Raw genomic sequence first — 144,179 nt, 5'->3', positions numbered from 1 at the left:
AGTTCTCCAAAGTGACCAGTAAGCTTTCTTCTTTCTATTAATGTAGTGTAACAGGTGTAAGTGGACATACGAGCATTTTTACGTGTAACACGTTACTATGTACACACATCAATGCGTGTTTTTTTTTTTCGGCAACCTTCCCCGAACACGTCACAAACTTTACGATCTGACATTTTCTGTAAGGTCATAACTGGCATACTCCTGTCACTATAGACAACACGGTTTGTACCCATGCATCCACACTTCAACACCTGACTTGCTGTCCAGGGGAAAACAAAAAAATAAAAAAATAGCTTGCTCTTGCCACATATATTTGGGGATACTAATCAACCTAAAAACATGTGATCGTAATAGCTGTAATTGTTTCTCTACAAATGACGTAAATACTGATGAAATGTTGTTCAGTACACTGTCCTCTGTCTCCAGTACATTAAGCGGCGTGACTAATATTTTCTATGATGTGATTATTATGATATACATTGTTTAGGTCTGAACCTAGAAACATCTGTACTACTTTTGTGGGACATTAAAAACAAATACCACGCTTAATTAGACTGTTTCCTGCTTAATTCTCAATGTTAATATCCTCCACCTCACTATTCGCGTTCTAGTCAGGGAGTCCACTCTGCTGTCTGCAGCTGTATACTGGGTGACCCAAAATTGCGTTAACATTGAAACTGCTGTAATTCACGGAGTAATGTAGTTAGAGAGGTAAAAATTGACACACATTACTGGAATGCATGGGGTTTAGTGAAGCAGAAAACGAGTGCAAAAACTTGCCAACAGAAGCCACTGAACTGCAAAACGTCAGTTACACCTTATGAGAATCGCGTATAAAATTACCTGTTGTGGAGAGGAAGTAAGATCATCCCTGGTCTGGCTGATAAACACGTGCTGGAACGTTCGCCTTTTATGTGGGATGGCTCTCCTCGTTATATCGCTACAACTGTGAAAACTCTCTGATTCACATCGTTTGGTCAACATTCTCTGCGCTGAACATCAATTGTTATGCTAATTACTGATTTTGTATCCTGTGAAGCTCACTTATGTTGGTCAATTTGTACGCTTTCTTTGGTTTCTGTAAAACCTCGTGTCACTTCAAGCATGAGTGTCAATTTTTATCTCTCTACCTACATTATTCCGTGAAGCATTGAATTTTCAACTGTTGGCGGACTTTAGGGTCGCTCTGTACTCACTCACTCACTCACTCACTCAGCGCGACTTGTCGAAGAGGCAACACGGCCGACCTGTTGCCTGTGGGGTGTAATTAGGCGGTGCCTTATCTGGTACGCTCTAGAGCGGGGTAACAAGCCATCGCTTGCCGTAATCGCTTCATCGAGCTGTTGCCATCACTACGGCCGCCATAAACTCGCCTGGCCACATCGTAACGTTTCACTTAGGGAATTCTCACACGGAATTCCTTGCATCCACGTGAGCAGAGCTGAGCCCACACCGTGTTTGTCTAAAACCAATTTACAGCAGGATTTTCTAACATATGGTGTCTACGACCGCTATTAAATACACCGAAACTGACGGAACTATTGACACATGACTAACACAGATTCAGAAAATATCGTTCTTGTGAAAAACATCTGGTCCTTTATTCACAAAAATTAAAGACTAATGAGTGCTGTCGATAGAGGATCTAAAGTTGAATCCATGTTTCTATATTTCCAGAAGGCATTTGAGTCAGTTGCTCGTAAGCGGTTCCTCATTAAATTGTGTGTGTATGGAATATCGTCGCAGTTTTGCGACTATATTCGTGATCTCCTGTCAGAAAGGTCACAGTTCGTAGTAACTAAGAGGAAGTCATCTTGTTAGCCCCTTATTCCTTTCGAAACTATACCAGCGTGTTCACACAAGATGATGAACCCCGTTTATGACCTGAAAGGTACGCACAGACATTGAACATCGTTCATTAATAAAGCTACCTGACGCTGGCCTGGGTGGCCGAGCGGTTCTAGGCACTACAATCTGGAACCGCGCGACTGCTACGGTCGCAGGTTCGAATCACGCCTCGGGCATGGATGTGTGTGATGTCCTTAGGTTAGTTAGGTTTAAGTAGTTCTAAGTTCTAGGGGACTGATGACCTAAGAAGTTAAGTCCCATAGTGCTCAGAGCCATTTGAACCATAGCTACCTGACGTCTAGGACTGCATTTGAAGATGGCAAAACGTACGGAAATTGCAAAAAAATTTGGAACGGGTACTCGTAAGTAACTCTAATCAGGATTGAACTACGTTAACTGCCGACGTCATTCGATACTGCCTTAAAGTATAATAAATCGTGTCTTATAGGTGCCATTTGTGCAGGACACATGTGTTTGTTACACGTTGTCTACGCTACCTAATAACTTGAAAACAGATTGCTTCAGTTATGAAAGTAACAATCTATGATCATATCATGTCCGTCGACGTATAACTCTAAGAAGTACACAACCGTTGCCTTACTTAGATTGCTGAAAAATTCCTTACCAAAGATAAATACAAGCGTGAGAGGCATGTGCAACAAAGCTTCTGAGCAACGTGCAATGTAAGATAATGGAGCAAGTTTTATATGAAATAAGGATTGAGTGCTCAAACACGAGGCAAAGTACAAATTGTAGGATTAGTGAACAGAGCAAAGATGTAAGGTTACGAATTCGTGAAGTCAAAAATATGAAAAAACCAATATAATATGCTAACAGATCTTATTTACACTATGGTTACGAACAGACGACGAGTCAGAATATTTTACGTCCCTTCCCAACATCATAAGCAAAATTAATTAAAAACTTTACATAGCAATTAGAAATATGCTTGTGAGTGGGAGAAGCTGGTTGTTTCAAACTGAACTATGTATGCATAGGTCTATGACTAGCCGGCCCAGTCAAAGCTCTAGCCTTTCAGTGAGAAAACCCTGCCCTTTCCTGTTTGTCAAAGGTGTTGCCTTTCTCGTGGACAGGGACGACTTGTTTCTGGTCCCCTCTAAGTAAACAAGTAACTTACACATAGAGGAGGTACGTGATGCTCCCTTTAAACGGCCGCCTTTCGACCTAATAAATCAGAAGGTATGTATTCTGGAAGCGTTAGACGCTCTCTACTGTTTTTGATCAATATGAAAGATTTAGAAAACACTCGAAACAGCCTTCTTAGATTATTTAAGATAATGCTGTTATTTGCCGTTTCGTAAAGCCGCCGGCCGCGGTGGTCTAGCGGTTGTCGGCGCTCAGTCCGGAACCACGCGACTGCTACGGTTGCAGGTTCGAATCCTGCCTCGGGCATGGATGTGTGTGATGTCCTTAGGTTAGTTAGGTTTACGTAGTTCTAAGTAATAGGGGACTAATGACCAAAGATGTTAAGTCCCATAGTGCTCAGAGCCATTTGAACCGTAAAGTCGTCAGAAGAGCAAAACAAATTACAAAATGATTTAAAAAAGGTATTTCCGTGACGCGAAGACTTACAATTGACTCGAAACATTAAAAATTCTGATGTGCTCCACATAAGTACGAAAGACCACTCAATTTTTTTTTAGTGTGTGTGTGTGTGGGCGGGGGGGGGGGGGGGGCTTCAGTCTTCTGATTGGTTTGATGCGGCTCGCCACTAATTCGTCTTCTGTGCAAACCTCTTCATCTCAGAGTAGCACTTGCAAACTACATCTTGAACTATTTGCTGGATGTATTCCAATCTCTGTCTTCCTATTCAATTTTTGCCTTCTAGAGCTCCCTCTAGTACCATGGAAATCATTCCCCCATGTCTTAACAGATGTCCTATCATCCTGGCCCTTCTCGTTCTCACTGTTCCTTTCGTCTCCGATTCTGCACAGAACCTTCTCATTCCTTACCTTGTCAGTCCACCTAATTTTCAACAATCGTCTGTAGTACCACATCTCAGGTGCTTCGATTCTCTTATGTTCCGGTTTTCTCACAGTCCATATTTCAGTACCATACAATACGGTACTCCAAATGTGCATTCGCAGAAATTTATTCACAAATTAAGGCCGATATTTGATATTAGTAGACTTCTCTTGGCCAGAAATGCCTTTTTTGCCATAGCGAGTCTGCTTTTGATGTCCTCCCTGCTGCGCCCGTCACTCGTTATTTTACTGCCTAGGTAGCAGAATTCCTTAACTTCATCTACTTGGTGACCATCGATCCTGATATTAAGTTTCTCGCTGTTCTCATTTCTACTACTTCTCATTACCTGCGTCTTTCCTTGATTTACTCTCTATCCATACTCTGTACTCATTAGACTGTTCATTCCATTCAGCAGATCATGTAATTCTTCTTCACTTTACACTTCAGTTACACGATAAATAATATAAATTTGAAGGGCAGCTCGTTTTGTGTTATAATGAAATGGAGAGGAGGGTCTTACGGATACGACACGGGAGTTTTGGTGTCTATCATCACAAAGGCGTTTTTGATTGCTACTAAATTTTTTCACGAAATTACAATCACCAACTTTCTCCTCCAAACGCCATAATACGAGGGGCGTTTTATAAGCAAGGCAAGACTTTTTTCTCGCCTAGTTTCGGTTAATAATGTGAAATTTGCTGTGGGACGTCGTGGAATTTCCCGTTTCAGCCCCTAACAGAGCCTCGCAGATACTAATAGGCACTTGCAGAATGACTAGGTGATCTCACAGTCAACAAAAGCACGGAGAGTCATTGAGCGAGGCGTCTGTCATCTTCGCAACAAGGTAGAACAAACCAGTCTGATCTCCCACTTGCCGGCCGGCTGCGCACAGCTTTCACTCTTGCTATGTTGGAAATGTTGGAACGTGTGGACACTCTCTTTCGAGGTGATCGACGGATCACAGTCAGACACCTCGCTGCTCAACTGGACGTCTCTGTTGGTAGTGCTGATACACCTGTCCATCAGCTGAAATACTCGAAGGTGTGTGCCAGTGGGACCCTCGCCGCCGAACGGAAGACCATAGACAGCAACGAAGGATAATCGGTGCGCGAGTGATTGCACATTACGAGACTTTTGTCGAACTTCGTCGCAGGCGATGAAACACGGGTTCATTACTTCGAACAGGAAAGAGAAATGGGAATCCATAGAGTTGCGCCACACCACCTCTGCTTCGAAGGTAAAGTTTAAAGCAGCACCCTGTAACATTATGTGATTGCCTTATCATTTTAAATCATTCACTAATCGAGCAGTCGCTCGGCAACAGCTACAGTTAGCCAATAATGTTGCGAGAATGTAAAAGGTGAACGACCTATGACGTAACTTGTTTATTGTCGAAGCGCCGTCAGAGATGTTATTGACTTTGAAAAACGCGGCGCGAAAAACGGACAGAAGATGAACACTTTTACACATTTTTTTTTGATGTACGAGATATTCTCGATGAACAGTTACTCATTCTTCTCTTGTCTCTTGTAACTTGTGTCGGACGCGCTTGTCTTGCCGCCGTATTATTATCGTTAAAAATAATATTGTTTTAGTGTAAAGCAAATGTGTAATACTAAAAGTGCCTAGCAGTAGATTTATTGTGCGACGTGTATGTGAAAACGTCAAAGGAATTGTTTTCATTACGAGAAGTGCCAGTCAAAACGGCATCCATGTTAAATCCTTCATTGCAGTGTAAGTTCGTCTATTAATTGCCATAAATTCAGAGTTAAATGGAACTGGTGTATGGACTATTTATTTAATATGGAATCTTTGTCTCACTCCTTCATGAAGTTATTTAATTTTCTTTATGTTTCTGCCAAATAGAAAGTTCACAGTCACGAATTCTTACGTCGAAATCGGACGGAAGTTGTATGCGGCGAAATATTTTCTCCGCGCCATATTCTACTGGTAAATGTATGATAAACTACGGTCCCTTAGGAAATTCATGTAGAGCTATCCAAAAATAATTATATTTTAAATAGGCATTTACTCCCCTCTGCAATGCAACTTCCGACTGATCAGACGATCAAACAAGAAACAGCCGCACACGGTCGGCGTTTGCAAATATGTTTCCACCGCTGATTATAGCTATATGTTACAGCACAAAAGTAAACATATTGTTATAATTAGCGACTACGAACGGGGACATTTATATCTGTATGTTTATGTATACACATTACGTAAACATATCGTTATAACCCTCATCCGCTGGAGACATGGCGACGGTCTTCTGGGACTCTGATGGTGTTATTCTGTTTGATGTACTGCCTCATGATGCAACGATCAACTCTGAACTGTGCTGTGCTACCCTCAGGGAACTGAAGAAACAACAACATTCTGTTTCTCGGCACAAAAGTGCAGACGAGCTTCTCCTTCTCTATCACAACTCAAAGACTCAAACAAGTGTTCGCACCCGGGAAGAGCTCACAGAACTTCATTGGACTATTATTCCTCATCCTCCATACCGCCTGCATCTTACACTTTTCAACATCCATCAGTTTGTCTCAAAGAAGTATGCACTCCGCGGGATGCAGTATGTGGATGATGGGAAGGTTATGGATACAGGAAGACTTTGGTTCGGACGTCGATCGGTGTAGACACTCCCAACAAGATGGCGATGGGCCATACCATTGAATGGATATTATGTTGAAAAATGGGAATTTGTAGCCAAAAGAGTGGGGAATGTTACGGCGTATTGGAATCTTGAATAAAACCAACCATCTTTAAGAAAAAAAATGTGTTGCATTACTTATTGAACGCCGCTTGCATTTTGGTGAGCCGCTGTTACATGAGGAGTAATGATCGTAATAAAATAAGAGAAATTAGGACTCCCACGGGAAGATTTAAGTGTTCAGTTTTTCCCATGCGATATTTGGGAGTGGAATGATCGAGACAGAGTCTGAAAATAGATCTACGAACGCAAGCTCTTACTCGTCAGTTGCAGAGAAGTGACATAGATGGAGATGTAACTCAATGTCTCAGTCCACACATGAACTGCACATCGACTTCACCTCATCGCAGCTGCCGACCTTATTACAGTACTGACCATAAAACATGCACGACCACGAAGGACCCATGCAAAGAACATCAGATTGACATGAAGTGTACTACATGATTGGTTGCACAATTTGTGATGTCACCGCCAGGCACCACACTTGCTAGGTGGTAGCCTTTAAATCGGCCGCGGTCTGTTAGTATACGTCGGACCCGCGTGTCGCCACTATCAGTGATTGCAGACCGGGCGCCGCCACACGGCAGGTCTAGAGAGACTTCCTAGCACTCGCCCCAGTTGTACAACCGACTTTGCTAGCGATGGTTCATTGACAAAATACGCTCTCATTTTCCGAGACGATAGTTAGCATAGCCTTCAGCTACGTCATTTGCTACGACCTAGCAAGGCGCCATTACCAGTTACTATTCATACTGTGAATCATGTACCCTCAAGATCGACGTTCACCATTAATGGATTAAAGTTAAGTATTCCACCAGCTACGCCCGTTTTTTCTAAAATCTAATTTCCTTGTCCTGTTCCAGACCTCACGCCAGCCTGCGTGAGCTAAAACGCGTCCCTTTCGGCCTCCTCTAGTAACACGGTGTTGGTTCTCCTGCCAACCACAACACAATTGATTCACGTTTCAGTGAAACCGCGTACCAGTTTCTTTGGCTCTTCAATGTGTATTTATGAGAGAGAGCGAGAGCGAGCGAGAGAGAGAGATACAGAAGAGAGAGAGAGAGAGAGAGAGAGAGAGAGAGAGAGAGAGAGAGGGAGAGCATATTATCTTATCCAAAGTGCCTGGTCCCCTATGAGTGGACATTAATATGAGCTGTGACCAGCCATCTCCTTTATGATGGCTTCGTCTCTGCTGGGGACGTTTCCAACGAGTTGTCTGAATGCCTGTGGAGAAGTGACAGTCCTTGCTCCCTCAAGAGGCGAAATCAGAAAAGTTAGCAATGTTGAATAGTGGGGCCTGCAGCGAAGTCGACTTTCTAAATTATTTCAATGATGTTCCATGGCTTAAGGTGGGGATTCTGAGTACACCGTTACATCTTATTTCCCACAGCTCATTGCCTCACAGATGGTGGTATATGAAACGGTGGTCATGGTGATATAAACACTCGTCACCTCTGAAGTGGGCCTCTACTATACGTAGAATACAATGCTACACAATGTTTTGATATTCTTTTACATTTTGTGTTTTCTGAAGCGCAGTGGGGGATCACAGTTTAGTCAGGATAAACAGCCACATACAGCAACAACCATCTCCTTTTGCTTCACTCATAGCACTGCACACCGTGGTAGTGACATTTTCTAGGCATTTTCAAAGCTCTGACTCTTCCATCGTATTCCCACAAGGATAAACTTGATATAAGGCTGCAAATCACTTGGTTTCAGAGGTCGACTGTCCTGTGGCATTGCTGTTTACATCACCTCAAGCGTCGCTTAGGATTGACTACGGAAATGTGTGGCTTATGAGGAGATGATCGACAATTTTACTTTTTGACTCCCTAAGCACAGCCAGTGTTCAAATGGTTCAGATGGCTCTGAGCACTATGGGACTTAACTTCTGAGGTCATCAGTCCCCTAGAACTTAGAACTACTTAAACCTAACTAACCTAAGGACATCACATATATCCATGACCGAGGCAGGATTCGAACCTGCGACCCTAGGTGTCGCTCGGTTCCAGACTGTACATCTACATCTACATCTACATCTATACTCCGCGAGCCACCTTACGATGTGTCGCGGAGGGTACTTATTGTACCACTATCTGATCCCCCCTTCCCTGTTCCATTCACGAATTGTGCGTGGGAAGAACGACTGCTTGTAAGTCTCCGTATTTGCTCTAATTTCTCGGATCTTTTCGTTGTGATCATTACGCGAGATATATGTGGGCGGTAGTAATATGTTGCCCATCTCTTCCCGGAATGTGCTCTCTCGTAATTTCGATAATAAACCTCTCCGTATTGCGTAACGCCTTTCTTGAAGTGTCCGCCACTGGAGCTTGTTCAGCATCTCCGTAACGCTCTCGCGCTGACTAAATGTCCCCATGACGAATCGCGCTGCTTTTCGCTGGATCATGTCTATCTCTTCTATTAATCCAACCTGGTAATGGTCCCATACTGATGAGCAATACTCAAGAATCGGACGAACAAGCGTTTTGTAAGCTACTTCTTTCGTCGATGAGTCACATTTTCTTAGAATTCTTCCTATGAATCTCAACCTGGCGCCTGCTTTTCCCACTATTTGTTTTATGTGATCATTCCACTTCAGATCGCTCCGGATAGTAACTCCTAAGTATTTTACGGTCGTTACCGCTTCCAATGATTTACCACCTATGGCATAATCGTACTGGAATGGATTTCTGCCCCTATGTATGCGCATTATATTACATTTATCTACGTTTAGGGAAAGCTGCCAGCTGTCGCACCATGCATTAATCCTCTGCAGGTCCTCCTGGAGTACGTACGAGTCTTCTGATGTTGCTACTTTCTTGTAGACAACCGTGTCATCTGCAAATAGCCTCACGGAGCTACCGATGTTGTCAACTAAGTCATTTATGTATATTGTAAACAATAAAGGTCCTATCACGCTTCCCTGCGGTACTCCCGAAATTACCTCTACATCTGCAGATTTTGAACCGTTAAGAATGACATGTTGTGTTCTTTCTTCTAGGAAATCCTGAATCCAATCACAAACCTGGTCCGATATTCCGTAAGCTCGTATTTTTTTCACTAAACGTAAGTGCGGAACCGTATCAAATGCCTTCCTGAAGTCCAGGAATACGGTATCAATCTGCTCGCCAGTGTCTACGGCACTGTGAATTTCTTGGGCAAATAGGGCGAGCTGAGTTTCACATGATCTCTGTTTGCGGAATCCATGTTGGTTATGATGAAGGAGATTTGTATTATCTAAGAACGTCATAATACGAGAACACAAAACATGTTCCATTATTCTACAACAGATTGACGTAAGCGAAATAGGCCTATAATTATTCGCATCTGATTTATGACCCTTCTTGAAAATGGGAACGACCTGCGCTTTCTTCCAGTCGCTAGGTACTTTACGTTCTTCCAGCGATCTACGATAAATTGCTGATAGAAAGGGGGCAAGTTCTTTAGCATAATCACTGTAGAATCTTAAGGGTATCTCGTCTGGTCCGGATGCTTTTCCGCTACTAAGTGATAGCAGTTGTTTTTCAATTCCGATATCGTTTATTTCAATATTTTCCATTTTGGCGTCCGTGCGACGGCTGAAGTCAGGGACCGTGTTACGATTTTCCGCAGTGAAACAGTTTCAGAACACTGAATTCAGTATTTCTGCCTTTCTTCGGTCGTCCTCTGTTTCGGTGCCATCGTGGTCAACGAGTGACTGAATAGGGGATTTAGATCCGCTTACCGATTTTACATATGACCAAAACTTTTTAGGGTTCTTGTTTAGATTGTTTGCCAATGTTTTATGTTCGAATTCGTTGAATGCTTCTCTCATTGCTCTCTTTACGCTCTTTTTCGCTTCGTTCAGCTTTTCCTTATCAGCTATGATTCGACTACTCTTAAACCTATGATGAAGCTTTCTTTGTTTCCGTAGTACCTTTCGTACATGATTGTTATACCACGGTGGATCTTTCCCCTCGCTTTGGACCTTAGTCGGTACGAACTTATCTAAGGCGTACTGGACGATGTTTCTGAATTTTTTCCATTTTTGTTCCACATCCTCTTCCTCAGAAATGAACGTTTGATGGTGGTCACTCAGATATTCTGCGATTTGTGCCCTATCACTCTTGTTAAGCAAATATATTTTCCTTCCTTTCTTGGCATTTCTTATTACACTTGTAGTCATTGATGCAACCACTGACTTATGATCACTGATACCCTCTTCTACATTCACGGAGTCGAAAAGTTCCGGTCTATTTGTTGCTATGAGGTCTAAAACGTTAGCTTCACGAGTTGGTTCTCTAACTATCTGCTCGAAGTAATTCTAGGACAAGGCAGTCAGGATAATGTCACAAGAGTCTCTGTCCCTGGCTCCAGTTCTGATTGTGTGACTATCCCATTCTATACCTGGTAGATTGAAGTCTCCCCCTATTACAATAGTATGATCACGAAACTTCTTCACGACGTTCTGCAGGTTCTCTCTGAGGCGCTCAACTACTACGGTTGCTGATGCAGGTGGTCTATAGAAGCATCCGACTATCATATCTGACCCACCTTTGATACTTAACTTAACCCAGATTATTTCACATTCGCATTCGCTAATAACTTCACTGGATATTATTGAATTATTTACTGCTATAAATACTCCTCCACCATTGGCGTTTATCCTATCCTTGCGGTATATATTCCATTCTGTGTCTAGGATTTCGTTACTGTTCACTTCCGGTTTTAACCAACTTTCCGTTCCTAATACTATATGCGCACTATTTCCTTCAATAAGAGATACTAATTCAGGAACCTTGTCCTGGATACTCCTGCAGTTTACCAATATTACGTTAACTTTTCCTGTTTCTGGTCTCTGAGGACGGACGTTCTTTATCAACGATGATAATGTCCTCTCTGGTAAGCCGTCAGGTATTTTATCGTTTCGCCCAAGGGGGGGTCCCTCTAACCTAAAAAAACCCCCGTGTGCACGCCACACGTACTCTGCTACCCTAGTAGCTGCTTCCGGTGTGTAGTGCCTAAAACCGCTCGGCCACTCCGGCCGGCACAGCCCCTATGCTAGCTGGACTGCTGGTACGACAATGGAACTCGGGAGTGATTCTTTCGCTGAATTCATGAGATTTTCTACAACGTCCGTCCGCTATGCTCCGTGTTCCCTCTCTGTCTGCACATAAGATCTGCCTATCCTTTGGCTGGGGTGGTTTCTTTCCTCCAAAGTGGATTTGTGCAGCTATATAAGGGCTGAAATGTTCGCGATGGATTTGTTAATCAGGTGCTATCCAGTGACTAGTCCACGTCCGATGCCACTGAGCTCTCCTGAAAGACGCAGTCTGTTGGTACTGGCCTTACTGACAATACTTCTCGATTCCTTTTATACTGGCCGGTTCCTGTTGTGACATCTAGTGTTCAGTTTCACATTAATTTTGACCGCACTGGCCGTATATTGCGTTATTACACGATCCAGTGACATTAATGTGATTACCTTTCAAAAGAACATTTTGTAGCGCGGACATGCAGGAAGAGAGTCAATAGGATTCTGGAAGGTACCGACAGGGATGTGGAGCCGATTCCAGTGCTACAGAGAGTTTCGCTAGGTTTCTCTTTTGAGGATTTATGGTGCGAGCAGCTCGATTTCAGTACCCCATAGATTCTCGATTGGGCTTAAATCCGGGGAGTTTAGTGGCCAGGTGAGTACAATCCTAGTGCTTGGAAAACTGTGGTATGTTCCTGTGGGAGCAAAGTACTGGGGTCATCGCTCCCTAGGCTTACACACAATTTAACCTAACTTTAACTAACTTACGCTAAGGACAGCACACACACCCATGCCCAAGGGAGGACTCGAACCTTCGATGGGGGCAGCCGCGTGAACTGTGGAAAGGCGCCCATAGACCGCGCGGCTACCCCGCGCGGGTCATCCTGGTGCTCTTCGGACCACGCACGTACACTGCGATTTGTGTAAAACGTTACATTGTTCTGCTGGTAGATGCCTTTGTGTTGAGGAAAGAACAGTCTCTATGTAGTAGGAGACATTGTTCCCAAGGGCAAATGCACACTTGTGTTGATCCAATGTGTTTTCTAGAGTCATGAGATCCCCCAGAGTATGGCACCAAATAACTTTCCAGACGACCATGCTCCCTCCTCTAGTCTGGACTGGTAGGACGATTGTTGCAGAGCCATACACACTGAAGGCCATCTGTCCGATGAAGCATAAAAAGGGGATTAATCTGAAAAGGCCAGCTGTCGCCACTCCGTGGACGTCGAGTTCTGGAATTGGCTTGCAAATTCCAGCCTTCGTCACCGATTAACAGCAGTCAGCGTGGGTCCACGAAGCAGACGCTTCTATGGAGGCCCATACGCAGCAAGGTTCGCCGAACGGTCGTTCAGGAAACGCAGCTGATAGCCCCTTGGTTCATCTGGGTGATCAGTTGCTCAACAGCGGCCTGTACACGTCTTTGCAGCCGTCGTTGACCTCTGTCGTCTATGGGTCATGATGCACTTCACGTGCTTCGGCGCCGATTTTGAATAGCGCCAGTTTACCATGCACTGTACAGTTGGTGCCCTTTCCGCATAACGTATACGACTGTACTGCTTTCCGCTTTCCCCCGCCGCTTTTGTATACCCTCCACTGCTAGTGCTGCCACATCAGTCTGTGAGTGGATATTGCACATAGGCGTTGGTGACGTTAATGTGACTGTACCGCGTATATATACTTACCTACAAATTGGTGTAGTGTACAGAAATGGAAAGTAATCCACAAAACCGAGCTATCATATTTGCGTAGGTGGGTCGAGGGACTCTTTTTGAATAAACTCTGAGTCACATAGTCGTACTGGTTGATTATGTGGTTTGATACCTCAGAGAAGATTTTGCTTATGAAGATGGTATCTGTTCTTTCGGACATGTCCGAAAGAATAGATATGATTGGTGATCTCGCAGCTCTCGAAGTATGAAATTACAATGAAATCCAGACCATTAGCTGCTTACAGGCGTTGATAAATGTAGTGGGCAGGGGCACTACAAATGCAGCGTGTGGACAGTAAGTTGGAAATGTGGGTCTCATGGGGAGCGTGACAGAGATAAGTCCCTGCAGTAGCACTATCCTTCTGTCCTTGGTGGCTCAGTCGGATAGACCGTGTGCCATGTAAGCTGGAGTTCCCTGGTTCGAGTCCCAGTCGGGGCACACATTTTCAACTGTCCCCCCCTTGATATTTATCAACGCTTGTAAGCAGCTAATGGTCTGGATTTCATTGTAATTTCAAGATTTTTCCTAGTAGCTTGCTGTATTCCTGTTAAGTGGCGACAGGGTGCGGAGTGCTGTCTCCCGCAGCACCAGCCGCCGTGGGATGTCCAGGGCGGGGGAGCCTGAGGTGCGAGCCGCAGAGGGTATTCCGGTCACGCCTGGGGACGGCCACTCCCTGGGCACTGCTCTGAAGTGCCTCATCTCTCACTCCGCGACACGCCCACACCTGCCCACCTGCCTTGCTGCCTGGACATATACCTGTTACCTCCTCCCTTGTGTGCTTCCAGGACCTATATCAAAACTGCTACCGGTACAGCATGACCTTATTTTAGTCCCACAGGTTCCACATAGAGGTAAGAATGAATTACTATCTTTTCGTACAGAGTTTTGCACAGCGCGCTGCTTTGCACGATGTGAGTCGCGCCCAAATCAAATCCCCGCTGCGGTTAATAGTTCAAGTGGCTCTGAGCACTATGGGACTTAACATCTGAGGTCATCAGTCCCCTAGAACTTAGAACTACTTAAACCTAACTAACCTAAGGACATAACACACAGCCCTGCCCGGGGCAGGATTCGAACCTGCGACCGTAGCGGTCACGCGGTTCCAGACTATAGCGCCTAGAACGCACGGCCACCCCGCCCGGCGCTGCGGTTAATCCCCTTAAGGGGAGGGCGGGGGTAGGTCTTCTTGAAGACTTCAGAAAATCGATTTTTGCTTAAAGTATTCTCTGGGATGTGTACCTTCGCTGTAGTGTCCATCCCAGATTCGCCAGAAACTCCGTTGTTGTGCTGCTAGGCGCTTTGTCAAATAGTGTCTACGAAAAACATTCACAGCGGAAAAAAATGTCGACTTCGCGGTCAATGTGGCAGCATGTAATTTCAACGACCACGGAACAGGCATTGTGGAAATTATGAACGTGTTCGAACTTGAAATCGGAGGAGGTTGCTTCAACTTCTGCACAAAATCGGACGCAAAGTGTATCGAGCGAGCAGAGCAGCGGATGACACAAGTTGCGAAAACTAAACGAAGGACAGCCATGGCCACGAAGAAGATGGAGAAGGACCTCCTTTTTGATCTGGAAGGATTGCTGTGTGGGGCCAGGGATCATTGACCAGAGGTATGTTGAACTACAAAATAATGTAACCCAAAACTTTAACCACATTTTTCTCGAAAGTGTACCAGTATTGTTCAAATTGGCGGGAAACATAACATGAAACGCTACACAAAATTTTGATCAGAGTTTGATGCCAGAATTCTAAATTGAATTCACTGTCGGCTCACAGAGCATTTTGCGATGTCTTCAACAGTCTGTTTACGGTGCACTCTTTTGTCTGGACAATTTGGGCGAAAAAAACATGACGTTTGAAATTATAATTAAATGAAAACCCTCAGCTGCATACACTTGTTGATATACGTCAACGGGAACAGTTGAAAATGTGTGCCCTGACCGGGACTCGAACAGGAGATCTGCTCCTTACATGGCAGACGCTGCATCCAGCTGAGCCACCGAGGACACAGAATGTAGCGCAACTGCAGGACTCCTGTGAGACCCACATTCCCGACTTGTTATCCCGCACGATATTCGTAGTGCCCCTTCCCATTACACTCATTACTCGTGGCTTTACCGATTCCCGTAAGAGTTCGACAATGTCTGTGCATCCGCACAGGAGATGGTCAAAGGGCCGGTGAGCCTTATATATATATATATATAAAGATGGTATCTGTTCTTTCGGACATGTCCGAAAGAATAGATACAATCTTCACGTCACCACTACTTAATGAACTTAAATTATTCTGCATATCCTGATAGCAAACATACTGAAAATGACATATGCTAAATTAGTTTGTCACAGGTCTTCGAGAATGTTTTGCCTGCAAGGATTTCTTTCCCCTACTGCAGCGGTTGCAGGGAGCCTCAGATGCGGGCACAAAAATCATGTCCTAAAGACAGAAATGTGAAGAATAAAACTGTACCATCAGACTTAGCATTACTTCTTACGTTATTTCAACAATAAATCACAAAAGTCACATATTTTTCATGCATTCAAACAGGGATACAGCCTGATGTGGCTATTTTTCTCCTGAGCCTCATTGAGTAATTCCCACTAATAGTGGCTGCTTGCTTGCTCGCACGTCAGATTATTTCTTTGTCGATTTTCGGTTATGGACTCAAACTAAAGTGGTTTAGTATCCAGTAGGATGTGTTGAAGAAGAGAATTAATATTATTTTCACTTAAATATATATTGTTTCCTGTGCAACTTCTATTTATTTATTTATTTTAAAGCATGCTTCTACTCACAAGGAAGTTCACATTCTGGGTAGAAATATTGGGCCTCTTTCCGAAGGCCTCTTCACGTGCACAGTCCACACCTTTTTGTTTATCTTTTTCCCTTCGTGTCTGACAAAAGTTCTAGAAAATTCTTGGTTATTAGACGAGTCACTGTTTATGTTCGAGATGGGCAACCAACTGAGTAGCATTGTAGGGCGGATACGGCGAAGAGTTCCCCGAAATCATGATTCTGCAGTTTTCGCTGCCATGATTTAGTATTGTATCTGCATACAAGCACGCAACGTCCAAAGAAAGGTGAAGCACCTTCTGAAATTTTTCAGTTTGGTGCTGTCCATTTGGGACCTCTGCAGCTGGGAATAGCTGATATCCACGCCTCCTATGCCCTCGTTGTATCCATGGCATCAGTAGAATTTTTCACAATGTCGTTCTTCGAAATTACTTCCTGAAATATATTGCCATGGAAGCTGCTGACCATTACGATGCGTCACTAGTCCCTCCATTTCATAAATACCTGCTGGTTTCCATACGCCGTTACTTATTTACTCTTCTTCTGTTTTTCATTTTTCGTGAAGTGGACTACTCTTTTCTGTTCAGCAGCACAGTGCCGAGAACTTTGGTTTGTAAATCGAATCTGGCCTAGCGTACTAGTTGTCGAAATAAGTACAATTATGCTTTGCGAGCTAATCATGTCCGAACTACGAGCAATTTGAGAAGTTATTTTCTCTTCAAGATAATGGCTGCCATGATTTATGTCCTTATGGCCATAAACAAAGAAAACATTGTAACTGGACGAGAATACATTATCTCGACTAACGAGAGATACCATCTAGCGGAGGAATCATGAACTCACAGCATTGTAAGACCTGCTAGCCTGAAACTCGTCATAGCTATTAGCTACAAGCCACACAATGTTACCGACGGTTATAGCAGTTGAATACAACGGAAACGAGCAGGACGTGGACGAAGAAATCCGGCATCCCCACTCAAAGGGTTAACGACCGTTGGCCTGGTACACCAGCACGCCAGAGTGTGGTTTTTGGGTTATTTTGCGCGATCGACTAGGCACTTCACCTGTGCAAATGTGACACGCAAACAGTAAATTACGGCAACACAAAGGTAAACGTTTACGCAGTTCACTGATAGATGGCGCACATCACTACCTTCTTTTACGTCACCTTTTGGCTGACGACTGGAAAGGCATCCGGCCACAAAAATAAAACAAAAATAAATTTCCAAAATCGTGAACAACAGTGCACCACGTACTACGAAATAGACAATTTTAAGAGAGACTAGGTGTGCGTTACAATAGAAACACATGGAAAAATATTTCTTATTGAATTATAGGTTTAAGAGTCTTGGTGGTGCATGTCTTATTGGTTATTTTCACGCAGAGCTCCCTTCTTTTCACCGTTGGAGAGTGCTCGGCTGTACTGGAACAATAAAGTAAATCAGGAATACTGTTATACCTTACAAAATCTAAAACGTATGAAAGTGAACGGCACACATGTTCGAAAATTAAGGATAAAATTTCAACCAAGAGTAAAAAGTGGCTTTCTACGACCTGATGGATGATAGCCAGTTTGGCCAATCTAAGAGACGAAATTAACCCTTTCAGATCTAAATGTTTTCTGGAGGAAGGGAAATTTTTCTTTATGTGTAATGCCCTTAGGGGATTTTTAATGATTTTAGATGCAAGATTTGTACAAAAAATACGTAGCCGTTTTGAAAACATACTTTGCCCTCTCAGCTTCATTTTATGCACTAAAATAATTACGAAAAATTCTCCATAGTAATAAATAGTAAAATGAACATTCAATAACTACCATGGGAAAGAACAGTAGCAGTATTGAATTATACAGTGGAACATAACGAACCAGCCACACCCGTTTATTCCGGTGGTCACGAACTGCTGCGCACTGTTACATTGACTTCCTGATGTTTTCATAGTGATGCGCAACAGCTCGTGCCACTTTTGTGCTATGAAATGGTTGAACATTCACAAATGCTTACCTCAGATTTCCATACGGAAAAAATACTTCTGTTGCAGTTAAGGCACAGTAAAAGTTAATGTACACAATTGTAGCCAGAGGGTTAGAAAGGGTTAAGCCACTGCGTTTGAGGAATAGTGGTGTGGAAGTAGACTAATCTATCAATCTATATTTCATGTTAACTTAACAAGTTGAGAATATTTATGGAGACGACTTTAAATTTAGCAACTCGTTATATCGTTTTCTGACTTCCGGCAGTAACAGAAAAGCGTTTGTGTTAATTTTTCTAAATTTATCAAGACGTCGGAGTTTATTAGGCAACTTTAGCAACGGAAACTCAGTTAGCGAGTGACGGAGCGAATTTCCGAATTTCAGTGTTGATGACTTCGCAGGCGAGTTGTCTCGACATTGAGGCAGATACGAATTCGCAGTAACAGTCAAACTCCTAACTGCCCCATCATTCCTTACGACCGTGACGGCAAGTATCTCAAGGCAACGCGTATCTGCTTTCACGTGGTGTCTTTGACTGTTTGTGGTTTGAAAATCATGTGAAACTTCTTACCATTAGGTCCCTTCATCTATTCGAGATTAATTTCCAGAACAAGTCGATTCAGAATTGTTCAAATCTGAAAACCCACTATTGTGAATACAAGATTCTGAGGGTGTAAAATTGTAAATATCGTTGCGATATCCCTCGGGGTTTGTTCAGCCGCTTGCCGGAAACTGTGTTCTTTTTCCGCGTAAGAACGCCGCTTTCCTTTCGGATATGTGAGAGCTCTTTTGTATGTGTACTGGTAGAGTATAGGTGAGTAATGGATTATGTCTAGTTCACTGTTATGTTTGTGTTATATGATGATGATGATGATGATGATCATGAGGATGATAGGAGAAGGGAAAGCCTGAAAACCGATGCCGGCACGTAACTTACTCCTATCAAACATCACCAAGAAACCACAGAGTTCAATGTCCACATCCAACGGACGGATCACCATCAACAGTACCACATGCCCTAACTTCACGATTCACTGTAGTTAGATTTGGAATTTAATCCGGTACATTGACGCTAGACTGCTAATCTGGAAGTTCATGCCAACGTCTCTCTTGCCCTTGCTGGAAAAATACTGGTGGTGTGAAGTTCGTCCGCCAGTTTATCTCTGAACAGAACGCCAGCTCATAAGCGTATGTTAGGGTCCTCGGCTACGGAGGCATTACAAGGTTGCCTCAAGGCAGTTACTTAATACTAGAAGCGCCTGTGTCATCTGACCACGGTGAAATTTGACGATGCATTGTTACCGTACAGTTCCTTCAAGTCAGCACGTACTGTTGCAGCTTTGTTCGATTTAAAAGCAGAAAATAAACATGATTGTGACCAGAATTCGACCTAATGTCGGATACGAGTGATTTGGGCCCCTTAACACTGTATCTCCGAGTGCCAACGGTAAAGGCAAACAACAAGGAACAGCCAAGTGGATACGGCACTACAGATAGTCAAACGAGTAATTTGAAGAGAGAAAACCTGAGCCGTAGTGAAAGCGGAGATGGAGAAACAACAGTGTGGTACAATAACGAGACGAAAACAATGCGAATACACGACTAACGCTCGTGTCGCTGCGCGGGGAAGCTGTAATTGGCTGGCGGAATTGTGTGCAGGGCCGCGAAAAGCGAAGCCAGTGCTAGGCCTGTAGAAACGCGGTCTAACGGCTGATGCCCAGTTGTTGCTTTCCGGAAGACTTTCAATGGCGCTGGGCCAGGTTACGAGTCAAACTGCCGCACGATATTTCATTTTAACAGTAGGCTGCAACATTTAGTTTAGGATTTTGTGGTGCCGTGCTAGAGTACTGTGGCTTTGGGATTTAAGTGTGTAAGAGAACTACGGACGTGTACTGTCGGCGACAGAGTTTGCGAGACCCCTCGCCTTATCGTTATGCTGAACTGCATAGCTTTACGGTCTGTTAACACAGTATAATATGAAAGGAGATAAAGCACTATCAACGTTTTATCTGTAGTGGTTCAAATGGCTCTGAGCACTATGTGACTTAACATCTGAGGTCTTCAGTCCCCTAGAACTTAGAACTACTTAAAACTAACTAACCTAAGGACATCACACACATCCATGCCCAAGGCAGGATTCGAACCTGCGACCGTAGCAGTCGCACGTTTCCGGACTGAAGCGCCTAGAACCGCTCGGCCACCAATGGCTGGCTGTCTGTAGTTGCCGGCACGTTGTCACGTAATGTGGTAGACTGTATTCCTATTGATTAATTTATCTCTTCTGATAACCTGTTGTGTTCAGTAAAGTAACGAAAAAGTGCTATTTAGTATGCCCAGAAAGTCTTTTTTAATAAACCATAGTATCGCATATCGTCACGATGTAGCAGGAAAATCACGTATTCGGCTTCTAAAGGGTCAGAGTCTACGTCAGAGTCTACAGTAATACTGATGTAACTTTGTAGAAATTACTACCACGAATAAAAGAAAATTTACAGGGTGTTTCAAAAATGACCGGTATATTTGAAACGGCAATAAAAACTAAACGAGCAGCGATAGAAATACACCGTTTGTTGCAATATGCTTGGGACAACAGTACATTTTCAGGCGGACAAACTTTCGAAATTACAGTAGATACAATTTTCAACAACAGATGGCGCTGCAAGTGATGTGAAAGATATAGAAGACAACGCAGTCTGTGGGTGCGCCATTCTGTACGTCGTCTTTCTGCTGTAAGTGTGTGCTGTTCACAACGTGCAAGTGTGCTGTAGACAACAGAGGATTTTTCTGGTGTTGGAATTCCACCGCCTAGAACACAGTGTTGTTGCAACAAGACAAAGTTTTCAACGGAGGTTTAATGTAACCAAAGGACCGAAAAGCGATACAATAAAGGATCTGTTTGAAAAATTTCAACGGACTGGGAACGTGACGGATGAACGTGCTGGAAAGGTAGGGCGACCGCGTGCGGCAACCACAGAGGGCAATGCGCAGCTAGTGCAGCAGGTGATCCAACAGCGGCCTCGGGTTTCCGTTCGCCGTGTTGCAGCTGCGGTCCAAATGACGCCAACGTCCACGTATCGTCTCATGCGCCAGAGTTTACACCTCTATCCATACAAAATTCAAACGCGGCAACCCGTCAGCGCCGCTACCATTGCTGCACGAGAGACATTCGCTAACGATATAGTGCACAGGATTGATGACGGCGATATGCATGTGGGCAGCATTTGGTTTACTGGCGAAGCTTATTTTTACCTGGACGGCTTCGTCAATAAACAGAATTGGCGCATATGGGGAACCGAAAAGCCCCATGTTGCAGTCCCATCGTCCCTGCATCCTCAAAAAGTACTGGTCTGGGCCGCCATTTCTTCCAAAGGAATCATTGGCCCATTTTTCAGATCCGAAACGATTACTGCATCACGCTATCTGGACATTCTTCGTGAATTTGTGGCGGTACAAACTGCCTTAGACGACACTGCGAACACCTCGTGGTTTATGCAAGATGGTGCCGGGCCACATCGCACGGCCGAAGTCTTTAATTTCCTGAATGAATATTTCGATGATCGTGTGATTGCTTTGGGCTATCCGAAACATACAGGAGGCGGCGTGGATTGGCCTCCCTATTCGCCAGACATGAACCCCTGTGACTTCTTTCTGTGGGGACACTTGAAAGACCAGGTGTACCGCCAGAATCCAGAAACAATTGAACAGCTGAAGCAGTACATCTCATCTGCATGTGAAGCCATTCCGCCAGACACGTTGTCAACGGTTTCGGGTAATTTCATTCAGAGACTACGCCGTATTATTGCTACGCATGGTGGATATGTGGAAAATATCGTACTATAGAGTTTCCCAGACCGCAGGGCTATCTGTTGTTGAAATTTGTAACTACTGTAATTTCGAAAGTTTGTCTGCCTGAAAATGTACTGTTGTCCCAAGCATATTGCAACAAACGGTGTATTTCTATCGCTGCTCGTTTAGTTTTTATTGCCGTTTCAAATATACCGGTCATTTTTGAAACACCCTGTAGCAGCAGCGATAGATACATTACGAAATCCGGTTAATAACTTATTTAGCATCATGGTTAAATCAATAAAATTGACTTAAGCGGAGAGAACAGGCCTTAACAATTGTGCAATTCTCCAAGTTTTTCATCTTCAGATCTATGGGGCACAGAGCCAATGTAACGACAAAACTTAGGGGACAGAAGTGGTCTTAAGATTTCTTTACTGATTGTTTATCATATTACTAGTGACTCTTTCAGAGATGAGGTAAAAATATTGAATCCAGCGAGACTAGAAACGAAAAGTAACACAGAGTTCCACTTTAATGTCGAACATTTTAACACTAGGGTACCTACAAGGCTAGCAAACAGCGCTACCTTCTTGTGCTACTGATGGTTAAGCTGAAGAACGTACAACGTAAATGGGATGGTAGGATGCAATTCCTGTTGCAACTGGATTTCTGCGCTAAAAGGACACGAATTTCTTGCCCGTACGTCAGATCTTGAGAGAGAACCATTCAGATATCTAACCTAGTTCCAAGAAATACCTAGTGAATCTAGTAGGACAATAGTAAACTACTCCAGGGAGTAAGTCGATGGTCACACAGGTGCCAAATGTATTCTACAATGTCAGAACTTCTCCATTAGACTCGCAGAATACACTTGATCAGCCGAATTTTATTCGCATTTCTCTAACTATGATATCGGTCTAAAGTGCAATTACGAATAGGGGAAATTATTTGGGTGGTTCTTCTCTTCCATAGTTGTCATAGCAACTTCTGTTTTTCTCCTCTAAGCGAACTGCATTCTAAGCAATTGTCTCCCTCTAAGAGGGTTGCTTTTTTAGCATCACCGGACGTTATTAACTTCATGAGTAAATAACGTTCATTTTAAACTATATACTTTAAGATAGCTTTAGTTTTATGGATGTTTCACAAGACGTTTTGACATAAATGTCTGCAGTTTTTCATTCTTAAGCAACATTATCATTCATTGTATAAAAACCAAAGGGACAAAAAGTTTCTTTACTCGTAACGATTACGATATAACTGCTGGTGCTTCTTTGTCAGGAAAAGCGAAAAGCGCCAGATGAATGAGCTTTTCAATTTTCAGACAACCTAAGACAGGGAGGCATCCAAGTAACAAGAAGAGGTTATCCTAGCCGAGTGGGACGCAATTTCTACGCAATACCTCCATATCCTGAGACTCGCACGAGAAGAGCGGAATTGAAATTGTTGATGAAAAATACGGAATTGAAATTGTTAAAAGAGTCTGCTATGTTAAATGTTACTGTAGTTACGGCCGAATCTTGCTCAGCCTTGACTATCGTTGGGTCAACAAGGGATCCCTGTTTGGTACAGGTCTTGTTAGCTTAACGGTTTACCGTTCAATGGGAAGACTAGCAGGCAGATCGACAATCACAAAGAAATCTTAAAATAACTTCTCCCACCTACGTTTGGTCGCTACCTTGATTCTGTACCCTGCAGATCTAAAGGTGCAAAACTTGTTGAGTTGCACACTTGTTAACGCCTGCTTTATCTTCTTCTGTCAACTGCACTGACGTAACTAAGACATTGAATGATTTTTTAACTGGATTTCGTGATGTGTCTACCACTACAGCTACATTTTCGTACTTTTTTGGTAGTCCTTCCTGTGACTCTGCTTCAGTAAGACCGTGGACCCAACGTAGATACAGTCCGTTTCGAAGCCGGAGGTGCGTATTGTCTCGATAATTCATGACAGTTTGGGAAACTTTATTTTATTAAAAAATACTTTTTTCGTAACGTTATCATGATAAGTTGTAATTCATTTGAGGTAGCACATTGCGTACTAAATGACGTTTTTTTAGTTAGTAAATACAAAAGAGAAATTAAGAGGTAAATGAGTCAGCCACAATATAGTCCCCCACGATATCTAATACATTCTGACATTGCTCTGATGGTTTTTCGACTTCATGCCTACAGCATTTTTTTCTCCTTGCATGTTATGCTGTGTTAACAGATAGCAAAGCTCTGCAGTTTAGCATAACGACAAGGCCTTGAGAATTCTGTCAGCGATTGTACCTACAGACAAAATAACTCCCTCTTTTTATATGATAATTTAAACTTTACGTTTATGCCTGCTAAAGGACAAAACTAATAATTACAGAATGTTGCAAATGAGTGTTTAGCATTGTACAAGTAAAATAAAGCATTTAGCTGTGACAGAATACCGTCTGAGACAATGGAAGTCTTAGGTGTAAATTCAACAGCCAAACTGACTGAGGTAGTAAACAGGATTTATGATTCAGGTATTCAGCACCAAGGTGTAATTAAGACCCTTCTGCAACCCAGAAGAATGCAGAGATTACATGACGATTGGTTTTACCAGTCATGATACAATGACTATTACGAGATTCGTACTAAGTAGAATTAAAGGGTGAAGGAACAAGAGATGCTATAAGTTGCGTGAGGATGAGATGACTGTAGAAGGAATGATACATATGGAAAGGAGGTGTATATTTCCTTTATCGACTGAGAAAAGGCTTTCGGTAGAGTCAACTGGACTATACGGCTGAGAATCTGAAAAGGTGTCAGTACAGACTAGAAAGAAAAAAGGTTAATAAAGAAGACGTATACAGTAAAGGAAGTGTATACAAAGAAAAAAGTGACAGAATAGGGAATTAGGAGGCGAAAGAGACGAGCATTGGATGGGATATAAGGCAAAGTATGCTCACTATCACCGAAACTATCAACATATATCGAGAAGAATTGATAGGTAAGGCCATAAAAAATCCAAGAGGCATTGTAACTGGAGGAGAAAGAATAAAAACTATAAAATCTGAGGATTATCGAGCAGTGCTGGCAAGAATCAGAAGAGGAGCTACAGAAGATGTTAAAGAGAGCTATAATGAGCATGGAATGAAAATAACTTTGGGAAAGGCAAAATTGATGAGAACGAACGAGACGAAATCTCCAGTTAACACATTTCTAGAGAGATAAAAGAACAAGAAAAATCGTTTCTGTACTTGCAACGTTCAGTGACATCGATTGGAAACTGAAGAAATTAAGAGGAGGATAGCTATAGATAAGAGGGTTTGCAAAGGTGAAGCAGTTATTAACATCTAGAAGGATCTTAAAGGAGATGAGATAAAAATTTGCTAATTGTTACGTGTAGCATTATAAAGCAGTGAATCATGGGCGATTAAAAAGAAAGTAGAAGGATATTTAGGAAGCTTTGAAATGTGGCTGTGTAGAAGAATGCTTAAGGTCGAGTGGACTAACAGATTTAAGAATGAAGAAGTAAGTAACAAAATTGGGTAGAGACAAGGTTACTGAAAGTGGTCAAAAGGAGAAAAGGGTCTTGACTGGGACATTAACTGCGTTGAAATTGTCTACAACAAAGAATTAGAGAAGGAAAAGTGCACGTAATGAGAATAGCAAGAGAATTGGAATGATGGATGACATTACAAGAGGATGAACGTCCATAATTGAGGTAAGATGGTCGGAACAGGACGTGATGGAAGGCCTCCAGATGAAACCTGTCATAAGACGGACACCTTAAAGAAGAAGAAGCACCACAACCAATCTTGATTGGTTCATAAGAGCATGCCTGCCATGGCTGTGGAGGAAGTCGATAATGGTAACCTTGTAAGGGTGCGGGAAGAGCTAATATGCGGCAGGCGAGGCTCAGCACGTGGCGGCGGCCCTGAATTTTGAACTGCGGGGAGAAGGGCCCTGTCTCAGCTGTGGCGGTGCGGCCCCACTAAGGCGGTTGACCGCAGCAAAGGCAGCCGCCGCCTGCAAGTTGGGCGTGCCCGCGATACGCAGCCACAACCTCGCTCAAAATGGAGTGCTCAGAGGGCACTCTGACACAGCAGTGTCCGTGTCCTTATGTCGAGGAAGTTCGTAGAGACTGGCTCAAAACAGCAGAAACTGTGTCTCTTTTCCTCAGACCAATGAGAGCGGTGACACATGGCTAACTAGAATAACAAAGATCAACAGCAATGTGTCATATTTTTACATCCTCATCTGCACATATACCATGTGATCAGAAGTATATGGACAACCCTATGTAAGGCGGAATTGTGTATTAGATGACAAGAAAGACGGACCTTACAGTGTAATGGGAGGAGGGCAGAATTGTGTTGTCACTAAACAAAGCAATATCAGCAGAATGGTCCAGTCAGGAGAGGTCATCGACTATGAACGTGGACTAGTAATCTGATGTTCACCTGAATAACAAAACTATCAGGGACATTTGAAACCTTCTGTAGCTGGCCAAGTCGAATATTCTAACAATAATCTGTCGTAGATTCCTCGCATAAAAAGCCGTGCCCAGTTCCTGCAAAAAGACACAGGACACAAGGAGAGTGGTAGACGTGATCCACAAAACTACCGCCCAATATCTTTGGCATCGATTTGTTGTAGAATTCTAGAACATATTCTGAGCTCGAACATAATGAGGTACCTCGAACAGAAAGACCTCCTCACTGCTAACCAGCATGGATTTCGGAAACATCGATCATGCGACACCCAACTCGCACTTTTCTCACATGACGTACTGAAAGCTTTAGATCAAGGTAACCAGGTAGATGCAGTATTTCTTGATTTCCGAAACGCATATGATTTAGTACCGCACTTACGTATACTGCCAAAAGTACGATGATATCGGGTATTAAGTGAAATTTGTTACTGGACTGACGATTTTTTGGTAGATAGAACGCAGAATGTTATCTTGGACGGAGAGTCATCGTCAGATGTAGAAGTAACTTCGGGTGTGTCCCAGGGAAGTGTTTTGGGACCCTTGTTGTTCATGTTGTATATTAATGACCTTGCAGACAATATCAAATATTGTACTTCACAACAACAACAAAACCTGTGTGTAACACTTTGTGTGGATATGTAATAGAATGACATAGGTTCAGCAGTGGGTAAAGAAGCTGATAGACTTCGGTTTATTGGTAGAATGTTGGGGAAAAGCAATCAGTCTACAAGGGAGATTGCCTAAAAATCACTCGTGCGATAACTTTTAGATTATTGCTAAATTGTGTGGGATCCATAACAGACAGGTATATTGAATGTAATCACAGAAGGGCACCACGAATGGTTTCAGGATTGTTTAAACTATGGGAGAGTGTCACAGAGATATTGAAGGAACTGAACTGGAAGACTCTTGAAGATAGACGAAAACTAACCTGAGAAAGTCTATTAACAAAGCTTCAGGAACCATCATCAAATGATTATTCTAGAAATATACTACAACCACCTACATATCGCTCTCACAGGGATCATGAGGATGAGATCTGAATAATTACCCGACGCACAGAGGCATTCAGACAATCATTCTTCCAGCGCTCCATATGTAAATGGAACAGGAAGAAACCCTAATACCTGGTACAATGGGACGTACCCTCTTCCATGCACTTCAGTGGTTTGCTGAATATAGATGTAGATTTAGATGTGACTGCCATGTGGAAATACGAAGGATGAGTCACAGCAAGATCAGATAGACCACATGTACTGACTGATAGGGGCTTCGGGTGTGCAGAGATTGGTTGCACAAAATGACATGAAATCAGCGGAAGGAATTAATTTCACTGCATTTAATTTACTTCATGTATAGTCAGTAGCGAACGCAATTTTTATTTCGACTGACTAAAGTGACAAAATTCTATAGAATTACATTATGTCATGGCATTCTTCAAATAACACTTTCAATGCTTCTGGGAAATTTCGCTCCATCTCATTTGTATGAGAGCGCAAAATACATCAGAAATGGTGGCGTGTGCACAAAATGGCTTGACCTATCCCTGCACAGAAGGCATTGCGGGGGCGGGGCAGAGGTAGCGGTGGGGGTTCCACACTATGCAACCAATGCCACGTAGAGGCTGTACAGATCGACGTCTGAAGCCTACTCACAAGCAGAAATTCTGCGGTGGAACTAGCGTTACGGCAAACGTTTAGATTAACAGGTTATGCCAGTAGTATCAATAATTCAACAAATCGGTGACCAAAGTGCACAAGCAACTGAGAAGGCAGCTTCTAGTGGACTAAGCACAGTTGAACGGGACATACCATACTAAGGACGCCACTCCTTCAGAACATAGAGGTGGGCTCAACCGGCGCTGAGATCGACGATATGTTTCTGTACAGGTGACAACTTATTTTGTTCAAGCTCTAGCTGAAGGACTGCGATGAACAGGCCTGGTGAATAACTGTATCCCAGGGAGCACAGGAAAGCAGTGATGGACAACGATTCTTGTAAAAGGCTTTGGAGTGTGTTGCCAGACGATATCATGTATTGTTGTGATGAAATACGGTATCCTGAACTGCTTGAATGTGGGCACATACCACGGTCTCTATTATGCAGTTGCTGCTCTTTAAAGTGACGTCAGTCCGTAGGAGTAGATATGGTGAGTAAGTGTCCAATTGAGGTCACACAGTCAGTTTTGAGCTTTTCATTATCCCACTTGATAGCACATGTAATGAAAATGCTTCCACCAAACAGGACAGAGCAGAGAGCTGCATCACCACAGTCTTTGGAGTAATGACTAAAACATCTAGTTGGCAGCTCGTGGTCTCGCGGTCTCGTTCTCGCTTCCCGGGTTCGATCCCGTGGAGGTCAGGGGTTTTTCACCTGCCTCGAGATGACTGGGTGTTTGTGTTGTCCTCATCATTTCATCATCATTCATCCAAGTGGCAAGATTGGATTGAGAAAAGGTTGGGAATTTGTACGGGCGCTGATAACCGCGGAGTTGAGCGCTCCACAATCCTAAAATCATCATCATCATCATCATCATCATCATCATAAAACAACATCTGTGGCTGTATGTAGCACACAAGAAAAACAAGACCAAGTGTGTGTTTCTGTCTCAGAGTATGTTAGTACGAGAGTATAGGTGATAGCCTGTGTCACATTATAGTGCACTGGAACTCGTCAGCGTTGAATGCAAGCCCAGTCTCATACAAGCCTGTGTCCTCCAAAGACATTTACAGAACACAGTACGACTGTGACCGACACCACTTGTCTGTACATACGAAGTAGCAGTCACTGCTACCCCAGACTTCCATTGTGGTGTTATGGAGAGAATGGAAAGAAGAAACAAGTCAACAAGCCTAGTCATCATTATGTACAATCCGCCGATTGATTCCACATTACGCTGCCGCACAGGAACGTTCTGTCGACGCTATCGATGTCGGAATGCCCGCACTGGTAGGTCGCAGGTAGACGGTGGCAGCTGGGAATGAGCATCCAGGCACGCAGGGGGCCGGAGCCGGCGGAAACCTGGCTGCGGGTGACGCCTCCGGTGACAAATGACGGTGGCGCTGTTGGCGGCACCTGGCGGCTGCGACGCCTCATTAAAAGCCGGCGCGCGTCATTCAGCGGCGCGTAGCGGGCCCTGCCGGGCTGAAAGGGCGCACATTCACCCGCAGCCTCAAGGACGGCGCGGCCCTGTCCGCCCACCAGAGGAATGAATGCGCAGCGCTCTAAATGCGGCCCCTCCGCCCATTGTGCAAAACTTATTTACTGCGTGCAGCCCAAGGACGGCCACGACTTCGGTTATGGGACACTACCTACCTACTGACGCAGGCTTCTGTCGAATAATTTTAGTGCCACATCAGCAATGACGATGACTTCCCAATTTAAATTTGTCTTTGCTTTCACAAGGAGACCTAATAGTATTCGATTTTCTTCGTAGTTCGACTATTTTGAGGTTAGTGCTCCGACATTACCACGTCTCTCCAGAAATCGTTATAAATTCGTAACAGTTCTAGGTGTTACGTAGTGCTCCCGTCCATCACTGCCTGAAAAAGCAGCATTGTGTGTGGGGGGGGGGGGGGGGGGGGGGGGGGGGAGGGGGTGTAGGACATCAAACGGGCCGACTTGGAGCAGGAGAGGCTCCACAGGACATTTTAATTTCTACTGTCTATACTTCTACAAATAAATTCATAAAACTGTAACAGCATGACTAGGAAGGATTCAGGACGCATATTAATAGCAGTGGAAGCTCAAAAACGTAACAAAACACATTTTTTTACATGTCAAATTTCATAATTTTTTCACTTACTACTGGCTGCATTTGTTGCTATAGGTACACTTTTCCTCCGAAGTAAGAGAGATTCTTCGATGACTTTTGCACAGCATACAAACCATAGTTACAGGTGTATGAAACTCTAGAAGTTATTTAATTTATGAAGAAAATGAATGAAGTGTTACATTTCATACTTCATGTTTAGAAAAAAATCAAGTTCTACAGTGAATTATCTCAATTTTTCTACGGTTTTTTTAGTAGATTTGGAAAATTCTAGAGTTTCATATACCTGTAACTACTGTTTGTATGCTATGAAAAATTCATTGAAGAATCTCTCTTACTTAGGAAGAAAAGTGTACCTATAACAACAAATGCAGCCAGTAATGAGTGAAAAAATGATGAAATTTCACATGTAAAAAAAGGTATTTTGCTACGTTTTTGAACTTCCACTGCGATAAGTATGAGTCCTCAATCCTTCCTGGTCATGGCGACAAAGTTTTATGAATTTATTTGTAAAAGTATAGACTGTAGAAATTAAATGTCCTGTGGTGACTCTCCTGCTCCAAGTCGGCCCGTTTGACGTCCTACCACCCCCCCCCCCCCACCCCCCCATTAAAATAACTTGGTGACACTCCTACAGAGATTTCCTGCGCTGTAGCCTCCAGCAGTTAGATGCAAACATCAAATCAGCACTGCCCATATTCGCGTATGCAGCGTATCAAATTACGGCTGCAGGAGAATTTGTTTCACATCTTCGATCACGAGGATGTGTGGGATCGTAGTTTATTCATGGTCTACCTCTACTACGTCAAGGAGACGAAGTATTTCGTGGGACTGTTATTAGAGCATGCTCACGATGTTAATCGGAATCTAAGTTATTTGGAATGAAATTTGTTTCCATGTGAAATAAAAATTGTGTAGAACTTCACTTTCTTCGTACATTAATCGCTAGGCGGACCTGTCATAGAACAAGACAATAGTAACTTCTTTATACAAATTTTTAAGCCTATCGCTATTCAGGGTAAAAATAGAAAATTCCTATTCTCAAATTTATTCTACCTGGCTCCCCTGCTGCTCTCTGCTATAAGTATTATTAATTCCTTGCCCCGCTGTCTCATACCGTTGTCCATAGAGTGCGACTGCATCGTCAAAGAACAGTGTCTTCCGCCAGTCCATTCTCAAGCAATTACACATAAAACAAAACAAAAAAAAAAGACTTTTGATTCTTGTAATACTTTAGCATCCCCATTCGTGACCCATTCCTTTTACAATATAAAATAGATTGGAGAAAAGAAGAAAGAAAGAGTATTTCTGTTGGGTTTAATGCGTCATGACAAAGTAAATCGTGGCAAGATCCGTACCCTCAACCAGTACGACGCACTTCTGAAAATCACTAGAAAGAACTGATTTAAAAAATTTTAGAGCGCTGTTAAGCAGGAAAAATTTCGAGAGTTTCGACAGAGCTATCTATAGCCGCGTCCGCAGAGTTCTGCAAAGTCGGAGTAGTATCCGACAGTGGACTGTACCAGACACGAGTTGTTTCTGAACTCTAGCGTTAGCACCTGTCTCGCCACTACAGTGTGAACTATGCAGGAATAAGTCCAGTCACACGATTATGAATTGAAAGTTATCTGTTTCTATCGAGTGTTCCTCGAACTTAATCTTGGAGTATCGTGTTTTGTCTCCAAGCAAATACTACGTTTTCATTGTCTTTTTAGCTAAAACTCTCTATATGTTCCATAAAACTCTATATATCATCGGCTGTGACAATGCTTAGCCGAAGTACAGGTAGTAACAACCGAAATGTTAAAGTACCACAACGGTACATGCGAGGTGACAATCAGGGAAGCAAGTAAAATATTCATTTACCAGATGTATATGAGGTGAAAAAATTAAAACTCTATGGAAAAACAACCTGTTTTAGGCAATAACAAATGTGTTATGAAAACATTCAGTGATGTACAAGAAACAATATTGTATGGTCAATGCAACCCTCTAAGAAGTCTTCATTCAGTGACACATTAGTGACTGTTGGGCATATGAGAATTGTGCCCGTATAGAGATGGACATGTTTTACTATGTGTGTAATAAATTTTACATCAAAGGTTAAACCATTATTTGGATTTAGACCTGTACTGTTCAAAGGCCCAACATAAAAAAGTTATTGAGGTATTTTGCTTATTTACCTTTCTCACTAGGTGGAGCCTTAATACTAAGAAGATGTGCAACTTGTACGTCCTTTATTTTAATATTTACAACCGTTTACAGACACATCAGAAGTTTTTTGTAACAAAAATAGGTTCCTTACATGTTACGGTTTCATGTTCAACCGGGATTCCAATGGTTTGAAAAACATAAAACTATCAGCACAAGATTATTCTTAAAGCTCAGAGTCCTATAATTCTGATAAGCGACGGATTAATGTATTGTTTAGTGTGAAGAAAATTCCATTATAGCTATCAGAAAAAAAATATGATTTCGAAAAAAAGCTCCTGTGTACGATAATAGCCGAACTTTTCCTAGTCACAACTTTCCTAGTTAGATATTTCCTAGGTGGAACTTCTTTTTAAACCATCTTTCTAATTCTATATTTATTGTCAATTTGAAATGTTAATTAACAAATACTGATTCGCAATTTTTAATGACAATAACGTCTTTATGCTGTGAATTACTAATCACATGAAAACACGAGCGTTCACATGAAGATCAAAAATAAAAAAAGAAAGCGTAACATTAAATAGAAAATAATATATATATATATATATATATATATATATATATATATATATATATAGAGAGAGAGAGAGAGAGAGAGAGAGAGAGAGACAAAATGTTGCATGGGACAACGGTGGCCATCACAACATGGCTCTGAGCACTATGGAACTTAACATCTGATGTCATCAGTCGCCTAGAACTTAGAACTACTTAAACCTAACTAACCTAAGGACATCACACACATCCATGCCCGAGGCAGGATTCGAACCTGTGACCGTAGCGGTCTCGTGATTCCAGAATGTAGCGCGTAGAACCGCTCGGCCACACTGGCCGGCGTAATAACATGACGTTGGTCTTGGAAAGGCAAATAATGTTCAGAGAAAAGAAAAGAACACTTCGAAATTTGGTGGTGGCACTGGAATCCTCTCTGATATGAAAAAAAGAAAAAAAAAGGAAAGCTCAGCTGAATGGAATTGGTAGTGTCTCGAAGAGAGGCTATAAAATGGACATAAACAAAAGTGAAACTAGGGTACTGGAATGAGTGGGGTTAAGTGTTGCTGAATGAATTATAATAGGAAATGAAAAATTAAAAGCTGCAATTTGAGCAATAAAACAACAAACAATGGCCCAAGCGAAGAATATATACACTCCTGGAAATGGAAAAAAGAACACATTGACACCGGTGTGTCAGACCCACCATACTTGCTCCGGACACTGCGAGAGGGCTGTACAAGCAATGATCACACGCACGGCACAGCGGACACACCAGGAACCGCGGTGTTGGCCGTCGAATGGCGCTAGCTGCGCAGCATTTGTGCACCGCCGCCGTCAGTGTCAGCCAGTTTGCCGTGGCATACGGAGCTCCATCGCAGTCTTTAACACTGGTAGCATGCCGCGACAGCGTGAACGTGAACCGTACGTGCAGTTGACGGACTTTGAGCGAGGGCGTATAGTGGGCATGCGGGAGGCCGGGTGGACGTACCGCCGAATTGCTCAACACGTGGGGCGTGAGGTCTCCACAGTACATCGATGTTGTCGCCAGTGGTCGGCGGAAGGTGCACGTGCCCGTCGACCTGGGACCGGACCGCAGCGACGCACGGATGCACGCCAAGACCGTAGGATCCTACGCAGTGCCGTAGGGGACCGCACCGCCACTTCCCAGCAAATTAGGGACACTGTTACTCCTGGGGTATCGGCGAGGACCATTCGCAACCGTCTCCATGAAGCTGGGCTACGGTCCCGCACACCGTTAGGCCGTCTTCCGCTCACACCCCAACATCGTGCAGCCCGCCTCCAGTGGTGTCGCGACAGGCGTGAATGGAGGGACGAATGGAGACGTGTCGTCTTCAGCGATGAGAGTCGCTTCTGCCTTGGTGCCAATGATGGTCGTATGCGTGTTTGGCGCCGTGCAGGTGAGCGCCACAATCAGGACTGCATACGACCGAGGCACACAGGGCCAACACCCGGCATCATGGTGTGGGGAGCGATCTCCTACACTGGCCGTACACCACTGGTGATCGTCGAGGGGACACTGAATAGTGTCCCCTCGACATCCAAACCGTCATCGAACCCATCGTTCTACCATTCCTAGACCGGCAAGGGAACTTGCTGTTCCAACAGGACAATGCACGTCCGCATGTATCCTGTGCCACCCAACGTGCTCTAGAAGGTGTAAGTCAACTACCCTGGCCAGCAAGATCTCCGGATCTGTCCCCCATTGAGCATGTTTGGGACTGGATGAAGCGTCGTCTCACGCGGTCTGCACGTCCAGCACGAACGCTGGTCCAACTGAGGCGCCAGGTGGAAATGGCATGGCAAGCCGTTCCACAGGACTACATCCAGCATCTCTACGATCGTCTCCATGGGAGAATAGCAGCCTGCATTGCTGCGAAAGGTGGATATACACTGTACTAGTGCCGACATTGTGCATGCTCTGTTGCCTGTGTCTGTGTGCCTGTGGTTCTGTCAGTGTGATCATGTGATGTATCTGACCCCAGGAATGTGTCAATAAAGTTTCCCCTTCCTGGGACAATGAATTCACGGTGTTCTTATTTCAATTTCCAGGAGTGTATATATATAATGCAGACCCTCTATAGTAAGGAAAGTATTTCAGAAGAAGAGTAAAATATTTAATATGTTAAAAATTAATGCAAAATTAAGTGTTTGAAAGTGTTTTCTGGAATTAATGTCTGCAGTGTAGTCATACATGGAAGTGAAACGAGGAAGATAAAGAGTACAGACAACAGAAGAATAGAAGCTTTTGAGAGGTACTGTTACAGAAGGTTGCTGAAAATTAGGTAGGTAGATCCGATAATTAATGAAACGGTACTGAACCGAACTGGGGAAACAGAAATTTATAGCATATCTTGAGTGGAAAAGGAAGGTTGTTAGAACAAATCCTGAGGCATTACGGAATCATCAATTTGCTAATCGGGACAAAGCTGGATTATTAATGCCACTGCCGACAAGGGAAGTCCTAAAATGAGCGAATATTGTCCATTACTTTTATGTAAAACATTCTCGGTATTCCTGCCGCGTGAGTTCTGGATAAAATCTCGAGCTTTCGACGATTACTTCCATCGTCAGGAGCTGACTGTCTTCACAGCTGCTGTGGTAGGCTTTTTTTTATAGCCCGTGGACGGCTTCTGATTGGTCGGCTTCTGATTGGTCGGCGATGACGTGCTGCTGTCGCAGACGGTGTCACTGTGTGCGGTGGTGGCGCCAACGCTTCCGTTGGAACGTAAACCTTGGAAGGAACGTCTCTGCTGCTTTTCTGCATCAAGCGCTCGTTTCCATGCACAGCTCAGAAGTTCTTTTGGCTCATTCTTATTCCAACAGCCTCCTTAATAAGAGAGTCCCAGTATGTGGAGGCATGGGACAGAATTTTTGTTTCATCGGACGATATTTTATGTTTGTTCGTGAGACTGTGCTCCGCAATTGCCGATTTCTCCAGTTCTCTATTTTTAATATGGCGTTGGTGTTCTGCACAGCGGTCGGAAACGGTACGAACCGTCTGACTTATATAATTGCTTCCACACTCACAGGGTAGATTATAAACTCCAGGGACCCTGAGGGTGAGATTGTCTTTAACAGGCAGCATAATCTCCTTAATTTTCTCAGGAGGACGAAAAATCGGTCTCATACCTCGTCTACGCAGAACTCTTCCTATTTTCCTGGAAATCACGCCAGGAAGTGAATCAGAAGGGGGCCATCTTGGTCAAAGAAAAACGTCAGCACAACCTATCCTGCACTCGTGTGGATGGCCTAAGCTTTATTTGGTGGTGGTGATCCTGGATGCTTCCACTGCACACTTTGTCGTTTTGACTCTGGTTCGAAGTGATGACATCATGACTCATCTCCAGCCACCACTCGTGCCAGGAACGGAATCCCTTCCCAAGCATAGCGCTGCAGAAGAGCAAGACAGTGGGCCATTCGGCATGCTTCCTGGTGTGGTTGAAGACTGGCGCACCCATTGGGCACGCACTTTGCGCATGTGCAGTCGTTCCTTCATGATGGTGTGAACACTTCCGGCGCTCAATCCGACCACGGCGGCAATGGCTCTCACTGTCACTTAGCGGTCCTGGGTAATGAGTGCATCCACCAGCTGGACGATGTCATCGGTAATGCAGTGTGGTGCTCCAGACCGTGCATCATCGCCGTACACGTGACATTCGTCGATGAATGTCCTTTCCTTCAACTCCTTCTGATGTTGACGACTCCATGTCACTGTTTGCAATTCGACTGGCGGCGTTGGTCGATTTATGCATGCTGCTGCCAGCTCTGTATAGTCACGTGACGTGCACGCGTGCCCTCTAGCGACGGGCTGTGAACTTCCAAGTTACGGTCGGAGTCACATCTCGTTATACACGCCACGATATTATCCTCCTGTCACCGGTTTGCGCATTCCAGTCTCCGGCTCGTTTCTTTTTGAACGCCCCCTACAAATGTACATGTTACTCAAACATGCAGGTGGCACTGTTACATGTGACCAAGAATGGCTCCTGCGCAACATCCTCAGTACGCTGCAAGTCTCAGTCGTGGCGAGACCAGTGTTCTCTGTAGTTGTGAGTGCGTTCTGTCGCAGCTGAGCGAATTCGGAAGTGGACAAATTGTTGGTGCTCGTATGGTCGGGGTTCCCGTGACCAAGGTAGTAGAAGTGGTTGGTGTTTCAAGACGCACCGCGTACATGGAATGTGGAGAATCATCAACAGCTGAGTCACAACGCGGACGAAGGTGAATTGAGAGTGATCGTGACAGACGGTCATCGAAGGGTGGTGGCGACAGCTGCCAAAGTCACTGCCGAAATGAATGTCGGACTTGCGAACACAGTGAGTACAAAAATAACACGAAGGGAGCTCCACAAACTGGTGTTCCAGAACCACAAATCAGTGATCCCAACGCCCCTAACTGGATTCAAATGGTTCAATGGTTCAAATGGCTCTGAGCACTGTGGGACTTAACACTTGTGGTCATCAGTCCGCTAGAACTTAGTACCACTTAAACCTAACTAACCTAAGGACATCACACACATCCATGCCCGAGGCAATATTCGAACCTGGACCGTAGCAGTCGCGCGGTTCCGGACTGAGCGCCTAGAACCGCTAGACCACAGCGGCCGGCCTCCTAACTGGAATACGTGGCTCCGAACCCCTAAAATTTGGAATTTGGAGCAATGGATGAAAGTCATTTTGTCGGATGACTCCGGTTTCACACTGTTTCCAACTTCTGGCTGAATTCACCTCCCAAGAATGAGACATGGTGGTGTTTCGGTGATGATTTGGTCGGCCATATCGTGGTATCCCATGAGTCCATGGTTACTCTGAAAGGTCACATTATTACCAAGGATAGTCTGGCCATTTTGGTTGTTCAGATCCATCCAATGGCACAATATTTTTGTTCCTTAATGGTGATGCTGTGTTCGAAGACGAGTGGAAACTTTCACATAGGTCGCATCATTCAGGACTGGTTTTGTGTGCATGAGGATGAATTTTCCCAGTTTCTGTGACCACCACAGGGACCAGATGTTAACATTATTCAGCCTTTGTGGTCTCCTTTGGAGATAAGGGCCCACGACTGCTGCCCATCTCCATCGTCCTTTTACGGCTATTTAACACAAAGAATGGTGTAAGATTCCTCTGAAAACTGTACAGGACCAATATATATCCATTTAGAGACGACTGGAAAGTATACTGAACGCCAGAGGTTTTGTTACACCGTATATGGCTCTTTCGGTGTTCCCATATTTTCGTCCACCTCTTGTGGTAGCTATATATAAAGTAGTAGTAGTAGTAACAGTGGTGGTGTTGTGTTCATGAAAATAAGCTTTAGCGAAAGCACTGCTAAAGAAGGTCTGGCGAATGAAACGACTCCACACAAGAAAATGAAATATGAAAATGAATATGAATGAAATGTAGTACTAGAAACCAACGACGGTTTCGTATTGAGTAGTTCTATTTAATCATGAAACTGGCACGAGGGAGACTGCAAGCTGTTCTGAAACTTCGACAAAGATAATGGACCGGTTCCAAAAATAGAGATCTCGCTTCTCATTGGCAGAAGTCTTACCAACTTTACTATGCGAGTACTCCTCACTGCTCACAGCAGAATGCTTTTAACGGATTTTAGCTTGACTTTGCCGGAGTAATGGGCAAGTCACTTATCACCGCGCCAACGTGATCGATACTCTAAGGATTTAGAGATACTGCCGAAAATAACAGCAACAGCTAGAGAACAGTGCGTGGTAGAAAGCATCGGGCCACGCAAGTCTGTTCGTTCGACGGCACACACGCAACTACAAGCATGAAGGCAATTCTTTTTGCTTCTATTACAACATTTCTTGCGTGAAGGATGTTTAGATGTTAGTTGTGTCACACTGAAACTTCGATATCTTTCCGATCTACCGGCAACGTTGTAGCAGTTAATGTCAGGTCTTACATCTATAGGGTGTTTATAAATTAATCATACAAAAATAACCTTTAATTGCGAGAAGGATAAATAACTTACAGAATGTTTGATACTGCACTGAATGCAAAATATCTTCAGGTTTTATTCCCGCTTAACACTGTTTGGTGGCATGCCTGAATGAGTTATTCCAACAGCCATCATCAGAGCGCACTGTTGTTTATGGTTTCATGATTCCATATCCACTACTACAGTTCAGAGACCATTCAGGACTAAATATCGCAAGCCACCACCTCAAAGACAAACTTTCACTAATTGGTACTATTTCTACCAAACATCAAAACTTATGTCTTGTGTTTTGGTAGGAAATTGATTACCGATGGGACATTTGTAGTGTTACAAAAGATTTTATGAACAAATTTGAAGATATATTGCATTTAGTGCTGTACCAAACAGTTCTGTAAGTTATTTGCCTTTTTACAATTATTTCTGCATAACTTATTCACAAACGCCTTGCATATGTCCACCTTGCAGCTCAAATTTAAACAGTTGTCCTAGCGACCCAAAAGCTCTCCTAAGCCTTCTACATACTCACTTTGCCGCCAAGTAATTGGAACAGTCACTAACACCCTATTTTAGTCCGTTGCCACTTGCATAGTGCTTACCGCCCAAACACTTCTACTTACGAAAAATTTCACTCGTGGCCATGTCCGGAATATAAGGCGGCTGTTAAACATATTCTCAGCTAAACTGTCAAAGGAAAACACTTCGTCAACGTAGCAGAATGTGGGCAATCATTATCATGGAGAAGGGACCCGCCTGACACACAGTTTTCTATAGCCCAACTCACCACTAACAATCTGATAAAGAACTGACTGTCAATTTTCAAGGAAGCAAAAGCTCAGTCCATGAGTAATGAAACGTCTGTCCTCTTGTTTTTTTTCCCCTCAATGCTTGATATGGGTTCGTCAGTCACAAATGAAGATTGGCCTGATCGTTCTTCATCATGAATATTCTTTCCTCCGCGTTTGAACACAATGCACCATTATTGAATTCATGCTTCAATCATCACATTTCCATAAACTGTTAATTTCGATAGGACGCACTTTCTTTTCTTGGGACCGAAAAACATATTGCACTACAAACCATTCAGTGGGCAGGATCTGTAACTTGTGTATAATGTCGGGTTTCATGTCCTGACATCAGACGTAGATCATGTATAGAGTTGTCCAGGTACATTTGGTCACATAATGTTTCTGTATTAGCAAAGAAAGAACCATCTTCGTCTAAATGACAAAGGCAATGTTCTAGACATACACACACAAACTCCCTTCAGCCCCACGCCCCCCCCCCCCCCTCTCTCTCACTCTCTCTCTCTCTCTCTCTCTCTATCTCTCTCTCTCTCACACACACACACACACACACACACACACACACACACACACACAAATACAAACACAAACGCAAGCAATGATACTCTATTCTGAATAATAATCTCTCTTCGCACGTATGTATTTTTATGAAATCAGGGCACAAATATTCACGAAGCCTATCTTCTGAAAATAAGCCTATAGCTCCCTTCAGCCTCACACCGCACAGAAACGACGACAATGAGAATCTACTGAAGTATCTAGAACTGTCAGAATCGAAATTTTGATAAAGCGAACATTAAGGCGTTAAAGAGAAGGAGACATCAGGGACTTAATTTTGCGGTAATAACTCCTATTTTGTCAACTTATTAGGCTGCTTTCATTACCTTCGGGCGTAGAATGGGTACATGGAGCTCGCATAACATGTTCAGCTAAAATTTGAAAGAAATATGAATTGTCTTTTGTGAATCTGAGTTAAAACTGACAACGTTCGAAGCCGGTTGCTCCACGGAGCGTCCCGCTCGGCTCTCTCGCGATGTCTAATGACTACTGAGGTCGTTTGGATGGAGTACCTGGCAGTAGGTGGCAATACAATGCACCTAATACATTTTGTCACATAGTGTAAATACTCGTTGCATTTCATATCGCTTTGCAAAATCAGGTCTCAATATTTAATCGACGTGACTGTGACAAGTAGCTCGTCAAGAGTACTTTTCTACTCATCTGAACTAACTCAATATTTTTGCCCATGTGGAGCAGCCGCCATTCACCAAACCAAATAGAAAGTCTAAGTCATGTTTCCTCCTCCTACAGTCACTCACCGACGATAGTTTCCCGCATATTGCAGCGTCATCAGCAAACACTCTCAGATTACCGCTCGTCCTATCAGTCAGGTCACTTATGTGTGTAGAGAACACTTCGCTGGGGCACTCCTGACGGTACACTTCTCTCTGATGAACATTCGACTTCGATGGCAACGTACTGCGTTCCATTACTTAAGGTTTCTTCGAGCCACTGAAAGGTAGCGAAATCTGTTCTTTATGTTCGGACTTTCGTTAACAATCTGTAATGCGGCACCTTGTCAAACGCTTTCCGGAAATCGAGGAGAGTGGAATCTGGCAGTTGTCCTTCATCCGTCGTGCGCAATGTATCACGTCAGAAAAGGGTAAGCTACGTTCTTCAAATAAAATGGTATTTCAGCTTGTGTACGAGGGTTGGAACTTTAATAGCGGAAACTATTTGTTTACAGCTCGTACAAAATAGTTACGTGTTTCAAAGTTTTACTGACGTTCAAAGTAGTCACTAGCATAGTGTATAACCTGTTGCCAGCGATGTGGAAGTCGTAGGATACTCTTAGCAGTGCCATTTGTGATGACAGTTCGAACGGCGCGGTCTATTGTCCGACGAACAGTTCTGAAGCGAATGCCGTGAGGTGTTTCCTCCAGTTTAGAAATCGAGTTGCATTACGAGGACTTAAGGCAGGGGAATGCAGTAGGTGGTATAGCACTTAGCAGCCCTATCAATCAAACAAATGAGTAACAGAATGAGATTTTCACTCTGCAGCGGAGTGTGCGCTGATATGAAACTTCCTGGCAGATTAAAACTATGTGCCGGACCGAGACTCGAACTCGGGACCTTTGCCTTTCGCGGGCAAGTGCTCTACCAATGAGTAACAGCTTGCACTGTACGTGTTTGAGCATTATCCTGCAAAATGATGGTCAGGTCCTGCAGAAAGTGTCATCACTTCTGCCTCTACGCTGTTCATTTTTGGTGCACAACCCACGACAACCTTACAGAGAGAAGTGATGACTCTTTCTGCAGGACATGTTAATTTTTCAGGACAATGCTCAAGCACGTACAGTGCAAGCTGTTACTAATATTTTGATTGATGGGGATGCTAAGTGCTATACCACCTACTGCACTCCCCTGCCTTAAGCCCTCGTGAGTTCAACTCGATTTCTAAACTGAAGGAAACACTTCACAGCATTCGCTTCAGAACTGTTACAAAGTCTTCGGGCAATAGACCGCGACGCTCGAACTGGCAACAGAACTGGCACTGCTAAGAGTATCCTACGACTTTCACATCGATGTCAGCGGATTATGCACGATGCTGCTGACTACTTTGAAGGTCAGGAAGACTTTGAAACATATATGTATTTTGTACGAGCTGTAAATAAATAGTTGCCACTATTAAAGTTCCAAGCCTCGTAATTTACTTGTTACAAAATGAAAGAAAATAGTTATCATGGTACCAGATAATAACACGAGAAAAAAAATCTCATATGTCTTGACAAATTATTTCTTCATGGAGAACTAGGTTTACTTTGAATTCTTGCCTCAAGTGGTTTGAGGAAATAACGGAAAACCTAAATATGGAGGTCTGACGGAAAGTTGAAAATCTGTCCTATTGAATTCAAGCCATAGGTCTTAACCACTGCGCAACTTCATGCGATCCACCAAGGGGGTGCTCCTTGATAAGTAAATAAACAGTACAGAGGCCCTGAGTTAAATGTATTTATCAAATAGGATTTGGACGCAGGAAATTAGATCTAAAATCAGGGAGGAAAGGCAGGGCAAATAAATGACGATTAACAGACTATTTAGGAAAGAGAAATGAACAACACGAATAAATAGGTTTAGATGAAACCGAACGAATCATATTTCTGTTATTTGAAGTAAAAAGGAATTGGGTAATTACCTTAAAACTGAGATGTGGTTCACTACCACATGCAATAGAATGGAGGACACAATTGATTTCCATAGATCTAAAACATTAATTTCCTCAATGGGTGTTCTTAGTTGTCTTAAATATTTGCGTCGTTATGAAGATGTAGCAGGTCATCGCTGTATTAATGGAGGTGAAGAATTAAATTCTGCCAACATAGTAATTCCTTCAACGAAATAACGCCGTGGAATATCATTGCGACAAAAGCAGTAATTGGATCTTATTGTTGCCTCCCACTGCTGGGCTCTTAAAGGCTTTTGGGGGCCTAATACATTTTTCAGCGGTTGATCTAATCTCAGCGAAACAGTTAAGAGGGAACGTAATTCCGAGCTTGATGTACAGCGCGAAGAGGGCCTCTGTTACGTAGCAGGCAGGGTGATTCGCAGCTCGTTGCCAATTACTCTCGGCTTTCTGCACGCACCCTGCTCGCCCACGGGGCCTTATCTGATACATATGAAAGCACTCGCTGTCCGTCATCCGCGCGTTGCTCCATGCATGCAATGCAATCCAGTCGCTATTGTGTCCTAAGTGATGGTGGGCTTTCTGTTCAACGCCTTTCATCGTTACGTAATGGATACTTTCACCTCTGTCGTGTATCCCTAGCTCCTTTGTTGATCCACTGCCGATAATAATCTGATAGCTCTCTACATCCACCGTAAACTTCTTTCTCCAAATTTCTTCCCTTCTATATCATTTATAAGGTCTTGCTCTGAGGTTTCCTTCTGATATTCAACACTACTGGCCATTAAAATTGTTTCACCAAGAAGAAATGCATATGACAAACGGATATTCATTGGACAAGTATATTATACCCGAACTGACATATGATTGCATTTTCATGCAATTTGGGTGCATAGATCCTGAGCAATCAGTACCCAGAACAACCACATCTGGCCGTAATAACGGCCTTCCTACGCCTGGGCACTGAGTCAAACAGAGCTTGGATGGCGTGTACAGGTACAGCTACCCACGCAGCTTCAACACGATACCACAGTTCATCAAGTGTAGTGACTGGCGTATTGTGACCAGCCAGTTGCTCGGCCACCATTGACCAGACGTTTTCAGTTGGTGAGAGATCTGGAAAATGTGCTGGCCAGGGCAGCAGTCGAACATTTTCTGTATCCAGAGAGGCCCGTACATGACCTGCAACATGCGGTCGTGCATTATCCTGCTGAAATGTAGGGTTTCGCAGGGATCGAATGAAGGGTAGAGACACGGGTCGTAACACAGCTGAAATGTAACGTCCACTGTTCAAAGTTCCGTCAATGCGAACAAGAGGTGACCGACACCTGTAACCAACGGCAACCCATACCATCAGGCCGGGTGATACGCCAGTATGGCGATGACTAATACACGCTTCAAATGTGCGTTCAACGCGATGTCGCCAAACACGGTTGCGAATATCATGATACTGTAAACAGATCCTGGATTCACCCGAATAAATGACGTTTTGCCATTATTGCACCCAGGTTCGTTGTTGGGAACACCATCGCAGGCGCTCCTGTCTGTGTGGCAGCGTCAAGGGTAACCGCAGCCATGGTCTCCGAGCTCATAGTCCATGCTGTTGCAAACCTCGTCGAACTGTTCGTGCAGATGGTTGTTGTCTTGCAAACGTCCCCATCTGTTGACTCAGGGATCGAGACGTTGCTGCACGATCTGTTACAGCCATGCGGATAATCTCGACTGCTAGTGAAACGAGGCCGTTGGGATCCAGCAGGGCGTTCCGTATTACCCTCCTGAACCCACCGATTCCATTTTCTGCTAACAGTCATTGGACCTCGACCAACGCGAGCAGCAATGTCGATATACTATAAACCGCAATCGTTGTAGGTTACAATCCGACCTTTATCAAAGTCGGAAACATGATGGCACGCATTTCTCCTCTTGACACGAGGCATCACAACAATGTTTCACCAGTCAACGCCGGTCAACTGCTGTTTGTGTATGAGAAATCGGTTGGAAACTTTCCTCATGTCAGCACGTTGTAGGTGCCGCCACCGGCGCCAACCTTGTGTGAATGCTCTGGAAAGCTAGTGATTTGCGTATCACAGCATCTTCTTCCTGTCGCTTAAATTTCGCATCTGTAGCACGTCATTTTCGTGGTGTAGCAATTTTAATGGCCAGTAGAGTACATTATAGCGATATTGTGGTACAATTTTTCGTTTCTCTTCATTTTTGCATATTTTTTTCTTTCCTCTTCCTCCTCCTTCTCAACCTCCTCGTCGTCAACTTCCCCCTCCTCTTATTTCTGTTCCTCTGCCCTCCTCTTCTTCTGTTGACCAAAAAAGAGTTCTACCCATTCAAATCCTTGCTAGTCGTTGTTATTTCGTACTCCTCAAAGATCCTACATTTCCTTCACTACTGATCTGTAGCATAAGGATATAAATATAACCCTTTCATCCAATTCAGTTGCTTTTATCACAGAAAATCAGCAAGAAGAACTGAACAACACATTAGTTGCCCCTATGAACATATCGTGGCAAGACTGTGATGGGGAAGGACATAGAAATTCACATTGATACGGATGCTTACTGACAATAGCTCATCCTGCGCCCCAATCGCGAATGAAAGAGGATGGGTACGAATTGATGCTTCACGAGGCATCATCTTTTGTACACCATAAGTTGGCGCTTGATGTACAGATATAGAAGAATAACTGTCAGTTTCGGGGACATACCAATCACTAAGTGATGATGTATTACTAAGTTATTATGTATTCATGTGTCCTACGGACACTGGTAACACTCACATTACTCAAAAATTATTCATTGCCAAAAAGAAGCCTGTAGGGTGCAGGGCTTCTAGTGAGGCAGTTAAGAATATTAACTATAGTAATCTTGAATCAGTCTAAGTGTCTTTTTATTTTATTCCCGATTACTGGCTTTAGTTCAAGAATCTTTGAATCGCAATATTGTGAGCTAGTAACTTGTTTCGTTCGTTTAAGCAGCTGACTGGTCCCCGGTATGAGATAGCCACTGATCACTGTTGCTTAAGCTGTCAGCTCATCACCTTCTAATATGAAGATAATTTAACCGAAACGAACAACCAGAAATTAAATAAAATTTTTTTTAGAATTATGTGCAACATTTGTTCAATTCAGATGTTCCCCATCTCGGTGTTCGTCGCGAAGTGATCCATGGAGCAAATAACTGAAACAAACTGTCTCTGTTTTGCTTTCCATTGCCACTTTTTAGCACTTTCAATATGATCCCCATGACAGAGTCTTTTTCATTTCGGACTGTAGCCGGCAGAAAAGCCTCTAATTCTGTTCCATCCTCTTCTTCTATGATTCCTGATGTACTGTCATGTTGAACAGTTGCTTGTCGATTTAATGTACTAATTTGCTGTCAGGAGGCTGTCGTATTACATCATTCGTCCAAGGAAGAAGACAAGCAACACAAAATCCTCATTAGGAAACCATAATAATGTCCTAAATACAATATATAACTTTTAATTTTTCACAACAGCCCTTCGCGATCTTTGTTGTGTATCTGCACTGACTCCCACACACAGTGTTACTTCTGTCGGATTAATATCGGCTTCCTACGATAAACAATACAAGAGCTTCAGGTGCTAATTTCTTCCAGATTATTGTCACCTTACAATGAAGGAGATCCACCAGATGTAATACACTGTCTGACAAAAAGAGGTGAAGCTCCCGGAAGGCATGGCAGGTTGTTAATGTAGGTCCACAAACACGCACACTATCGGCGGGTATGGAAGTGATCAGAGTTGCCATTACCTGTTACAGCTACACTGAAGCGCCAAGTTAGGTGGTACACCTGTCTAATATCGTGCAGTGCCGCCGCGAGCACGCAGGGGTACCGCAACACAAACTGGCATGGACTCGACTAATGTCTGAAGTAGTGCTGGTGGAAACAGACACCATGAATCTTGCAGGGCTGTCCATAAATACGTAAGAGTACTAGGGGGTGGATATCTCTTCTCAACAGCACGCTGTAAGGCAAATCAGTTATAGTCAATAATGTTCATGGCTGGGGAGTTTGGTGCCCAACGGAAGTGTTTAAACTGAGAAGAGTGTATCTGGAGCCACTTTGTAGTCATTCTGGCCGTGTGGGGTATCTCATTTCCTGCTGGAACGCTGAAGTCCCTCGGAATGTACAATGGACATGCATGGATGCAAGTGATGCTTACGGGGACCCATATCACTCCAACTGCAAACGCCTCATACCATTACAGAGCCTCCATCAGCCTGAACAGTCCCCTACTGACATACAGGGTCCATGGATTCATGAGGTTGTCTCCATACCCTTACACATTCATCCGCTCGATATAGTCTGAAACGAGACTCGTCAACTCAGGTAACATGTTTCCAGTCATCAACAGTCCAATGTTGGTGTCGACGAGACCATGCGAGGCTTTGTGCAGTGCAGTCATCAAGGGTGGGCCTTTGGCTCCGAAAGTCCATATCGATGATGTTTTGTTGAATGGTTCGCACGCTGACACTTGTTGATGGCCCAGAATTTAAATCTGCAGCAATCTGCGGGGAAATGTTACAATTCTGTCACGTTAAACGATTCTCTTCGGTCGCCGTTGTTCCCGTTCTTGCAGGATGCCTTTCCGGCCTCGGCGATCTCGGGGATTTGATGTTTTACCGGATCTTGATATTCACGGCACACTCGTGAAATGGTCGCGAAGAAAAATTACCATTTGATCGCTACATCGGAGGTGCTGTGTCCTACCGCTAGTGCGCCGACTGCAAGACCACGTTCAAACTCACTTAACTCTTGATAACCTGCAATTGTAGCAGCAGTAACCGATCTGACAACTGCGCTGACACTTGTTGTCTTATATAGACGTTGCCGACCTCAGCGCCGTATTGTGCCTTTTTACATATCTCTGTATTTGAATCCGCTTGCCTATACCAGCTTCTTTGGTGCTTCAGTGTAGATCGGTGGGTAGCGCTTATTAGTGATGTTTGTGTTTAGTGCTGTCACTTTCCTGCTGAGGTAGAGAAGCATGAACAGCTTCAGATATTGAGTGATCACAGTGAAGAACACAAAGATGGCACGTACTTGTATGAGGTAGTGTTATCAGCACTTCAGACCTTTTTAAGGGATTCATTCTGAGTCTCTGTTTTTCCAGAATCGCGCAATATCGAAATTTTTGTTGCATTCGGACGTGACAGTGCGTGGTCTTAGACTGCATGGGAACACAAGGGCAGGCATAGTCATCGTCGTGGTCCTCGTCGACCACGTCTCACCACCACAAGCGAAGATCGCCACCCTGTGCACCAACTACGTCGTAACCCCATCATACCTGCGCTTGCCACGTGATAACAAGTAGGCTAGTGGATCACTCCGACATTCTGTGCCATCCGACACCACTTGTCGGAGAATGCCATTAGCCAGGCTGGAGCGTTACTGTCCCATGCGTAAGCTGCAGTCAACACCACAATACTAAAGGGTGGTGTCATGGCTGGAAAGCATGGACTTCTGACCAGTTGCGTCGCGTTGTGTTTAGCGGTGAACCGCTCTACCACGGGTGATCATGGTTGGTGGTTATGACGGCGACGTTGTTTTGGAGAGGTACAGCGAAGTTACTCGTGGCGGTCTGGTGTGTGAAGTCATCAAGTATGAGCCAGGTTCATGGCTGGAAGTGCGTGAGGGAACACTGGTGTCACAACAGTACATTACTGACATCTTGCTTCCTTATGTGTTACCACTCATGCGGAAGCATCGTGGTGCAATTTTTCAAAAGAACGGTGGTCATCCACAGATGCCACATGTCTCTATGAACTGTCTGGCCGACGCTGATTTAGATCTGTCCCCAACAGAACTTGTATGGGAGGAGGGGATTAGTGTTTAACGTCCCACCGACAACGAGACCATTAGACACGGAGCGCAAGCTTGGATTAGGGAAGGACGGGGAAGGAAATCGGCCGAGTCCTTTCAAAGGAACCATCCCGGCATTTGCCTGAAGTGATTTAGGGAAATCACATAAAACCTAAATCAGGGTAGCAGGAGACGGTTTGAACCGTCGTCCTCCCGAATGCGAATCCAACGTGCTAACTACTGCGTCGTCTCGCTCAGTACTTCTGTGGGATCTGTGTGGGCGTCAGCTGCGTCCTGTTGGCGGTATTCAGGATCCAGTTACAACAGCTGTTAGCCAACGTCCCTCAAGACAGGATACAACGTCTTTGGCATCCCTCCCAGCCGAATTAGTACATGCATCCAAGCCAGAGAGGGAGCTATGTCGTAGTGATATTGGGCTCATATTGCTAAGTTCTTTGTACATTTCATTCGATACTGCAGCCAGTGAAATAATGACACATTTCCTCTCAGCACCTGAAGTTCCCTCCTTTACTTCTGTGTGTTTCACTTTTTTGTCAGGTGGTATAGATTGCATCCAAGGTTACGACTGAAAGCCTTCCCTAGTACTCAGGTGGGATCTGGATTTTCTCTAGTTCCCGGACAGCTGATTTAGCAGTCCAGGCATGCCCAATAGTAACCACGTACACATTTTAATAAAAAAAAATGTTCAAATGGCTCTGAGCACTATGGGACTTAACATCTGTGGTCATCGGTCCCCTAGAACTTAGAACTGATTAAACCTAACTAACCTAAGGACATCACACACATCCATGTCCGAGGCAGGATTCGAACCTGCGACCGTAGCAGTCGCGCGGTTCCGGACTGAGCGCCTGGAACCGCTAGACCACCGCGGTCGGCACATTTTAATCAATTCAGCAAAGTGCACCACCATCAAACCATGACATTGTTACTATGGCTGACTGATTAACTACAGTACTCTACAGGGAAACTAATTAACAGTGGCAATTAGTTTACCGCTATTATTACAAAACGAACCATTCAAAACTTCTTTTATTAACATAATTCAGATGCGCTTCTAAAGGTGGCAGATTCTGAGTGCGGACAAGAGAACTGTGTTCGCCAGGAGAGTATTGTGCAATCGTTCACCAATAACGCAGATGTTTCGCACGCGCGGAAAATGCTGAGCGGAAGGACATTATTGACGTATTATCGGGGGAAAAATGGTCTAATGAGAAAATAGCCAGAAATGCTTTGTTAACCTGTGAGAAAACTCTCTATTCATACTGCAAATTATCCTGTGTTGTTCTCGGGCCGAAACCTGGGAGAAAAGTGGTTGTATGCCGTCAAAATGCAATGTATTGCTGTTGTTAGAAAAAAAAAAAATGTTCTAATGTGTGAAATCTTAGGGGACCTAACTGCGAAGATCATCAGTCCCTAAGCTTACACACTATTGAACCTAAATTATCCTAAGGACAAACACATACACCCAAGCCCGAGGGAGGACTCGAACCTCCGCCGGGACCAGCCGCACAATCCATGACTTCAGCGCCCTAGAACGCTCGGCTACTCACGCGCGGCTATTGCTGTTGTAGCAAGATGAAACGCACATAGAAAGCCAATACAAAATATTAATAATACAGGTATTTAAATCTAGAGTTCAAGTGTCAGACGTACTTCAGATGGTCTGGTGTTCAATATCACAGACAAAAGAAAGAAGTTTGGTTTCGCCGTACATATCCCGCACCCATATCATCTCTCCGCCGGTATTCAGCTAGTATGAAAGGTGTATGTCTTCATGAAGTAATAATCATTTAAATACTGATGATCTTGGCGAAATGAGAGGACCTCGTTGCCTCGGCGTTTGCTGTTGTTTTGTGGTCTTCAGTCCTGAGACTGGTTTGATGCAGCTCTCAATGCTGTTCTATCCTGTGCAAGCTTCTTCATCTCCCAGTACTTACTGCAACCTACATCCCTCTGAATCTGCTTAGTGTATTCATATCTTGGTCTGCCTCTACGATTTTTACCCTCCACGTTGCCCTCCAATATTAAATCGGTGAGCCCTTGATGCCTCAGAACATGTACTACCAACCCATCCCTTCTTCTAGAAAAGTTGTGCCACAAACTTCTCTTCTCGCCAATCCTATTCAATAGCTCCTCATTAGTAATGTGATCTACCCATCTAATCTTCAGCATTCTTCTGTAGCACCACATTTTGAAGGCTTCTATTCTCTTCTTGCCCAAACTATTTATTGTCCATGTTTCACTTCCATACATGGCTACACTCCGTACAAATACTTTCAGAAACGACTACCTGACGCTTAAATCTATACTTGATGTTAACAAATTTCTCTTCTTCAGAAACGCTTTCCTTGCCATTGTCAATATACATTTTATATCCTTTCTACTTCGATCATCATCAGTTATTTTACTCCCTAAATAGCAAAACTCCTTTACTACTTCAAGTGTCTCATTTCTTAATCTAATTCCCTCAGCATCACCCAACTTAATTCGACTACATTCCATTATCCTCGTTTTGCTTTTGTTGATGTTCATCTTATATCCTCCTTTCAAGACACTGTCCATTCCGTTCAACTGCTCTTCCAAGTCCTTTGCTGTCTCTGACAGAATTACAATGTCATCGGCGAACCTCAAAGTTTTTATTTCTTCTCCACGGATTTTAATACCTACTCCAAATTTTTCTTTTGTTTCCTTCACTGCTTACTCAATATACATATTGAATAACATCGGGGAGAGGCTACAACCCTGTTTCACTCCCTTCCCAACCACTGCTTCCCTTTCATGTCCCTCGACTCTTATAACTGCCATCTGGTTTCTGAACAAATTGTAAATGGCCTTTCTCTCTCTATATTTTACCCCTGCCATCTTCAGAATTTGAAAGAGAGTATTCCAGTCAACATTGTCAAAAGCTTTCTCTAAGTCTACAAATGCTGGAAACGTAGGTTTGCCTTTCCTTAATCTAGATTCTAAGATAGGTCGTAGGGTCAGTATTGCCTCACGTGTTCCAATATTTCCGCTGAATCCAAACTCATCTTCCCCGAGGTCGGCTTCTATTAGTTTTTCCATTCGTCTGTAAAGAATTTGCGTTAGTATTTTGCAGCCGTGACTTATTAAATTGATAGTTCGGTAGTTTTCACATCAGTTAACACCTGTTTTCTTTGGGATTGGAATTATTATATTCTTCTTGAAGTCTGAGGGTATTTCGTCTGTCTCATACATCTTGTTCACCAGATGGTTGTGAGGACTGGCTCTCCCAAGGGTGTCAGTAGTTCTAATGGAATGTTGTCTACTCCCTGGGCCTTGTTTCGACTCAGATCTTTCAGTGCTAAAAATGGTTCAAATGGCTCTGAGCACGATGGGACTCAACTGCTGAGGTCATTAGTCCCCTAGAACTTAGAACTAGTTAAATCTAACTAACCTACGGACATCACACACATCCATGCCCGAGGCAGGATTCGAACCTGCGACCGTAGCGGTCTCGCGGTTCCAGACTGCAGCGCCAGAACCGCGCGGCCACTTCGGCCGGCCTTTCAGTGCTCTGTCAAACTCTACAGGCAGTATCATATCCCCCATTTCATCTTCATCTACATCCTCTTCCATTTCCATAATATTGTCCTCAAGTACATCGCCCATTTATAGACTCTCTATATACTCCTTCCACCTTTCTGCTTTCCCTTCTTTGCTTAGATCTGGGTTTCCATCTGAGCTCTTGATATTCATACAAGTGGTTCTCTTTTCTCCAAAGGTCTCTTTAATTTTCCTGTAGGCAGTATCCATGTTACCCCTAGTGAGATAAGCCTCTACATCCTTACATTTGTCCTCTAGCCATCCCTGCTTAGCCATTTTGCACTTCCTGTCGATCTCATTTTTGAGACGTTTGTATTCCATTTTGACTGCATCATTTACTGCATTATTATATTTTCTCCGTTTGTCGATTAAATTCAATATTTCTTCTGTTACCCAAGGATTTCTACTAGCCCTCGTCTTTGCTATATTCTATATATGCTATATGCTTTGGTATACTCCCACAAAGTTGTAGATACGGGCGTAACTGGCATGGAGTATATGACCCAGGCTAAGCCCGTATCGGGGTTGATTTCGTAGCACTAATACTGAGGCGTATTGATTTACTGAACTGTCTTTGCATTTGGCCTACACAGGCAGTAGCTAGCACTGTACTAAATAGTAAGATTTATAACGTCCGAGTCATATGAGAGCTGCGTGAACGCCGAACCACCCCAAAGGGAAACACATAAATGATGTACGGTGTCAAACATTACCCTAACTACTTACAAAGCTAGTGTTTTATTCAACGTCACACGAATGAATTTATGATGTACGTGGCGGGAAAATGAGATAAAAAAACTGGGTCCCTTATTTCATGGCCGGCCAGTGTGGCCGAGCGGTTCTAGGCGCTTCAGTCTGGAACCGCGCGACCGCTGCAGTCGCAGGTTCGAATCCTGCCTCGGCCATGGATGTGTGTGATGTCCTTAGGTTAGTTAGGTTTAAGTAGTTCTGAGTTCTAGGGGACTGCTGACCTCAGATGTTAAGTCCCATAGTGCTCAGAGCCATTTGAACCTTATTTCATGTGATGAAAAGAAGGCAGAGTTTTATGTAAACTTCCTTTAACTGTCGAGAGATTGTGATTAAACGTCGATATTGGAAGCAAAAGAACGACTGAAAGGTGGTGCAATGTTTTTTTATTTTTTTATTTTTTTATTTCTAGACCTTGTTCAGCAACAAGATTAAAAAACAGAAGTGGTTGTTGAAGAAGACCAGTTCGAGGACATATGGCTTCTGGTCAACCTTGAAATTGTTTGGTTCGGTGCCCCACTGAACGTATCGTCCATTCACTCTCGCAGCACCACGCTTCATTTATTCACGCCCCCTAGCACGCAATCCGTTTTCTATTTTCAGACTGCGTATTTCGGTCGCTATGGCTAACACAATCAATGGAGCCACTGCCGTAGCGTGTATTTTCATTACATGTGGCAGCCGCCTACAGTGTGTGCCGACCTGTCGCACTCCGCCATGGCGCCGGTCAACTAACTCGCTTCCCTTATCCACATACTTAGGCGCTCACCGCCGCTGAAGCCACCATAAGCCTGAGCTATTGCTGTTAGATAATATTCTTTTGTTACTGAGGGTGTAGGAATTTATATTCAAATTGGGGCTATGGCGGCGGAAAAGCATATATACCTTCTCTTACCTAGGAACCAATTGCGAAATGATTCCGACCAGATATCTGTGCGGTGGGAAAAGTACCACTTGACCCTAAATAATGAAATATGTGAAGTCATACACACGATTCCTAAAAGAAATCTGCTAAATTTCGATTACACGATAAATCACACCAATCTAAAGGCTGTGCTTTTAACTAAATATTTAGCTACTGCCAGATAATGTTGTGGAGAAAGCAAACCAAAGACAGCAGTTTATCGGCAGAACACTTAGAAGGTGTGGCAGCTCTACTAAAAACTGCCTACACTACGCCTGCCCATTCTCTCCTGGAATAATGCTGCGCGGTGTGGGATCCTTACCGGATAGGAACCGAACGAGGTGGCGCAGTGGTTACCACACTGGACTCGCATTCGGAAGGGCGACGGTTTAAACCCGCGTCCGGCCATCCTGATTTAGGTTCTCCGTGATTTCCCTAAATGACTCCAGGCAAGTGGCTGCACGTTTCCTTTCAAATGGCACGGCCGACTTTCTTTCCCATCCTTCCTAATCTGATGGGAGCAATGATCTCGCTGTTTGGTACCATCCGCCAAATCAACCAACTAACCAACCAGGTAGGATAGAGGGAAGACATCGAAAAAGCTCAAACGAGGGCAGCTCGTTTTGTAATATCTAGAAATAGGGCAGAGAGTGCCACGGATATGTTACGCATATGGGGGGTGCCAATCATTAAAATGAAGGCGTGTTTCGTTGCGGCAGAATCTTTCCATGATATTTCAGTCGCCAATATTCTTCTCAGATTGCGAAAATATTTTGTTGGTGGCCATCTGCTTAGGGAGAACTGATCGTCATAATAAATTAAGAGCAATCAGAGCTCGCACGGAAATATTTGTTTGTTCGTTTTTTCCCGCACTTTGTTAGTGTGTAGAACGGCAGAGGAAAGCTTGAAGGTAGATCTATGAAACATCTGCCGGGCACTTAATTATGAACTTCTGAGTAATCATGTAGATGTAGATCATGTTTATTACAGATAGATGTATCAGAGAAATATGAAAAAGAACAGCAATTGGTACAGAGACTTTCCGTATAATACAAAGTTTTCTCGTAACAAACAGGAACAATATGAACAAGTCTAACAAATATATATGCAAATAGCCTTACTTGGAGTGATGTTACATAACGATGTAACAACAAATTATATCACATTCAGGAAACAGCCACACATAGAGGAAGAAAACAGTTATACGGACATGGATCCATTTTAGAGCTCAGATTCTACAATTCTTTACCACACCAAAAATCTACTTTTGAAGCGAAGCCTCATGCTTGAACAGCACATTTATGCTAAAGTCGGGTTTGACACAATGTTGAATGAATCATTCGCAGAAGTGCAATCGTACAGGAAAATCATCTACTGATACTGCCTGCACACGCTGTACATGGTTCCGATGTAGCTGGTTCTCATGTAGCGCTCTCCAGTCACGTGGTCAACGTTACTTGTTACAGCTAATTATCTTACGCTGACACCTGGGTTTCGTCAACTGCGTGAAGAAGTTGTTCGCCCGGTTGTGGTATCCCGGTCCTTCTACTTCTCCACTACTCGCGGGTAATATGCTTAAACTTCTCATGCGCGTAAGACGACGATCAGTTGCTGCAAACTTCCCACTGTAGGGGCACTATCGTTCTGTAAATCACTCCCGCCACAAACTTTCAGCGCCACGGCCATTACCATCCGCTATCCGTACAGCAAATAGGCATCTACCAACCCCGCATCTGAGGACAAGCACATTGCACTGTACCAGAAACCCAGTCTGTCATTAACACTAAACATTTTATGCTACTTGCTTGATGTTAGTAGAGCAATGATGTCAGTAACCGAACGTGACGAAGAGGGTCTTCTGAACATTTCATGTAAAAAGACATTCATGTAATACTGGTACTTTCTGTTTCTGTGATTATGAAGAGAAACAGAAAATGAGCTCTAACATGGCAATGGAGCATTTCCGGTTCAAATGGCTCTGAGCACCATGGGACTTAACTACTGTGGTCATCAGTCCCCTAGAACTTAGAACTACTTAAACCTAACTAACCTAAGGACATCACACACATCCATGCCCGAGGCAGGATTCGAACCTGCGACCGTAGCGGTCGCGCGGTTCCAGACTGTAGCGCCTAGAACCGCTCGGCAGCATTTCCGGATCCATGTCCATGTGCCACACTTTATTCCTGTATATGTGAGGTCAGGTTCCTTTCAAAGCGCACGGCCGACTTTCTTCCCCATCCTTCCCTAATATAATGGGACCGATGACCTGGTCAGGTGAATACAGGGTTATTATTGTAGCTAAGATAGACCGAGGCCCACAACTACCACAGTAGTACAAGTTTGTATGCCAACTAGCTCCGCAGACGATGAAGTAGTTGAAGAAATGTATGAAGTGATAAATGAAATTATTCAGATAGTAAAGAGAGACGAAAATTTAATAGTCATGGGGGAATGGAATTCGATAGTAGGAAAAAGAAGAGAAGAAAAAGTAGTAGGTGAATATGGACTGGGGATAAGGAATGAAAGAGGAACCCGCTTGGAGAATTTTGCGCGGAGCATAACTTAATCATAGCTAACACTTGGTATAAGAAACATGAAAGAAGGTTGTATACATGGAAGAGGCCTGTAGAATATGGAAGGTTCCAGGTAGATTTATTAGTGGTAAGACAGAGATTTAGGAACCAGGTTTTAAATTGTAAGACACTTCCAGGGGCAGATGTGGACTCTGACCACTATTTTTTGGTTATGAACTATAGATTAAAACAGAAGTAATTGCCAAAAGGTGGGAATTTAAGGAGATGGGACCTGGATAGACTGAAAGAACCAGTTGTTGTAGGAAGTTTCAGAGAGAGAATTAGGCAGTTGACAAGAACAGGGGAAGGAAATACAGTAGAAAAATAATGGGTAGCTTTGAGAGATGAAATAGTGAAGACAGCAGAGGATCAAGTAGGTAAAAAGAAGAGGGCTAGTAGAAATCCTTGGGTAACATAAGGGATATTGAATTTAATCGATGAAAGGACAAAATATAAAAATGCAGTAAATGAAGTAGATGAGAAGGAATAGAAACGTCTCTAAAGTGAGAGTGACCGGAAGTGCAGAATGGCTAAGCGGGAATGGCTAGAGAACAAATGTTAGGGTGTAGAAGCATATATCATTGGGGTAAGATAGATAGCGCCTGCAGGAAAATTAAAGATACTTTCGGAGAAAACAGAACCACTTGTATGAATATGAACAGCTCAGGTGGAAAACCAGTCCTAAACAAAGAAGGGAAAGCAGAAAGAAGGAAGCAGTGTGTAGAGAGTCTGAAGCCAATATTATGGAAATGGAAGAGGACGTAGACGCAGATGAGATGTGAGATATGACACTGCATTAAGAATTTGACAGAGCACTGAGATCTACGTCGAAACAAGGCTACGGGAGTAGATAAAATTCCGTTATGACTACTGATAGCCTTGGGAGAGGGAGCCATGTCAACTCTCTTCCATCTGGTGTGCAACATGTATGAGACTGGCGAAATACGTTCATACTTCAAGAACAATATAATAATTCCAATCCCAAGGAAAGCAGGTGTTCACAAGTGTGAAAATTATTGAACTATCAGTTCAATAAGTCATGGTTACTAAATACTAACACGAATGATGGTCGAAGTAGAGAGGATATAAAATATAGACTGGCTATGGCAAGAAAAGCGTTTCAGAAGAAGTGGAATTTGTTAACATCGAGCATAGATTTAAGTGTTAGGAAGTCTTCTGTGAAAGTATTTGTTTGGAGTGTAGCCAAGTGTGGAAATGAAACATGGACAATAAACAACGTAGAAAAGAAGAGAATAGATGCTTTCGAAATATGGTGCTACAGAAGAATGCTGAAGTTCAGATGGATAGTGTTGTGACTTGGCAAGACAACCAAGCCACTAGGAGAGGAAGCCGAAAGGCACGCGTTTAAGCTCACGCCGGCTGGCGTGAGGTCTGGAACAGTTAAAGGAGTTGAGTCTAGTAAAAAAGGTACGTAGCTTCTGGAATACTTAACTTTAATCTATAATTGGTGAACGTCGGTCTGACGGTACATGCATCACAAAATAAATAGTAAATGATAATGGCGCCTTGCTAGGTCGTAGCACCGCATCTCGTGGTCGTGCGGTGGTGTTCTCGCTTCTCACGCCCGGGTTCCCGGGTTCGATTCCCGGCGGGGTCAGGGATTTTCTCTGCCTCGTGGTGGCTGGGTGTTGTGTGCTGTCCTTAGGTTAGTTAGGTTTGAGTAGTTCTAAGTTCTAGGGGACTGATGACCATAGATGTTAAGTCCCATAGTGCTCAGAGCCTAGGTCGTAGCAAATGACGTAGCTGAAGGCTATGCTATCTATCGTCTCGGCAAATGAGAGCGTAATTTGTCAGTGAACCATCGCTAGCAAAGTCGGCTGTACAACTGGGGCGAGTGCTAGGAAGTCTCTCTAGACCTGCCGTGTGGCGGCGCTCGGTCTGCAATCACTGATAGTGGCGACACGCGGGTCCGACGTATACTAACGGACCGCGGCCGATTTAAAGGCTACCACCTAGCAAGTGTGGTGTCTGGCGGTGACGCCACAGGTAGATCACGTAGCTAATGAGGAGGTACTGAATAAAACTGGGGAGAAGAGAAATTTGTGGCATAACTTGACTAGGACGAGAGATCGGTTGGTAGGACATGTTCTGAGGCATCAAGGGATCACTAATTTAGAATTGGAGGGCAGCGTGGAGAGTACAAGTCGTAGAGGGAGACCAAGAGATGAATACACTAAGCAGATTCAGAAGGATGTAGGTTGCAGTAGTTACTCGGAAATGAAGAAGCTTACACAGGATAGAGAAGCATGGAGAGCTGCATCAAAAGAAAACAACATACAACATATGTTTCTAGAGCTTTACCATAATTTATTGTTACTCCCTGTATGTAGCAGAAACTTGGGAAAAAAGAGGACATACGTTTTGAAAGCTTTGAACTCTGGCTGTGGGGAAATTAGAGTAATTTAATGGGTACGCAGAGTAAGGAATAATACAAAACTGGAAAGATTATGCAATGGAATCATTGCTACCTGACAGGTACTTCTACTTCGTTAAGGAATTTATGAGCAGTTTTTATATGTGTAGCTAGGTTATGTTTAACAATCGTAGAATTTAAAAAATACAGTTAGTGAATGGGCACTCTATAGGAACCTTTCTACGGAGGAAAATGTGTCTTAGTTGTAAATCTGCCTGCACATTCTACATAAAGAAGAGTTTCAACCAATATGGTGCACGGAAATTACAAAAAATAAAGTCCATACTAAACGATTTCTCCCTTCAAGTACATAAGCGAAAGGAAAACAGACCGGGTTGGATACATGCAAAGGAAAAACTGTTTTCAGGTAACTATTATTGATAGAAATATAGGGGAAAGAGATGGAGGTAGAATGTATGGCTCGTCGCCGGGTGAGGGAAAGCGTATCTTATCAGGAACTAAATACAATTGCAACGAAGAAGATATCGTGGTGGGCAATGTTTATCTACCACTTTGAGCTAAAACCTGTCTTTGGACATATCTTAACGTTATTTCAACTTCTACGAATAATTATTAGCCGACCATTCATAGTTAATGCTACGTTAATAGCTAGTCATGAACCGTTATTCGGAAATAAATTCTGTTCAACATTTTCAGAGACGCACTGGTGTATCGTCAGAAGTGATAAACTGTCACGAAACATTTGACTTCCGAGCTGGCGCGCTAATTCTGACACGTACTCCGTCAATGGACGTTAATAATGAATAATAATCGAGTGGAAAGCAAGTGCAATGCACCAATATACGAAAATGTTATTTGCTGTAGGACGTTTATCGGATGTGGTACGTATAACATTTCGTTTTCATCGCGGTTCTGTAAGTGGAATGGAAACGTTCTCAGTTCCAGCGTCTGGATATTAGGCACTGTAGCAGAAGGAACTCAGACTCTATACTTCCTCGCAGAAAGGACGAAACCTCAACGAATTCACGGCGGGGGAAGTTGCTCGCCTCGGACGTGCTTCATTTACCTACGGAATTATTCAGAATTAATACCGCAGTTGGCAGGCTAGGGGCGGCTGCTGTCTGGAGTGTGGGTGGGGCGGTCTCCGGAGGCAGAATGGCTGGGGTCGGGTCGGAGGGGGGCAGCAAGCAAATGAAAACGCACTGCTGGCCTCGCAGAGCAGGGAAACGAGAACCCGGGCGTGCCTCTCTTACTTCCCAGGGGGCCTATGCATCAAACGTTAACTGTCGAAGACACTAAAAGCAGTGTACCCTAACTATTAATTCATCTCCAAGTGTTTATTCCCTACCGTGTGGCGCACATCATGCTACAGGAGAAGGTGTTTTGTGGGGGCGAGTCATGTGCAAAACATAATACACCAGAGGTTGTATTTGGGTGGATGCTGACTATTTCCAGATGTACGGGGTGTAAGAGAGCGAAACAAAAGGATACCGACAGCCTTCGAGGAGCTTTCACGCATAACAATGGAAACAATGGATTGGACACTCTTCTGTTTTATTAATTATGTAAATTGAAAGTGGAAGTTGGGGAAGGGAAGAAAGGAAAGGGAAGGGAAGCTAATGATCATATCAGCTGCATCTGGACTTTATGCGGACTCAATGGCGACGAGTGAAAATGTGTACCGGACCGTGACTTGAAGCTGGGCTCTCCTGCTATTAGCATGTCGCGTTAACCACTTCACCACACAGCGTTAGTCGCAGATGCGGTGTCGATATGGACACGCACTTCGTTCGAGCCTCATGCCCACTCCACTTATCGGCAGTCTCCCTCTATGACCTTCATGCTCGCTAGATTTAGATTTCCACTGGAGGTCCAACGTAAACGTGCATCTGCAATAATGATTGTGGATTCACAGCCTATCGTGTGGTATTAATTATATGAATGCATGGTTTCTGTTCTTGCGAGCATGTACGAATGAACAGACACCACGCATTCATATATCTGTATTACTAACAATGGTGTCTGTTCCTGTTAGCATGTACGAATGAACAGACACCATGCATTCATATATCTGTTTTACTAACAATGGTGTCTATTCCTGCTAGCTTGTACGAATGAACAGACACCACGAATTCATATATCTGTATTACTAACAATGGTGTCTGTTCCTGCTAGCATGTACGAATGAACAGACACCACGCATTCATATAACTGTTTTACTAACAATGGTGTCTGTTCTTGCTAGCATGAACGAATGAACAGACACCATGCATTCATATATCTGTTTTACTAACAATGGTGTCTGTTCCTGTTAGCATGTACGAATGAACAGACACCATGCATTCATATATCTGTTTTACTAACAATGGTGTCTGTTCCTGCTAGCTTGTACGAATGAACAGACACCACGAATTCATATATCTGTATTACTAACAATGGTGTCTGTTCCTGCTAGCATGTACGAATGAACAGACACCACGCATTCATATATCTGTTTTACTAACAATGGTGTCTGTTCTTGCTAGCATGTACGAATGAACAGACACCACGAATTCATATATCTGTATTACTAACAATGGTGTCTGTTCCTGTTAGCATGTACGAATGAACAGACACCATGCATTCATATATCTGTTTTACTAACAATGGTGTCTGTTCCTGCTAGCTTGTACGAATGAACAGACACCACGAATTCATATATCTGTATTACTAACAATGGTGTCTGTTCCTGCTAGCATGTACGAATGAACAGACACCACGCATTCATATATCTGTTTTACTAACAATGGTGTCTGTTCTTGCTAGCATGTACGAATGAACAGACACCACGCATTCATATATCTGTATTACTAACAATAGGAGGCCACGGCTATGGGATGACAGATTTGCTTCAAACGATATACATCTTCAGATAATGTGCAAGTAATAAGGCGCACTACTCTGGCAATTCCAACAAAATCGGAAGAGAAATTTCTCGCGTCTGTTATATAACTGATGCAACTTGCGTAGGTGCGTGACGTTATAGTTCATGGTGGTCAAGTGGTTAATCATTAGAATAAAGACGTCAGGGTAGCTCAGCGTGTTCGGTCAGAAGAGTAGCTTCTCTGTGTAATAAAAAAACTGAATAAATGGACCTACTATGAGCTTGAACAAGCGTCATGGGACTTCCTCCCAGAACAAATAGGCTACAACGGCCAATAATGAACAAAATGAGGTTAAAAAAAGAGGTCAGCGTTCGGGCTACATAAGACGAACGTGTATGAGGCGGCAGTTCAACTGCCACTCAAACTTAAGTTTTAACCCTTATTTTTTTCATCACTCGTCATATTATTTAATTTATATGGCATAATTAAAACAAATCACATGCGTTTGCATGAAGTTTTAGTGAATTTCATGTTATTGGACTACTTAATGTTTTTAATTAAATTTAATTATTAGAACAAACGGTTTGTAGCTATCGGCAAGTAAATGAAGGAACACACAGAGTTTTTCCGAAAATGTATGCCTCTCGCTATTTGCAATATCATTTATACATGCCATCTGATAAGGTACCCGGAGCTACTTTGCACCTCAACGCTTCGAGCTGCAGACGCAGAGGCAGGCCCCATTTGGCAGTTAACCTGCGTAGCGGTGAGACGTAGCTAATGTACCAAGAACGAGCAGTGTAGGAGCAATTTTTTTGAATATCACAGAATTCACACTTGTACTACAAAGATGAAGGTTTGAGCGGGTGTCGAAGCGTAGCTTCATACACGTTCATCTTAACGAAACATCAACGCTAAACGCTTGACCACCATGAACTCTAACGTGCAGCATCAGTTGCATAATAGAAGCGTTTCACTTCTCTTGCGATTTTCTCGGAATTGCCAGAGTAGTGCACCATACTACTTACACAGTATGTTGTTTAGGTGGTCTACTAAAGGTGTACAAATCTTGAAGTAAATCCGTGATCCCAACGTGGTGGCCTCTCCTTGTAAGTCACTGTCCTGGGGCTTGGATTCCGAACCCAGTTACAGACTGCCCATTCAAACAGCTTGTAACAACAAAAGAAATTTTATTTTAAATATTTCGTATAAATGGTGAATGAATTTAAAAATTTAAAGTACTGACATAATCTACTACATGAGAGCTGTAATCTTATGTGAAAGATTCAACACAATAAGACAAGTATTGGTGTTACAAACTGTGTACATATCTTGAGGCAGCATCACCCACAGTGTCAAGTACCTACATTATTTTCATTCAGTATTTGTGAATTAGAGCACATCATGATCTCACAGACTTTATGTATAACATCAGACCTTTGCGAAACGTTTTCTCACTGACCCCCGTCCCTCACACACACACACACACACACACACACACACACACACACAAAATGGTTCAAATGGCTCTGAGCACTATGGGACTCAACTGCTGTGGTCATCAGTCCCCTAGAACTTAGAACTACTTAAACCTAACTAACCTAAGGACATCACACACATCCATGCCCGAGGCAGGATTCGAACCTGCGACCGTAGCAGTCGCACGGTTCCGGACTGCGCGCCCAGAACCGCGAGACCACCGCGGCCGGCACACACACACACACACACACACACACACACACACACAATGAAGGAAGGCAGGCACGAAGTTTATCGCCTACTTCTTTTTCGCTGTTCATTCAGTAAAACTACCGCGTCAAAATTGAATTTATTCATACAATGAAGGCTTTAACGACCGAATGTTTCGGCTGTCTACAACTCTTCCGGGTTGTATGGCTGTGGTCCATGAAACTCTTCTGTCGCTGATGTTTCGTCCAAAGCTACGTTGGACATCTTCGGAGGTGCTCCTGGTTGACTCAGCACAACCAGGAGCACCTCTGAAGATGTGGAACGTAGCTTTGGACGAAACGTCAGGGATAGAAGAGTTCCATGGACCACGACCATACAACCCGGAAGAATTCTCGGCAGCTGATTCTAATTTATTACTTATTTACTATTAATTCTATTTTAACGTATTTTGCAGACAGTATCCACATACATCAGTGAATATACGTGGAAAGTTATATAATTTCACAACACAGTTTAGGAAACGTAAAGTCATAAACATTGATATGCGTGAATAACTAACATTTACATTTAGAAACTGTATATGTGTCTTGAGCGAAATATCCATACAATATTCATCCAGCATTAGAAACTCAGTTCAGTTATTCACTTGTTAAAAACTAACTTGAAACATAATTTGAAACCTTTTCTAAATTTTTTCTCGTTTACATGCCTAACGTCAAATATCTAACACATATGGTCATTTGTAAGGTAGCCAGAAGTTTGAAATGATTTTATGGATGGGATATCGGTTCTTTAAAGAACAATGATGAGCCAAATCATTACCATTGTTACTCAATGCGGGAAGGATAGATGTCTTGTGGCGCTGTAGACACGTGACGCCATAAGGGAACTATATAAGCGGAACAGCGACGAATGAGAAATTATTCTACCAACGATCTTCTTCTTTTAAGTCTGCTTCTTCTACCTAGGCTACAGTCTGTTTCCTTCAGTACGTCTCAATCTGCCATAAGGTTATCACCCCATCTTTTCCTTGTACGGCCTATATTTTTTGTACCAGCTGTTGATTTATTTCTTATGATTTCCACAACCTTCCTTCATCCATCTTGTCTATGCGTTCGTTCCATTCACCCTTTCTCTTATGTAGCCACTCTTTAATGGATTCTATTTTACATCCTTTTATAATGTTTTCATTTCTCTGTCTCTCAGTGTCTTCCTTGTAATCCTTCGTAAAATTTTTATTTCCTTGGTTTTCGAAAGTCTTTTAGTTTTTAGCGTTTCAGGTCTTGTCACAGCACTTATTAATTGGTCTCCCTATTGTTTTGTATTTTCTTCCATTTACCTCTTTTCTTGGCCGGCCGCAGTGGTCGAGCGGTTCTAGGCTCTTCAGTCTGGAACTGCGCGACCGCTACGATCGTAGGTTCGAATCCTGCTTCGGGCATGGATGTGTATGATGTCCATAGGTTAGTTAGGTTTAAGTAGTTCTAAGTTCTAGGGGACTGATGACCTCAGATGTTAAGTCACATAGTGCTCAGACCCATTTGAACCATTTTTTTGAACCCCATTCTTGTTTTTTGTATTTCCAAATGCACGGAAGAAAATTGGTACTCATGAAAAGACGACGTCAATTTTGATCCGATGACGGCATATCTACCCTTTAGTAGGGAACGCTCGTAGACAGAAGGCTTAATGTGGTGCAAACAGGTGAAGCAACAAGGCAACCAAGTCACGGAGATGCACTCGTGCTTCCTACAGGCTACTAAGCGAGTCCGAAAGAGTTCAGATTGTGGCTTTCCGAGTGCTGCCAAGGTCCTTTTGGAGAATTCCTACGCAAGTTGAGAGGGCTGCGTCAGTTGTTCATCGACGCTGGTATCAGTGGCCACGTGAACATTCTCACACACATCTACGAGGTTCTGTCTGTCTACGCAGCACAGAAACCCCCATGATCGACGTGTTGTAAGGGCAGCAGCGGATACCACAATACACACAATAGGGCCTTTGAGCCCAGACGTGTCAACACGAACTGTTGCAAACCAGTTATTAGCAGTGGGGATACAGGCACGCACTTCCTGCTCAGACCACATCGTCGATGCTCAAGGCTCGACCGGTGCCGTCAGAGGATCGCCGTGATCTTCAGCGATGAAAAGTGATTCTGCCTGCGCGCAGGTGGTGATCGCTGGCACTTACGACGTATACCTGCAGAGCGCTGTCTCGTTGAGTGCATTCGTTCAAGACACACTGGCATCACAAAGCCTTATGGTCGGAGGTGAGACAAGCTGCAACTCTCATTCAGCTTTGGGGTTCTTTGAGGGGACGCTAGCCAGCAGTTTAAGTGCACAATGGTCTTAGACCCGTTCTTTTGCCGCCCTTGTAACAAGAAGATAATTGGTTGTTCCAACAGGAGAATGCCTGACCACACACTGCCCGTGAAACTCAACGTGCTCCGCAAGACGTGCAGCAACTTCCCTGGCCAGCATGATGTCCGGGTCAAGTGCAGTGGCCGAGCAATTTGAGGCGCCGTGTCACGTATTGCACGGCCACTGCCGCAGGAGTTCCAGTCCTCCCTCGGGCATGGGTGTCTGTTTTGTTCTTAGAATGTTAGATTATGTTAAATTAGTGTGTGAGTCTAGGGACCGATGACCTTAGCAGTTTGGTCCCTTAAGAATTCACACACTATCTCCGGACTTATCTCCAACCGAGCACGTGTGGGACATGATGGGACGAGTAGTAATGCGTGCGGCTCATTAACCAACAACTCTTACAGCTCGGCGTGTCGAGGTGGAGCAGTATTCACCGTCTGTACGATTGACCGGATGATAGAGTCAGCGCCTGCAGTGCCGCCCGTTAAAGCTACACCACGTAGCAACATGGGAGTTGCTGCATAGGTCGATACCTGGTACGTCAGAACCGCTTGAAACGTGTCATGCACTCCACATGCATTGTTGTAACTATACATCTTCAGTTAACTGGAAACGTTTAAAAGGGTGTACTATTGTTTCCCGGCAGTACAGTATCATTTAAACACCCTGCCACTTTGTTTACTTTCGCTACTTGTTCTGTAACTTCTTTTTGACGTTTCCACTACCGCACAATTCAGTAAGAAGATATTTAAATGTCAGCTGTGTCCTCAGGAAAATGTCTGGCCCCTCCACAGTACAGCAGACATCATCTTGTCGAGGAGTGGATCATGGCCCGTTTCTGGTGATGTTTCATGCATCACAATCGGAAATTCGTGAAGGATGTGTCATTTTCGTCTAACGGAGAAAACAGCGCCTCATGCCTGTCAGTGTCGGCATCTGCGCCTCACGGCATGGGCCAGCTTTGGAGAGCTAAGTAGTGGGCCGATAGAGGATCTCATAGGTTCAGTTACGTAGGAGGAACGGTCCTCTCTGTAGCCACTGCGCCGTTTTATCGGGACGTTTCAAATGGAACATGAACAGCGAAATAAGGGGCTTGTGATCAGTGATCGGACAAAACTTTGCAACGCACGGGGGGGTTTATTGTATCATTATCGATACATTGAAAAATATCTATTGGTAGTCGTAGTCGACCTTGAGTTGCTGTCTGACTTAAGTTGGCTCTGTTTAAACGCGCGGTTATGCCCCAGTATCATTTGCGTCGAAATCACCATTACACTCTAATTATTAAACAAAAATATCGTGATTGCTAGCTAAGAAATCAATAATGCGGTGATTAGAATATGATACCAAATTAAGATTTATTCAGAACAGGATGAGAAATATTTCTAGCATAACATGACAATACAATACACTCGCTAACCTAACTAGCCTATCACTGGCACAATGTATCCTCTTTTCCTAACTACATAAGTCAACACTGAACCCGCAAGTGTCTCTATTGCAGTTCTGCCTGAACGGACACAGACGCAGAGAGCGCCAGTCAAAAAGCTAGCGGAATACAAACTCATTTAAAATTACAGTGCCCTACTTTGGCTGATGATTGCTAATATCACCGTAATTCTCCGTGATGATTACGACAGTCGGCCCAGCCAACGTCGTGATGCCGTCTTTCCCGTGAGCGAGCTTAGCTTTAATCTCCAACGTGGACGGGGTTTGCGCCCGTAAACTCCTGTACGTAAGTGTTCAATTTCGGAGTCCGTCACTAGTCAATACTCAAGCTACTTGCACATATGCCAAGAGTAGTTTGGTCGACTCAAGTGCGCGGCGGCAAAGGTAGACTTTAGATTGCATATGAACACCACAAGTTAGTACAAATCTGTTTCTCTCCTCAGAGGAACAGATAATGCTACGTGTGTGGAGTCGTGTGCTCTAAATTATTCAGACTTGGAGAGTAACCACTGGACTCAATGCCGGTAACTTCTCCAACCTACTTCTCTCCACGCTCTCCAAGTAGGGCAGTCAGACACCGCGATTGCTCTCCTCCACAGCCGGCCCCAGAGTCCTCCTTCAGAGTTTTTGCAAACCTGGTCGTTCTTCGCTGCATGGTGCGCGTTGGTGACCAATCACGACACAGAAATCTCCCGCGGTTACTGTTGCCGCCAAACTTTAACACGTATCTCTACGCGCTCTGCGCCAATCCCGTCACAGTCTTCCCCAAATTGTCCACTGTGGCGCGAAATCGTCTTTCTCTCTTTCGCATATAGCTCCTTCTCGCTTCTTGTTGTGATGGCCCAGCCTCTCCGAACGTCTTTGGTGGTCTGAAGTGCCAGCCGACAAAGGAGACCGGCCGCGGCCATCCCGTTAGTTTGACATGACACACACAACTTCCTTTTCTGTGTCCATTCTTTCCTACCGGTGGGCCAATCATCAATGATTATTCGGTGTATTAGTACTGATTTAGCATCATGTAAGGTGCAAAATCTGCTACCTTACAGCTTAGTACCTTACAGACGTGTGTGAAACCACAAAATGCCATATATGATAGCCAACGCTTCTTTCTCAATATGCGAATAATCTTTCTGCGCCTCATTTATTGTTTTAGAAGCAAATGCAATAGGCTGTTCCGTGGCGTCAGCGTATTGGCGGGTTACAAGGACAACAACGCTACAACCCGATGCACTAGTGGCAAGCGTTAAACGCCTGCTGCTATGGACTTCTGATAAATAACGGGGCCGACGTAAGACACTTTTTAAGTTGCGTTGAAGCCGTCTGTCACGTCTCTGACGACAGAAACTTGCCACATTTTTTTTCTTAATTGATGAAGCAGGTAGGAAATGTGGACCACAGTGGAATAAACTTGGCATAACAACTTACTTTGCCAAGAAACGACTGTGCTTCTTTGGAGGTTCTCAGAGGCCGTTAACTCAGTGTTGTGTACACATCACACTGTGTGGGTGGGAGCCCACCTTTACGTAATGTATGTCCCAAGGTCTCGACACTAGACAGAATTAAAGCAACAAAAGGAAAATTTGCGAGGGTGCGTCTATTTTGCCACAAAACAGTACAAAAGGGTGATAGTAAAGTAGAAGTAAGTAAAAAAAATACGGAAAGCAAACAACTGCAACATGCATAACAGTAGACAAAAATATTCTTCGTTTTTTCTAACTTAACGGATTTGCACACACATTCCAACAACTGGTTAATGTGGTCGCTATGGGGTGTGAACACCTCTGGCATCAATACGGGTCTACCAACGACGGGGCATGCTGTGACTGGTGTCATCAACCTCTTGTTGAGACAAGAACACCCATTCTTCTTGCAGAGCTGCTCGCGACTCTTTGAGGGTGGTTGGTGGATGCTGGCGTGATGCGGTCCATCTCCTCAGTGCATCCCAGACATTCTATGTGGTATTGAAATCGGGAGAGCGTGCAGGGTACGCTATGTGCGCAGTATCTTCCGTTTCCGACAAAACTTCTGCGTCTCGTGCTCTATGAGGTCGACCACTTTCGTTCACCAGTACGAAGTCTGGATCCACAGCACCTCGCGACAATCGCACATTAGGTCCCAAGATATCTTCACGATACCTGACAGCAGCTGAACCTTCCTGATACATCCGTACAATTTCGTGAAGAGGTGTTCGAGTGGTCAACTTAATCCCTGCCTACACCATGAGGGATTCTTCGAGATATTGGTCTCTTTTCACAATGTTTGGGTCTCTAAATCGTGTTCGATGTTCCCTCCAGATGCGAATTAATCGAGAACCACTCTCCAGATTAAATCGAGACTCTTCTGTGAAAACAACTTTGGTCCAGTGTTCGACCGTCCAGGTGGCATTTTGATGACTGTAGTGTAGACGGTCACTTCTGTGAAGACGTGTCAAAGGTAGACATACAGCAGGTCTCCGAGAGTAAAGGCCACTCGGCCGAAGCCTTCTGCACACCGTTTGCCCCGGTACAACACCTCCAGTGGATGCTGCGAGCTCGCACGCCAGTTGCTGCGCAGTACTTAGGCGGTAATGGCGTGCCCTCACAGCCAAATAACGGTATTCTCTTCTGAAATCACGCGTGATCGGCCCTGGCCTGGTCTTCGGGATATAGTTTCGGTATCCATAAACTGCCACCGCATCCTAGAAACAACAGAACGATTCACACTCAACCATCGGACCAAATCAGTTTGCTACTGTGCTGTTTCCTTTCTTTCTATGGCCCTCACCACAGGGAGTCTGGTAGGCATCTTCTCTATGCCGTACCGCACCGTCTGTGACTGTACACAGCGATTGTGGACGTGGGGATGCCCTGCAGACATGCCTCGTTTCACAGGTGCCCTGACTTCATCGTTGGCATGGTTGTCTGTTGACCGGCATGCCATCTTCCGTACAGAAAACGGTCGTGCGGGCATCTGGTTGACATTTTGTACTATTATATCTAGTATTAGACACAGTACGGGGACATAGAGGTTTGCAGTTTTAATTTTGGACACAAGTACAAATTTGTAGAGGCGACAACACAGACAAGGCGGTTGGAGACGCTCAAACAATATCTTGCGTGTGTGCTGATCCCTTGTGGCCCCGATAATTAGCAAGTCATATAAATAACTAACACATATGGGGATTCCGTGGATGAGTTGCTCAATCTGCTTCTGAAATATGGCCCGAATGGTCTATTAACCACCAAGAACTGTTTATGCTGATGGTTTATAGGAAACGGAAAGTAGGCGTCAGCGAGATCTATTTTTGAAAAGTAGTGGCTCAACGCCAATTTAACCAACAATTCTGCCAACCTAAGAAGGGATACACATCGAAATTTGCTCGAGTATTAAGCTAGACTTAAAATAACCACAAATTCGAGTAGAACAATTAGGTTTCTTAACGACGAACATGGGTGAAGCCCATTGGCTATAACGATATTGGGGATGTACCATTCACACTTTGCTATCTATCTAGTTCTGCTTTACCTTCCTCGCACATCAGAAAACTTAAACACCGCCAGTTGCTTTAAGAAAACTTGAGCATGTAACCGTGTTACTCAACCTACTGTAGTTTGAATTGTGCACAAAACTTACCAAGTTCTATGAATGGGAGTGCAGTTCACACTAGATTTACTTGATTATCACTTTGAAAACCAAAAATCGCGAAATTGTCCAAACCAATAATGTTTGTTGTCGTCCAGGAGGTGGTTGCTAACAAGGTTAGTTGACGTACTGCATTTATATACTTAGCGCGGACGACGATCTGACCCCCCACGCCGGCCGGAGTGGCCGAGCGGTTCTAGGCGCTGCAGGCTGGAACCACGCGACCGCTACGGTCGCAGGTTCGAAACCTGCTTCGGGCATGGATGTGTGTGATGTCCGCAGGTTAGTTAGGTTTAAGTAGTTCTAAGTTCTAGGGGACTGATGACCTCTGCAGTTAAGTCCCATAGTGCTCAGAGCCATTTGAACCATTTTTTGAACCCCCACCCGGTGGAGTCGACTGGCTATTGTACATCACCACTTTGCGCTGAAGAGAACACAGTTGCCGGGAGATAATGCACTGGTATGTTTCCTCAGTAATCACAGACAAGGCCGCGCCGGTGTCAAACTATAAATGCGCTGTCACCCCACTAATGTCCAGTTGCAACATGAGATGGTGCATGCCCCCTGCTGCTGTCGTGGAAACCGGCAGTACAGCGTGTAGAGTGCTGACGGATGTTGATGACACACGCCGGCCGGTGAAAACGTTCACTAGGTGTCCCGGTTTGCGGTATACAAAACAGACGACGCCACGAGAAGGGCAGTGGCGTCGCTGATGTTGTGTGCCGCACTCTGGACACACTTTGACAGCAGGAACTTTTTTGGGATCCTTCGACAATGACAGGGAGGACGGTGAGTGTTCATCGGGGATAGGGGTAAGATCAGGAGTGCCCCAGGGAAGAGTGATAGGACCGCTGCCATTTTCTGCATACATAAATGATCTGGCAGACAGAGTGGCAGCAATCTGCGGTTGTTCGCTGATGATGCTGTGGTGTACAGGAAGATGTAGAAGATAAGTGACTGTAGGTTGATTCAAGGGGACGTAGATAAAATTTCTAGTTGGTGTGATGAATGGCAGCTGGCTCTTATTGTAGAAAAATGTAAGTTAATGCGCATGAGATACAGCATTTGTAGTGTCCTGCTTGACACAGCCACCTCGTTCAAATATCTGGGCGTAACGACGCGAAGTGATATGAAATGGAACGAGAATGTAATAGGGAAGGCGAATGGTCGACTTCGGTTTCTTGGGAGAATTTTGGGAAAGTGTAATTCATCCGTAAAGGACACCGCATATAGGACGCTGGTGCGACCTATTACACAGGTCTGCGACATAAAAATTGTTTCACATTTATTAAGTGATTTTTTATAATGTTTTCAACGCTGATTTCAGAAAAAATTCCATCGTGTACAGTTATTTCACAAACTGCTTGTCTAGTTTAAGCTTTTTTCGTAATTGAACACTTTAGTGAGTTTGAAGTTTCGTTTTTAGGATCACCATAAACTGTTATTTAGCCGCTTTTATACTAGATATACGTTAAATAATGAGTAGTTAGGAGAAACCACAGTATTTTCATGTCAGTGTCTGTCTGTCGCTCTGCACCTTCCACTGCCATCACCAAGCAATGAAATTCTGCTATTGCCCTTCAGATCACAGTACCTGTTCACTCTGTGCTGTTCACGTGTTGTTGTTGCTAGCGCCTTAAAGTAGTGACTGTTTTCTTGTGTTGTGAATTTATTTTATGGGCAATGGACAATGGCTAACAGAGGATGTATAAACTCGCCAGATTGCCTCTGCTACATTTGTGGCTACTATACCGTTAAAAAGCAACAAGGGAACATTTCCGGTTTTGTTGAAAAAGTGTATTTCGCCTCTTTTTGTATAAAGTTAGGCGATCAAGATAAGCCTTTGGCCCCACACAAAGTTTGTTCAGTGTGTGTTGAAGAACTGAGGCAATGGCTTCAACGTAAAAAACAGTCCTAACGTTTTTGAATATCAATAGTTTAGAGGGAGCACAAAAATCATAGTGATGACTGTTATTTTTGTTCTTGCAACGTACGGGGTTTCAATTTGAAAAACAAAGAGGATGTTTCTTACCCTAACGTTCACTCAGCCATTCGCTCTGTTCCTCATGGACGTGAAGTACCAACCTCTCCTCTAGATTCTTTGGATGACACAGATGATCACGAGCCATTGGCTCAGCAAGGTGATTGTGAAGAAGACAGAGATTGCTATCATTGTGGCACATCCGATCTCATTCCATTCTCACAATCTGAACTGAACGATTTGGATAGAGACCCAGGCCTTTCTAAAGAATCGGCATAGGTTTTAGGATCTAGATTGAAAGATAAACATATATTGTTTCCGTGTACATCCTTTTCTTGGTATCGATCGAGGGGAAAGGAGTTTGTATCTTTCTTTTCTGAAGGAGGTGACCTGGTGTTTTACAGTGATGTTCCCGGACTTATGGCACGTATCAAAATAGAATATGCTCCTGATGAGTGGAGACTTTTTATTGAATCTTCAGAAAGAAACCTTAAAGCAGTACTTCTACACAATGGCAATAAGTATGCTTCTATACCAGTTGGATACTTGGTTCACTTAAAAGAATGTTACGTAAACCTTGGACTGGTTTTAAGCAAACTCTGCTATTCAGACCACATATGGACACTATGTGGTGATTTAAAAGTGATTTCAATGCTGCTTGGTCAACAAAGTGGCTATACAAGGCAGAGACAGAAAGCTTGACCCTTGAGAGAAACTTACAGGTAGGGGTTAAAAATGTTGAGAGGAAAAGCCTTCTGGACCCCAAAAAGGCGTTACTTCCAGCACTTCACATTAAGTTGGGGCTGATGAAACAATTCTTTAAGGCATTTCCAAAAGAAGGGGAGTGTTTCAGATATCTTTGTGGACAGTTTCCTCGTCTATCCGACGCGAAGCTAAAGGAAGGAATCTTTGTCGGAGCAGACATTAGAAAAGTAATGACAAATCCCAACTTTGTGGACAAAATGGAAACAAAAGACATCTTTTAAATTAGTTGTTACCGGTTTCCTAGTAAACAAAGAGATCCAAACTACAAGACAATCGTCGCTGACATGCTCCACAACTTTAAGAAGCTGGGCTGTAACATGAGCATTAAAGTTTATTTTCTCCAGTCACACCTTGACTACTTCCCTGCAATCCTTGGTGATGTAAGTGAAGAGTAGGGCGAAAGATTCCAGCAAGACATCAAAGAAATGGAAATAAGATATCAAGGAAGATGGAACGTCAACATGATAGCGGACTACTGCTGGATGATAAAAAGAGATGATCCTCAACGAGTCCACAGCCGGAAGAGCAATAAAAGAAGCTTCGACAAAAAGCGAAAGTGTTATTATAAGGACTTATGAGCTCAAAGAGTATTGGAAGTGCACTGTAAATGTAGTTTAGAACATGATTTATAAATAATATAAAATTTTATAAAGTTAGAAAAAATGTGATAAATTGCTTAAATTTAGTTATTACACTCAAAAATACTACCTTTTTGTGAGAAAACCTGATGTGATAGAAAAAAATGGATTGCATTTTTGAAATCAGCGCTGAAAAGTACATAAAAGTCAGTTATCAAATTTCAAACAACTTTCAAAAAAATTTTTTTTGCAGATCTGTGTAATTGAGTACTGCTCGAATGTTTGGGATCCGCACCAGCTCCAATTGAAAGTAGACATCGAAGCAATACAGAAGCGAGCTACTACATTTCTTACCGGTAGATTCGATCAGAATGCAAGTGTTAGGATATGCTTTTGAAGCTGAAGTGGGAATTCTTGGAGGAAACAAGACATTCACTTCGAAGAACACTGCTGAGAAAGTTTAGAGAATATGCATTTGAACCTGACTGCAGAACGATCCTACTGCCACCAGCATACATTTCACGAAGAGACCACGAAGATGAGATAAGAGAAATTATGGCTCATACGGAGGATTATTATTATCGTAGGATGTGGTTAGAATACGAAGCCAAATATAAAATTTAGGGTCGTAGTAGGAGTTTCTGGACTGGATCAGTTGCAGTAATCGGGGATTCTTACGAGGGTGTGCTGAAAAGTAATGCCTCTGGTTTATGTGGAAACTCTTAAAGCCTTTTAAGCAAAACAAATATTGCTAACATTATACATGTTTATTCTTAATGTCTACATATTTATTTCTCAACATAGTCACCCTCCCAACCAGAGACCAGTTTGTTGATACCGTCACTGTAAAATGTCCGAATTTGTTGACGGAGCCACAACCGCGCCTCTCCTTGCACCACATCGTCAGTGTGGAAGTGAAATCCTCGAAGGTGTTTATGTTTTGGAAACAGACGAAAACCGGATGGGGCCAAGTCGGGACCGTGTGGAGGAAAAATGGACGACAGCGAAACGAAGGCGTCGGACTGCAGCAGGCGTCGCAGCACTCATGTGTGGTCTGGCATTGTCGTGGTGAGGGAGAGGGTGCTACATGTGTCGATGAACTCTTATAGATTTCGAAACTCAATTATACCACTCTGTTTCTCACGCACCGACATAGTTAAGTTACACACAGTCACTACAATTCGGAGCCCTCTAGTGGCAGAGGACTGCAAATATGTAGGCATGAAGGATGAAGATATAGAATGTTTATAACGTTTGCTTCATTTAAAAAGCCTTAAGAATTTTGAGATAAATCTTCGGAGGTACTACTTTTCAGCCTGACCTCGCACGTTGGACCACTGTTATGGACGGTCCACCGGAGCTATCTTAACAGAAGAGATCCAGTACGAAATGTTAGCGTTCGGGATCTGGAAGTGGGAAATATTGAAACTGAATCGAGTATTTGAGGACTAAATAAACAGAACATTCAAAATCTGTAGGAAAATACGGAGCGTTATTATGCAAAATCAGTCACACCTTCAGTAGGATGAAAACAGTCACACAGTTACACAGGGCGAACGAGGAAGTTCCTCTGCCATGCCAATTCCTGGACGCTCTGGTCTACTGTAGGACTGAAAATACTAAGGAATGAACTCTGAACATTGTTACAGCCTTCATCTGACAAACACAATCATGTCACTGTTTTTTAAACTTCCCTCCAAATATTTTCATTGAAGTGCACTAGCTAAATTTGTTATACTCCCGTACAATCAGTACTGTGTCGTTCTTCTGGATAGAATTCATCTCTCTTACGATCATGTCGCGTACACGGAGAACTTGGATAATTAAACAACTACACGCCGACCAGATTTATCGCGTCGTATGTTTGTGGTGCCAAACTAAGGCGATCGACGTCTCGTAATAGTAACCATCAACAGCCAACCCCTATGACATTCTAGACAGAATTCGCCAATATATTTTCTTTAACACACAAACATGTTGTAACTCGAATACTCCTGTTGAAGTAGGTTCCAGAGGAATACATCGGTGCTCAGATTCGATCAGAGTAGCCACACGTCGCTGTAGTAATTACAGTTTTATGTGGGAGAGGAGGAACTACTTAGCCGAGATCGCTATAAGAAACTATAAAATGATAAGCGGTTTCGGTATAACTAGGTTACCATCTTCAGATCCTCACAGAGGTTTAACGAACATCTTGTGCTAGCACACACTAGGGCGCCACAGTTCTAGGCATCACGTGTTATGTTACGGGAACGATGTTTCGGCGAATTGTGATGTACATAGCAATTTTAACTTTGAGGTGCTAACACATCGCTCATCTCATGTTTTATGTACCTAGAAATTGAATGGCAAAACTTCTGTGTGTAGCTGACACAAGAGGTTTGACCAGGGTGACAATTGACTATATGAAAAAAGAGTAAATTAAATACAAACTACGGCGTACACGCACTTTATTCAACATGTAAACGTCACTACTGGTATTCGTACAAAGTTTATGACAAGTTCGACATACCTGCCATCATTAGTGATGATGTGGCACAGACGAATAACGAAATTCTGTACGACCAGCTGAAGTATCGGAATATCGATGCTATTGATGACCTCTTGAACGACAGACTTCAGCTCAGAAATGGTTTTGGGGTTATTACTGTACCCTTTGTCTTTAATATAGCCCCACAAAATGGATTCGCATGTGTTCAGATTCGGAGAATATGGCTGCTCAAAAATGGTTCAAGTTACTCTGAGCACCATGGGACTTAACTTCTGAGGTCATCAGTCCCCTAGAACTTAGAACTACTTAAACCTAAGGACATCACACACATCCATGCCCGAGGCAGGATTCGAACTTGCGACCGCAGCGATAGCGCGGTTCCAGACTGTAGCACCTAGAACCGCTCGGCCACCCCGGTCGGCAATATGGCTACCAATCGAGGCCCATGCCAGTGGCCTCTGCGTAACCCAGAGCCAGAATGCGCTCCCCAAAGTGCTCCCCAGGACATCAAATACTTTCCCGCTTCGATGGGGTCGAGCTCCGTCTTGCATGAACCACATGTTGCAGAAAGCAGGGTCACTTTGCATAATAGTGATGAATTCATCTTTTAAAACCATTAAGTACCATTCGGTAGTCATCGTGGCATCGAGGAATATCGCACAGATTATTACGCCTGGTCACTGGATACCACAAAGTCACCCGTTGCGGGTGAAGAGACTTCTTGACCATGAAATGCGTATTCTCAGTCCCCTCAATGCGCCAGTTTTGGCTAATGACTAACGCATCCAAATGAAAGTGGGCTTCGTCACTACACCAAACCTTACAGAACCCACTAATTCCCCTCATACCTCGCGGCCAAGAATGCATCTCGCACGTCCTACCGCAAACCGTTCAGAAGTCGTGACAATTTTATTTCATATCGGTCAATAATTGTCACCCTATAATTATCTTCATGAACATCTGAAGCTCTTAATTTAGTTTGACCAAAACCGATTATCTATAAAGAAGTGTTTTGTAGCTATCTCGGCTCAGAAGTTGTTCTCCTAAGTAATTCGCTATAGATCGCCCCTTCGAGCTCAACTTCAGTATACTAATTACAGTTTTGCCTGATGCTACTACGCGGTCAGTGTACAGACCCCTGTCTTTTCGCCAAACTCACAGCTTTTCTTCTACAAGTGGTGTGCTTAACTCCGCTCGGGAAGGCGCCTTCGCCTCCCCTCGGCAAGATGCGTATCGCTGAGACGAAGAGGGTCCCGATAACCCGGTGTCGCCCGCCGCAGGCTATTAACTTGTACAGCGGTGGCGCGGCGCCACTGCGATGCCAAGGCACACCCCAGGTACAAGTTCAGAGCACGCGCTATCAGCAATCGCAGGCTCACTGCTCAGCACCCACTCGCTGCTCTGCTGCCAGACAACTCTCTCCAGGTAACTGTACAGCTTCGAGAAAGCGTCCAACAGCACATAGCACTAGCAACGTAAGGAATCCAAATCTTTAATTGTAGTGATGGGAACATTGCCATTCGTTATTACAGAGCCTAACTTGTGCTAGTGAGGCAATACATCTATACCTATGCACTCACTCCGCAAGCCACCGCACAGTGCATGACGGAAGGTACGTTGTACTACTACTAGTCATTTCCTTTTTTAAAAAAAGTCTTTATTTACAACTTTATAATAATTATACACTCTTAACCCACTTCCTTAAATGATTAGTGGGTTTTAATTTTATCCAACATTAATTGCAGCTAATTACAAATTTAGTGTGTGAGATACCGCTATAACTGGATAACAATGGGCAACTAATTTGTATTTATTATTAATGTTTACTTTATAAGACATACGCTTAACTAAATCTACTGCCTGCAGCGTCACAGGTGCGTCAGTAGTTTATAAACCTATTTTTAGAGCCTTGCTCATCGAGCTAATCCCGATGAGCGTGCCCTGACACTGGGCAGGTCAAGGATATTATTCGCTGCAGGTTCCTAAGTAACTAATTTCCTAAATCTAAGTCCTACTAACTAGTTCTAATCTAAGTCAAGTCCGGTGCTTGTCCTGTATCGGTAGTGTCGTACCCCACTCCCCCTAGTCCTGTACTCGGCCGATTCCAGACTGTGAGGAAAGTCGGCCTGTCCATGCACAGGCAGTATGGCAATAGGGTGCTAGATTCAGCTAGTGTTTGGTATGTCTCAAGTTGTTAATCTAGGTCCCTAAGGTATTCTTTTATCACTTTTCGTGATACCTCATCAGCCAATTTGTTAAGAGTTTGAAAAGTGTCTTCTCGTCTGAGTAAGTGGTATGTGTCATGGTCGGGTAATTGGTCACGTAATGTGGATGCTACATCATTGAAAAGGGGGCACTCGTAGACCACATGATCGGGAGTACCCTCTGATATACCATTCACACGCGGGTGCGGCCCGCTTCCAAAACCGACACAAATATGTCGGGTAAGGCCCATGACAATTGAGAAAATGGATCAGCCCTCGGGTGGGTTCAAAGTATTTCATGCCCAGTCGTTCCCTGACCTTAGCAAGAACTTCACATGTTCTGCGACCTGTTTCTTCTGCTTCCCACAATTCCTGCCATAGCCATTCGCCTCTTGGCCTTATCTCACCCTTATCCTCAACTCCAGTGCCTAATATTGCTTCTATCTTCGCGGTATTCCCTTTTTTAGTCCAGAACCACGCAGCCTGCTCTCGGATTTTGATGTCCAGGGCGCAGAGCCCCATTACGACTAATACGGCTCCCCCCCCCCTCCCCCCCCCCCCCCGACCCGTAGATGTTCTGTAGGCCCCCAAAGATCTCAGTATCATGTTTCTCTGAACCCTTGTCACTGTCATGGCAGTCATTTCCTTTCCTGTGCCTCTCGCAAATGGAACGAGGGAGAAACGGTCGTCTATACCACTCCGTACGACCCCTGATTTCTCTAATCTTGCCTTCGCGGTCCTTACGTGAAATGTACGTTGGCGACAGCAGAATCTTTATGTTGTCAGGCAAAAATTCCGCTGCTCTATATTTTCTCAATCGCGTTCCCCGAAAAGACCGGCGTGTTCTCTCCAGGAATTTCCATTTCAGTTCACATAGGATTTCCGGAGGACTGATCAAATCTACCAGCGCGCCTTCTGAATTTCTTCGATGCCTTCTTCAACCCGACCATGTGGAGATGCCAAGCGCTCCAGCAGTATTCAAGAATGGGTTGAACAACTCTATATACCGTCTCCTTTATTGATGAGCAACGATTTCCTAAAATTCTCGCAATAAATCGATGTCAACCATTTGCTTCACTATTACCAGACATACGTGCTCATCCTATTTCGTAGACGTGTCCATGTGAAGCAGCAAACTACTGATACTGTATTTGCGCCTTACAGGGTTGTTTCTCCTAGTCATCTGCATAACGTCACATTTTTCTATATGTAGGGCAAGCAGTCATTCGTGACACTAAATGGAAATTCTGTTTGAGTCATTTTGTATCCTCGTATAGTCATTCAACGACGACACTTCCCCGTACAACTATAGCATCATCAGATAATCGTAGCAGATTGCTATTCACCCTATCCGTCAGACCTTTTGTGGATACCAGTGAACAAGAGCAGTCCTATAGCGGTGTGCTTCAACACTCCCGATGATACCCGAATGACGAATGAACAGGATAACAACCGGCTTTAATACTTATAAAGTGTTCCGAGTGACTCGCATATCTGAGAACCTATTTCGTAATCTCAGGCCTTTGTTAATAGTCTTCTGTACGACACTGTCTCAAACGCTTTTCCAGAATCTAGGAATGCAGAATCCGCCGGCTGCCATTCATTCATACTTCGTACGATATCGTGAGAGAAAAGGACAAGCTTAGTTTCACACAAGCGATGTTTTCCAAATTGGTGCCGATTTGTGGACGTATTCGAACTTAGAATATGCTGGAGCGTTGTCTGAAAAACTGTCAGGCTCCTACTGAAAACGAGATGCTATCTTCTCAGAAACTTTAATTTTTCCACATTTCGGGAACATCTGTTAGATACCTGACTCAGGTGTCACGCACCACTGAGATCCACTGTTGCCGCCGTAGTTCACTTTGGAATATGCAGCTTAACTCTTCGTGCGCATCAGAAGCTTGACGTCATTGTTCTACTGACTTCTTCCACGCTGGACGAAATTCTTACGTGTTTCTCTCATCGCCGGCCGCGGTGGTCTCGCGGTTCTAGTCGCGCAGTCCGGAACCGCGCGACTGCTACGGTCGCAGGTTCGAATCCTGCCTCGGGCATGGATGTCTGTGATGTCCTTAGGTTAGTTAGGTTTAACTAGTTCTAAGTTACAGGGGACTGATGACCTAAGACGTTAAGTCCCATAGTGCTCACAGCCATTTGAACCATTTTTTTCTCTCATCGAAGCCTGCTAGTACGAAATTTATTAAGAATATAGGAAGATTTTTTCCAACCATACTGCCTTGTTTCGCTGGATGATTAAAGGGACCAAACCACTAGGTCATCAGTCCCTTTTTTCTCAGACAGACAGGTCTCAGGGACTGTAGACTAGATGTAGCGTACTGCGCAAAACTCAGGGTAATAAAACCCCAACGTCTGCCAAATGCCAATGAAGCTCACAAGGGAACCTCCCCATCACACACCCCTCACTTTTAGTTATAAGTTGGCACAGTGGATAGCCTTGAAAAACTGAACACAGACCAATCGAGAAAACAGGAAGAAGTTGTGTGGAACTATGAAAAAAATAAGCAAAATATACAGAGTAGTCCATGCGCAGCATAGGCAACATCAAGGATTATACGAGCACATGGCCGCCGTGGTCCCGTGGTTAACGTGAGCAGCTGCGGAACGAAAGGTCCTGGGTTCAAATCTTCCTTCGAATGAAAAGTTTTCTTTCTTTATTTTCGCAAAGTTACGATCTGTCCGTTCGTTCATTGACGTCTCTGTTCACTGTAATAAGTTTAGTGTCCGTGTTTTGCGACTGCACCGCAAAACCGTGTGATTAGTAGACGAAAGGACGTGCCTCTCCAATGGGAACCGAAAACATTTGATCTCAAGGTTATAGGTCAACCGATTCCTCCACAAGAAAACAGTGTGATATATTCTATACGACACTGGTGACGGCATGTGCGTCAAATGACAGGAATATGTGTGTTTCGATGTTTGGTTAGATGTAGCGTCCCCATACTACGGAGTTACCTCGCATCGGACGGACGGACGGACAGACAGTAATTGTCTGAAAGTAAAAAATTAAATTCTTCGCTCGAGGGAAGACATGAACCCAGGACCTCTCGGTCCGTTGCTGCTCACGCTAACCACGGGACCACGGCGCTGGTGAGCTCAGGCTGTCCTTGATGTTGCCTATGTTGCGCATTTGTTTGTATATTTTTCTTAATTATTTCATAGTTCCATACAACTTCTTCCTGTTTTCTCGATTGATCTATGTTCAGTTTTTAAGGCCTATCCACTGTGGAAACTTGTAACTAAATCTGAGGGGGGGGGGGTGCGATGGGGAGGTTCCCTTGTCATATAAGGGACAAAAAGAAGAAAGGGAACTAGAAGAACAAAGGCAGGCAAGATGCCACTTATAGAAAGCACCCAGAAATCCTCGAAAGCAGAGTGAAATGGACATAGATCCCCAGCACCCACCACTTACCAGAGGTACTCCTCTCTGAAATTAATTAAGAAAGACTAGCAACACGAATAGGACCAGAGAAGCTCAGAGAGAGAAAAGATGAAAAAGTCTAACAGGCCACGCGAGAGGGGGGAAGAAGAGTGAAACAGCAGGTAGGATGGGGACTGGGGTGGACCACCAGAAAGCCCAGACTGCCACAGCACGGCTGGGCAGAGGTGGCAAGAAAGTGTTCTGCCAGCCCCTCAATAGGCTGATAAGGAGAAGCGGTCCTACCTTAAAGAGAGAGGTAAAACTCTAATTCACGAATAAAACGTAAAACTAAGTCAGCCACTGGAGCATGATCGCGTAACACTAGGCGTAGCGAGTCATAGAGATTAAGAGTCCGCAGCAGGGCGGCTAGGTTGCGAGAGTCCAGAAAATGTGGACTTCAATCAAGTGGGAACCACGACGACAGTGGTGTAGGTCCTCGAGACGAAGGAGACGATAGTGAGTGAGCCAGCTATCGCCGATGCAGAGCGGGCAAAGTACGGTAGAGCCCTTGCGAGAGGCCTGCATGGAGGACGTCCATAGATTCGCAGTCTCCTTTATCACCCGTAGTCGGTTTGGTGAAAGAGTGCCATTCCAAGTTCCTAATACTTAACGGCGTAATACCGGTCGGAGGTCTCTTTCCGTAATACTAGTCTCAAGAGTCGTTTTACTGGTAGCCAGGTTATCAGCGAGTTTATTCCCCGGAATGCCGACATGGTCTGAGGTCTAGAGGGAGGTCACTGAGCGTCTACATTGTTCCAGGGCATACAGGGATTCCTGAATAGCAGTGACCAGGGGATGGTGATGGTAACATTGTTTGAGAGCAAATGAGAAAGGAACGTCCCCACCCTCCCCCTTAGCGCTGCAGGAACGGTTATGTTCAAGAGTGCGAGAGATATCGCATTGAAAATACTACAGCTATCCGGTAAGGGATGCAGTTTAGTATATCCTGTGTGAGTATACGCAACGTCCACGTGGCCAGAAACGATCGAGCCATCAGTATAGACTACTACCGAACCCCGGGATGCGCCAAGGACGGAGGGAAGTTGGCGGCACAGGACCTCAGGAGGGACACAGTCTTTCAGACCTTGTGACAAGTCAAGACGAGGCTGTGGTGAGGAACGCACCATGGAAGTGGACATGAGTGGGCCTGGAGGAGAGGTGGAAGAGAAAACAACTGGAGGTCAGAGAGGACTAACCGTCCTGTTTTCACAAATTCTTTTGCGTGAGCCAAATTACAGATCCGTGTGTTCCTATCCCCACTTACCTTGCAGCTGTAGAACTAATGAACGGTCACAGAAATGCTATCCAACCCTGCAGGTGGGATCGAACCAATGCCGTTGATCGAGATCATGCATGTAGGTAATACTCTGATTATTCTTGCAGAGGAAATGTGATACCATTGCAGTCTGGCGACCACCTGCCTGCATTTAGGACAATGAACCTCACAGGTACGACAAGTCGAAAAATTTAACGAACGATGGGCTATTAATTAATCGCAGGCAGGCGCTGACTGGAGGATGCTACCACATAGTCAGTACAGCAGCTCTTATGAAGGCAATCTCAGTATCGACCAATTTCCTACATGTGTTACTGTTTCTCAGAAAATACTCGAAGGTAGAAAAATGTGATTAGTACTGCAGAGGAAGAAGCTTCTCTTAGAGAATCAATCGTATTTATCAAGTTCCGCTAATGTTCAGCACAACGTGCTTTTTTCTCATACGGTACCTTGCAGTGAACAGATGCTCTCCTGCATCCTGCAACGCAGAAACACGTTCGACACAGTACCACAATATACACTAATAACCAACAAGCCATCAAACCTAGTAGCTTCACAAATATGTGGGCAGCAAGAAGATTCACTGGCGATCAGAATTCAGTACGCTGTACTGGAGGGTCAAAGTTCGACAGACGCTACAGTGACATCAGATATACCTTAAGGATGCGTAAAGGGGACAACTGATGTTGTCCATCTGCGTAAACGCTTTTCTGTAAGATCACCAACATTATCGGATTGTTTGCTGATGATACGACTGTCTAGAGGAAAGCATTGTCGGTGTATTCTCACAAATAGATGAAGTCTGAATTGCACAGTAGTTCCACTTAGGAAGCTAAGCGGCTCCTATCTTTAAAACAGAATGAATGTAAAATGATACCTGAAACCAAGAGAGAACCCATTAGTACACTATTACAAGTTCAGTGGAAAACTACAAATCCTCTCACAAGTTGTGGATACCTGGAGGTGATTTCTGGAAGCGATGGGGAACAAGACGAATATGTGAAATTAGAAGTGGAGGAGACGAAGGGAAGACTTGCACATGTTGGGAGGATTTTGGGAATATGCGTTGCTGCTGAAAATGAAACAGCACACAAGACGGTAGTATAACAAATGCTAGAGTATTGTTCTGGAGCTATAGTCTATTTCTGGGAGCCACGACAAAATGTATCGAACGGATTCAGAGACGCGTTTCGCATATCGATGCTGCGATGTACCTGAGGCATAAGGGAAACAAGCGTTGAGAAAGTGGAATCGGATATGCGCCAAACTCTCTTAAAATTTGGGTGACGTACAAACTCCTACCATTAATGCAAAACTGTAAGACCCTAATAAAATTTTTTTATAAATCTCAGAATATCATAGCCAAATTCCAAGGCGACATACAGGACGTTCCATCCACGGTAGAGAACCAGGGGTGTTGGACTACCAGACGCTGAAGAAACCAGGTCCTCAGAATATGAATTTCCTATTTTATTGGTTTTTAAAATGTTCACTTAAACGCATACGTATTTATCACAGATAATCAGTTCTGCTTTGAAAAGTCTTAAAAATATTGGGAAACTTTCGACTGCCGTCTAAATGTTCATAACGTGTACATATGTAAATGACCTTGTGGATAACATCAGAAGTTCACTGAGGCTTTTTGCGGATGACTCTGTAGTATATCGAGAGGTTGTAACAATGGAAAATTGTACTGAAATGCAGGAGGATTTGCAACGAATTGACGCATGGTGAAGGGAATGGCAATTGAATCTTAATGTGTACAGGAGTAATGCGCTGCGAATACACAGAAAGATCCTTTATCATTTAGCTACAATATAGCATGTCAGCAGCTGGAAGCAGTTAACTTCATGAATTATCTGGAAGTAGGCGTTAGGAGCGATTGAAAATGGAATGACCATATGAAATTAATCGTCGGTAAAGCGGATGCCAGACTGCGATTCATAGGAAGAATGCTAAGGAAATGCAGTCCGAAAGCAAAGGAAGTAGGTTAATGTTCGACCACTGCTTGAATAGTGCTCACCGGTGTGGGATCCGTACCGGATAGGGTTGATAGAAGAGATAGATAAGATCCAAGGGAGAGCAGAGCGCTTCGTTACAGGATCATTTAGTAATCGCGAAAGCGTTACGGAGATGATAGATAAACTCCAGTGTAAGACTCTGCAAGAGAGACGCTCAGTAGCTCGGTACGGGCTTTGGTTGAAGTTTCGAGAAGATACCTTCACCGAGGAGTCAGGCAGTATATTGCTTCCTCCTACGTATATCTCGCGAAGAGACCATGAGGATAAAATCAGAGAGATTAGAGCCCACACAGAGGCATACCGACAATCCTTCTTTCCACGAACAATACGAAACTGGAATAGAAGGGAGAACCGATAGAGGTACTCAAGGTATCCTCAGCCACACACCGTTAGGTGGCTTGTTGAGTGTGGATGTAGATGTAGATGTAGACAGATTACGCGTTGTAAAAATCGATTGTGTGATACGAAAGACCAGTACCTGGTGACTCGCCAGAAACGTCGTAAGGGCTCATCTACCCACGCTCTACAAAAAGACAGTCACGATCATATCGAAATGTGTAAGTCAGTTCCCACTCAATGTGTTTCACTTCCAACAATCTATTCAGAGAACTTGGCAGGTCAGCGCATCCGACCTCACTTACTACCTGGATTTTCGCCCGTTTTTAATTATATTAAAACCTTCAAGTCTTTCGTTACCGTAAACACCACATCTCTTTCTACTTGCTCTTACCCTGCCAAACATGAGTCATCTGCTAGAGTATTACATTTCGTAGGAAGCTATCGCTTGCTCTCTAACTTCTCATTCTGGATGCTGCTGAGATGGTGTCTACATCAATATGCCTCACTGTGGACCTGCACATAAATAACAGCTAGTCATACCAAAACTTGAGTGTACTAACTCTTCTAAATTTCATAATCCGTTGTAAGATATGTCCTTCCAATCATATTCGATTTCAGCAACTGATACGAGCTGACTTCAAAGACTATGTTACTTATTATCACGGCAGGCATAATACCTTTTGCTGAATACTGCGCAACATAGTGACACAGATACATGATAGTATTTTTCAGCGAAGCCACCGAGTCTCTGAAAAAGCGGGGACTTTCTAGCAATTGTTTAATTCCCCGACGACAGAAATCCGCTCCTTGATCAGCGATCATTCTAAAAGCGCTGTGTTAACGTCCTGGTCTCTGCAAAATCTCTTTCCACCGGATATTCTTTCAGTTTGTCTCGTAATGTAGCATGGATTCATGTCGGGCGATCTAGGCTGCCCAATCATTCGCTTAAATTGTCCGGAATGTTCTTCAAACCAATCGAGAACAATTGTGGTCCGGTGACATGGTGCGCTGTCCTCCATAAAAGTTACATCAGTTATTGGGAACATGGAGTCCCTGAATGGCTGCAAATGGTCTCCATGTAGCCGAAGATAAAGATTTCCAGATAACGATCCGTTCATTTGGGAGAGAGGACCCAGTCCATTCCAGGTAAACACAGACCACACCATTATGGAGTCATCACAACCTTGTACAGTGCCTTGTTAACCACTTGGCTCCACGGCTTCGTGGGGTCTCGAACTATACCAGTAGCACTTACCAACTGGACTCATATGACCGGGTCACAGTTTTCTAGTAGCACAGGGTCCAACCGATATGGTCAAGGCCACGGGAGCGGCGCTGCAGGCGATGTCGTGCTGTTAGCAAAGGCACTTACCTATTAACGCCAGATTTTGTTGCTTTGTCATAACGGATACGTTCACAGTACCTCCTTGTTTTGATTTCTGTGGATATTTCATGTAGTGTTACTTGCCTGTTTTCACTAAGAATTCAACGCAATTCTGCTGCTCTCGGTCGTTAAATGAAGGCCGTCGGCCACTGCATTGTTCGTGGTGAGAGGTTCTGGCTCAAATTTAATATTCCGGCACACTTCTGACATTGTGTATCTCGTAATATTACTTCCATAACGATGTACGAAACTGAGTATGCCATGCGTCCAGCTCCAACTACCATTCCGCGTTCAAAGTCTGTTAATTTCCGTCGCGCAGCCTTAATCATGTCGAAATCTTTTCACACGTATCACGTGAGTACAAATGACAGCTCCGTTATTTCAGTGCCATTTTATGCCTTGTGTATGCGATACTGCCGACATCTGTGCACATCGCTATCCCGTGACTTGATTAACATCACTGTAAAACACGTTTCCATCTGCCGCGGCGTTTCATTCCCACACGGTGATGTACGTGCTGTTCGTATCCCATCTGAATCGACTCTCCCGTAAACGCAGAACATGTCCTCTAAAGATGACAATCTTTTTGCGAAATCGTCTTAGTTTCTGAAGTCCCTCCGTGTTATCAGGGTTCCTACCTCTTCCATCCAGTTCTGCCGTCTCTCGCCCACCCCCACCCAGCACTCTACTCCAACCGCTTCGTTTTCCTTCCTCATCTGTCCCTTTCACTCTCTTCTCTCCAAAATTTAACCTCTTCTCAGCTCTTACTAAATCCTCTCGCACACTTCAATCCTTTCCTGAACGCGTCAACACAATTATGTATTTCTAACATTTCGTTTACGTTTTATATTACTTGTCTCAGTTCACCAAGACAGTTCTTTACTTCTATGATATAATTAACATAATCGTTTAGCTCTTTTACCTTTGGTTTCAGAACGCAACACTCAATTCAGCACCAGCATAACTATCCCTACATTCACACCTACATATCTTTGGTGAGATTTCTTCACTATGTTTTACGCAGATATAACTGTAGGATTAACAGCAACAAATGCAGTTACTAAAATTACCATCAATGATGATTCATTAATATCGTCCCTTCCACTGACTTACATAATAACGAAAGAACGTTCTACTTAAGATACATCTTTCATTGTTATTATTATTATTATTTGGATGGGGCCATCTAGTCCTACATTATGACATGTTTTTTTTTATATGGAAAGGAACTTTTCTTTCTTTGAAACCCAGATTTCTTTAATTGTTCGTGAGTGGGCTTGTGCCATCAGGGGGCACCCCGTCTTCCTCTTAGTTGCTCATCTCACTGTGGTTCGTTCGTCACTATCTGCTTCCAAAGAGTTCTCTATCATATGCGTCTTCGTGTTTGATCTGTAGAAGTTTGCGGTCTTTTTTGTACTTCTAAATCAGGGCATCGTAAATTTGGTAGCGGAATAAAAAAGGTGAAATATCTCCTTGTTTAGCCGATTCCCGTATTTTCATTTGAGGTCACGTCCGCGGCTCGTGGTCTTTCGGTAGCGTTCTCGCTTCCCGCGCACGGGGTCCCGGGTTCGGTCAGGGATTTTTCTCTGCCTCGAGATGACTGGGTATTGTGTGTCTTTCATCATTTCATCCTCATTCACTCGCAAGTCGCCGTAGTGGCGTTAAAGGACTTGTGGAGCGGCGGCCGAACTGCCCCGCAAGGGGTCTCCCGGCCACCAATGCCATACGCTGATTATCATTATTTGAGGTCACCGTAAATAGTACATGTCTTTTGCGGAGTGTGTGTGTAATTTTCTCTATTTTGCCGTTGACTTCCTTGATGGATATTTCTTAGCCGATGACATTCTTGTAATTGAATGCCATGATTGCCCAAAGGTTTTTGCGCTCTTTTTTTGTGATCTTCCAGGAGGCCTTTACTTGCGTTTATGGATGCCGTTTCGACTGCATGCATAACTACTGCGTTCAGAACCGTTTTCGTAGTGCTTTGTTGAAGGAGTTCCCTGCTCTAGATCCTTCCCTACGTTTGGTGGGCTATTTCAGGTTTACGCCGACGTTTGCTTGTCAGTATTAGTAAAATACGTTCTTGCATTGTTATTTTTCTCGGCTGACCTGGCCAGCTTGCTTAACCGAGGAATAAAATAATAATAATAAGAAAAATAAATGATAGTAACACATGAAGTAAATGTGGACTTCAGGATGAACGAAAACGTTGCTAATGAGTTGCGAATCAACCAAACTCAATTATATCCGCTATGACACTGGCGTTCAGAAGAAGTGGACACCAAATCTGCATCTAGCCACTCAGATATAGATTTTCCGAGGTTCCCGTAGTATGAAAAGACGCCAGTCTGATTACAGTTATTCTGTTTAGTCTGTACTTCCACTATTAAAGACCTCGTTACCTTTGGGAAATGAAGCCGTAGTTCGACTCCCTCCAATGGGCACACATACCCAGCAAAACTGGTTTGGAGCAAGGGCCTGCTCTGTGTGGTCCGTCGAGTCTTTTCGCATCCCGCTCGCGTCATGGCAACTCTGGCTCCCAGATAGCGCATACGACAAATAGAGTGGCCGACAGGTAGAGGCGTCAGTAATGAGAATGTATGGAAGGCATATAAGGCTAATTAAGACCGACGGCGAACAAGGCATTTACTCCACTGCAGACTCTCCGATTACAAATGTTGCAGTGAACATACAGTTCTCCGTCTGCTCGCGTGTAGGAACAACCGAAGAACGATGATTGAGTAGTTAAAGCAGTTGTCGCCAAAGACTGGTCTCATCAACAGAGAAAATTCCTAAACAAACTAGTGGTAAAGTTTCATTTTAAACATTTTCCCTTTCTGCACGGTCGTTTACATTAAAATTGCCGTGTACGAGAGAATTAAATACTAAGAAAAAGCATACACGAACTTCTGTCTCCATGTCACGTATTACAGCGAATGACCAAAATTCGCACTGTTATCTTTGCCAGTAGTTTGTCACATTTACATTTATATTGTTAAAATATGCGCTTCTTCGCATACATGTTTGGGCATACTCGAAATGTCCAGTAATTAACTGTATTTATCAACACTTCTTCACATATTATATTATTAAATGCGGCACAAACGGATTACGTCATTCAGTCTGATGCAATCAGTTTGACATTTATTCTGAGGGTTCACCAAACTTTCTGGTAACCATCCCTTTACAAAGGAGAGACTCCAACAACATTACTACGCATAATGAGTCCTCTAAATAATGCACCTTATTTCCATCCCATCCTCTTCCACCATTCCCCATACATCGAGCTAAAATTGTGTAAGTTTATAATATGAAACTGTACCAAGTAGATTCTGCTAAAAGAGTATCTCCTTAAGCTAGCTTCTTCGACCCCAGATTCCCAACCTCAAACTGTGCGGTGGAGCATGCTATGTGTTCTGTCAAAGTTTTGCACGCTCCTAGGAAACACCCTCCATTTTTCCCGTCGCACGTGTCAACAAACGACTCTGTTGCAAAGGACGAAGACTTGAAACAAGACAACGTTGCATTTAACGTGTTAATTCAGCCTATGTCAAAACCTTACCAGCCGGATATAATGTCTTCCGTGTCAAACATATGCATAATAAATGTACGTAATTACTCAGCTTTCTGTAATACGTTGCGAAATGATCGAAGCAGACGAAATGAAATAAAATTCGTTCTGCGGCCGCGAGTCGAACCCGGGTCCTTTTGTTTGTTAGGCAGAAATGCTAACCATTACTGCAGTACGATGGTCAGTATTGCTGCACGAACTACCTAAGCTGAGGGCCTCACAATAAGATCACCAATGGCACAAGGACGTGCCATTACGTCCGATGCTGGGTACTTGCCAATATCTGAGAGCCCTGGCATTAGTGACAATATGTAATGGAAAAAGAATTGAAGTTTGTGTTTGGGAGAGCACTCAGGTTAGGTAGTTCGTGCAGCAGCATTGACCATAGTACTGCGGTGGTGTAATGGTTAGCGTTTTTGCCAAGCAAGCAAGAAGACCCGTGTTCAAGTCCCAGCCGCAGCACAAATTTTAATTCATTTCGTCTGCTTCGGTCCTTATCGTAAATGTCTCAGGGAAACATTTAATTATAACATTGCGAAATATTTCAGTTGATAATAAGCTGATACGAAATACTTGGACTGTATGCTTTTTACACGTTGTAAATTTTCAAGGTGTGAGTTTTCTTTTAAAAGAAGTGTGGAAGAAACTATATGGAAAACTTAGAAACATATGCACTCTATACGAGTACTCTATGAGTTTATTCTCGAAAACTTAATATTTCATATGACAAGTTTTAGGCGATTGTAGACGAATAACTGTAAATTATTCCTATACGATCACTTATTATAGAAAACAGATAACGTAATATAAGTACAGAACGAAACACGTTAAGATGTTGTACAGAATTATTTCGTTTAAGCACTGCAAATTAAATCATGTAAGAAACGCATACATTGACACAGGCCTGCTGTATCCATACATATCTTGGTTAACGATTGTGTTGAATGTGTTTAATAGTTACTTGCAATATAAAACACTTTGTAAAACCAGCATATCGTTGGAGTTGTTATTTTCAATAGCATTAACCTGCGTCAATCAATACTGTCGTGATAATTATGTCGATGTCAGCAGAGTAACAGTAACAGTAATCTCCATATTGCCGCGTAGCTTCTGCCTGTCGCTGCAGCTATTCTGATGCTATGCTGAGTCACTGCCGTTGCGTACTGTCCTGTCAACTATGTGGAAGGTTAGCTGCCGCATTAGTCTTCATCAGTTTGTGTTCAGTCACGTCAGCAATCGATTACTGCCAAAGCTGGCACGTGCACCGCGAACAGAGTGTGTGCCACGTGGTCCATTAATCACTGTATGACGTCGGTCCGTGTCCTAGGCTGTTCAAAACGACCTTCAGTCACTTACTTTGTCAATTTTACAAAATTGAAATTCGAGTTACTCGCAATGCGAACTACAGGTACCTAAAAGAGTCATTTATGACTCAGATGTATAACGAATACATATGGAATATTACTACTGCTGAAAGCTTAACAAAATAGAATTTCTGGTAATACACGTAGCAGTAACACGTACTTCATACTATATTATGAAAACCAAAAACAGGATTTGGTTTTTTGCTGTTCTGTGCAATGTGAAGAAATAAGTTGGGTATCTGACAGGTCAATACGTTTTCCTTTCTTCCTTTTTGGAAAAGAAATGTCGCAAATGAGAAATACGTAAAAAAAAAGTACCTATGAGACTTTGACATTCGTCTGTATACTTACAGAACGTGTAATTCGTTTGTGCTCTTGAGCATATTTCAAAGAAAGTAAGTTCTAATACGCGCGGCAGTTATCACGATGGTTATGACCGTATATGTAATTAAATATCACATCTTACAGAGCTGTTTATTTACAGCTAATCTTTGATAAACTTGTAAGGTGACAATTATTGAACAATATGATGGTCCCGGCGGAGATTCGAGTCCTCCCTCGGGAATGGGTGTGTGTGTTTGTCCTTAGGATAATTTAGGTTAAGTAGTGTGTGAGCTTAGGGACTGATGACCTTAGCAGTTGAGTCCCATAGGATTTCACACACATTTGAACAATATGAAATAAAATCGTTATAACTTCCGAGGGGTTTGCCTTAGGATGTTCTAATTGCACCACTGGCCGCGGGGTATGATCGGAATTAGTATGCACTGTATGGTTTGGTTTAGCGACGTAGCCTACGTTCATCTGGGTGGTTTCGTCATAAGAAAAATTGGCGCATTTGGGGGACTGAGACAACTCAATTCGCGATCCAGTAGTCAAAATGGCTCTGAGCACTATGGGACTTAACTTCTGAGGTCATCACTTCCCTAGAACTTAGAACTACTTAAACCTAACTAACCTAAGGACAACACACAAATCCATGCCCGAGGCAGGATTCGAACCTGCGACCGTAGCGGTCGTGCGGTTACAGACTGTAGCGCCTAGAACCGCTCGGCCACTCCGGCCGGCGATCGAGTAGTCTCTTCACCTTCAATGGGTGCCTGTGTGGTGTGCAGTTTCTATTCACGGAACAATGGGTGCCACATTTCTTGATGGCAAAGTGACTACCGATAGGTACGTGAAGGTTTTGGAATATGATTTCACCACCATTATCCAAAGTGACCCTGATTCCGAGAAGATGCGGTTCAAGCAAGACGAAACTGGACCCCATCGAAGCAGGAGAGTGTCTGATGTTCTGGAAGAGCACTTTGGGGACCACACTGTGGCTCTGGGGTAGCCAGAGTCCACTGGCATGGGCCTCTATTGGCCGCCACATTCTCCGTATCTGAACGCATGCCACTCTGCTTTACGGGACTATATTAAGGACGAGGTGTACAGCAATAATCCCAAAATCATTTCTGAGCTGAAAACAGACACTCAGGAGGTCATCCACAGCATCGATGTTCGTACACGTCAGCGGGTTATGCAAGAATTTCGCTATTCGTCTGCGCCACATCATCAATGATATCGAATATGTCATGACCTCAATCCGCATATCTGTAGTAACGTTTGCATGTTGAAAAAAGTGAATGCCCGTAGTAGTTTGTAACTAATTTATGTTTTTTATATAGTTCAATAATTGTCATCCCCTTTATAATGACATTATCTTACATCGTCAGTTTATAAACCAATCACATTAATGCAGACTACAACTATATACAACATTTTCTGAAACACATTTTACGTATTTATAAAAAAATTACCCTCTGGTAATTTATCTCAATCCACAAGATGGATTTCAGTGTGTACGAAAATCGTTATAGGTTCTGTCAAAACTGTTGATCATGGATAAAATCAGAGTTTTAAATAACTAAACTGCGAACAACTTCGAAATTTTCAAACACGCTCAAATCGCACAAATAATAGTATTTCCTTAACTTTCGAAATTTTGCAGCACTGAAACAACGTGTAACACTAGAAAGATATTGTTAAAAAGAAAAGCAACGTAAAAACATAATTTAAGGCCTTTAATGACTTTAGGTTCAAACACTGCAGTCGTATTATGTATACCATTGGAATATCGAATGTGCATCGATTGTGTTAAAGCGCAACATGTTTGGCACCAAGAAAGTGATGATGCTATCTTAAGTTGGGATTGCTATTGGGAAGACATTTTGGTATTTTCGTTATGTTAGCCATGAAAGGAATAATGGCTAGTTTTCCTGCCATGTTGTAAATTCAGAAAGTTAGTCAAATAAACTGACTGCATTGTCTGTGTTTCGAACATGTAATAAAGGTATCATTGGTTTCGAAAAGATCGTCGGGATCAGAGATACGCATCTCTTGTGTAATACGACTTTGTAGTGCTGAACTCAAGATAGCCATGACGATGTATACAAATGTTGACGAGACTTCGTGAAAAAGTCACAACAGACAGTGATCAAGGAAACGAGACACACCAGAAACTGCAGTATATCAGTATCTTCGTGTACGGTGCTACATCCCTACAAAAAGGAGTACGAAGTTGAGTATGGCATTTGACGTACCGCTTACGTCGAGCAGATTACAAATGGTTTAAATGGCTCTGAGCACTATGGGACTTAACATCTGAGGTCACCAGTCTCCTAACTAATCTAATGACATCACACACATCCATGCCCGAGGCAAGATTCGAACCTGCGATCGTAGCAGTCGCGCGGTTCCAGACTGAAGCGCCTAGATCCGCTCAGCCACTACGGCCGGCTAAGGAGTTTACAGCTCAGCTGGAATAGGACGCGGTCGTGACGTTTCCAAAGATCGATTCTGTTCTGGCGTAACCAGAGGCGGCGGAACGAAAATGAAGTACGCAAGAGAACAGAAGGTGGTGAGACGACGTCGGCCAATGGAGCGCTGATTAGGACCGTACCACGACAGGTGCGCCCTCTAGCCGAGGAGAATGTAAAGCGCTGCTCCTGCTAGCCTCGGCTGGTCAGTATACGGACCGTACCTGACGGGGACTCCCAGAACGGCACAGTACTAAAGCACAGTACTAGAAGAGCACTACAATAGCAGTGATACCAATTGCTTACAAGGAACTTGTACACAGCAAAGGACTTTGATTGTTAGCATGTCGCCCATCGCTTGCGACACCATTGTAAATTCAAAGTTAAGTATTGTCTATCTTCCTTATTGTAATAAAAATTATTATTGTGATTAGCTTGAACTTTTGTATAGCATTGCGAGAATACAGCATCCTTTAGGCACCCTATACGAGACGAATGGGCAGGATACTACAGATTCCAATTTCTGTCTGCAGTAGTTTATCGAATCTGTTAGAATCTTAAGATATCTGTTAGAAAATTATACAAATTTTTTTGTTAACACCTTTATTAAAATTACTGATATCTATTTCACGTTTCCCTTATAATACAGTCTGCCCTCTTTGCACACTTCTCCATACAGTCGTTTTCAAGGTTTTTGGCTCTTGCAGTCATGATTACTTCATCATCCAAAGCGTCATACGAGTTACAGAAGGTAGCTGACGTCACAGAAAGTACTCATCGATGTTTGAGACCTAGGAAGGCTGCCACTTGTGTCTGCACACGACACAACGGTTCGGTGAGCTCCTGCGTTTAGCGGACGGGGAATGAGCCAAGAATGTTAGATCCTGAGGGTTATAGAGGTAGAAGTTGCACGTTCAAACCTTTAACTTCAGTACTGTTTATGTATTCAAATGGCTCTGAGCACTATGGGACTTAACACCTGTGGTCATCAGTCCCCTAGAACGTAGAACTACTTAAACTTAACTAACCTAAGGACATCACACACATCCATGCCCGAGACAGGATTCGAACCGGCGACCGTAGCGGTCACGCGGTTCTAGGCTGAAGCGCCTAGAACCGCACGGCCACACCGGCCGGCTAAAAGACGTCAAATAATAAGTTACAGAATGGTAGAATGTCCCTCTGTAATGTCATCCTTAGGATGCACTTATTAAAATATTGTTATTATAACATTTATAAATTTAGGAAAGTTATGAACAGCCCATATCACTTCCAGCCTTGCTGGGTTTCCATGAACAATGCCCCGGTGAAGTGACCCGCGCAGTCTTTCACTCTAGGGGTGTAATGATGTGAATCATGTACAATTGGCACCCGAATTTCGAGAAGTATATATTTTTTCTAGAATTATTGAGAGATGTGCTGTAGTTCTAGAGCTATCAGTAAAAAAATCGGATCGTTCTGTAGAATTTCGCGAAAAAAATATGATCGTAATAGTGAAGGGCTGAATAGCTGTGACATTTGCACCCGACTATCGAGAAATATACATTTCTTTCTGAATTACTTTCTTACACAACTTCTATAAATTTTTTTAATGATGTCATTTTTCTTTCAGCTGTTAGAATTTTTCTGAGGTCTTGACGGGCCTGCTGTAGTTCTGGAGTTTTCTGTACAAAGTCTGAATAGTTCTGCAGAATTTCGCGAAGAAAATTACGAGCACAATTCTGAATAATTGACTAGCTATTACTAGATATTTTCACACTGTTTCATCCTTAGGAATTAATTCATAGGTGATCGTTCCTTTTTGGAATCCGTTCATTTTCACTTGTTTACTGTTCCTTATTTAGATAGTTGTGTGCTATCTCCATTTTAGAAAAAATTTCAGAAAAAAACATCAACTCCGCACAAGTATTATATTTCTACCATAAATTAACTGAGTATTTAATGTAGACATGTTTTTTACTTCGATTTTCTTAGCTGAATGTGTTCTCAGATATTATCACATTACTTGGGTGATGCGAAAGGCCAGTCACTTCTAGCCAGACAGTGTGTGCCCTGGATAAGCTTAACGGAAGTGCAGATTATGAAACCTGTTTCAGACGCAGCATGAACAGCCCCAATCGTCATTCACTTTTCAGGGAAGCTTGCAACCTTAGAATCCAGAATGTCTTGGTTTCCATTTCTGTCAGAGGAAGTTATATATTTCTGTGGCGTTACTAGTATGAAAAGCTTGCAGTAAACCATAGTCTGCCGAATCAACATTAATAACTCACTTTCATAATTTTCGGGTTTGGTGTCGTCTGATTGCCACTTCAGAGTCTTGTACCAGGGGAATCAAGGGAGAGGATGTTGTATGGTGACTGGTATCCAATTTTTACAACACAAACTGCACTGATGTATTGACTGGGTTCTTTATTCATAAGAACAAGGAGCCACTTATCTTTAAGCAAGTTGTTGTGGTACAAGCTCTTCCGTATTAGTTCACGTTAGCCTCACTGCTGGTGAAGCATGAGTTCTGCTATAAAGACTATACTGGTAGCCGGTGACATGAACTGTCAGATGCCAACTAGAACAGCGACTGTGCTGACTGCAACTGCAACTGACTGTCTGCAACTGGGCTACTGTCTGTGGCTAAATGGACCCTCCGGTCCGCAGCGGCGATATAAATAAGACTGGCGGTGGAGGGTGCGCTGGCAGCGCAATGCTTGCGAGCCTGCCTTTGGCCTCTCTCCTGATGGGCGTGCTTGATTCAGCGCCTATTATCGATCTTCTTGCAACCTCTTCGTCGACCAGTGTGCTGGTGACAGCTTACACCAGCACAGCGGGTGCATAAATTAACTACGTATCGAAGTGTCGTATGGTCTGCTAAGTGAGAATATATTTGGAAAATTATCGACTTTCGCCACAGGAACTAAGAAACTGCATATCGCAATTAGAAGGTTTATACAAACAACGACGGCAGCTACGTAAATATGCTGGAAGGTAGTCGAAACTTAAAATGTGAAAAGAAACAAGAGTCTCTTTTACCCTAACTTTGAAGACATAGCACTTGTCATTGCTTTGAAGTTCATTATAATCGAAAAAATTACCAGTTTTTGATCAGTCAGCAGTTGAAAAGGGCCCCAAGGTACTTGCATGGAATCGATCATCAGTTACTTGAGAAAGAGAACTTCTGCGCGAGCACAGACAGCAATTAACATACGAGAGTGAAACGAATATGGAAAATCAGCAAATCAGTAGATTACGTATTAATGTATTTAAAAGATAAATTTTGCACATAAATATATTAGAAAATAAAACAAAACCATTATTAGTTTAATACTGGTAATTTTACTCGTATTTCGGTCATTTAGCTTACTAGTCAGAAAGGGAGAAAAAAGTTGTCTATGAAACATGCACTAAATGGCTTTTCTGTTAAATGATTAGTTTCTTACACAACGGTATAAAATATGACTACATTTAGACGTGCATATGTTTTGATGGAAACATTTTGGAAAATACCTTGAAGACAAAAGATACACGATTATATTGGTAGTTTTGAATTAACTGCAAATTATTATGAAGAAGCATCTGATGGAGCACCTTTCAGTGCTACAGAAGGAGGAGTATCCAAGGTGAATGGGAAAAGCCATTTATATATAGAAAATGTTTGTTTCTCGATGAATATGAATGAACAGATTGCAGTTTGTTCTGTTAGTAATTTCCTTATCGCTATGTATGTCCAATGATCCCGTGCCGCTTCAGGAGACAAACTTCGGTATTTTTATTTCAGAATTCTTTCAGTACTTCATACCTACATATGTCTGTCTGTAGTGATAGCCCGCGAGTGGCTTTACAAAAATTGAATCGTAATTTATGGTCCCTGAGTCCTGTTCTGTCGCTTTAATCTTCTGAATCAAAAATTTCAACAGTAAATACACTGAATCGTGAAGCAGAACCAATAGACGAAGATGTATAAGGATTCAAGTAGTAATCAAATCACAAAAATTACCACTATTGGGACTGAATTGCTCATTCTAAGTAAAATAAGAGTATATTTAAACGGTTCGATCTGAGCGACAATTCCCTTAAAATAAATTCCTCACAGTGGCCTGTAAATTAAGATGTCAATGCTCTACACCTAGTTACTCAACTACTCGTTATAAACTATCCGATTGGGACATTCGTCAATTTCACCAGCACTGTAACGAAAAAAAAAACCATATATAGTTCAACTTGTGTGTGTGGATATCCTGACACGGTTCCAGCGCAAAAACACGTTATTTTATAAACGGTAGAGAGATAAGCCTTACTGCAGATACATTTCCTATAATTAAATGGTGTTTATCTGAGCTTGTTAGTTTTGAAAAAATCTTTCCTGAAAAATGTGATACATTTCAGTGGGCTCAAAATCCCTTCAGTAATGTTTCTCCTTCTGAATTCAATAGTGTAGAAGAGGAGAGAGTCGACAGAACATAATATTGTTCACTACAAGTGCAGTTTTCATCAGTGACGTTGCCAACATTTTGGTAATCAGCAAGGAAGGGGTTTCCAAGCTTGAGCCACAAAGAACTTTAGGTATTGATTCCTTTTGCAACCTTTTATTTTTGCGAGAGTGGGTTTTCGGTACCGGCTGTCATTAAAATGGAATACAGATCAGGACTTTGTGTGGAGAAGGATATGAGCGTAGCTGTAATCAGTCACGTTGGCGTGAGTAGCACTTTATTTGTAACTCTTTTTTACTTATTATTTCAGTCTTTACAAGGTATCACACAGGTGTGCCACGGAAGCAACGTAATTGCTCAAAGGGAGCTATGAAATCAGAAAGGTTGAAATCCATGAGTCTCGGACTTACAGGGTGGTCATAAACAGTCTCAACTGCTTGTAAGGGTGTTGCACGGTGTGTTGTGCTAGTAAATAATTTTTAAGAAAAAACATCGATACGTTACACCGTTTCAGTTAATTAGCACTGAAGTTAGCTAATCAGGACGCACGCCACATTCAGTTAGTGTCAGTTATGCTCACAGCGTAGACGATAACGCACGAGATTGCTCAGCCTTTGGCTTACTGCCGTCCCATGTTCAATATTTGTAACGCCTCCCTGTTCACTTTTAGGAAAGCAAACGAAGAACACGTTTGGCAATACCACCTCTGGCGAGCCGCTTCAATTAGCATGCGCATAGGCCTGCTTGGCTATCTTCAATCTAATTAACTCGTAAACGGTGCAACATATTGAATTTTTCTTAATAGTTATTTCTCAGCCCAGCCTACCCTGCCAATTACGAAATCAAGCTTCTGAGACTATTTCTGACCACCCTTTATATTATGACGTGTATGTAGAAAAAGATTAGAATGTACTTAGAAAACTTTCAACAAAGAGGACTGCCAGATGCCACTGCACTCATGGCGGTTATGATATATAATGTTTTAACATTACGATAGTGATATTCATTACATGATCACCATACAACGTTGTGTGACAGATGTTCATGAATCAATTATTCAGTAATATGAATAAAAATATTTCTTAAAGTTAACAGTAAAAACTTAATGGCGCTCATGTATAATGATCTCTGCACTGTTAGGGAACTGAGTTCTCGAAAACTTTAGACAGTTACATATCATATATAGTATTCACACAAAAAATAAAGAAAAAGGAATATACAGTTACAGAAATGGTCAAACATGATCACTGCTGTACACCGAGATGCATTCAAAGACAAAATTGAATGGTTGTATGATGGTGTGCGAGGAATGAACCCACTGTCTAAGATGTGTCAGACGGTGGTGTCCAATATTAAGGAAATAATATCAGAACAGTAAGAATACAGATGCCACTGAAATCTGATAACATTCATAAACCCCAAGCAACAGGATAAAATAACAAAGCCAAAGACACAAATAATACAGTAGTCATGAAATCAGAAGAAGCATTAGTTAATTATTCTTATTTATGCACCAATAAAGTTACAGCAATTAAAAAGAAGAATTAAAAGAGAGAACAGCTGTAGCCGTTTGATTGAATCATTAAAGTACTGAAAGTGGTGACACATTCATAAATGGTCAACGTAAGAACTACGGATAGAAGCAAGTATTGTCACAATCGGCTGTGCTGTGGGAACCTATGTATCCAACACATTGATCCTGTTATGGAAATAAATACATGTTGTCAATCTGTTCGTTGTCTTTTGACAAGCAAAGCACAAAACTTCGATCAGCAGTTGTATAAAAGATTACATTTTTGCAATATACCTTACATCCTTCTTTATTAATATGTTCTTTGTTGTGTGATTGGCACGTACTTCTTTACGAATAAGCTTTAAAGACATATCACCATAATTCTTTTCTCTTCTTTTAACAGAATCTCATGGTATTCTCTTGAGTATAAAATATTCTGCAGTTTGTGTGTGATCATGTTTATCTTCCAAACTTGAAAATAAGTTTCCGCCTCCCATAGATAAATTACAAGAGCACCACTAACTCTTAACACATGTCCGTAGTACTTCACTGCAGTTTAAATTTACGTTACCAAGATCATTAAAAATGCATAAAAATTACCCACTTTCACAATATTAATTTAAATGGCCAACTCAAATTCGCCAACAAAACGCTATGTTGGGGTTGGACCATCCTATTGAATGAGGACAAAATTTTCCGAATTAGAATGATGGTTTACTGGCTGATTTCGGTACAATACTTGGGGTGCTATCTATCCACAACTGTGATCAGAACTGTTGTACGAATTTTTCTTATGTTGCTATAATGTCACTCATTATTGCATTTCTCATAAACCATTATCTGCACAAAAAGTGTCATTATTGTTAATGGTATTTCTTCCGAAATTCTTCAGAATTATTGAAATTATATACAGAGAAGTGTATAACTATAGCATATCTATCAAAAATTCTGAAAAAAAGTGTGTGTGTTTCGAAAGGCTGGGGAAACTTCACAGCTATTCACAGTTATGAATAGTCCAGAATTCACAGTCTAGAATTATAGCATATCTATCAAGATATCTGAAAATAACGTATATTTCTAGAAAGCCGGGTATCAACTTCATCAGACTGTGGGATGCTCACCCCGTCTGCAGCAGTAAGGTTACATGCTGTCGCGATTTGGAGAGCAGCACAGACAATTTAATTATTGGGAAAGTTATTTATTGCTCATCGTGCATGAGAATTATTCTTGTAGCATATGCAGATGATCATGCATATGGATTGTAGGTCGTTGATCGTTCTCAGCACACGACTTTGTAAATATAGTTTTGTTTTCTACCTACACCGACAGTGTGAACGATATAAGCAGCATTTTTGTGAAATTTCCAAAATGTCACTTAATATTAAGCTTCAATATCTAAGGGATGTACAGTAGCAGTGCATTTCAGAAAGATGTACCTGATCAAGAACAGCCGCCTAGCTTATTACTGCTAATACCTTGGAGTGAAGACGGCAGGTCAGTAAGATTCACAAAACTCTTCGATAGTTTCTGGTGCACAAACATCCAACTGCGACCGCCATACGGACTGCAGTCTCAGTGCATGGTGCACACAGTGGGAAAATTTGTAGCCTGAGGGTAATGTCTTTCCCAAAAATGAATTGAACGGTGATACCAGTAAACTTTCTTCATAATGTCCTTTAGTTACAGCGATAACTTAAAAAAAAAAAATTAAATCTGTGCCTCACTTTCAGCGCTGAGTTTAATTTTGGGAAGAAGAAGAAGTCACATGGAATGATGTTTGAAGAAGAGAGCAGCTGGTGGATGACTGTCATCAGCCTCTTCTTTCTTTCGGCTGAACTGAGAAAGATGAGTGGGCAGTCTTTTTGTCGTGCTGAAGTACACAACGCAGATCTCTTTCTGAGAATTCCTCATGCAGTTCCTTCCAAACTTTCCATGCGGACAACTGTAGACTGAGCTCGAAGCAAAAACTGTAGCGCAAAGTTTTCAATCATATCGGAAGAAAGTGAACAATTTGGCAATGAATCAAGAGTATGAATAGTGGACATCTATTGTGAAGACTGGACGTTTTACTCATCCAACACACGTTTCCTGTGATGACCCTTTGTGTGAACTATTCGTCAAGTTCTTCAAGAGGTTCCCTTGAGACGTTCTCTAGATGTTGCTTATGCTTCTCGGTCATCAAATCTTGAGTCAAAATTACTTATGTTTTTCGGTCAGACGTTGATCCATCTACATGCATTTTCCAGCGTTCGCTTAGTACTTTACGATACGAACTAACTCGAATTCCAATCTCTTGTGATGTACGACGTTTGACCCTTAGCATTTTATATGTGAGCGCCATCAATTGAGGTCTAAGGCTTTCCTGGAAAAGAGTCTTCATGAATTATTGTTGATATTATCATGATCAATCAATCTACAACCACGTTTTAATCGAGATAACTGAGTTTTTCCTGGAGTACTATGACCGTACGTTCTTTCAAATCTTCAGTTAATTTGATAAATATTTTCCTCACTCTTGCGTAATATTTCATGTTGCTTCACCGTTTCCCTAGCTAAATTAGCGCAAATAGTCAACAAGGTACAAACAACACAAAACAATGTGTTTACTTGCAGGATTATGACGAATAAAATTTTGAGAATTGCGTAGAACTCTAATATCAGATTAGCATGCCTGTGGTTTCAACACTGCTCCTTCCGACGATGAGTTTGGTGTCATATCCATTGCGTCGCACGGATCTCTAGTATTCTAATTGTTTATAGCACTAAAGGATATTGATCAGATCAGAAATATGATTTTTTAAGAAACTTACCCTCGTGGACGTCTATAAGATGTGACATAACCATAGGTCAATAAAACAATACAATGATCACAGATGTAAATGATTTGTAGCATCACTGTCTTCGCACTTGGTTGAAATCCATGCCCAGACTTATGGAACGCTGTCACCGTGGTCTGACGCTGAGAACCACAGAGTCTACCAGCTGATGTGGCAGAAGGCAGCATCCAGACGCTACAGCAGTTGCCACATACAGTGACGGCTCGTTGTTGGGAAGTTAGGTGGAGTGCTAGCGGGGAAAGAAAAATGTATATAGATTTGTACAAACTTATCTCAACAATTGAATTTACCTCTTTCTTGTACACCAAATGAATACTTTCGTCCTTTAGGGCTTCGAACTTGTTGGTGTTGTATTCATACAATGGACGTCTTTTTATTAACTGTGCTAGAATTTCTTTCTGAATTGTAGAAAGTCTCTCTTCTGAAATTGTATTTATTTGAATGTTTCACCGGTTTCGTATCACATATTTCTAAAGATTCAGTAGAGCACCAACAGTTTGAGGCTTCCTTCTCATCTTCGTCTTTTCAAAGTGAAGAGGGTGTTTATATATTGTAAGCAGGTTTCTTATTTAAAACATACTGTGCTAAATGCACTACAACTAGAAGTGTGCCCATGCATACAACAATCACTGCTAGGACTTAAAGTAGCCTTGAAAAAAATTTCCTTCTGTCTCACCACATGCTCGCTCCAGAGACAAACACAAGAATGTGAATCACGACTGTTATGATCGACCTGTGGCTCCACCCAAGAGGTTGAGCTGCGAGAAAGGAAGGGTACTTCACTTCGCCAGGTCAGAATCGCGAGCTTGCTGCTGCAAGAGAGCACCGCACAGTACAAAACAGGGAGTGAAAATTGGCATACATGGTAAAATAAATGAACAAGCATTTTTAAAGTGTGGCTTGCTAAAAGTACTGGTGAAGTGCCACTTCACCTGCTACTTCTGAATAGTTGCCACTGACCACATGTCCAGGTCTGCCAGGACTAGGATACTGCCGGTACAGCAAAGTACAGGAGCCAGTCTGTAGCACTGATGATCCGAATTAGAGCCGATGCAAGATACGGTGCCTGATGCGCAGTGACTAGTTTTCACCCAAAGCGCTGGGTGAGTTCATTCTTTGTTGAGAAGGGGATGACGAAAGGAAATTTTAGGAGACAGCACACCTAAGACTACTGGGAAATGAAGATCTCGTTGAAAAGAAAGATGTACAAGGGCAAAGAGTGGGTACAGGGACAATGATTATGATTATAGTTGTTTAAATAGACATGTCATTGATTGTCTTCTGAAGCTGAAGATGTTACACAGTTCTCGAGAATAATCCGGTCGGTTATTCCAGAATCGGGTTTCTGCTACTGGTAAGGACTTCGAAAAAGTAACTGAACGATAAAGCGAGAAAGAAACGCAGCCAGGATACTCTACAGATGATGGTGAAACGTGATCAAACAGTCGAATTTCACAAATATAACGAGCACAGGCACTCATAACTAGTTCCAGGCGCCATGAGCTTTCTTGAGATAGGCCATGCAGGATATCATTGCTATCATCAATAACTGTACAAATTGGAATTTTGTGGTAACTCCTACGGGACCAAACTGCTGAGGTCATCGCATCGGTCCCTATGCTTAAACACTACTTAATCTAACTTAAAATAAGTTACACCAAGGACAACACTCACACACCCATGCCCAAGGCAGGACTCGAACCTCCGACGGGGGGAGCCGCGCGGATCGTGGGAAGGCGCATTAAACCGCACGGCTCAATAATTGGAAGTAAAAGTGTTCGTACAAATTCCTTTTTCAGGTTAAGAGGGAAGAACTTTTTATATTTTTGTAGGCCATCGAGAGACGCTGATGTCTTCTTGCACACTGTAGTTACGTGTTCAGTGCAACTTAGATGTTCCTCTATTAATACTCCTGGACTCTCTGTTCAAGGAGAGAAGTTGTTATTTGCCCCGTTTAAGGTTGAAGATGGTAGGGGTTCTCGACATTTCGGGCTAATGAGCCTAGACTGACTAACTGGTATTGCTTGGGTTCTGGGTGGTTTGGGCTTCAACCCTCGTCCTGCGCATATGTTGATACTGCACGCATGTCGATACTGGAAAACTAGAGACTATCAGCGAACATGTGGTATTTGCAGTAGGACAAAACTGATGGCCCATTATTGACATACAGTAAAAGGAGTATAACACTTAGCATGGAACCCTGGGGTTCATTACGATTTACGACACAACGAATAAACGGGGAAATTTTAATATTTCTGTAACATTCAGAGGAATGTTGCCATTTGTAAGTAAACAAGTGCGATATACAAATATCTTTACTTCACGATAAAAATGGTCAGTGCGTCATGTCTATCACGTTGTGAGAGAGAAAAATGACGACATGGAGACGTTAAGCACCTGAAACTGGAGGACTAGAAATACATTGTGAAATTTGATAGAAACAACGATTTATGACAAGAGATAGAAGTTTTTCCATTAATGCTTTACAAATAAAGCTGAATAACGACTCCAACGCGATGGTTAGTGAGCATAGTCAATTCGTTGAAGATGTTAAATTGCAGTTTACGGACTGTAATTTTAGATTCTAAAAGATTGTGAAGTACATGGACGAACGTCTTCACGAATACGTCGCAGAAACTATGTTTCATTTACCGTAGTTCAAGACCTAATTATCAGCCAAACTTTTCGTCTTACACTGCTGCAGACTTCGTCAGATGTTTTAACGACTCAGAATACTGTTACAGTCTCAAAACAAGCTCATCAAGCCGAAATACTTATATGTATCCACGCAACTGTCAGTTCGTGACGGCATCTGACGCAGCCTAAGACCGTGGAGTCACGCTGGTGTATGTGATAGAATGCATCAGTGTTTTGTCTGTATTTGACAGTGTCTGTAAAGTTCGAACATCCTTCAGTAGGACATGCATGCACGTCCGAAGGAATGGACGCTGCTCACGATTTATAGCCGTACTAAATTAGAAAAGGTATTCGCAAACTGCAAATACCTGACCACCACAGCAATACAATTTATTGGAAACAAATGAAAATTCGTGCTGGACTGGGATTCGAACCCGGATTTCCCGCTTTATGTGAGCGGTCTCCTTAGCCTCTTCGGCTATCCGAGTGCACTTCATGGACAGACCCAAACTAACATTTGTCTCAGTGTCTGCATCTCATAGTATTCGCACAATAATATGATTCCCTCACAGGGAGAGATTTATTTAGTTTTCTCGTCGGACTGTCTTGGCTGTGGCATTATATACATTAGCGCAGTGTCCGTATTTGACAGTGTTTGTGAGGTTCGATGCAATGTTCCTTCAGAGATGCAGGCATGCGTGCATGATACTCTCCGTGCTGACTGCAAAATGAGTATGAAATGAGTACCTTTCACCTCTGAAGGAGAATTTTGACCCTGATATGTGAATTAATCTAGAATTCTCAGGTCTTTCATGCGTATTTCACATTACTGCTAATTCTTTTAAAATAGTGGGTTTGTTTTTATATGTTATTATTTCATGCTCCGTATATTCAAGGGTTAACTACTGCACTACATTTTCTAATATCATTTTACTAAAATGACTGATTCATGTACTTCACTTTTGACTACGCTTTTTGACATTTAGTTACTCAGTAAATATTTCCTTATTAATCATCTCTCACCAACCCCACCGCCAACGCTTTTAGTACTAATATTTGCATTAATGAAGCGTCACATGTATTGTTAATTAATTTGGTTGACGAGTACTCATCCACTGTGTCATCTTTGACAAATACTCAAATGCCTCTATATATTAATTTCCTCTTATAGATCTGATGATGACTGTAGTTACGAAAACTATTACCTGTTTAAATTAAAAAAAGTGTAAAGAGGCTGAAATCTACGAAAAATGCGTGTGAATGCTAAGTGCGTAAAACCTTAAATCAACAAATGATGCCCAGAACTGCACTCGATACATTGTACCTTCTATACTCTTTGAAATTATGCAGGTAGTGGGGATAAAATTCATAGAGCGAAATATTGTTTACATCCTTTAAAGAAACCAAGCTGCTATTAGAAGTGTCTAAGGACATGAAAGAGGAGCAGACGTTGATAAAGAAAGTGAAACTGGATTGTAGCTTATCCTCAATGTTATTAAATCTGGACAAAGGAAACCTGGGAGGTATTTCGAAAGGAGTTAAAATTAACATAAAAGAACTAAAAATTTCGATCTCTGATGTTTATCTATTACATTATACGAGAGACAGCAAATCACCTAAAGAGCAGTTTAACAGAATGCACAGTGTATTTAAACGAAGTGATGTGAAGGTAATGGAATGTAGTAAAATTAAATTGAGCGATACAGAGGGAATTAGATGCGAAATGTGGCTCTAAAAGCTGTGGATGAGTTGCTTTTTTTATTTGGGTGGCATAGAAACTGATAAAGTTTGAAATAGAGAGGGTATAAAATACCAACTGGCTATAGCAAGAAAAGCATATCTGAAAAAAAGAATTTTTTAACATTTAATGTAAATTTATTGAATTCACACCCCAGTAAAATCAAGTTTACAGTGGATTTGGGAGGAGACACTATTAACATTTTAGACCTCACTCTTGACATCAGTAACCAACAGCATTTATGTAAAGTACACAGGAAAGTAATCTCAACAGACACAGTAATACCATCCACTTCCCAGCATCCTGTAACACATAAACATGCAGCCCTCAGCTTCATGGTGCACTACCTACAATCTGTATCCCAAACCAAAAAAGAAGAGACAGAAGATAACAGCTCTCCTTGATCCACCTCAGACAGCACAAAATCGCACTGGTAGCCAATGGCCTCCGTGCTATATGTGGGTAGGGTTTCACAGGTACTTGCTAGGAAACTAAAATCCAGGAAATATACTCCAGCTTTTTACCCTAGGATTACTGTTGCCGAACTTCCGTTTAACAGTAAAGATAAGATTCCACCTTTAGAATAGAGTGGAGTTTATAGAATTTCCTGCAATCTGTGCGGCAAATTATATGTACATCAGTCAGATAGGGCTATAACTACTGGACTGACGGAGCATGAGAGGAAAACTAACATTACTTGAAATTCTGGTTATTAATAAACATCAATGAAAGAATCCTGACCTGGTCCGTAATAACCAAAAAAGTTCTGTTACTTTCCCTCATTAAAGTAGCAGCCTGTCATTCCTCTGACTATTATCTAGTACCCCGTTATAATTGATCCATACCCACATTCCATAGACTAAATTTAAGTATTACGAAGTCTTTTCTCATGATATTCGTCTGTAGTATAGCATTTTACTGGTGTGAAAAGTGTACGATAAACAATTCGGACAAGAAGAGAATACAAGCTTTTGAAAGTTGAGGTAACGGAAGAATGCTGTAGGTTGGACTGATACAGTGGCTAACCAAGGTATTATATTGGTTCATTAAGAAGAGAAATTTATGGTACAACAAGACGAAAAGGATGGATCGGCTAATGTGACACATAAGGAGCATTGTTTCAAAACGTATTATTTGCATCAGAGCTCAATACAAAGTTTGATGCGTTTCCACCCCAATTGTGGTACGCTCTTTAACGCTGTACAGTCAGATCGTGCCATCTAGTATTATTCCCCATAATAATTTATTTCTGAGATACATGAATCGTATCAGATCGTATTATATACATCACAGACGACTGTTCAAAACGCTCAAAACATGTTTCCGAGCCTACGTTATTAGCCCGCTCTTTTATTGTCTGTTCTCACTTTTTTATGTATCAGTTCACAGCGTGATGGTGTTTGCATAACTGTGCACGTTAGATCATCACGGAGAGATATTTACTGGAGAAAGAGCGATCTAACCGAAGAAGAATGAGAATTAGAGCTGCAAAAACTACAACACAGAGTGGAAAGTTAGCTCAGTAAGTAATGACACCTGATGCATTTTATGAATAATCATTTTAATGAAATATGTAATGTCCGAATATTAATATGTTAATCGAGTGGAAAATGCATGTTTTCATACTTAAATTGGGCTTTACTATCTGTAGTTATAACGTGAAGAGGCTTATTTCGACTTAGGTACTTCAACCGACATCAGCATCTAAGAAATTTTGAGCCACCTTGTAATCACAATGAATGTAGATTTACGTGTGGAAGCATCGTAGCAGTCTACCCGACGAAAGCAAAAAATAAAGTTTGAGATACCGAATAAAGTGAAACAAGGTTACAGACATAGTCATACAAAAATGAACGTTTTCAAGTGATATGTGAAAACATGAGTGGATCAAAACTTGTTTTGTTCAGTGAATTTGTTCACATTGCATTAAGTAAACAATAACAACAGAAATGACGCCTTTATGCATTGAGGAAATATTTCAGTCATGACAATTTTTGGATCATGATATACATACCTAGGTTCTGCTGTTTAGAATTTTGACAAATTTCATTCTGTTAGAAAGCGAAACGTTTATTCGTTACCTGTAAAATTACGATCTGTGTAATTAATACGATTTGAGACGATGGTCCTCACATTATGATGCATCAAGTAATCGTTAGTCGGGTAATGGGATGAAGTATAAGGAGGGTGAGGTGAAACTCGCACAGAGAGCGGTACTGGTAGAACAAGGGGTGGATGTAGTCAACATGTTGAAACGGATGTAAGTTGCAGTAATTATTCAGAGATGATACACGCGGTAGTCCAGAGTGAAGATCTGGGATAAATCAGTATTCGGCTACAGCAGAAACAAGGACATATTACGAGGTTTTTTTACGTTTATTGACATCAGACAGGAACAGATCATTCCTGGATTCAGCGTGCGGTCAGACATGAACACACACATTCGTAGCGCATAATAGAAACTTGGCGCTCGGCGCGACGAGCAAAATCCACTTACTCGGCGTTTTCGGCCGCTCAGCCCTCGGGAAAGCAAATACAGCAGCGCCAGCTAACTGGCAGAACAGCTCTGCCCGCGTAAACGTTTTTCAGCCGGAGTTTGGTTTTCATTTCGGATATTTAGAGAGCGCCGCCCGGCAGCGAGCCGCGAGCTGCCATTAATAACGGCAGCCGGAGCAGCCGTAAATCACGGCTCAGAGCGGGACGCGACGGGATGGGACGCTCTGCGCTGCGGGAGGCCGCGCAGATAAGCGCACCGCGGGTTGCGTCACGCCGGCCGTTAGGCGCTGCCGCCAAGCTGGCAAAGAGCGCCAAATAACGGCAAATCTGCAGATCGCAATCCCAGCGCCGCAAGCAGTCAGGACGGGGAACGTGTTCTACTCTTGTGGTGACACAGAAGCTTTCAGCGTCACACTTCGAAAATGCCGGAAACAACGTAACACATCCACTTGCTGGAGTTGACAGTGAGAAAATGAAAACACAAGGAAAAGTGCACTCCGATTATTGACCCAACCGTCTGTTGTTGATGGTTTGTGTGGAAACAATGTACATCACTCAAGAGAAGGTTGGCGTGCTATTATCTATGAAGCAATTAAATTAGCGAAATAGTAACTCATGTTGAGTAGAATCTTTCGCACTGGCTGTTAAAATAGCTTTATTGAAAAGTGACGATGGGTTTCGCGTCGGTGGAGAGGCATCTTCCGCTGATCTTAGAAGAAACAGAAACTTTAAAGGATTACAATGGTTTTAAAAATAGCTGTATCCCATCAAAAAGCATCATACATCAATCAGAGCTGAATACTCACAAGTTTCTTTAATTACTTTAACAGTCATGGCTCGCCAAAGTTAATCGTACGAGCCAAACCCCAAAGTGTCTCGTCAAGATTAAACCAATAGCGCGCTAAAAGCGGTTCACAGTTGTCAAACTGACTGGGATCGCGCCACACCTCTAAGTGACAGGGAGCCACACAAAACTACACTCATGTTAAGAAAAAACAGAACAACTTGAACGACTAGAGATAGGACGTGCACATTACTGTGTTCTTCAGAAATCATTAGCATTTGAACCATGCCGGCCCCCGCGTTCACGGTCAATATCGATATCGCTGCGCAACACACTTACCAGTGAAATGTGCCTGCCGCTCTCGTTGTCGATATAAACCGTGTTGTGGCGTAACAAGACAGCTACGCCACACTGAAGTAGCCGAAAGGCACGCGTAATCTCACGTAGACTAGATAGAGGTCTGAAACAGGATACGTAATGAATTGTAGCAAGAAAAGTACGTAGCTGCGTCAATACTTAACTTTTAATCCTTCATGTGAATACAGCATTCCTTGATGATACAAGTGAGACTCTATCTTAAATGATTAATGGCACCTTGCTAGGTCGTAGCCATGGACTTAGCTGAAGGCTATTCTAACTGTCTCTCGGCAAATGAGAGAAAGGCTTCGTCAGTGTAGTCGCTAGCAAAGTCGCCGTACAATTGGGGCGAGTGCTATTCCGTATCTCGAGACCTGCCTTGTGGTGGCGCTCGGTCTGCGATCACACAGTGGCGACACGCGGGTCCGACATGTACTAAATGGACCGCGGCCGATTTAAGCTACCACCTAGCAAGTGTGGTGTCTGGCGGTGACACCACAAACCGAAGGAAATTTATCGTGTGATCCGAGTAGAGGTGCAGGATGCCTCCCCGACGCATGTTCCAACCGTACCGTCAAATCAGTTGAGTTTGAAAGAGGGTGTAATATTGGCATGAGAAAATGTGATGCACCCATCCGGACAATTGTTGCCCGCCTGTGACGATGTGTTTCGGCAGTGCAACAAGTGTGTGCAAACTGATTCACGGAGGGCCGAAAATCACGACGAGGTGAGTCAGGTCGCACCACCCAGACCACTCCCCGAGAAGATCGACACCTCAGCTGAATGGCATTGTAGTACAGACCAGTGTCTTCCGCGGCTATGGTGCAAGAGCGGAACAGTGTAACAAATAGCACACTATCAGGGGTGACAGGAATGACAGTCCGTCGCCGTTTATTATGGCAAAGGTTAGTGTGCGTCGTACACTTCTCCGCCAACCTTTGACGAATGTACAGAAACACGCTAGGCGCCAAAGGTGTATGGAACGACGTCACTGGGGACAGAAATGGGATCAGATAATGTTTCGGACGAATGCAGGTTCTGTCTGTTTGCAAATGATGGCCGCATTGTGGTTCCACGCAGACATGGGGAGCGGCATCACAGGGTTTGCATTCTCACAAGACGTACTGCGGCAACTCAAGGCCTCATGGTGCGGGTTGCTATTAGGTAGAACCATAAACCACAGTTGCTGCATCTCCAGGGCACTGTGACCAGCGTGACCTACGTGAATGACATCCTGCGACCCCTAGCCGCACCCTTTCTGCAGAACACCCCCAGCTCCCATTTTTCAGAAATATAAGGCACGACCACATGTTTCTGGACCAACACGTGCCTTCTTCGTGCCACAGGATGTCAACATCTTACCCGGACCCGCCAGATCACCAGATTTGTTGCCAGACGAACATGTGGGATATGGCGAAACGACGGGTGCAGCACAATGATCCAACGGCAACCACTATACATGAACTTTGGAACCAGGTGGCCCGCATCTCGTGGTCGTGCGGTAGCGTTCTCGCTTCCCACGCACGGGTTCCCGGGTTCGATTCCCGGCGGGGTCAGGGATTTTCTCTGCCTCGTGATGGCTGGGTGTTGTGTGCTGTCCTTAGGTTAGTTAGGTTTAAGTAGTTCTAAGTTCTAGGGGACTGATGACCATAGATGTTAAGTCCCATAGTACTCAGAGCCATTTGCACCATTTTGAACCAGGTGGATTCAGCACGGATGGCTGTACCACAGGACGCCATTCGCGCTTCAAACGCGTCGCTGCCATCATTCATGGAACAAGTTATCAGGGCCCATGGCCGACCCTGTGCCTACTGGGGAGCAGGACACGTGCTGAACCGAGATGACTGAAATGCTTATCGTTCCTTTAGGACATACAATGTACATGTCCTGTCAATATGAACGTCCTATCTGTAGGCATGCAAGGTGTTCCGTGTTTTCTGGACTTGAGTGTGCTGAAATTTCTGTTTCCCGTGTAATTAGACTATGGGAACAAAATGAAAACACCAAATTAGCACTTCTTACCTTCGACAAGGAAGTATAATAGAGCCTGGTTTGTCTTATCATGCAACAGACTTCATAGAAGTGTGCATGGCGCCAGTGTAAACTGTTCTGATAGGCCGTTATTACGACCCACGTGTACGAGGTGGTCTTAGCGCGAGTCTTGAGCCGAACTGATACTATGACGACAAAGGTGAGGGTTTTCTTTACATGTCATATGGTCGTTAGGAATTCCTTTTTTAAAAACGTTTATAGGTAAAACGGTTCAAGATGTTAAAATACAAGTTAAGACAACTCGCACTCGTGAATTGGATACTAATAACAATATATCAGTACTGTTTATGCTGGCACCGTGCACATTTCTATGGTGTGTACAGCATGGTAAGACATTTAAGGCTCTATTATATTTCTCTGTCGAAGTTAAGGCATGCTAATGTGGCGTTTTTAGTTAGTTCCCATAATCTAATTACACGGGATTCAGAAATTTAAGTAGTTTTAGCCAGCTTCCGATCACTTACAGATGCGGAGCGATCCCTGTCAGTCTGATCATAGATAACCGCATCAGCGTACTATTGGTTTAATATTGACAAGGAATGATGGGACTTGGCACGTAGCATTTACTTTGTCGCGCCATGACTATTTAAAAAAATAAACTTGTGAGTATTAATCTGTCAATGATATACGCCGCCTTATGGTACAACACACATATTGTCAAAACCATTTCAAACTTTAACATTTCAATTCCTTGTACAGATTACTAGAAGAAGCGTCTCCATTGATGCGAAACCCGTCGTGACCATTTAGTAAAACTATTTTAACAGCAAGTGCGGAAGATTTCGTTTACCAGGTACAACTTTGACTGCGGTTGCTCGACCTCTAAAATAAAAAGAACACTAAATGGGACAATTTTCTATTATTTATAATATCGGTAAATGTAGTACAGTACTAGAGATCAGAAACGAACTCCGTACAATGGCTTTAAACTCACCATCGAGTCTTGTAACGTTATCTCCGAACTGGCCGTCACCATGTGGCCACAGTCCCGATTCCTGTGTTACCGCCGCAGCCCAGTCATCATCTGAGCGTGTTGTAGGATACAAATGGACTCGACTCGCTCGGAAAGGAAAGCGAGTATACGATTTCGGAAGAATAACAGCAGAGTCACGGCACTTCCGCTACATACGCAATCATATTGAAAGAAACTTACATCATTCCACCGTGAATTACCATTAATTTATTTCACACAATCGCGATTTCTGTTTTATAGCCATTCTCAAGTGGAAGCTGAAATGGCACAAAACGTCCGACAAGTCTAAATGAGACAAGCAATCATTTGGCATGACCATTATTACACTGATCTGCCAGAACATTACTATAAAATATGAAGCCGTGCAGGCGATAACAGCTTCTATTGGCAATGAATGACTGCGAGTCAGATACACGCACGGTGCGTGTTGTATCAGTGAGCGTGCAAGCCGCGTGTAGAATGGGGAATTGCGCAATCTATCTGAATCTGAATGAGGGCACGTTGTGATGACCCAGAGCGTCGGCACGAGCATTTCGGAAACTGTACGATTTGTTGGGCGTTCGAGGAGTGATGTGCGTGAATGTCTTCAACATGTGGCGAAACGAAGGTGAAACCACTTTCAGACGTCGTGGGGTTGGGAGGCCACCCTCTTTCTAGATGCAAGCGTCGTACGCTGGGCAGGATGGTAAAAAAGGACAGGCAGCGAACTGTGACGTAACTAACATCAGACATTGATGCTGGGCAGAGTACAAGTGTGTGTAGACACACAGTACACCGAACACTTCTAACGATGGGCCTCCAGAGCCTACGACCCATTCACACGTCAATCAATCGACAACTACGGCTGAAGTGGGCACGTGACCATCGGCACTGAACGTTGGTGCAGTGGATGAGCGTTGCATGGTCTGATGAATCCCGATACCTTCTTCATTGTGCCAATGGGAGGGCGCGAATCCGTGGTCTTCCAGGGGAACAGCTCCTTGACAGCTTTACTGCAGGACGGAGACAAGCTGGCGGGGGCTGCACTGTGCTCTGAGGAACATTCACGTGGGCATCCATGGAGCTCATGCAAGGGACCATAATGGCCAAGGCGTATCATTCGCTGGCTGCAAACCAAGTACATCCCATCACGACTATGACGTTTCCCGACGGCAGTGGCATTTTTTAGCAACGTAATGCACCATGTCACAACGCCAGGAGTGTGATACGGTACTTCGAGGAACACAGTGGCGAGTTCCAGTTGATGTGGTGGCCTCCGAACACGCCAGATCTGAACCCACTCGAACACATCTGTGACGTCACTTAACGCGGACTCAGAGCTCATCATCCCCTCCCCGGAATTAATGGGAATTAGGTGAGTTGTGTGTGAAGATGGGGTGCGAACTCCTCCCAGCGACCTACCGAGGCCGCATTGCTTTCATGTCACGATGTGTCGCCGCTGTTGTTATCCGTACCGAAGGTGAACGTACTGTCTATTAGGAAAGTGGCCATAATTTTCTCGCTTGTCAGTGTATATACCAATAGAATGACCGATTGTCATTGAATATTGTTGTGTTTATACACACATTTGTATACACAGAATTTTTTCGAAGAGTCCAGTAAACGTATTTCAATACTTTACATCTGTTCGGAGAATGTTTAACAATTACAGTGATGTGTACAGAGGTGTTAAGTGTCTGTAACGGCAGTAACAAAAAGCATGACATGAGGATGAAGTACGATCTCTAAATGGTAATTAATGCACTAATGAATCATAAGCTGCACAATTCGCTGTTAGCCCATAAACGCAAGTTGCCATGATCAAATGAATACAGAAATAGCGGGATTTTTTGTTGCAGGAATACAACAGAACGTTGCTTTGGACCAATTATCATTTGACGCAGCACATAGGCCTTCTCGTGGTGGAGGTGGAATAAATAAGAACAGAACCACTTATTTTGCATTATATAATGCTCCTTAATAAAGACTGATTGCTGTTCGTGTCTTTGTAACGAAAAAAGGTCACAAGAGACCCACTTATGGTGATTAATGTCCTCCCACAAGCTGGACAATTGGTGCATATATTTTATATTTCAATTATGGACAGAAAGTTATTTGTGGTGGTAGAGATTAATGGCAAAGCTTATGTAATTAATTTAATGATATTATTGCGGTAACATTTTTGGGTAATGTAAACCGCAAAGAGTTTTATTTGTTTTTATTTATTACATGCACGTTTCGACGTTTATGATCTTCTAATGAAACAAATTGATCGGTGTTCAGCGAAATGTATATCTTATAAAATGTATTCAGTCTATTCTTATCTATTCTGGAATGAAGTACATTTTCACAGAATGAGTTAAGACTTTTTATTACGTGGCCTGCCTTTGTATACCGGTGGTAGGAGTAAACCAGGTTAAAGTATTTTATGAGAGAAACTAATATTCATTGAATGATGTATAATACCTATTACACCAAAGAAGAAGTTTATAAAAGCGGTGTCTATTTGGAATTTTAATCTACTGATTAGATATATACTAGAAACTTATTACATTTTGAGAAGCATTAAAAATCAAACATATATCTTTGGTTTTATAATACTTCGACGACTTGAAGCTACGAACGAATATTTTAGTACTTATGGATCGAAACGGGCCGTAAATTGTAGGCTGTTGGAAAGTACTCAGTCCGATTGCCTAGGAAGTAATGCTATGATATATTTGTGTTGGAAAATAATAATTTCAAGTTTAACTCCTAGCACAGGAGACACGGATTCAATAGCAGTTACTGCATGAAGTGCTATGTACTTTTAGATGAAGCAGACTCCTGTAATGTTACATACATGAAACGTTTAAACGTGGCTGATACTTGGACAGTGTTCTCTTTAAAGGAACTATCCTCTGTCACAGTTAATAGTCAGCTCTCAATTAAAAACGCCATAACAGGTCGCAATAGCGATCGTGGTGAATACATAAAATACATTTCACAGCAGTCCAGGTGGATATGTTATCGTTTCTAAACGACCAACAGCTGTTAATCGGCCGCGTGTATTTCGGCCTGCCCTGTTTAAGCTCCCTATATCGCAGGCTAGCGCTCCATGCGGGTATATAACGGTGCTAACGATAGACACTGCCGGTGCATTTGACAATCTTTCGTGGTCGGCGGTATCTGACCGACTCACAGTGTTGATCTGCCTTCTAGCGCTACAGAACGTGGATGATGTGTTAGTTGTAGTCTAGTCGTCGTCGTCGTAGTAGTAGTAGTAACAGTAGTAGTAGTAGTAGTAGTAGTCAGTGTATAATTATGCTGCTACTTTCAGAGGTCATAGAATCCTGCATAAATGTTCCTCATTTTTCAACGTGAATAACCCCCAAAGAAAATAATATGAAGTGTTATGACTATCCTTAGTTACGGTTCTTCGCAGACACGCAAACGTAAATAACGCAAATGAATATTTTTTTTTAACGTCTGAAGAAATTTTCCTTGCCGAATCTCATTTTGAAACCCACAAACAACATCTAGATTTTGCTTACTCAGTAGAAACGGATTTTTCAGAGCTCGTACCTCAGATTCCATTGATGATAGAAAGGTAGGGCAATGTATTCTGGATAGCCCTCGCCCTTGGGACCATTTGTGAAACCAACAGAAGGTTCGTCTTAGTGTAACTATTGTACAGTACAGGATCAAAATTTGAATATTACACACTTCCTCTTGCTTCGGCAAATGGAGTAAATCGGTTGGTTATTTTTGAATTAGATGTAGTCTGCGGGACGCCTTAAGGAGTTTATGGAGACACCATTTAATTGAAGGCGGTTTTTGAGGAAACGCGAAAAAAGGGGTTTTTGAACATTTTCTTCGCCATCAGCAGCAGATGTCTAAATAACTAAGTGCTGAAAATTGTTCGAATTGCAAGGGTATATACTCAAAGTAAGTGTCTAGAAGTGCCATATTTCCGTTTTCAAAAATCTTAAACTTTTACCGAAAAAACACCCGAAAAAACTTGATTTGTGGGTACCAAAACCGAACTGAGGATTCCAAGTTAGCTATGCACAAGATATGGCTGTAATTTTTACGATTTATTCCAAATATCCAGATCTCAAAAAACCTTGAAAATTTTCTGTATATCTTTAATAGTTTTTGAGATAGAGGTTCGAGGTACCACACTTGTACACGTAAAATTCGGTGTGAGGCGAAACCGTAGTTTTTAAAGTAACGTAACACGGAGAAATACTCTGTAAAATGACTCCATCATCATCATAAGGGGTTTGGGATCCCCATGTTGTAGAACTGAACCACATGAAAAATTTTTGTGCACATAAAATCAGGTTTGAGGTGTGAAATCAGTTCTGAGTTATTTCAATTTCACATAAGCAAACTATCATTTTACTGACGCATAAAGGGAAAAGAAAGGAACCAGCGGAAAAATACTCCTATCGGAACAGAAGAAGGAGAATGTGTTCGTGTTTGAAAGATTCTGACTGAAAAGTTGGGTAAAAGCTGCACATTCTTCCTTTCTCAACACCGTTAAAATTTTTCTCAAACCTTTTGGTATGCGAACATAGTCGCACATTTTTATTGTGGGAGAAGAGGAGACAATGGCAGTAGCAAATTAACGGAAAAATAATAAATACATAAAGATATCAGGCAGTGTGTATTACATATAATGTGCGAAGGAGACAGTAGCAGTACGAGAGAAATATAGGGACCCATTGGCAATGGAATATAGTTGACAGTGACAGAACAGTGCTGGGAAAAGAGTGGAGTAGATAGTGCCTGTGGGAGAGGCATAAAACGAAGAAAGTGGAAGTGGGTGAGAGCAGTGATAATGAGAGACGGATTACGTAGCATTGACAACGAGTAAAATAGATATTGATTGCGAGAGGAAACAGCAACAAGTGGAGGGAATGAATGAGGTGGTAGCAGTAGGAGAGAGCAAGGGGGAGACAGTGAGAGGATACATTAGTTAAAGGACAGAACGCATAAGTCTGTGGTTGTGAGACAGTGACAGAGAGGCACAAAAAGGTAATGACGATAAGATGGGCAGAATAAGTGAATGACAACGGGCAAGTGGAAGTGGCTGTGTATGAGTGACTTACAGCGATGGATTTCTAGGTGTGATCGAGTTACAGTTAGGGGAGCTTGTGGGAATGAGTGCGAGTTACATGTTAAGAAGAGCGCGAATATATTCGCATGCCAAAATATTTTGAATTATTTTTAAAGGTGCTAAGGATGGTCTAATGAACAGCTAGAACCTCACTTTCATTCAGAGCCTTTAAAATGAACAGGAACATTTCGCATTTTTTGTGCTACAGCAGAAACATTTTCCCGCTGATGCTAAGAATCACTTGAGATCTGAATCAATCAGTCGGAATGGAGGGGTTCCAGTTGAGCTCTCTGCTACAGCTTGAGAATATGTCTGCAGTTACCTCTGCATAAAGCAATGGAGCAAAGCCTCATAGCTATTTAATGCTACTATTTTGCAAAAGTTATTTGATGAAGTTCGATAAAAAGAATGAAGTGGAATAAATATGGAAGATTTCGATTAATTCACTGGTTATTAGTTGACCTAAGAATACCAAGATTTTACATAGCAAATCAACATCAGTATTTCATGGCACATGTGGTGGCCTTTTCACAATTGCACAAAGAATTGTTCCAGCACGTACGGTTAAGTAACGTTTAAACGTGTAAAATCTATTTTCTGTATGAAGCACCAGCTTAGTAAACACTGTTGCAAATTAAATATAGTTTGTGAACAAACGGAAGAAGTCTCACTTGACGGCAACCGCAAATACAACTCTGTCCCGGCTTCAGACCAATGCCTATAAAATTTCACCAGTCCAATATTTTAGTTATGGAAAATTGTTATCTGTGCTCCAGAATAGACGTGTGAGAGAAATATTACATCTGCACAAAACTTCACAATAGAAACTCATTGATGTTTTCATTCACAGCTTTGTCTCTTTCTCAGAAAGTTCAAATGCAGCCATGCTTAACGCTGCACCATTCCATGCCAAAATGTCCACCTTCATTCTAGCACAGCTATAACAAAATAGAGCGAATAAGAACTCGTTTTCTCCAATAAAAACTAGGAACTGGTCGACTGAGGACCCTGGCTACTCACTGGGCGATGCTGCACTCGCTCCCAAGAATACTACCTGACAAATCTCTCTTATCAGACGGCAAAGTAGACACACAGAGGTCGACCAGTATGTTGAGAGATAGCAGTAAACGTTGCTCTCCTGCGGATAACTCGTAATAAGTCTAATATCCGGAAACTTCAAAATATAATAGACAACTGTGTGAAAGATTACTGCCGGGACAGAGAAGCAAGACACGGATTTACATGTCGAAACTTAAACAAAATATTTCCAAACGCTGCCCACAAGGACCTATTTGTGATCCTGTTCTCAGGGATTTGGTGCTGGGTCCAGTCTTCAGATAGCTTCAAGAAATATCAGTCACAGATTTGGTCCCATATTCCGATTATGTAACGAACTGGAGGAAGCATAGCTCGAGAAGTAACCTCGACTCACATAGTAACACAGTTCTTTGGGAGAAACACCACTGCTGATCGTAATTAATGGTATTGGCCTTGCCGCTCGATCCTGAATTGGCAGGAGACTTGGCTCATTTTGACACGACTATAGGCTGGTCAATTTCTCGGGGATGTATGTCATCAGCACTAGGGCTGCGATACTTTCCACCGCATCAAGGAAGTCAGGGAAAGGGTGGTAGGGGGCGGGGGGGGGGGAGGGCGGGGATGGAGGGGGGACAACCTTGTCACGGTGACATTTGGAAAGGCCGTTCCCTGCATGACCTCGGAGATGGAGTGAACCATACGATAGGCATCCTCTGTCTCGCGACGATCGAATGCTCTGATATAGCGTGTCGTGGAGTGTCCGACAACACTCCAGTCACCGAGCTAGTCGAAATGTTACAATCGCTGTGGCGACATATGTTTACTGCATGTGCTCATTAGAGTAACCTTTATTATTACTGTGCTACAATATACACATGTATCTCAAGTAAAAGCGTTAACTGACACAGGTGAAAGTATATGATAACAAAAGTAGAAATCTTCAAGTAAATATGGGCCCCGCAGTCAAGGCGTGGTTCAAATGGCTCTGAGCACTATAGGACTTAACATCTGAGTTCATCGATCCCCTAGAACTTAGAACTACTTAAACCTAACTAACCTAACGACATCACACACATCCGTGCCCGAGGCAGGATTCGAACCTGCGGCCGTAGCGGTCGTGTGGTTCCAGACTGAAGCGCCTAGAACAACTCGGCCACACCGGCCGGCAGACAAGCCATTTGCGAGAAAATTGCAAATGTGTCTTTACCACTCATCACAAACTTCGCTATGAAACACTGTCCTAGTTAGCACTAATGCACACTTCCATTAAGTACCCATCTAATCGCGTTCAGATTTCATCCATGGCCTACCGTAGCCAGAAATACAATTCTAAATACCTACACTTGTACCTGTTAAAAGACCAGCTCCATGTATCGCTCTCGGATTTTGATGTGCAACTGTATCAGTCTGTTCGGTGAAATACGAATATCTTCGAATACCACAATCACCGTGTAAATCTTGACAAAAATACACAATTTGCTGCTTCAGGTCTTCAACCGTATCAGTGAGAGTGCTGTAAATTTCAGTTTTGAAATCACCCCAGAGAGAAAAATGCAGAAGACTGAATCAGACGATTTTGGGACACAATGCAAGGCTCTCTTCAAATATCCATCTTGGACCACAATGACGCGTTAGATGTCGTCGTACATAAAAAAAAAGAAATGTGTCTCTGCCCCAACGGCGAAGTATCAGATTCCCAACAACGGCACGTGGGTTAGATTTGAGCCCAATTACATGGAGACTTAATCGGAAAAATTAAGTTTCAAATACATTTGGACTAACTTGGACAAATTTGATAGTAATCAGTGGCGGCTTGTAACCACTCATTAGGTATTACCTCTCTGAACACCTTGTTTGTAGATCTTTTTGCTTTCTGGAACGTTTTTGATTTTATTATCGTATACTTTCAGCTACGTTAGTTTTCTCTGTTAATGCTGGTCGTCATTTTAAAAAGTTTTCATTTAATGGACGTGTGCTTATAAACTGCCCCTGCAAATATTGTTCCATTTCACCACAAGATCTCGAAAGGTAAACCTTCAATATCAGCTGTCCAACTTACTAAGGCTGGACAAACGTTACGAAGAATGCACCGTAGGTCGGCGACTGTAATCGTAATGGAAACGAAATGTTGTTGGTAGAAATATTGTTCATTCATGAAGCCATGTGTAGCTACCTAGCGTATGTCTACTGTTCTTGCATGCTATGAAAATTTGCTGAAATTGAATATGACTGAGCAGGCATCTGATTCTCCGTTCTACCGAATTACGTACCAGAGAAACACCTCGCTCGGGTTCGGAGGAAGAAAGCCTTGGATGTATTTCTGCTACTTTTGTCTACAGAATTCACGGTCAAAACTGGATTAGTGACCCTTAGTCATCGACGCTTGTTGAACTTACGTACTGAGTACCTTAGTATGTAGAGTGTACGAACAGTGATTTGGAACTATTAGCTGTGCCATAGGGTCCTTTATACTATGTGTATTATATTGCGTTAAGTTTGAGTTACACCGATTTTATTTAAAGAGTTTACCGTTTCCAACGTGGCTAATTTACAGCGCTAAAATCGTGTACGCCACAGTTATTAGTGTCGGGTTGTCTAGCTCCTTCTGTCGGGTTTGAGCCCTGGTGGTAACTGATGAATACTATATGTCCTAGTCATGTGTAATATATTTTGTACTCAGGGTTCATCCAACTTCGGTTTTACTACCTGTTATTTTAATTAAAGCCATGTGGGTATTGTTCATTAAATTTTGTTTATGGATTCTGTTATAGAACTAGCCTGTGTTGAACGTGAAACCAAGCTATATACATTTGCACTTTCTTTCTTGATCGAGTTTTGCATTGTACCTGGTTCCATGTTCGGCTATTTGTTCCTGATCTCGTGCTCTTTAACGAGACAACCGATACCTATTTATGACGGTTCAAATAATGTTCCTCTGAGTCAGGTAGAAGTTATATTTCACAATGTTTTCATGATTGCTCATTACCTGTTGCAATTTGCTGTTCTTGCAAGTATTCATCGATGTGTTAACTAAATGCTTATTTATGGTTGATGTATTATTCTGTAACATTTGATAGCTAAAACGTTTGTTCTGGTAGCAAATGAAATCATACTTTCCCATATTGGATTTGTTTTCAGAGAGAACCACCAGAGTGAGATGAAGCAATGTCACGATTGAAATTTCAAATTAATATCGGCAAATTTGAAATACTAAATATAGCATTAACTTAAGTTTGTGAATTATCATGTGTTAAAATAATTCATAACGACATTTTGCACAATTTGTTGAATAAAATGAATTAATTTTTTTCTCCACTTTGAGCTCCTCGCTTGCAACACTTTTCAGCACACAGCAACCGTAAAACATGATGCAAAGGCCCTCCGACTGCAAGAATAATAGAGGAGCGCCAATTCAGGATAAGCTGTTGCCAAAAACATGAATAAAATTGATAGGTGTTAATTGCTACATCGGGTTTCGGTACGGTGATTGCAGGACCAGCAACGTTCGCGTAAACCAGCAATGACTATAACCTATAAAACTCCAGGTCGTCGAGGAACGCATCTAGTAGGGCAGCTTCAGCAGCTACAGAGAAGGAAGGGAGAGTAGTATTAAGCGTGACGTCAACGACGAAGTCTTTAGGTATGTAGAATAAGTCGGGATAGGACCAAAGGTGGGGCTGGAAATCAACTCCATCCTCCCCAATGCAATCATTCCGCTTTTCGCAGTAACCGAGTTAGAAAAACAGCCGAAGACTTATAACGAATGTTACATTCTAACGCATTCGAGGCCAGTTGTCAGGAAATGTACCATTAGTGATTGGAGCCTCAGAGCGAATCGCCTGAAGTGGCTACGTCGGGCAGAAACGTGACATTATCGTGTAACAGGACGGTTCTGCCAGATAGAATTCCTGGGCATTTTGGCTTTATGGCGCGTCGCAGTTTCTGCAAAGTGTCTTCATAGTACTGCTCAGTGATTGTGGTCCCACTATTGAGGAACTCGACGCTGCAGTCGAACGAGAATGTCATAACTACCTTACCAGAACTTCGGTGGACAGTTTTGGATTTCCTCGGCGGGGAAGTTGTCGGATTTTTCCACTGTTTGCCATTTTCCCTCAGAGTGTCGGGTTGCTATCGGCTGAAATGATCCTGTTGCACGGTAACACCCGCTCCCACTGCCAATCGGACGACGACTATGCTTCAGCGATTTGATTAGGAACCCCGCAACATCCTCTGTACAGCCCGGATCTTATCTAGTAAGATTTTCAGGTCTTTGAGGACTTGAAGAAAGACGTGCTTGTACGCCGGTGTCAGTCGGAGGAGGAAGTTCAAGAGTGGGTGCACTTGTGTATCCGTCAGCGGCCTACCATCTTATACGAAACAGGAGTTGATCGTCTCATCCCTCGGTGTAATAAATGTCCGAAAGTTTATTGTGGTTACTAATGATTGGTAGTATCCTATGGCCCCATTGCTGAGGGCATTCGGTTTTCATTTGACTACCCCTCATAGATGAATTTGTTCAAATGCTCAAATGCGTGTGAATTCCTAAGGGACCAAACTGCTGAGGTCATCGGTCCCTAGACTTACACATTACTTAAACTAACTTATGCTAAGAACAACACACACACCCATGCCCGAGGGAGGACTCGAACCTCCGGCGGGAGGAGCCGCGCAATCCGTGGCATGGCGCCACTAACCGCGCAGACACTCCGCGCGGCATAAATTTGTAACTTCCAGAATGAGATTTTCACTCTGCAGCGGAGTATGCGCTGATTTGAAACTTCCTGCCAAATTAAAACTGTGTGCCGGACCGCGACTCGAACCCGGGACCTTTGCCTTTCGCGGGCAACTGTTCTACCACATTTTTTTCCTAACAAAAGAAATAAAACAAAATCATAGCCATCCGTACTTGGCACCGCCAAACAAAAAGGAATTCTTTTACCTCTTGAGGCGTTGCCTTCCTAACTATACATAACCACCCCGCAACCAAAATGTGAAGAAAGTACACTATACGTGACTAACGTGTGTGCATCTACCCACAAAAACACGAGGGAAGGAAGGGTGGAAGGGTATTTCTAGTAGGGTGCGGAAGGTATTTTTTTCATTTTAGTAATTGTTTTATTTTAATTTTTTTAATTTTAATTTTTTTATTTTATTTTGTTATTTATTTATATAGACATCAATGTGCGAACAGTCATAGTTAATCAAGCCTGGAAAACTGAAACAGAATGAAGACACCATGGAAGATAGTAAACATAAATAACATGAAAATAAAGCTACCACTTCGTAGTTAGGCTTCCCAGCGATCTCACCCACTGATAAAGATTGTTCAATATATGATCGTTTGCAGTTCGTTCTGACCTCACATGCCACTGCCTGGAACATTCCAGCTACATGGCGAGCTGTGAAAGGCACTCCATAAGTAGTTTGTCGATATCTGGTATGCCCAGAAATAGCATTATGTCTTTCTTGCAAATAGAGCCAGAAGTCAAGTAAATCCTTGTGTCTGTCACGACAGAGGCAATGGAGCGCATGTCCACTTTTCCAGGTGACGGAATTGGTTCGAGTCTTGGGGTAAAATGTCTCATCCGAAAACAATAACGTGCGTGCAGATATATGCTCCGGCCTAACTCGCAAGAGATAAGCCAGCATCTGCCGCACTCGGTACCAAACCGGTTCCGCCTCTCCACAGCTGAGGCGGTGCTCGTCAGAATCTACTGTATTACAACCCACACAATTGGGAAATCCTACCATGTGGATATTGTAGAGACGTTCTTGCGTCACCATCTTCCCATTAACGACTACGTACCATTGGGAAACAACATCGGAATCAAGCCTGGCATCGTGTACACTCTTCCACACCACGCGCCACCGTACGTCAGAATATTTTAGTTCGACCATATTTAGGGGGCGGCGTTGCAGCATGTCGCGATATAGGCGTCGAGTTGTGGCCATTTGTGGTGTCGTGAGCGCTACACTGCAATAACTTTGTTCTAAATAGAAACGTCCTATATAAAAGAGGGGCGCTGGGATGACCTGTAGTGGCACCGGCGCTCTTAGTAAAGCAGGTCGTAGCGCCGTCAGAAGCAGACTCGTGAGGCTCGTAGGACACCGGCGCATCAGACATAAATGTTAGCTAACATAGAGGGCCACGGCCCTACCATGGACGTTAACTATGGCGAGACCACCTTTTTACTTGGGGAGGGTAAGAGATACGTATCTGATCTTCAGTAACATACCAGCGGTGACGAAATATCCCAGCGCTGCCATAATGCTACGAGCTAAGGGTTTCGGAATGGGTAGCGTTTGGGCGACATGCGGTATGCGGTACGCAAGGTATACATTGGCATAATACGCCCGCTGAACGATGTTGAGGGATCACAAGCGCTGATATGCAATGCCGGCTCTAATTTGGTTAAGAGGGCGTCGATAATTGAGCGTCGTCGCGCCTCGCATGTCGTTCATGAAATCTGAGCCCAAGCAGCGGACACTATCACTGGAGCGTAAGGGAGCAATGTGTTCCTGTGGTAGCCCAATACCGATGCTCAAGGCGACGGACTTGTCAACGTTGATTTGGCTACCAGAAACTATACCGTAGGTTGCAATCCATTCCAAAGCCGCCGCCATATCGTCAGCTCCACGTATGATGATCATCAAATAATCCGCATATGCGGTGCAACGATAGATGTTGTTGTTGTGGTATTCAGTCCTGAGACTGGTCAGATGCAGCTCTCCATGCTAATCTATTCTGTGCAAGCTCCTTCATCTCCCACTACCTACTGCAACCTACATCCTTCAGAATCTGGTTAGTGTATTCATCTCTTAGTCTCCCTCTACGATTTTTACCCTCCACGCTGCCCTCCAATGCTAAATTTGTGACCCATTGATGCCTCAGGACATGTCCTACCAACCGATTCCTTCTTCTAGTCAAGCTGTGCCACAAACTTCTCTTCTCCCCAATCCTATTCAGTACCTCCTCATTAGTTAGGTGATCTACCCGCCTAATCTTCAACATTCTTCTGTAGCACCACATTTCGAAAGCTTCTATTCTCTTCTTGTCCAAACTATTTATTGTCCATGGCTACACTCCATACAAATACATTCAGAAACGACTTCCTGACACTTAAATCTATACTCGATGTTAACAAGTTTCTCTTCTTCAGAAACGCTTTCCTTGCCATTGCCAGTCTACATTTTATATCCTCTCTACTTCGACCATCATCAGTTATTTTGCTCCCCAAATAGCAAGACTCCTTTACTACTTTGTCTCATTTCCTAATCTCATTCCCTCAGCATCACCCGACTTAATTCGACTACATTCCAATATCCTCGTTTTGCTTTTGTTGATGTTCATCTTATATCCTCCTTTCAAGACACTGTCCATTCCGTTCAACTACTCTTCCAAGTCCTTTGCTGCCTCTGACAGAATTACAATGTCATCGGCGAACCTCAAAATTTTTATTTCTTCTCCCTGGATTTTAATACCTACTCCAAATTTTTCTTTTGTTTCCTTTACTGCTTGCTCAATATACAGATTGAATAACATCGGGGAGAGGGTACAACCCTGTCTCACTCCCTTCCCAACCACTGCTTCCCTTTCATGCCCCTCGACTCTTATAACTGCCAACTGATTTCTGTACAAATTGTAAATAGCCTTTCGCTCCCTGTATTTTACCCCTGCCACCTTTAGAATTTGAAAGAGAGTATTCCAGTCAACATTGTCAAAAGCTTTCATTAAGTCTACAAATGCTAGAAACGTAGGTCTGCCTTTCCTTAATCTTCCTTCTAAGATAAGTCGTAAGGTCAGTATTGCCTCACGTGTTCCAACATTTCTACGGAATCCAAACTGATCTTGCCCGAGGTCGGCTTCTACCAGTTTTTCCATTCGTCTGTAAAGAATTCGTATTAGTATTTTGCAGCCGTGGCTTATTAAACTGATAATTCAGTAATTTTCACATTTGTCAACACCTGCTTTCTGTGGGATTGGAATTATTATATTCTTCTTGAAGTCTGAGGGTATTTCACCTGTCTCGTACATCTTGCTCACCAGATGGTAGAGCTATCAGTAGTTCTAATGGAATGTTGTCTACTCCCGGGGCCTTGTTTCGACTCAGCTCTTTCAGTGCTCTGTCAAACTCTTCACGCAGTATCATACCTCCCATTTCATCTTCATTTTCATCCTCTTCCATTTCCATAATGTTGTCCTCAAGTACATCGCTCTTGTATAGACCGTCTATATACTCCTTCCACCTTTCTGCTTTGCCCTCTTTGCTTACAGCTGGGCTTCCATCTGAGCTCTTGATATTCATACAAGTGGCTCTCTTTTCTTCAAAGGTCTCTTTAATTTTCCTGTAGGCTGAATCTATCTTACTCCTAGTGAGATAAGCCTCTACATCCTTACATTTGTCCTCTAGCCATCCCTGCTTAGCCATTTTGCACTTCCTGTCGATCTCATTTTTGAGACGTCTGTATTCCTTTTTGCCTGCTTCATTTACTGCATTTTTATACTTTGTCCTTTCGTCAATTAAGTTCAATATTTCTTCTGTTACCCAAGGAATTCTACTAGCCCTCGTCTTTTTACCTACTTGATCAAAATGGCTCTGAGCACTATGGGACTTAACTTCTAAGGTCATCAGTCCCCTAGAACTTAGAACTACTTAAACCTAACTAACCTAAGGACATCACACACATACATGCCCGAGGCAGGATTCGAACCTGCGACCGTAGCGGTCACGCGGTTCCAGACTGTAGCGCCTAGAACCGCACGGCCACCCCGGCCGGCTAACCTACTTGATTCTCTGCTGCCTTCACTACTTCATCCCTCAGAGTTACCCAGTCTTCTTCTACTGTACTTCTTTCCCCCATTCCTGTCAATTGTTGCCTTATGCTCTCCCTGAAACTCTGTACAAGCTCTGGTTCTTTCAGTTTATCCAGGTCCCATCTCCTTAAATTCCAACCTTTTTGCAGTTTCTTCAGTTTTAATCTACAGTTCATAACCAATAGATTGTGGTCAGAGTCCACATCTGCCCCTGGAAATGTCCTACAATTTAAGACCTGGTTCCTAAATCTCTGGCTTACCATTATATAATCTATCTGATACCTTTTAATATCTCCAGGATTCTTCCATGTATACAACCTTCTTTTATGATTATTGAACCAAGTGTTAGCTATAATTAAGTTATGCTCTGTGCAAAATTCTACCAGACGGTTTCCTCTTTCATTTCTTAGCCCCGTTCCATATTCACCTACTATGTTTCCTTCTATTCCTTTTCCTACTGTCGAATTCCAGTCACCCATGACTATTAAATTTTCGTCTCCCTTCACTACCTGAATAATTTCTTTTATCTCATCGTACATTTCTTCAATTTCTTCCTCATCTGCAGAGCTAGTTGGCATATAAACCTGTACTACTGTAGTTGGCATGGGCTTCGTGTCTTTCTTGGCCACTATAATACGTTCACTATGCTGTTTGTAGTAGCTTACTCGCACTCCTATTTTTTTATTCATTATTAAACCTCTTCCTGCATTACCCCTGTTTGATTTTGTATTTATAACCCTGTATTCAGCTGGCCAGAAGTCTTGTTCCTCCTGCCACCCAACTTCACTAATTCGCACTATATCCAACTTTAACCTATCCATTTCCCTTTTTAAATTTTCTAACCTACCTGCCCGATTAAAGGATTTGACATTCCACGCTCCGATCTGTAGAATGCCAGTTTTCTTTCTCCTGATAACGATAGATGGAGCCGGCTAACTGTATCCCAGTGAGCCTGTCTCGGAGACCACACAACAAAGGTTCTAAGGCCAATGCAAATAACAATGTTGATAATGGACATCCCTGTCGTACTGATCGGCGGATCGGCATGGGTGCCGTCAGTCTTCCATTAACAAGAACTCGAGAAGTAGTACCATGCAGAAGGCGTGTCAACACTGTGATAAAGGGGTCGGGGTGTTCCATGCGCCGTAGAACGGCCGTGAGGAAAGTGTGGCCCACACGGTCAAATGCCTGGCTAAAGTCGATAGACGCCAGGGCTGCTGGCAAACGTCTCACCCCTGCGAGGGAGATGAGATCTCTGCAACGACATAACGCAGTTCTGATGTTGTTGCCCCCCCCATCCCCCCCCCCCCCCCCAAGGACGTCTGATCGCTGGACAGGACGTGCAATAGTGTGCCGCGAATACGTTCTGATAGCAGCCTCGAAAAGATCTTGAAGTCTCTGTTCAATAACGTTAAGGGGGTATTCGCGGACATGATTCCGTCCCTTTGGCTTATGGATGGGTACAGGTACAACCAGTCCTTCCAAGAACGGTGCAGGTAACGGTATACCCGAGGACATCAATTCCTGACAAATTTCAACCCAACACGGTACCAACATTTGTTTAAATGCTCGATAGAACTCTGATGGTAATCCTTCGATTCCTGGCGATTTATGGGGAGCACCTTTATCAATGGCGTCGAGCACTTCCTCTTCTGTCACTCCTCCCAGTAAAGTCGGTACCGTGTCTGGTGGAACTGTACCGTGGACATGTGCTGAAATGGTGTCTACCGTCGCCATATCAGGGAGCACTGCTGAATAAAGGTGAGCGTAATGCCCATAGAAGGCTTCGGCTGTATCTGCTTGTCCTGCCACGTGTCGTCCGTCGTCCGTTATCATTTCGGTTACCAGTGCCCCACGGCGCCTCCTGCGTTCTAGGAGCACGTGGTGCATAGATGGCCTTTCTGATTGTATCATGTTTGGAGCACGCGACCGTATAACAGCGCCCTGTAAATGATGGCGTACTAAGGAGACGAGCTGCGCTTCCGTGCGATTGACTATGATCTGCCTGTCAGGTGAGGGCTCCATAGCAAGACATTCCCGTAGGACGGTGTAATAAAAGTTTTCCGTGTTCCTCATCCATGCCGCCGCTTCCCAGCCGGAAGCCATGAAGGTGCGCCTAAGAGCAGACTTCGCACATTCAATCCACAAACTGAGGGTCGATCGGTAACTACCACGACGCTGTAAGGACGCGTTCCACGACTCTTCGATAGCACCTTTACATGCCGGCTCGTCCAGATGGGCGACGTTCTATTTCCAGGGGGGCCTACTGCACCACACAAGTGCAGGTTGGAGGGCAATTGTGCAAATCTAGTCTGTGTGGTCGGTGAATGCAGTGGGCCAGAGCTCTGCTCCTTTCATCGCCGTCGAAAGGGTGCTTGTGACGTAAATCCTGTCCAACCGACTTGATGAATGACTTGTATAATGGGTGTAACCAGGAGCTGGGCCATGGATGTGGCGCCACGTGTCGATCAGGTGGAGGTCACGCACTAGCATTTCCAATTCCGCACACGGGACGTGATGTGGCTGCTGATCAGACGGAGATAATGTACAGTTAAAATCTCCTCCGATCACCATATCGTCTATGCGGCCCATAAATAGACGCGTAATATCTTCCGAAAAAAAGCGGGCCCGATCTCACCGTCTCCCTGACCCTGAAGGGGCATATACATTGATGAGTCTTACACCGTTGACAGTTACTGCCATGGCTCTTGCATTCGGTAAGTACAGTACATCCGTAGCCGCCAAGCCGTCCCGTAGCATGACAACCACACCACAATCGGTAGAAGAGGCGTGTGAGATGTGGGCGGTATATCCGTAGAAATCAGGGAAACTAGCGACACATACTTCCTGTAAGAGGGCCACGTCGATGTCCGCAGCATCGAGCATGCGTAGTAGCATTGTCAGTTTGTGTGGTGCCCTTATCGCGTTGATATTGACTGTGGCAAGGAGAAAGGTGTGCTGCCTAGCCTCTTCACCTAGGATAGACGCCATCGCAATCGTAGATAACCGCAAGAGATGCCGAACCCGTTACAAATTATGAGTCTTTCACGCTAGAAGTGGCATCCCCAATGCCACCCCCTCCCCTGTCACCCGTGCCCTCTCCAGGAAGTTCCTCAACATTGTCCGACCACAGTGGGTGCAACACGATGCTGTGTAGCTGATCGGCACCTAAATCTCTCTCACGTACGACGTCTTTGGTAGAGGTAGACGGAGCGCCATCCATCGACGCGACCTGCTGCATCTATGGTGCAAGAAGTAACTGGGCACTCGTAGTGTGGTCAAGTGAACAGTCTACACCACTTAGATCCTCAGCAGGTGCATTATCCATGCCGTCTGATGAGATGTCACCTTCTTGACCGGCCCTGTGTAGGAGGCAATCGTCAGTAGGGGTCCGCCGACGTCGCTTGCGTCGTCGAGGCTTTCGAACGTGGTCATCCGTATCCAAATGTGGGAGGCAATCCAGCGTCGTATCACCTTCCGCTAGGAAGGCCGCGGTCGGGACAATGTTCCCGTCCACGTCCATCGCGTTCTGACCGTTACGTTGCGTCTGGATTCCATGGGACTGTTGCTGCTGTTGTTGCTGTGGAGGGGGAGACATATGGGTCGGCATCGGGGGTCCTTCCTCTTTCTCCCGTGGTACTTCTGACGTCGATGGATGTGTCTGATCGCCCGTGTCGTCCTCATCTATGGTGCGCATCGTCGTCTGAGCGTACGTGAGGGGCAGGATTGTCGTCCCCGTCGGGGAAACGGAGTCTCCCACTGGTGTCTGCGTAATTCTACGTTGTAAGCAGCTCGATCGAACATGGCCTTCCTGCCCACATCCGGAACAGGTACGCTGTTGACCGTCGTACATGATGATTGCACGACAGCCACCAATGTTCAAATAGGACGGCACATGTTTCTTGAGCTAAAGTTTAATTTGGCGCACAAAAAAAAAAAAAAAAAAAAAAAAAAAAAAAAAAAAAAAAAAGGTTCAAAAGGCTCTGAGCACTATGGGACTTAACATCTGTGGTTATCAGTCCCCTAGAACTTAGAACTATTTAAACCTAACTAACCTAAGGACATCACACACATCCATGCCCGAGGCAGGAGTCGAACCTGCGACCGTAGCAGTCGCACGGTTCCGGACCGCGCGCCTAGAACCGGTAGACCACCGCGGCTGGCGCACACCATTGTAGATCTTATACATCGAGATAGTTTGCCACTTTTCTGCAACGTGACTGATAACATTGCCATATTGTCGGAAGGCGTCCTTGACAACTTCCTCTGGGACCTCGAAGGGGAGCTCAAAATCCCTTACAGTCCTTAGGCCCATGCCTGCATGATCCACCGTCACTGCACCGATATGTCCGTCAGAATGTTTGAATCTGAGTGAGTTCGAGTATTTAGACACCACTGTCGCGCAGACCTCTGCACTGGTTGTCTGGTTGGTTGTTTTGGGGAAGGAGACCAGACAGCGAGGTCATCGGTCTCGTCGGATTAGGGAAGGACGGGGAAGGAAGTCGGCCGTGCCCTTTGAAAAGAACCGTCCCGGCATTTGCCTGGAGCGATTTAGGGAAATCACAGAAAACCTAAATCAGGATGGCCGGACGCGGGATTGACTCTGCACTGGTCATTTTAACATAAACCACGCTCGCCGTTATAGAAAAATGTATTCCCACGACAGTCGCCGGATCTAAACGTAGATAGTCGGGTATGAACTGTTCTATTTAATAGGCTCGAGGACGCGCGTGATCTGGTTGGAAAGTAATTTTGATCGTATCGTGGAGCCATGTGTGTGCCATAGTCGCACTGAACTTGGAACAAATAAAACTCGCGCCGCGAGTAGGTAAACACAAGCAAGCGCTCACGGTCGCGCACGGCGGGGGCAGCGGACGTCCTCGCCCCACCGCAGCCGAAAGCAGACTGCCACCTGAGCTACTCAAGCACGACTCACGACCCGTCCTAACAGCTTCAATTCTACAATTCTACCAGTAGCTCATCTCCTACCTTCCAAACTTCACAGAAGCTCTTCTGTGAACCTTGCAAAACTGTCACTCCTGGAGGAAAGGATATTGCATGGTAGAGCACTTGCCGCGAAAGGCAAAGTTCCCGGTTTCGAGTCTCGATCCGGCACACAGTTTTAATCTGCCAGGAAGTTTACTTTGTAACTTGTTTGAGATGACAAACAATGATTACACAAAAATGTAGACTGTAGATGAATGATGGATTACGAATTTACTGAAACTTGTGAAAAAAATTCAAATCGCAGTAAAAGTAAAATTCAACCTTCCATTTCCTTGTAATAGAATAAAAGACAACGCGTGTGATCTTCGTACCGCAACATGTGTGCGGGCTGCTTTAATGCGCTGGTTTAGTCTTTTAGATTCAGAATTAACATCCATATTTTATACCGAGAGGACGGATGGCACCCTGTTATATATTCATATGGCGTCCTTTTGTGGCCACCAGACGCTCTCATGCGTACCAACGCACTCTGTATGGCCGCTAGACATGGGTGTGCAAATTTCATTCGTGCAGCACTCCCCCTAAAGCTGTTATTTCTCATGGAATAAAAATATTTACTATGCCACTTCCACTGCTGTACTAACAAATCTGCGAATGATATGACGCAAAGTTCACACGCGTGCGTATAACAACTCAAAGGACGTGGCTATCCAAGGAGGCGCTTCATTTAATTATACGATACCTAATATAGGGCGAATATTTATAAATCATTACAAGATACAATCAGCACGAGTAGAATGAACTATCGACTCTGTAGCAGCACGTATCTTACCGTGACAGATTCAAACAGCTTAAAACTTATTTATGAGGCTTTCACGGTATGATTGAATGACTACGTTATGTTGCGTAATAGCAGTCTATGAATATAGGCACTGGGAACACTTAACTGGTAGAAACCCGACTGTTCAACATGACATTACGGGGAGGAAATGTATCTAATGCAAGAAAGATGCGAATAACCTGCAGAAGCCCGATTATTCAACAAGACAACGACTCGCAGGGAAACCCTGAAGAATTACAACACATTAGATCTTTGACTCGAGCCCCTGATCATGGCCAAGTGGTCACCAAAAACACTGTATGGAGAAGTGCAATCGTCAATTTGGCTGTAAATATGGATACGTACCTTTAGAACGGATCAGAAATTGAACTCGGAACCTAAATGCGGCTGAGGGCCTTGTCCAGAGTTTCTGTCTGTCAGTAGCCTCACTCCTAATTTCCAAACTTCTGAGAACCTCTCCAACACACTTTACTGTCCAAGAAATAGTGCTCCTTGGAGAACAGATATCGCGGAGAAATAGTTTAGCCGGATTGCGTGAAGGGCTGCATAAAGATTTCTTTGAATAAGTATACGCGTTGCGGTGTGCTTGATGGGTTTCGACAAGTTTAGGGTCGAGTATGGAGAGTAGGTGTGAAGAATTCTGTATGGTACATTTCAACAAATTTACAGACAATGAAAAAAAAAAGCGTCTGGTTTTGAAAAACAATGTCAAAGCAATTGCTTAACAAATTGTTTCTAATTGTTGTATTGCTCTTGGTATGAACTAGTAGAACTGGAATTAACAGTAGATTGTGATGACGATTTTTCCACGACTCTTATTCCTTATAGTGGAATACCACTGCACAATCTCAGAAATACACCGTTCTACAACATAGGTCTTCTGTGGTGTCACCGCCAGACACCACACTTGCTAGGTGGTAGCCTTTAAATCGGCCGCGGTCCGGTAGTATACGTCGGACCCGCGTGTCGCCACTATCAGTGATTGCAGACCGAGCGCCGCCACACGGCAGGTCTGGAGAGACGTCCTAGCACTCGCCCCAGTTGTACAGCCGACTTTGCTAGCGATGGTTCACTGACAAATTACGCTCTCATTTGCCGAGACGATAGTTAGCATAGCCTTCAGCTACGTCATTTGCTACGACCTAGCAAGGCGCCATTATCATTTGCTATTTATCTTGTGATGCATGTACCGTCAGACCGATGTTCACCAATTATGGATTAAAGTTAAGTATTCCAGCAGCTACGTACTTTTCTTGCTAGTATAACTCCTTTAACTGTTCCAGACCTCACGCCAGCCTGCGTGAGCTTAAACGCGTGCCTTTCGGCCACCCGTCACTGTGGATTGGCTGTCTTGCCAGTCCACAACATCTTCTATACCGAGCATCAGCGTTGCTGATGGTTTCTTCATTTTGTCTTCTTTAGATCAACACATAACAGCTATTACGCATAATTTACAGTAAGAAAACATATGAATGCGATCTTAACGTAATGGTCAAAATAGATGTATTGTGGCATCTGATAGAATTAAAAGACTTTTTGATTGTTTGGAATCTCTGGACACACATTGAATTTTCATTAAATATTTTTTATTTTCGTTCCAGGAACTTGACCGTATCTAACAGACATCGCTCTTCTTTTTAGTGATTTGAGTGATCTAGTGTAGAGTAGAGTCAAAGCTGTAGGCTGTGGGGAACCAATCCTGCCCCTTCCAATTATAGTCGAGACAGTGGTGATACTTGCCAACCATCGAAGCGAATTGAGGCTACGACGGCCGTTTATTCTATGTATATCACGATTTAATAACTTTAATCAAAACATTTGAGTTCTTCCGGAATGTATGACTATTACAAAGCGTGTTCAGTTCAAATAATGTCCTATAAATCTCCGAGTTTCATTTGGTCAGTTCTCAGGTTTGGAAGATACGTCCAGGCCTCTGCAATAAAGTACTTCCATTCAGCCGGGAGCATCACTCTAGATAATTCTCGTTCTCGGTACCTTCTTTCTCTTCTGTTTTAAGACGAAATCCCATAGAGGGAAAAGCTGTGTTCACAATATTTGAATTTTCGGTGAATTTCACTGAAGTATTAACAGTGCACCAAGTAAGAGCAGAGTGCCAGGAACGTTCAGTAGTCGTTTTTGACGATTTAGTGGTGAAACTAGACAACATGTCATCCATTTGCATGCTCAGATGCCTATCATATCACCGTTATGCTCGAGTTAATGCCATACATATGTATCTTAAGAGATAGGTTGTGTATTTTACAATCCATGCCGTATCTGTCCACTGCAGTAAATCAAACTGCATACACAAACAGCGACGTTACAACACGAGGTGCATTCAAGTTCTAAGGCCTCCGATTTTTTTTCTATTTAACTACTCACCCGAAATCGATGAAACTGGCGTTACTTCTCGACGTAATCGCCCTGCAGACGTACACATTTTTCACAACGCTGACGCCATGATTCCATGGCAGCGGCGAAGGCTTCTTTAGGAGTCTGTTATGACCACTGGAAAGTCGCTGAGGCAATAGCAGCACGGCTGGTGAATGTGCGGCCACGGAGAGTGTTTTTCATTGTTGGAAAATGGTTCAAATGGCTCTGAGCACTATGGGACTCAACTGCTGAGGTCATTAGTCCCCTAGAACTTAGAACTAGTTAAACCTAACTAACCTAAGGACATCACACACATCCATGCCCGAGGCAGGATTCGAACGTGCGACCGTAGCGGTCTCGCGGTTCCAGACTGCAGCGCCAGAACCGCGCGGCCACTTCGTCCGGCTCATTGTTGGAAAAAGCCAGAAGTCACTAGGAGCCAGGTCAGGTGAGTAGGGAGCATGAGGAATCACTTCAAAGTTGTTATCACGAAGAAACTGTTGCGTAACGTTAGCTCGATGTGCGGGTGCGTTGTCTTGGTGAAACAGCACACGCGCAGCCCTTCCTGGACGTTTTTGTTGCAGTTCAGGAAGGAATTTGTTCTTCGAAACATTTTCGTGGGATGCACCTGTTACCGTAGTGCCCTTTGGAACGCAATGGGTAAGGATTACGCCCTCGCTGTCTCAGAACATGGACACCATCATTTTTTCAGCACTTGTGGTTACCCGAAATTTTTTTGGTGGCGGTGAATCTGTGTGCTTCCATTGAGCTGACTGGCGCTTTGTTTCTGGGTTGAAAAATGGCATCCACGTCTCATCAGTTGTCACAACCGACGAAAAGAAAGTCCCATTCATGCTGTCGTTGCACGTCAACATTGCTTGGCAACATGCCACACGGGCAGCCATGTGGTCGTCCGTCAGCATTCGTGGCACCCACCTGGATGACACTTTCCGCATTTTCAGGTCGCCATGCAGGATTGTGTGCACAGAACCCACAGAAATGCCAACTCTGGAGGCGGTCTGTTCAACAGTCATTCGGCGATCCCCCCCAAAAAATCTCTCCACTTTCTCGATCATGTCGTCAGACCGGCTTGTGCGAGCCCGAGGTTGTTTCGGTTTGTTGTCACACGATGTTCTGCCTTCATTAAACTGTTGCACCCACAAATGCACTTTCGACACATCCATAACTCCATCACCACATGTCTCCTTCAACTGTCGATGAATTTCAGTTGTTTTCACACCACGCAAATTCAGAAAACGAATGATTGCACGCTGTTCAAGAAAGGAAAACGTCGCCAATTTAAGTATTTAAAACAGTTCTCATTCTCGCCGCTGGCGGTAAAATTCCATCTTCCGTACGGTGCTGCCATCTCTGGGACGTATTGACAATGAACGAGGCCTCATTTTAAAACAATGCGCATGTTTATATCTCTTTCCAGGCCTTAGAACTTGAATGCACCTCGTATGTGGTGTCACCGCCAGACACCACACTTGCTAGGTGGTAGCCTTTAGATAGGCCGCGGTCCGTTGGTATACGTCGGACCCGCGTGTCGCCACTATCAGTGATTGCAGACCGAGCGCCGCCACACGGCAGGTCTAGAGAGACTTCCTAGCACTCGCCCCAGTTGTACAGCCGACTTTGCTAGCGATGGTTCACTGACAAAATACGCTGTCATTTGCCGAGACGACAGTTAGCATAGCCTTTAGCTACGTCATTTGCTACGACCTAGCAAGGCGCCATGTTCAGTTACTACTGATATTGTAAATAATGTACAGACAAGAGCTACGTTCAAAATTCATGGATTAAAGTTAAGTATTCCACCAGTTACCTCCTTTTTTCTGAAGTCTAAATTCCTTGTCCTGTTCCAGACCTCACGCCAGCCTGCGTGAGCTTAAACGCGTGCCTTTCGGCCTCCTCTAGTAACCCGGTGTTGGCTCTCCTGTCAACCAAAACACAATACTCGTCTAGAATGTTTGACCACTCGCGTCAGTTTGTGGCTGTACCAACTTCCCAATACGCGACGCGTCCTCCAAATCAGCATGCCGGAGTATTTCACCTTTAATGTTTTCCACCAGTCATTTCAATCTCTCTTTTTCGTGCGCTATTCCTGCGCTTGAATCACTTCTACTGCTTTAAGTCACGTTCACTGTGCCCACCATTGTTTCAGCAGCGTGCGAAATACTTGGGTGTGATCGTTTGAAGTGCTGCAGCAGGACGGATACCATGAGAACCATTGCTATTGTTGTAGGACGATGTCGTAAACAGCATTATTCGACGAGAAACCCAGTGTCCGATAATATGTGCCATACGGCATTATTCGAGCGAGCGTATGATACTCTCATGTCAGGCAAACTCCATTATGGCTTGAATGTACATACGCACAACAGATGAATCAACGTATCTTGTGATCGTTAATGGAGTCCAGGGTTAAAAATCCATTGCTGCACTGTTTGCGAATTACTCGTTATTTGGCTGCGAACTCATTACTATTAATAAACACTATCAACTCTTTATGTGTTTATCGCACTTGTGGTTCAGGTCAACAAGACATCGATGTTGACAACCTAAAATTACTAATTACACTAAATAAAATTCCACCTCTGCCATAATGTGTTTCATCAAGAACTACCGATTTCGGAGGATTGATCCTCAACTTCAGACATCTATCACATACGACTACATTATTAAAATACTCGAACCATAAAATGAGTGTAATTATTATTTCAATTTCTCACAAGCTACTTCAGCGAAGTAAGACCCATCTGTGAGGAGTTTTGTACTTCGCTGATGGATAAACTGATATATGAATTTTACACTAACGCTCAGTCACACGTGTATCTGATCATTCCTGCTGCAATGCACGACCTCGATATCGATGTTCTTCCAGATCAGAGGGAGTCGCCAGATTTTATTCCTAACGGTTTCAGACTTGAAGAAAAGACTGGTAGCAAGCAAGACGATTCACATAAAATAAAAAACTGAAGCTCAAAAGTACGCTTGTTTTATATACCAGTAGAAATAAGAAGATATCAAAAATGTTGAAAATAGTTAGCTCCCTAAACGTTCTAATCTAACAGATGTCAGGTGAGAAAAACAGAAGAAATGAAAAAAAAAACCTCTTACATCTGGTGGTTCCTTTGCCACCGCGAGAAAGTTCTGAATAAACATGCAAAGTATAAAACAACGTATTTCCTATCGTTCCAAAATACCTGCCGCTCTTCATAAAACTGTGTAAGTGTTTTTCCGTGTGCAGTGTTTTTTTGTCAGTCAGTCTAGCAGAATGTGGGCGGGCGTTTTCGTGGAGTAACATCACTTCACGTAGTTTTCCTGGTGGTTGTTATTGGATTGCGTTTAAAAGAGGTGTCCGTTGTAGACAATAAATGTCGGCATTAAGAGTTACACCTTGGAGATGCAATTCGTTGTACACCACACCGTCGCTGTTCCACCAACTGCATTAGATTATCTTTTGTGGATGCGCGCACAGGTCTTTGTACGGGGAGTAGCTGCTTTGTTTGGGCTCAGCCATTCCTTCATTTTCCTTATGTTAGCATAAAGACATTATTTATAGTCATCAGTAACGGTACAGGGCCCGGAATGGTTGATGTTGTTCACCATCCAATTGATAACGAGCAAGCAGAAATGATGAAACTTACAGGCAGATTAAAACTGTATGCCGAAAACAGACTCAAACTCGCGACCTTTGCCCTTCGCGGGCAAGTGCTCTACCATCTGAGCTACCGAAGCACGACTCACGTCCCGTCCTCACAGCTTCACTTCTACCAGTACCTCGTCTCCTACCTTCCAAACTTCACAGAAGCTCTTCTGCGAACCTAGAAGCAGAGACGATGTTTGTGATTTTGACTTGGAGCTTGCGGTGGCTGTACAGCCGAGTTTTGAACTATCGCCATTGCAAGCAAAAGTCGGGCAGTGGTGAAATGACCACAATTCATCACATTTGCCATTTCGAGAGTACACTGCTGCGTATCATCTTTGATTAATGTGTTTAATCGATCTTCATCGAACTCAGAAGGTCTTTGAACCGGCGAGGCGACAAGCGCCGGCACGACGATGAAGAACGGAAGAGAAGAGAGGGCTGTGAGACGGCGTCAGCCGATAGCACGCTGACTAGGACGACACGAAGGCAGGAGCGGCCTCTACACGAAGAGAAGGTAAGCGCCGCGCCGTCTAGTCGCGGCAAGAACAGCACTTGTGCTGCTGCCAACCTTCCCCGGATGGGGAATTGCAAATACAATTAAAAAAAAGAAAAAAACTAGCTGCGGCCGCAGTGGAACAAGAGCCGTCATACGAACGCTACATCAGTTACTTATGAACTGTTTTGTTTTACTTGCATTGAAATTGTTTATACTGAAGGACATTGATTATTTGCTTGTGGCCATTTGCTAGCGACACACATTTGTGAATACGGAAAGTTAAGTGTTGTCAATTTAACTTACAGTGATAAACCCCATTAATATACTGTGCTTGAATTTTTGTCCCTCGATAAGAGAAAACAGCGTCCTAGGCGACCTATGTAAGACGAGTGGGCAGGATACTACAGTTTTCCTTAAAGTTGAGAGTTACCAGCGTCAAAACAATCCTTCTTAAAAAGAGAAAACTACTTGCTTGCCGTGTCCTGTCCAGTGACATTATCCCCAAACACAGCCCAAATGTTTCTGGCGGCCTCCGCTGGCGCCGCCTCTATCGAACTCAAGCTGAAGATTTCCCCACTTGGCATTCCATTTTCTAGCATCGACAGCTCCACTCAGTATCTCCAAACGATAAAATGACAATATTTGAACTCCAGTATCAACAGTGAACTAGAAATAAAAAATTGCAATCGATAAATAGAAACAGGAAAACCAACAGGCAAAACAGAACGTTACGAACTTATGCACCAACCTAATCCGAGAATTATACAAGCCAAAGAAATGATTTAAAATTTGTGCCACGGCTGGGAGCAGAGTGGGGTGAGGTCGAATGCAGTGGCCTGGCCACGGAATCTTCCCCACCACCACCGATCCTGTGGGGCACAGGAAAGTAAGAGACATGGGAATCACCAGAAGTGGAAGGCATTTTTACTTATTTATTTTTATTTAATATTTTGTAATGTTTACTATTATCATGAAATTATATCGAACGGGCCTCGCCACCATACGGAAAAAATAAAAAATAAAACAGAAGGCTGGATCATAAAATCCGCGCATTTACGGCGCTCTACCCCGTCCTTGGAGGTCGGGGGTACAATCGATCACAGAAGGCTGAAACTCAAGTGCCGCCTGAGGGAAATGCACTCCTGGAAATGGAAAAAAGAACACATTGACACCGGTGTGTCAGACCCACCATACTTGCTCCGGACACTGCGAGAGGGCTGTACAAGCAATGATCACACGCACGGCACAGCGGACACACCAGGAACCGCGGTGTTGGCCGTCGAATGGCGCTAGCTGCGCAGCATTTGTGCACCGCCGCCGTCAGTGTCAGCCAGTTTGCCGTGGCATACGGAGCTCCATCGCAGTCTTTAACACTGGTAGCATGCCGCGACAGCGTGGACGTGAACCGTATGTGCAGTTGACGGACTTTGAGTGAGGGCGTATAGTGGGCATGCGGGAGGCCGGGTGGACGTACCGCCGAATTGCTCAACACGTGGGGCGTGAGGTCTCCACAGTACATCGATGTTATCGCCAGTGGTCGGCGGAAGGTGCACGTGCCCGTCGACCTGGGACCGGACCGCAGCGACGCACGGATGCACGCCAAGACCGTAGGATCCTACGCAGTGCCGTAGGGGACCGCACCGCCACTTCCCAGCAAATTAGGGACACTGTTGCTCCTGGGGTATCGGCGAGGACCATTCGCAACCGTCTCCATGAAGCTGGGCTACGGTCCCGCACACCGTTAGGCCGTCTTCCGCTCACGCCCCAACATCGTGCAGCCCGCCTCCAGTGGTGTCGCGACAGGCGTGAACGGAGGGACGAATGGAGACGTGTCGTCTTCAGCGATGAGAGTTGCTTCTGCCTTGGTACCAATGATGGACGTATGCGTGTTTGGCGCCGTGCAGGTGAGCGCCACAATCAGGACTGCATACGACTGAGGCACACAGGGCCAACACCCGGCATCATGGTGTGGGGAGCGATCTCCTACACTGGCCGTACACCACTGGCGATCGTCGAGGGGACACTGAATAGTGAACGGTACATCCAAACCGTCATCGAACCCATCGTTCTACCATTCCGAGACCGGCAAGGGAACTTGCTGTTCCAACAGGATAATGCACGTCCGCATGTATCCCGTGCCACCCAACGTGCTCTAGAAGGTG

Source organism: Schistocerca serialis, chromosome 6, assembly GCF_023864345.2.
Source record: "Schistocerca serialis cubense isolate TAMUIC-IGC-003099 chromosome 6, iqSchSeri2.2, whole genome shotgun sequence".
NCBI classification, from domain to species: domain Eukaryota; kingdom Metazoa; phylum Arthropoda; class Insecta; order Orthoptera; family Acrididae; genus Schistocerca; species Schistocerca serialis.
This window is presented reverse-complemented; position numbering follows the sequence as displayed.